Genomic DNA, 144,179 nt, shown 5'->3' with positions numbered 1-144,179 from the left:
AGTGTCTGAGTAGTAGATCTTTTAGTTCTGGTGATTAGGCGTTTTAGAGCGGGGATGGATGGTAGTTGTCCTATTACAAGATCAGGAACCCTAGCTAGTTTCAATTTTTTGGGTGCTGGTTTGTTGTGACCTGGTGCTTGCTTCTCTGATGGTTTCTAAAGCTGTGACGTTGGGTGGATGGTTGTGTTCCCTGACATTAATAACATTTGTTTTGACTGTTGTTGCTCTCCCATAGCAAGAATTGGAGTCGTAAGTACTAGATTTCCGATGGATTTTGTTTCCTGTTATTTTCTCTTGTGTCTAAGTATAGCCCATGTAGCACTGAGGTTGTTTTCCCTTTTGTGAGGTGATGAATCTTGCTCTTTCTGTCTTTTTTTTTGTACATCTGTGAATATATTTATATATATATATATATATATATATATATATATATATATATATATATATACAAAGTCACACTTCCGGTGTTCGGCCAGTACCTGCTCGCGAGTGGGTCGTCGTTGGGGTCCCGGCGGCCCGATTATTTGAAACAGATCTCCCATGCAATGGAAAACGTGCGACGACACTCAAGGAGTTGCTGTGCTTCAAAAAGTATTTTATTTGGCAGCAAAACAAACAACGCGTTTCACCTAACGGCTTGGTCACGTTTGTTATGGATCCAAAATCGTAGTCCTTTTACATACAAGTAAAGTATTAACATAAACAAAGGACAACCTCAAACTCATCCCAAGTGTAAATACGTGGCAGACATTATGGAATGGTAAAGTAGTTAGATCTGAACCAACATGATGCAATTTTGCTGTTTGAATGCAAGTTGTAACATACAGTGCATATATAATTTATGATCAAATAAAGCCATTCTTTTGCGATCAAATCAATTGTTGGGCCCAAGTGGGCATAAACTCCTGATGCCAATTGATCGAGCCTCAAAATAGTCAAAATAATCAAACTATTTCAAATATCGCCCCAGTGGGCATGAATTTTATCCAGCCTAAGATAGTCAAAATAATCCTACTATTTACAAATATCGCCCAAGTGGGCATGTATTCAGTATCTCTTAAGCTCGCAGTAAGGCATCCAAGTCCCACTCAAATTGAGTAACATATAGTCCCTTCAGAGAATGGCTAAGTTAAGAGGACACTTATGTACAAAATACTAGTTCAGTATCCTCTGGATCAGTGTTTGTTTCATACATCACATGGACAGATCATTCTTTGTTTTTCATGCTGAATCCTATCCCGGATTGCACCATATCCAATAGTCCCCAAGTGCAAAACATCTGTGAATTTTAAAACAAAGTATTTTAAAATCAAGGCGTACATATACTGCGACAGCTGTGGACATAATGGTAATGAACATTCATAGATCAGATAATTCATTACTTTTCCTTTATCATAGTTACTTTCTCTTAAATTCATTGTCATATTTCATTCATTACTTCTCAAGGTGGACAGACAGTTCCTCATGATTATTCAACCCCTGTGGATATGTACATTCAAAGTCAATGATGAATCTAGATTCCAACTTGCGTAGGCAAGTGGTTCTGTCTCCTCCACGCGTGCCTAGGTCTACTTTGTCCAACACCACCATTTTAAGAAGACTTTCATTTTGATAATGTTGTACAAAAAAGTGCCTAGCAACTGGGTACTGTGTGTTATGATTTTTTATCGCTCTCATGTGTTGAAGCACTCTTTCCTTTGCTTTCAAAGTGGTACTGCCCACATACCATTTGTTACAGGGACATATTAACAAGTAGACACAGTACATGGTGTTACACGTCAGAGCTTTCTGTAGTGTAAAAATCTTTACTGTGCTGGGTACGGTGACCTCTTTGCAGTTCTCACTATTGCGACATGCCTTGCACGATCTACAACATCTGAACCCTGGTGTGTCTGTGTGTTTCTTGACTCCTGTCACTGCATTAGGACTTAGTTCATCCCTGAGTGATCTGCTCTTTCTAAAGGTTACTTGGGGGTGATTTTTAAGATATGGTTTCAGATGCTGATCAGTAAGCAGCACATGCCAGTGTCTGTGAAGAATCCTTTTCAGTTCCCTTGACTGTCCTGAAAAGGTAGTTATAAATCTGATATTAGATTCAACTTCTCTGTCCACATTAGTATCTAGGAGATCCCTCCTGATTCTTGTATCTGCTCTTGCAACTGCCCCTTGTATAGTTTTTTTTATTGTACCCTCTTTCCCTGAAGCGTGCGATCATTTTAGATTTTTCTGATTCAAACATCTCAGTTGTACTGCAATTGCGTTTGGCACGCAGTAGTTCCCCATAGGGGATACTGTCTACTAGTTGCCTGGGATGTGCACTTCTCGCATTCAGGAGACTGTTACCCGCAGTAGTTTTTCTATATAGGCTTGTTGTCATTCTCGTTCCTTGTATTTCTATCAAGACATCCAAAAACTCAATTCTAGAAGTGTGTATTCCAGCTGTAAACTGTAAATTCATAGACTTTTTATTGAGTTGGCACACAAATTGTCTGGCAGATTCTTCTGAGCCATTCCAAATCATAAAAATGTCGTCGATATACCTCAGCCACAGGACAACCTGGTTGTTAAATGCGAGCACTTGATTGGACACCTGCTCCTCCCACCACCCCATGAAGATGTTGGCATAGCTGGGGGCGAAGCAGGTGCCCATCGCCGTGCCCTGTGACTGACGGTAAATCAACCCATCAAAAATAAAATGATTGTGTGTGAGACAGAATTCAATAAGATCTAATAACATGTTTGAATGTTCAAGAAATGCAATGGATCTTGCTTTTAGAAAATGACCCACAGCCTGCAGTCCAAGATTATGTTTAATAGAAGTATAAAGACTGCTTACGTCCAAGGTAACAAGAATATAAGTGTCTTCCCAGACAATTCCTTCTATGCTCTTGAGAAAGTGTGTTGTGTCTTTTAAGTATGTGGGTAGAGCAGCTACAAATGGTCTTAAAAAATGATCAATGTACTGAGAAGTACTCTCCAGTAGTGAGCCCATAGATGATACTATGGGCCTCCCTGGTGGATCAGTGGCATTTTTGTGCACTTTGGGAAGAAGGTATAAGATCGGAATCTTAGGGTGATCACATTTTAGAAACAAGTACTCATCCCATGTAAGCAGACCTTTATCACGATAATCTTGCAATTTAGCTTCAAACAAAACCTTAGTTGCTCTAAAGTCTGCAAAGGTACTCAGTTCATAGCAGTTTCTGTCTCCCAATTGTCTCTGCCCCTCCGCTAGATATCTCTTTTTGTCCAGAATTACAACATTGCCACCTTTATCCGCATTACGAATTACAATACTCTCATCTACTTTTAGGTTTTTGATTGCATTATGTTGTTCAAAAGATAGATTTTTCTTATTGTGGGGCAGCTGTTCTGACCTCAATTGTTTAAGATCAGAAAGAACCCCTTTCTCGAAAACTTCCACAGCCTCACACACAATCTGGGGAATGAACTTAGATTTAGTTTTGAAGGTACTCCCTGGATTAACATTTGTGTCAACATCCTCATCAGCCAGGTAGCTATTGCCATCAACCACCCCTGAGGAAATAATTTCCATAACTTCCATATCATTCAAATCCAGGTTGCTGTTAGGACTCACTCTTCCAGTAGATGGAGGCTTAAAAGGGTGAGTCTCAAACCATTTCTTAAGTTTCAGTTTTCTCGAGAAATAAAATAAATCAATTCTTGTCTGGGCATAGTTGAAATTGCTAGAGGGGCAAAACGACAATCCTAAGGATAGCACATCGTGTTCATGTACAGTTAATGTTCTATTAGATAAATTGATTACCGTCATGCTTGAGTCTTGCTGCCCCTTGTCATCATTCCCATGGGCTGTTTTCCGGCGTTGTTGTCTGATTTTTGCTTTTTTGTTCCTTTGGGTCTTCCCCGATTTCCTCTGCCGCGTCCTCTTTGGTTTCCCTGATCCTGTTGTTGGTCTGTCCTTCCCTGATTTAGAACTTGGAATTGCAATAAAAAACGCTTCCTTATCTCATCTTGGTCATCCTTAGAAGGTTCGTTTAAGCCTGCCAGATTGATATCTTGTAAGCTTCCGTCTGAGGCGTCACTCTCCACCGGCTCCGCTTGCATTGTTTGTGGCGCACTCATTGTCATTTTCTTAGCTGTCTTGTCATAGAGTTGGTCATATTTTCTATGAAAAGTTAGAGTGCGGCCGCTCTGGTAATCTTTGTAATCCCTCAGGAATTTTCGTTGCTTTTTGATGGTTATTTCATCCTCCAGCTTTTGTATCTTGATTTCTAAGTTTTTTGCATGAATATCAAAAGCCTTTTTTCCCATCAATGGGATTATCTCATTAATCAAAGCCTCTATTTGCTCCAGCAGTTTTTTCCGGTCTTTAAGTGCGTATTTGACCAGGATGCGCATCATAATTGTAGAGCATGCAGCCGAATTGCTAGACCACTCGTCCAGCATCTCAGGGTCTGGATCTTCAAAGGTGGGGACCGTGAAAATTCTCAGGCCCCGTGGTGCTCTCCCAGCATCAAGGTAGCGCTGGAGTGATTCAGCCTCCCACCATTTTCCAAGTTCCTTTCTCTGCAGCTTTTCTAGTTTAAACAGTAAGGTCTGCAAGTGCACTTCCTTGCTCATATTGGCCGCTTGTACTTTCGGGTCGGACACTGTTCCATCCTGCATAAAGAAAAGTTTGTCCGCTGCCGCTTTCCGCCTTGAATCCATTGCTGCCATTGTGTAGCATATAACGCACTTCTGAAATAGTGCAACTCCTGCCGATTTCAGAGGACGCCTCCTCCTTTTGTTTATCGGCTCTCTACTCCCGCTATAATTCACCTGTATTAGCACGCAAACGGCAAGAAACTCGTACTTCACAAACCGCAGTAGGTAACCCCCACCCCACCGCGAGCACAGTACCGCGGGTAGAGCCCAGACCGACGTCTAGTAACCACCCGTTTCTTGCACAAGCGTGTGCGGGGAGGACCACACCACAGTTCATTCTTCCGAGTCTCGTTACCTGGGCAGTGCCGAACTACAGGAACCAGAATCCTCAGTAGCTTGTAGCGTCTTGACAGTCCAGCAGATAGTAGATTACTTTCTCGGTTATTTCGATGCGGTTCTTTCGTATCAGTTTACCGCAAAATGAGAGACGCTTAACAAGATTATATAGCAGGGGAGCCGACCGGCCACAATTCAAAGTACAAAGTCACACTTCCGGTGTTCGGCCAGTACCTGCTCGCGAGTGGGTCGTCGTTGGGGTCCCGGCGGCCCGATTATTTGAAACAGAACTCCCATGCAATGGAAAACGTGCGACGACACTCAAGGAGTTGCTGTGCTTCAAAAAGTATTTTATTTGGCAGCAAAACAAACAACGCGTTTCACCTAACGGCTTGGTCACGTTTGTTATGGATCCAAAATCGTAGTCCTTTTACATACAAGTAAAGTATTAACATAAACAAAGGACTACCTCAAACTCACCCCAAGTGTAAATACGTGGCAGACATTATGGAATGGTAAAGTAGTTAGATCTGAACCAACATGATGCAATTTTGCTGTTTGAATGCAAGTTGTAACATACAGTGCATATATAATTTATGATCAAATAAAGCCATTCTTTTGCGATCAAATCAATTGTTGGGCCCAAGTGGGCATAAACTCCTGATGCCAATTGATCGAGCCTCAAAATAGTCAAAATAATCAAACTATTTCAAATATCGCCCCAGTGGGCATGAATTTTATCCAGCCTAAGATAGTCAAAATAATCCTACTATTTACAAATATCGCATATAGCCATTCTCTGAAGGGACTATATGTTACTCAATTTGAGTGGGACTTGGATGCCTTACTGCGAGCTTAAGAGATACTGAATACATGCCCACTTGGGCGATATTTGTAAATAGTAGGATTATTAGCTACTGAGGATTCTGGTTCCTGTAGTTCGGCACTGCCCAGGTAACGAGACTCGGAAGAACGAACTGTGGTGTGGTCCTCCCCGCACACGCTTGTGCAAGAAACGGGTGGTTACTAGACGTCGGTCTGGGCTCTACCCGCGGTACTGTGCTCGCGGTGGGGTGGGGGTTACCTACTGCGGTTTGTGAAGTACGAGTTTCTTGCCGTTTGCGTGCTAATACAGGTGAATTATAGCGGGAGTAGAGAGCCGATAAACAAAAGGAGGAGGCGTCCTCTGAAATCGGCAGGAGTTGCACTATTTCAGAAGTGCGTTACATGCTACACAATGGCAGCAATGGATTCAAGGCGGAAAGCGGCAGCGGACAAACTTTTCTTTATGCAGGATGGAACAGTGTCTGACCCGAAAGTACAAGCGGCCAATATGAGCAAGGAAGTGCACTTGCAGACCTTACTGTTTGAACTAGAAAAGCTGCAGAGAAAGGAACTTGGAAAATGGTGGGAGGCTGAATCACTCCAGCGCTACCTTGATGCTGGGAGAGCACCACGGGGCCTGAGAATTTTCACGGTCCCCACCTTTGAAGATCCAGACCCTGAGATGCTGGACGAGTGGTCTAGCAATTCGGCTGCATGCTCTACAATTATGATGCGCATCCTGGTCAAATACGCACTTAAAGACCGGAAAAAACTGCTGGAGCAAATAGAGGCTTTGAATAATGAGATAATCCCATTGATGGGAAAAGAGGCTTTTGATATTCATGCAAAAAACTTAGAAATCAAGATACAAAAGCTGGAGGATGAAATAACCATCAAAAAGCAACGAAAATTCCTGAGGAACACAAAGATTACCAGAGCGGCCGCACTCAAACTTTTCATAGAAAATATGACCAACTCTATGACAAGACAGCTAAGAAAATGACAATGAGTGCGCCACAAACAATGCAAGCGGAGCCGGTGGAGAGTGACGCCTCAGACGGAAGCTTACAAGATATCAATCTGGCAGGCTTAAACGAACCTTCTAAGGATGACCAAGATGAGATAAGGAAGCGTTTTTTATTGCAATTCCAAGTTCTAAATCAGGGAAGGACAGACCAACAACAGGATCAGGGAAACCAAAGAGGACGCGGCAGAGGAAATCGGGGAAGACCCAAAGGAACAAAAAAGCAAAAATCAGACAACAACGCCGGAAAACAGCCCATGGGAATGATGACAAGGGGCAGCAAGACTCAAGCATGACGGTAATCAATTTATCTAATAGAACATTAACTGTACATGAACACGATGTGCTATCCTTAGGATTGTCGTTTTGCCCCTCTAGCAATTTCAACTATGCCCAGACAAGAATTGATTTATTTTATTTCTCGAGAAAACTGAAACTTAAGAAATGGTTTGAGACTCACCCTTTTAAGCCTCCATCTACTGGAAGAGTGAGTCCTAACAGCAACCTGGATTTGAATGATATGGAACTTATGGAAATTATTTCCTCAGGGGTGGTTGATGGCAATAGCTACCTGGCTGATGAGGATGTTGACACAAATGTTAATCCAGGGAGTACCTTCAAAACTAAATCTAAGTTCATTCCCCAGATTGTGTGTGAGGCTGTGGAAGTTTTCGAGAAAGGGGTTCTTTCTGATCTTAAACAATTGAGGTCAGAACAGCTGCCCCACAATAAGAAAAATCTATCTTTTGAACAACATAATGCAATCAAAAACCTAAAAGTAGATGAGAGTATTGTAATTCGTAATGCGGATAAAGGTGGCAATGTTGTAATTCTGGACAAAAAGAGATATCTAGCGGAGGGGCAGAGACAATTGGGAGACAGAAACTGCTATGAACTGAGTACCCTTGCAGACTTTAGAGCAACTAAGGTTTTGTTTGAAGCTAAATTGCAAGATTATCGTGATAAAGGTCTGCTTACATGGGATGAGTACTTGTTTCTAAAATGTGATCACCCTAAGATTCCGATCTTATACCTTCTTCCCAAAGTGCACAAAAATGCCACTGATCCACCAGGGAGGCCCATAGTATCATCTATGGGCTCACTACTGGAGAGTACTTCTCAGTACATTGATCATTTTTTAAGACCATTTGTAGCTGCTCTACCCACATACTTAAAAGACACAACACACTTTCTCAAGAGCATAGAAGGAATTGTCTGGGAAGACACTTATATTCTTGTTACCTTGGACGTAAGCAGTCTTTATACTTCTATTAAACATAATCTTGGACTGCAGGCTGTGGGTCATTTTCTAAAAGCAAGATCCATTGCATTTCTTGAACATTCAAACATGTTATTAGATCTTATTGAATTCTGTCTCACACACAATCATTTTATTTTTGATGGGTTGATTTACCGTCAGTCACAGGGCACGGCGATGGGCACCTGCTTCGCGCCCAGCTATGCCAACATCTTCATGGGGTGGTGGGAGGAGCAGGTGTCCAATCAAGTGCTCGCATTTAACAACCAGGTTGTCCTGTGGCTGAGGTATATCGACGACATTTTTATGATTTGGAATGGCTCAGAAGAATCTGCCAGACAATTTGTGTGCCAACTCAATAAAAAGTCTATGAATTTACAGTTTACAGCTGGAATACACACTTCTAGAATTGAGTTTTTGGATGTCTTGATAGAAATACAAGGAACGAGAATGACAACAAGCCTATATAGAAAAACTACTGCGGGTAACAGTCTCCTGAATGCGAGAAGTGCACATCCCAGGCAACTAGTAGACAGTATCCCCTATGGGGAACTACTGCGTGCCAAACGCAATTGCAGTACAACTGAGATGTTTGAATCAGAAAAATCTAAAATAATCGCACGCTTCAGGGAAAGAGGGTACAATAAAAAAACTATACAAGGGGCAGTTGCAAGAGCAGATACAAGAATCAGGAGGGATCTCCTAGATACTAATGTGGACAGAGAAGTTGAATCTAATATCAGATTTATAACTACCTTTTCAGGACAGTCAAGGGAACTGAAAAGGATTCTTCACAGACACTGGCATGTGCTGCTTACTGATCAGCATCTGAAACCATATCTTAAAAATCACCCCCAAGTAACCTTTAGAAAGAGCAGATCACTCAGGGATGAACTAAGTCCTAATGCAGTGACAGGAGTCAAGAAACACACAGACACACCAGGGTTCAGATGTTGTAGATCGTGCAAGGCATGTCGCAATAGTGAGAACTGCAAAGAGGTCACCGTACCCAGCACAGTAAAGATTTTTACACTACAGAAAGCTCTGACGTGTAACACCATGTACTGTGTCTACTTGTTAATATGTCCCTGTAACAAATGGTATGTGGGCAGTACCACTTTGAAAGCAAAGGAAAGAGTGCTTCAACACATGAGAGCGATAAAAAATCATAACACACAGTACCCAGTTGCTAGGCACTTTTTTGAACAACATTATCAAAATGAAAGTCTTCTTAAAATGGTGGTGTTGGACAAAGTAGACCTAGGCACACGTGGAGGAGACAGAACCACTTGCCTACGCAAGTTGGAATCTAGATTCATCATTGACTTTGAATGTACATATCCACAGGGGTTGAATAATCATGAGGAACTGTCTGTCCACCTTGAGAAGTAATGAATGAAATATGACAATGAATTTAAGAGAAAGTAACTATGATAAAGGAAAAGTAATGAATTATCTGATCTATGAATGTTCATTACCATTATGTCCACAGCTGTCGCAGTATATGTACGCCTTGATTTTAAAATACTTTGTTTTAAAATTCACAGATGTTTTGCACTTGGGGACTATTGGATATGGTGCAATCCGGGATAGGATTCAGCATGAAAAACAAAGAATGATCTGTACATGTGATGTATGAAACAAACACTGATCCAGAGGATACTGAACCAGTATTTTGTACATAAGTGTCCTCTTAACTTAGCCATTCTCTGAAGGGACTATATGTTACTCAATTTGAGTGGGACTTGGATGCCTTACTGCGAGCTTAAGAGATACTGAATACATGCCCACTTGGGCGATATTTGTAAATAGTAGGATTATTTTGACTATCTTAGGCTGGATAAAATTCATGCCCACTGGGGCGATATTTGAAATAGTTTGATTATTTTGACTATTTTGAGGCTCGATCAATTGGCGTCAGGAGTTTATGCCCACTTGGGCCCAACAATTGATTTGATCGCAAAAGAATGGCTTTATTTGATCATAAATTATATATGCACTATATGTTACAACTTGCATTCAAACAGCAAAATTGCATCATGTTGGTTCAGATCTAACTACTTTACCATTCCATAATGTCTGCCACGTATTTACACTTGGGGTGAGTTTGAGGTAGTCCTTTGTTTATGTTAATACTTTACTTGTATGTAAAAGGACTACGATTTTGGATCCATAACAAACGTGACCAAGCCGTTAGGTGAAACACGTTGTTTGTTTTGCTGCCAAATAAAATACTTTTTGAAGCACAGCAACTCCTTGAGTGTCGTCGCACGTTTTCCATTGCATGGGAGATCTGTTTCAAATATATATATATATATATATATATATATATATATATATATATATATATATATATATATATATATATATATATATTTTTAGTATTAAGTATTGAGAGTAAACAATTTTTTTTTTAAATTATTACATTTGAAAATATACTTACATATATCTTGTTTTGCTGGATTTTTTTCTGTTCGTGGTTTATTCACTGGTTTTCTTTTTTTCTGTTGGTTTAAAAGGAAAATGTTATTTTTATTACAGTGTTACATTTAGTTTGATTATTTAGTTTATTTACTCACTATTTTTATTTAGTAGCAAAAAAAAATACTTTGGGGCCCATTAGGATTTCGGGCGGATCGCCACTGCCATGCGGGCGGTGGTAATACGCCCGACATCCTTGCCCACCCGCCAACCATTTCCCCCCTGCCATATTACTATGGCGGGGGGACCGCGGCGGACGGAAACACCGGGACCGGGGTGGAAAAGGGTTTATATGGTGGCAGTGTCTATCAGACACCACCAGCCATATTATGATGGGCTTTTGCAGATGCCTTTCCGTGGTGGTAATGCCACCACGGGAAGGCATGCGGAGTCTGCGTTGGGGGCCCATTGCGGGCCCCCAAGGACTCCGGGGGCTGGGGGTGCACATGGGGGGTACCTATGGTACCCCCCAGCAGTTCCATGCACAGCATGGCAGGCACCGCGCGGTGCCTGCCATGCTGTGCATGGAAGTGCACAGCATGCCTTCCTGCCATTGTGGCAGGCCGTGCTGAGTGCACCACCCGCCACAATGGTTGGAATGCTGGATGGGCCCACCACTGTGGCGGGCGCATCCTAATGCTGGCCACGGGACGCTCGCCGTTATGGCGGGTGGTCCAGATCACCGGTAGGATGACGGGCAGACAAAGTCCACCCGTCATACTAATGGCCCCCTTACTTTTAAGTTGATGAAGTTTATTTAGTTCCTGTTGTTGTTTTGTTGAAGTCTGTAGAAGCTATTAAAATTAAAGTATTGTTAGTTATGTTTTGCTTTTTTATCACTTTCGTAATTTTCATCAGTTTACTCTATTTGTTGGTTAAGTGATATACTTACTTTGTTTTATATTTTTTGTTAATGTTGAGTTTGTAGTTGTTTTGGAAGTAAATCATTGTACTAAATTTTCAAGATGTAGTTTTAGTGAAGTTTAATCTATGGAATATAAAGGAAAACATTTTATACTTTTAGTTAATTTGTTTATATTTTTTAAGCAAATTTTATTTATTTATTTCAAAAGTTTTGTTCTTACCTTTAATGAGAGTTTTTCTGAATAGTTGCTTGTGTAGTTCTTTTTCATTCTGTTTTCTGTCCTGAAAAATGTGGTGCTTCTTGCATGTTTGTTCTTTTCACAGGGAATTTTGTGTTAATTAATTGATTGCTTTTATAGTGTTTATTGAATTTGTTGGAGTTTTCTAATGGTTTGTATTGGTGTAGTGTAAATGAATTGGTCGAGATACCTTTTTTTGACAGTTATCATTTGCTTAATGTTAATTATGTTTAGTTAATGTTTATTTTTATTTTGTTTAGTAGTAAAATTAAAATGTATACCTAAATAAATGTTATATTTTTTTCATATGTGATATATATATTTGTTTATTTTGATAGTTGTGATTTTTTTAGTTGTATTGTTTGTTTGTTTATTTATTTGTTTTTGGTTTTCCAGTGTATTTGTTTCTTTTTTAGTTTTATTATTGTTTTACATTTTCTTTAGTGTTTGTTTTTAATGTTTGGTATATGTTATTTGATTATATTATTGAACATAGTTTATTTGTATGTTTAAATGGTATTTATTGGTATTGTTTATATGTATTTATCAATGTTTGTGTTGCCAATATTATTTATATCAATATTTTTGTTGTGTTATATGTTATTTTAATGTAATTGATGTCTTTATTTTCTTATTTTTGTTGTTAATATTTGTTGACATTGAAATTTCTTTTAACCCCTTCGTTGCACGTGTCGGCCAATGGCCGTCTTGAACACTACATTTGTAGTGTTGCCCACGTCCGTTGCCCACTCTTCAGAACTCCCGCACTGCAGCGGAATTTTCATTGCGGTTAAGGAGTTAACAATATATTTTTATTAATGTTTGTGTTATTTTAGCTTTGTGTATTGGGTGTCGATATTTTTGTATACAATATTATTGACTCGATTATTTTGTAGTTCGATATTATAGGAGTCGATGTTGTATCAGTGATCCCCCAGGACACAACTTGCATATATCAAAGCAGTTGCACCCTCTGCTGCCTGACTCATTCTCAGAAAAATATATCATATTATACACATCCAAACATCATTCAAATGGCTTTGTAAAGAGACATACAACATCTAGAAGACTACCTGCATCACATTCACTCTCTCTTGGCACCCTTGATCATGAGGAGCACAAACTCAGAGTCTGTGAAGAAAGCAAAGTTCCAAGTGTTGAATCATCAGACAGATGACTAGAAATCTCAAAGTACATGAAAAGCTATGCAATGAAAAGTTCTTTCTCAGCCAATATTCCTAAAGCTGGGAACTGCTTCCCACCCACTAGATACCTGGCAGCCATCTTACAAGATTGCCAAACAACCCAAACGTATTACCAACAGTGTGCTTGTTCATAATCCATGTAGTATGCATCTACTGACTTTCTGCAGTACAGTGACAAAAATGCACCATATTGCATCTGCCTAACCCTATGATGAAAATGTATTCTCATTCGTGCCTTCCTCCTTTTGAACTCGGGGGTGCCCTGAGGGCAGTACGTTAGTGAAAGACAGAGTAGCACTTTGATACAGTCATTCTGGCTTTTGCAGTGCAGGCGGCACGTGACCTGCACATCAAAGGGAGACAGAGATCCTGAAATAAGTGACCCGATTCAACGCTTCCAGTCGGCTGCCTCAGGAGGTTACACTGACCCCCTCTGTGTAGCGCACAGTAACTGCTCGTAAGACATTGGGTTAGTGGTTGAGAGGAGTGGAAGCCCCACTCCAGCAGCAGAAACAATCCTTATCAGAGTGAACCACAAAAGTCACTAAATTATCCTCTGCTTCACCCACTGGCAGCTTTGCACAAAAGCAGTCAGGTTTAACTTATAGACAATGTGTAAAGTATTTATGCAGCACACAAACAGTAATAAATTGAAAATACGAGATCAAAAGAAATCCCAAACCAATTTAGGAAAATAGAGTAGTTTTTAATAAATAAAAATATACCAGAACGATGAAAATGAATCAGTAAAACCGGAGATGCTGAATTTGGTGCACAGAGATAATATCGACTCCAAAATATCGTTTGGACAGAATATCGAGTTTTAAATATCGTTTGGAGAAAATATCGACAGGACAGAATATCGACAGTCAAAATATCGTTTTTAAGGTAAGTGAAGTAATATCGACTGTAAATAATATAGAAAGTGAAAATATCCAAGTATATAATCTAGATAGTAAAAAATATCGTTTTTTAAATAATATTTAATTATTTATAGTGTTTTTATGTTATAATATGTGTGAAAAGTGTCATTTTATGTTATAATTATTTTTTATTAATGATTTTTTTTTATTATTGTGTAATTTTATTCTGTAGCGGGTTGTGGGTTTATAGGGGAATAGGGTGGGAAGTAATTTAATTATAATTAATTAAATATGTAAATTTATTAATTGGTAGTAATAATTAATTAATTGGTAATTAAATAATATTTCTTAATTATTTAAAATTAAATTGGCAATTAATTTAATTTAATTGATTAATTGCCAATTAGGTAAATTAAAATAATGTATTTCCTGTAGCGGGTTGTGGGTTTATAGGGGAATAGGGTGGGAAGTAATTTAATTATAATTATTAAATATGTAAATGTATTAATTGGTAGTAATGTTTAATTAATTGGTAATTAAATAATATTTGTTAATTAATTAAAATGTAATTGGTAATTAATTTAATTTAATTGATTAATTGCTAATTATGTTAAATTAAAAGGGTATTTTTAGGGTTCAGGGTCAGTTTTGGGTTTTTGGGTAAAGGGGTATTTTTAGGGTTCAGGGTCAGTTTTGGGTTTTTGGGTAAAGGGGTATTTTTAGGGTTCAGGGTCAGTTTTCAGTTTTTGGGTAAAGGGGTATTTTTAGGGTTCAGGGTCAGTTTTCAGTTTTTGGGTAAAGGGGTATTTTTAGGGTTCAGGGTCAGTTTTCAGTTTTTGGGTATAGGGGTATTTTTAGGGTTCAGGGTCAGTTTTCAGTTTTTGGGTAAAGGGGTATTTTTAGGGTTCAGGGTCAGTTTTCAGTTTTTGGGTAAAGGGGTATTTTTAGGGTTCAGGGTCAGTTTTCAGTTTTTGGGTAAAGGGGTATTTTTAGGGTTCAGGGTCAGTTTTCAGTTTTTGGGTAAAGGGGTATTTTTAGGGTTCAGGGTCAGTTTTCAGTTTTTGGGTAAAGGGGTATTTTTAGGGTTTAGGGTCAGTTTTCAGTTTTTGGGTAAAGGGGTATTTTTAGGGTTCAGGGTCAATTTTCAGTTTTTGGGTAAAGGGGTATTTTTAGGGTTCAGGGTCAGTTTTCAGTTTTTGGGTAAAGGGGTATTTTTAGGGTTTAGGGTCAGTTTTCAGTTTTTGGGTAAAAGGGTATTTTTAGGGTTCAGGGTCAGTTTTGGGTTTTTGGGTAAAGGGGTATTTTTAGGGTTCACGGTCAGTTTTCAGTTTTTGGGTATTATTTTATTATATTTTGTTACTATATATATATGTTTTAATAAATATGAAATAAAAAAATATTTATTTATCTTTCATTAATTATTTAATTATTATAAGTTAATTTAGGTAATTTTAAGTATATTTTAGTAATTAATTATTAATATTAATTTAATTTAACACTGTTTTTAGTAAATACGATATTTTTTACAACGATATTTTTGTAAACGATATTTTTAACTCGATATTTTTGTGCTTACCTGTTTGAAGATAGCCAGTCGATATTTTGTCCGTCGATATTTTATCATCGATATTTTTGTATCTCGATATTTATGTGGTCGATATATTTTCAGTGATCCGCTGAATTTCGAAGTTTAAAAAGAAAATAGTGCCAAAAAGCAGAAAGCACCAATTGCATTTATCTGGTCGTGCTGGACCATGACAAACTCACAAGTTTAGCTGACTGCGATGGAGTTCAGGCTAGGTACAGGACTGAATTCAGCCTGCTGGGACGTGTACACCAGTCATGAGCTGTGATGTGCTGCAATGCGAGGTCCTGCATTGGATTTGCATCACATTGCATCAGTTCTGGTGAAGCCGCCTATCAGGAGCTGCAAGGTACTGTGTTGCCAGTGCCAGGTTCTGTATTGAGTTGCATTGCGCTGTGTCTATTAAATCCACCAATCAGGAGCTATGAGGTGCTTTGATGTGAGGTTGTGTGTCCAGCTGCGTCATGCTGCACTGGTTCAGGTGAACCTTCAGTTGCGCCGGGAGGAGTAAACTCTGATTCCAGCCAAGGGTCTGGGACCTGGTAGACAGCACTAGTGGCTCAGGCACCTACAGAGGTTAGGAAAGGGGTCAGGAAAGGGGACCAGGGCAGGCCCATTTGGGTCTGGTCAGCTGAGAAGCAGGAGAGGCCCTGGAAGCTTGTTATATCCTTGTAGCTAACACAGGAGGCCAGCCATCTGATCCTTGGAGTCACTCCAGGTAAGCTGGGATTAAAGCAAGCAGTTCCAATCTTCTTTATTCATGTAGCAAGGCAGTCCTTCAAGGCAGTCCTTCAAGCAGCAGAGCAGTCCTTCTGGCAGCAGGGCAGTACTTCTTCTGAATCTTCCTCAGGTCAGGATTTTTCTGATGAGTGGTTCTAAGGTTCCTCGTTTTGCACCTGTTGCCACTCGTTGTGAGGAGAATTCACAGCCAACCCCTAAAAACTGGTTCTGGTCAGTTCTTCTCCTTCCCCTGGTCAAGGCTCCAAACTATTACGGGTGACAAAAGGAAGGGTAAGCCTGGCGTCAAATTTCTTTGTGTGTGCTGTGGACAAGGTCCTTTGAAATGCATTTCAGGCAGTGCACAGCTCCTCCCCAACCATCTGCCAGGTAGACCCTCTCCCAGCTACACCAAGGCCCCATTATTCAAAACCCATCCTTGATGGGGGGACCATTGGCAGGCCTAGGCAACTGGAAATCCTAGAAAGGCTCCAGAAACTTTGGGCAGAGAATTGCCAGCTTTTTAAAAGTGCCATTTTCAAAATTATAATCTAAAGTCCGGCTTTACCATTAAAGAGGATTTTAAATTAGTATTCATTTGAATGTAAACATAATTTCTCTACCTGCTCTGAATTTTAAGTTAGCACTTCATGTAAATAGGTAACCAGTGTTAGACTATGGGAGACATAGGCCTTGTAGTGGTGAAAAATGATTTTAGGAGCTTTCACTGCCAGAACATGTAAACCTATGAACCTGCATCTCCTATTCTTTAAATACCATGCACCCTGACCTATGGGCTTTTAAGGTCTTCCTTCAAGGTGACTAATACGTATTAAGAAGGAAGGTTTAGGTCTGGCAAAATGTTCAAATTGCAGGGTTGAAATAGCAGTTAAAACATGCACTACAGACTGCAGTGGCAGGCCTTAGACATGTTTGCAAAGCTAAGTTAGTGAGTGGCACAATGAGTGCTGTGCCCCCAGTAGCATTTCATGTACAGGCCTGGGATACAAGTAGTAGCATTTACTAGAGATTTACAAGTAATTTAAATGAGCCAGTTAGGTGTAGTTCAATTTGATGATGTTTTAAGGAGCAAGCACAAGCACTTTAGCACTAGTCTCACTTTAGCACTGGTTAGCAGGGGTAAAGTGTGCAGACTCCTAATGCCAACAAAAATAAGTTCAGCAAAAATTAGGCAGTAAAGTCAAAATGTTTGCGGGAACACCACATCAAGGATGGAAGGTTTACATTGAGCATCCAGAAAATCTATATATGCGTGGGTGTGTAGGCAGCATTTATCTCTAATGTGCTTGGGGCCACACCCCAATGCAAATGAGGGAACTTTCCTTTAAGATAGTTCTGGCACAAGATGTATGCTGGTGCTATCTGCATTATATAAAGGGCAGCACAAGTATATGCGGTCTTTTTTGTAATACCAAAGTGCCACTGGTGTGCAGAAAATCCCATTGCACCCATGGGCTATTTCAGAACACGACTCCTAGTGTAAGAAAGGACTATTCTGAACTGTAGTGGAATTGGGTCCTTACTATACTTTAATGTAATCCCTAAAAACTCATTTATTATTCAATCCCACCATTACAAACACCATTGTTCAGGTTTTCAGCTGAAACCAAATGTCCTTGGCTGAATGACCTTCCAAGAAGTGAGAAAGCAGTGACTAATGCATACAGTAATTAATACATTTTCTTGGCAAACATATACTGGATGTGTTACACTAAAGGTCAATCTTTGTAAGATGGTTTTCTGATTGTTTACTGTGTGAGCAGGATGCTTTGATAATGCTTTTATCAACAAGACTGCTACACAAACAAATGATGGGTGGAATGCTGAATAAATCATACATTCACCCCCAGTAAAGAGATCTGGGTTAAATCCATTGTTCTTTTGCTCACCATGCCACTGCAGTTTAGACCCAGCCATATGCAAATCAGTGATGACCCTGTGCCTCAGGGGAACAGTCCCGACCGAACTGCCAAGCCAGGTCCTTCCTGGACCGGAAACAAGCATCCTGGGACCAGTTTCTGGGTATTACCCTTCATCTGTCAGGCTAGCTTTATTCCAGTGGCACAGTGAGCAAGGGACCCACGTCTGGGCATACCTATCCCACTTAGGGTGAAGAGTGCTATGCAAACAAATGATGGACGGAATGATGAATAAATCATACATTCATCCCCAGTCAAGAGATCTGTGTTAAATCCATCGTTCTTTTGCTCACCATGCCACCACAGTTTAGACCCAGCCATATGCACATCAGTCTTGACCCTGTGCCTCATGGAAACAGTCCAGATCAAACTGCCAAGCCAGGTCCTCCCTGGACCGGAAACAAGCATCCTGGGACCGGTTTCTGGATATTATCCTTTATCAGCCAGGCTAGCTTGAATCCGGTAGCACAGTGAGCAAGGGACCCATGTCTGGGCATACCCATCCCACTTAGGTTGAAAAGTGCTACACAAACAAATGATGGACGGAATGCTGAATAAATCATATATTCACCCCCAGTCAAGAGATCTGGGTTAAATCCATCGTTCTTTTGCTCACCATGCCACCCCAGTTCAGACCCAGCCATATGCAAGTCAGTCTTGACCCTGTAACTCATGGGAACAGTCCAGTTCGAACTGCCAAGCCAGGTCCTCCCTGGACCGGAAACAAGCATCCTGGGACCAGTTTCTGGGTATTACCCCTTCATCAGCCAGTCTAGCTTGAATCCAGTGGCACAGTGAGAAAGGGACCCACGTCTGGGCATACCCATCCCACTTAGGGGAAAAGTGATACGCAAACAAATGATGGACGGAATGCTGAAAAAATCATTCATTCACCCCCCCAGTCAAGAGCTCTGGGTTAAATCCATCGTTCTTTTGCTCACCATGCCACCCCAGTTTATTTTCAGCCATGTGCAAATCAGTCTTGACCCTGCGCCTCATGGGAACAGTCTGGACCAAACTGCCAGCCAGGTCCTCCGTGGACCGGAAACAAGTATCCTGGAACCGGTTTCTGGGTATTACCCTTTATCATCCAGGCTAGCTTGAATTCAGTGGAATCATGAGCAAGGGACCCATATCTGGTTATACCCATCCCACTTAGGGTGAAAAGTGCTATGCAAACAAATGATGGACGGAATGCTGAATAAATCATACATTCACCCCCAGTCAAGAGATCTGGGTTAAATCCATCGTTCTTTTGCGCACCATGCCACCCCACTTTAGACCCAGCCATATGCTAATCAGTGTTGACCCTGTGCCTCATGGTAACAGTCCAGACCGAACTGCCAAGCCAGGTCCTCCCTGGACCGGAAACAAGCATCCTGGGACCGGTTTCTGGGTATTATCCTTTATCAGCCAGGCTAGCTTGAATCCAGTGGCACAGTGAGCAAGGGACCCACGTCTGGGCATACCCATCCCACTTAGGTTGAAAAGTGCTACACAAACAAATGATGGAATGCTGAATAAATCATATATTCACCCCCAGTCAAGAGATCTGGGTTAAATCCATCGTTCTTTTGCTCAGCATGCCACCCCAGTTCAGACCCAGCCATGTGCAAATCACTCTTGACCCTGTGGCTCATGGGAACAGTCCAGACCGAACTGCCAAGCCAGGTCCTCCCTGGACCGGAAACAAGCATCCTGGGACCAGTTTCTGGGTATTACACCTTCATCAGCCAGTCTAGCTTGAATCCAGTGGCACAGTGAGCAAGGGACCGACGTCTGGCATACCCATCCCACTTAGGGGGAAAAGTGCTACGCAAACAAATGATGGACGGAATGCTGAAAGAATCATACATTCACCCCCCCAGTCAAGAGCTCTGGGTTAAATCCATCGTTCTTTTGCTCACCATGCCACCCCAGTTTATACCCAGCCATATGCAAATCAGTCTTGACCCTGTGCCTCATGGGAACAGTCCGGACCGAACTGCCAAGCCAGGTCCTCCCTGGACCGGAAACAAGTATCCTGGAACCGGTTTCTGGGTATTACCCTTTATCAGCCAGGCTAGCTTGAATCCAGTGGAATCGTGAGCAAGGGACCCACGTCTGGTTATACCCATCCCACTTAGGGTGAAAAGTGCTACGCAAATAAATGATGGACGAAATGCGAATAAATCATACATTCATCCCCAGTCAAGAGATCTGGGTTAAATCCATCAATCTTTTGCGCACCATTCCACCCCAGTTTAGACCCAGCCATATGCAAATCAGTGTTGACCCTGTGCCTCATGGGAACAGTCCAGACCAAACTGTCAAGCCCCTCCCTGGACTGGAAACAAGCATCCTGGGACTAGTTTCTGGGTATTACCCTTCATCAGCCAGGCTAGCTTGAATCCAGTGGCACAGTGAGCTAGGGACCCACGTCCCTTTAACGCAAAACACTGCGTTAAAGGGACTGATATTTATCAGGCAGCATTAAGCCAAAAAAAAGTGGCCTTGTGCTGCCTGATAAATGTCACAAAAAGTGACATTCCGATGGCGCTAGGGGCCAAATAAATGAGGCCTCCAGTGTTTATATAGGAAATCTAAACACAGAAAAATAGAAAATGCTGATTTATTATGGATTGAGCAAAAGTATTACATTATTAGCAAATCAAAGCACAGTTTTATTAAACGTCATACTGCATTTGCACCCAAGCACTATCCCACTACATGAACATTGATTCCTCCCTCTCTATGCTAATGTTATCCAGAGATGGCAGGACAAACTAGCTACATGAACAGCGCAAACTTTTATGAATGAATGGGCAAAGTGAGCTAGTGGAAGGTTCTTGAAAAAGATACAGCATTATGACCATTCTAGAACGTTTCATTGAGAACTGCAAGAACAATGTCAATGGAAATAAACAAACATGACTCTGCTTGATTGCAAGCTGCAGACATAACAAACAGTGAAATGTGAGGAGGAAACATCCAGTTTAAAAAAGAAGGCAACAATGCCCAAATTGAGTCCTAGTTGACAAGAGTCAGGAGTACACAGCTTCACATGTATACGAAATGTGTTCAAAGAAAATAGCACAATACCAGTGTATACATGTAAATTAACAATAAATCTACATTCTGCCCATCAATAGTAATGCACAAAAAAATAAAATGCACAAAAAGTGTAACACCAGTTGCCTGCGGTTGGCACTTTGTACTTTTTGGCACTATTTAAAACTATAAAAATTCATATTTATGGCTCCCTTTAGTTGATTTTTGTTGGTTTGGTGTCATTTTGTTAATTAAAATATCCTCTAGTGTTATAAACTGCAGTGGGGTTTTTATTGTGTTGTCGACTTTTTAACTGTTTTGGTACTTCTAAAGGCTTTACACATCTTCTAAAGTTAAGCCCGTCTGCTCTGTGCCATAGCTACCAGCAGGTGAGCTCAGGTTTAAACTACTGAAACCTTTACTGGACCTAACAAGAATTGTGACATTATTACTTGTGGTGAATTACCATCCACCCCAATTAATAACCGACTTTCTCACACCTATTCTGAATACCATATTATCCACAGTGGTATACACCCGTTACAACGGATCTTTTACTCCGCACTACCATTACAATGCGACATTTACTCCGCATACCATTACAACGCATTGCGCTGGGGGGCGCTCTAGGATAGGGAATAAGTATAATTTACTATCCAACACCTTCCCTAGGGTCCACGGGGACTGGAGTTAGAATAGTAAATTATACTTACCACTATCCAGCGCCCCAAGGCGCTATGCGTTGTAACGGTATGCGGAGTAAAAGTCGCGTTGTAATGGTCTGCGGAGTAATAGTATGCGTTATAACGTCATACATCCTCCACAGTTGTCTTTAAGTTTGACTATCCATTGAATAGATGTTTTGTATTTTCTTAATGCTTTTTGTACCCTTTGATAAATCTGCATGAAACTCCCCCAAAAATTTGGGACTGCACATTTTCTGTAGAGTTTTCAAGTGAAGGAAAAGAAATTGGTGATCAAAAAGTGACATTTAATTTTTAAATCTATATGACTGTTTGCTGTATGATACAGAAAAAATGGCTAGCTGGAATTACACCAAACTAGACATGAAAGTAGAATTTTCACATTTGGTGTAAACCCTTCAGTAATTTGGGACAAATTAACTTTAAATTAGTGATTTTGTAAGCTTTAAATTGGGCCAAGTTGTCAATCAAATTACAGATATCTGGACTGGGAGTCATGGATGTTCTGCTAACCCGAGTTTGTGGACCATTCAACGGCCCAAAATTGACAAAATACTTGAATAAAACTGAACGAGGGATACTTTTCTCCTGTCATTTAGTTCTCTGATTGGCAACAACTTCAAGAAAAAAACGAAGGAGCCGTAATCGTGCAGCAGGAGCATCCCATGACCTCGTGACTCAAGACAGGGGGACTGCTAAGGGAACCTCTCTTGTTGTAAAAATAAATGCAGATTTTGCCACGTTTGTAGAAACAAAGGCTAGGTTATTGGTCCACATAGCCTGTAAACCCAGGTCAAAGGTGTGCAAACCAATGGCAAGAGTGTCATATACCCTTGTTAGACAACCCATGGGGTTTGTGAGCGAGCTTCTTGGCCCATGAACCCTGTGATAGGTCCAACAAGCATAGACAAGTTTGCAAGGGACTGAAAACCCCAAGACAGTTTTGAAAAATATATAATAAAAAACAAACAGGATTTGGCAGTAGGCCATGACCTGCAGCCAACTGCTGGTAGCTGGCCATCTTCGGTGAGTTGGCAGCAGGGAACTGTCACAATATATATTTGAAGAAAAAACTAAAAGGTTCAAGTGAAGATAAGGTAGGTTTTGGTTATAATACCTTAGTGTATGTTTAAAAAATATAGAAATTATCTGAAAACGTAATAGTTAAAGTGCATGTATAGTTATGAATTAAAACTGAAAACCACTGAAATTTACAGTTTCCAGCTGGAACCACAATCCATATCTTACACAACAGCAATGTAAACTATAACTCACAAAACAAATGCAATGCTTAGGACTTCGCAGTATTTATACCAGTATGTAAAAATAACCACAAAAAAATTATAATTATATACATGTATAATCAAACAAATAAATAGTACTATATTCTTAGTCTCATTGATAGTGTTAATGGTAATGTTATAAGTAGTCTGACACGATCATTTATGAAATTTGCAATGACATCTGTTCCATCAAGGGCAAGGTCATGAGTATTACATTGTTATACAAGTAAGAGGTAATCACACACTGAGTAGTAAGGAAATGTAGATCGCTTTATAAGAGAGATAAAGAATGGCAAAGTGCACTGCTTCGAAAAAAACTGCCCTCACCCACAAACGTTTGTGGCATGCTTCATCATTGGGCTTCTACAAATACCGCGGCGCAGACCAACACATGAGGTGGAGCAATAGGGTGGAGAAGACAATACAAACATATAGAAAAGGTCAGGATCTGAAGAAAAGTCAGTGCAGACAATAAATTAAAATTAACAATATCTTATTTTGTTCACAGAAACCTTTGTGGGTGAGGGCAGTTTTTTCGAAGCATTGCACTTTGCCATTCTTTATCTCTCTTTAAAGCGATCTACATTTCCTTACTTCTCAATGTGTGATTAGGTACCTAGAGGAGGGCGAAGTAAGGTTATTTCCTCCTGCCCCTCTTTCTGTGTGAGGTTCATACTAGTAAGATGACCAGAAAAGTATCCAACGGGGAACTTTTTAGCCAGTTGGGGGCACATTTATGGGGAATTGACATAGGGCAGTGCAGAAAGTCACCTTGCTGCACTGCACTACGTCAAAGTGAAGGGACAGCAATGCACTGTATTTATCAAACACAGTAATCTTGGCCTTTCTCCCTACACTGATGCTGTTTCGGCAGCCTAGTGCCAATGCAGGGCCCCTTGCACCATAGTGCATGGATGCCTGTGTTGTCAGCAGGGTTGTTTAAGTGCAGGAAGGGGCACCTTCCTGCACAGAAACAATCATTTGAGGCGTGTTTCTCTTTTTACATATGCTGCAACCTGCCGCACACATAGAAAGAGGAATAAACGAGGAGAAATAAAGTTATTTCTCCTTGTTATCCCTCCCTCAGGAGGTGTCAGGATCTGGTGCAACCCCAGGTTTACATGGTCTTGTAAATCTGGGGAAGCATCAAAATCCATGGGTGTGCATTGGAACACCCACCGCAGCACACATGGAATACCTCCCTAGCACAGATTAAAGCAATGCAGCGATTTGCACTGCTTTGCCTTCGTCCATATCTCTGAGGCCATTTAAAGCCATGCAGAGTGGCTTTGCTTGGCCTCATAAATATGATTTAGTTGTTTTCCTCGCTGGAGCTTCACAAAAAGTGACACTACGGCGTTGTAAGGGGCTCATAAATGTAACCATAAGTATAGCTAAGTAGGAAGCTGGACTGGCCAAAGATCATTCGGACAGTCATGAACTACAGCCAGTGATACTTTTCTCTGCACTTATGCTAGAATATTCATAAATGTTAAAGAAATATTTGAGAAAAAAAGACACCTAAAACCAACTTAGAGTACTGCAGTTCAGTGTCTCCTTTTATCCCTTCCAACCGGTGGTCAACTTTCATCCACATAGGGGGTAAATTAGGTCTGTTGCAAACCAGAGGGGTTCCTGTCCTTTCAAATCTGTGTTCCTCTAACCCTTTAGAGGCTCGGAAAACCTGATTGTGCATTGCTATCGCCTGCACTAGTGCACAGTCTTTGGCATTAGCCCATCCATCAGAAAGCTGCAGCATTTACTGCATGGCAGGGCCTAGACTACTGAGGGATGGTTTCAAGATGCAGATTTTCCCTGCAGCACAACAGACCAATCCAGCGAAAAATATCAATGGACTCCATGTGCCACAAGAAAACTTGCTGTGCATCAGGGCCAATTTTTTTTATTTTGCAGTAGTAAACCTCCACTTAGAGGAGTAGGTTCTGCAAAACAAAAAAAGTTATGCCAGTCAGCTAAAACAGGGTTGCTCTACATTAGCAGATGTGCTCTTGTTAAAACAACCTCAGCTGGCACAATGGGGCTATTTCAGAATGGGAGGTGCTTCTCCACCGTGACGTTGGAGGTGAGTGCCTCCACTGGGCCGCAATGCTTGTGGGGTACCAACCACACTGTAAGGAAAACTCAGAATGATTGTTCCGTCTTGACTGATTTTATAGGATATAATTAGGACTGCCTGCACGATCTTTCTGAACATTCAAATATTTGCAGTCAAATCAAATTAATCAAATCAAATCAAGTGTTTGCAAGCGCAACTACTCACCCGTAAGGGTCTCAAGGCGCTAGGGGTTGGGGGAGAGTTCAAGGTACCAGTCCATCAAGAAGGGGGTCTGTCAAAGAGCCAGGTTTTGAGGTTTCTTGCGAAGATGGGGAGCGATGTAAACTGTCTGAGGTGGAGCGGAAGGTCGTTCCAGGCACTGGCCGCGCAGAAGGTGAAGGAGCGGCCTCCTGATGTGGTCTTTCTGGTACGGGGGACCCCAGCGTAGGAGAGCTTGGCTGAACGTAGGGTCCTTTGGGGTGCGAGGAATTTGAGTCGGCTGTTCAGGTATGCTGATCCGGTGTGATGGAGGGCCTTGTGAGTGTGGGTTAGCATCTTGAAGGTAACTCTAGCTTCGAAGGGGAGCCAGTGGAGTTTGCGCAGGTGCTGGGAGAGGTGGCAGTGGCTTGGCAGGTTGAGGACTAGTCTTGCGGTGGCCTTTCGGATGTTCTGTAGCTTGCAGGTGAGGTTTTTGTTTATTCTGTCATAGAGTGCGTTGCTGTAGTCGAGCCTGCTGGTGACCAGGGCATAAGTGACGGTCTTTCTGTGTTCGATGGTGATCCATTTGAAGGTCTTACGTAGGAGGCAGAGGGTGTGGAAGCAGAAGGATGAGACGGAGTTGATCTGGCGGTCCATTTTGAGCTCTGAGTCCTGGATGATTCCCAGGTTGCGTGCATGGTCCCTGGTTGGGCGGGCTTTCAAGGACGGGGGGCCACCAGGTGTCGTTCCAGGCATCTGGGTTTGGGCCCACGATCAGTAATTCCGCTATGTTTGTGTTTAGTTGTAGGCAGATGTTTTCCATCCATTTGGCGAAGGCTTCCATGCCTTCTCGGAAGGTGTGTCTGGCGGTGTTGGGTTCGTTGGATAGGGAGAGGATGAGTTGGATGTCATCTGCGAATTACACAATGTTGAGTCCGTAGGTACTGACGATGGGGGAGAGCGGAGCCATGTAGTCCAGCTGCTCTTTTTTCTTAAGTGCTACAAACTCATCCCAGAAGTGTCAGGAAGTGGGGCTAGAGGTAATACTTACTGCTTCATGTTGTCCATATGCAGGAAAGCAGTTCCTTGAAGCTACTCATTGGGCGATCCTCAAACATTTTGACCTGGGCTAGCATCACAAAAGTGATGCTAACCAGCACAAAATGTTTTCCTACTTACTTTCCAGAGCAAAATTTGTTTTGCACTGGAAAGTACCCTAAAAGTAATGCAAAGCAGCGGGAAGCACTGCTTTAGTCACTTAGCGCCAAAGGGGAGTTACATGGGTGGTGAATGGGCATTCCCATGCAACCACCCATGCCTTTTGACGCTAAACCCTATCTCTACAAACAATTGTAGACAAGGTTAAGTGGCAAAAGTTAATGCCATCTGAAAGGATGCGCTAAAAGGAGAAATGTTTTTATTTCTCCTTTCTTTTCTGACTTTATATGCATGCTGCACTGTGCAGCAAACATACAAAGTAAGAAATGTTTTAAATTGTGTCTAAGCATTGTATTTTGTACTGGAAGAGTACTCTTCCAGTGCAAAATCAATAGTAGACTCAGGCATGCACACTAGCACTATGACACTAAGGTCTGTGCCTGGTGCACGACAGCTGATATCAGCTCTGATGCTAAGGAGAGGGAAGAAGAGAGCCATATCTCTGTAGATATGTCGCTCTTCTGCTTTCTCCCTGCCACAGGAGGAAGAATGCCCAATAATTAATGTTTGGGCATCTAGCGAGTAGGAGGCCACTTCTGACCTTCAAGTATAACTTTCCCCATGGGTCTTGGAGTGCTTTGCTAGGGAAGCATGCTACAATGTTGCTGTAGTCAGCACCTCGCTACAGGTATATCGGATTTCAATTGAAATGACTTATTGCTGCCTAAAGAGTTGTGGGTGGACTTTTTCATTTACAGAGATGTATCCTGAATTTATGTGTTGATAAAACTGGTCTTAATAATTCTTTACCTCTTACTTGATCTAGAAGCCAGTGTTTCAATTATTTGAACTTTGAGGGACGATTTGCGGACATTTCACCATGGAGCAAACACTGCCACACTCTCAGTGCCGATTTTTGCCCAGCGGTATTTGCCATTTTTTGTATCCAGTCCCCCCCTCCTCCTCCCCCCCCCCATACCTACTCTCCCCTCCCCCCCTGCCCACGGGTATTTTCCCATCTCCAACTGCAGAACTGTTTAATTAGGCACTGCAGGGCAAGTGGTGAAATGTCAAACAGCACAAAAAAGTGACAAAAAGGCAGCTTACGTTAGGAGACTTGGTGATGTGTGTTTACTAAATCCCTGTGAAGGAACAGGAAGGATTCTTAAGAGGACACTTGGATATATAAGTACATATATTCAAGTTGTGTACTAGGTATTGGAATTTTAGCCTATGTGTAAGTTGATAAGAGTAAGGAACAACAGGATGTGAATTGTATTCCTTTATTTTGCAATGTTCCAGACGTCAAGTAGATACTGTGAGAAGTTGGCCTGATATGCAGTGCTCACTATTCTAGTGAACACTATGTATCAGTCCAAACAACCCTTATTGATGTTTGGTTGTAAGTCAACCTGATAGACCAGCTATCCTAGTAGCATGGACACGTGCAGTCTTTAGGCTAAACTCTAGAGGGCGTGTTAAGCCAGCTGTTTTACCATCACATTTACCCCTTGAACACCAAGTGAAAGGACACCACACAAGTTGTTATGAAAAATAAAGTATATTTATTTATAACAAGACTACCCTGGCTCTTTATGAGACAGGGAGCTAAGCACACAACAAAACTCTTAAAGAAATACTTAAAGTCGCACAATTTACACAAATGCCCGAGGGGCACGAAAAACCATATACTATACAAGTGGAATGCGAAATACTAGCAGGTAAGTAACTAATCTCATAGGCTTTAGAATCGCTAGGACTGGACTACTGGACCTTTAGATTACCAGCAGGAGGCCTAGGGACGTCGTGTGCAGAGTGGGAACTCTCACGCGTAAGGCGGGAAAAAGTCTATGGAGGCTAGTAAAAGCAAAGTTAGTGTTTTCGGGCGAACCCGACTAGGTAGGTCAAAAACGAAAGTGGATCTATACACTTAGAGAGTTGGTCTACGCTGGAGCACCGGAGTACTCGGTTTACCTAGCCCAGGGGCTGCGGCTGCATAGGGTTCAAATGTCGTCGGGTTTCTTCGTTGATGAACCAGGAGCCTGAAGAAAGAAGTTGCTGGCAGGCGACCAGTGAAGAAGTTCTTGGGGATCCAAGCCTGGATCGAGGAAGAGGAAGACCTGTAAGCAGAGGGGACCAAGTTCTGAATCACTAGCCAGTGATTTAGGTGGGCACCAGAGTGGCACCGGGCAAAGTCACCTCAACCAGGTGAGTGGGCGCTGCTGGGCTCTGCAGTCTCTCGGACCAGGAGGCGTTGTCGGCGACCAGGATGGAGGTGCGAGCTGTCCCACGAAGATATCTGCTGTCGACGTCGCTGGACCCAGGATTGGGGCAACAAGTCTTGGCAAATGCAAGCCCACGCGGTGGACTTAAAATGGCGTCTGGAGTGGACCAGGAGGGTCCAGGGCGCTCCTCTGTTGGAGGGGAGCAAGGGCCAGTCTGGAGCAACCAGACCAGCGGTATTTGTTGTTGAAGTTCGTCGTCAGAGGGCCACTAGCCAACGGGCAAGCGACCTGGACAACGCGGTGAGCAGCAAAGAGCAGAAGGGCCCCACGCAGATCTCGTGGATGCAGGGGAGCTGAACTTCGGTGCTGGAGCTGCTATGGGTTGGGGCTTCTCTTACCCCAAAGCACTCGGTCGAGGGTCACTCGGGAGTCGTGCTGGGCAAGCGTCGTGCAGTCTTGGAAGATGGCCGGTCCCTCGAGGTCTCGTCACACCCACGAATCACAGCTGGGCTGATGATGCAGGTAGAGGTCAGAGGTGCCAGGGAAGCCGGTTCTCGTCGAGCTGGACAGTCTTGATCCGGTGAGGAGACTTACAGCAGACCACGATGCTTGGTTGGTGCCTGCTGCTGCAGGGTGACTACTCCTTAGTCACAAGGGAGAAATCTTAGGAAGAAGTCTTGAGTTCCTTTCGTGGAAAGTAGTTTCAGGATTTAAAAATGATCTAATCTGGAAGGGGGCCTGCTCCTACCTTTATCCTGCAAAAGGGGGCTGGCACGCGACTAAGTCCTGCCCTATGGGTGGGACTAGGAGGGGGGTGGTTACACCCCTCTCCTTTGGCGGGCTTTCCCCAGATCAGGGGCTGGAGTGCCCCTGGAACTGGTTCAAGCCGGCCTATGCACAGTGAGCACCGGGGTGCCACTTGCAGTCACCTTCCTCTAAAGCCCTGCCTACCTAGGATACACAAAATCCTGTCTGAGACGGTGCTGGCACCGCCCCTGGCAGGAAACCCTTTGTCCTTGCCTCCTGTGCTGGGAGGACTCCCAGCAGCAGGAGGGCAGACTTGTGTCTCGGTGGCAGCATCCATCTTGTGGAGCTGAGGCTATGTCTGACTTTAACCGGGGTTACAGGTTACCTACATGTCGTGTCCCTCTAGAAGGGTGGAATGCTAACCCCGTCGCCAGAATTGGCGAGGGGTTAGTATTCAAATTCGTATGACACCTTACTCGACATGTTTTGATAAAGCGATACCAGAGTTGGCATATAACCGCGAGGATTATAATGCACTTAAGAGTATATGGTATGCGTTATCATGGAACAGCTATTAGGACTTGGTTCCGCAAGCTGCAAACGGGCTCAGCTCATGCCAGAGCACCATTTCACCTTATTCCACGCACTCTGCCTTCAGGATTGTTAAGGCCTGCCATAGGAGTGACTGATAGGAATATAGGTGTCCATTGTAGGTTTAGATATAGGAATACTATATCTAAAGCAAAGGGTGATTACACCACCTTGCCCCAGCTGTCAAGCAGCCAGTTGTGTCTGATTTAGTTAGTCAACCCAGGGGTGGCATAATACATGCCGCAGCCCCTGGGAGACTTCTGGGTGCACCTCAGCCCTGGGTACAGGGACTTGGAGAGGGCCCAGTGCCAAATCAGTACCTGGGTACAATTTGGAGTAGAGAGAACAGCTAGGCTGTGGGTCTGATTAGCAGGCCCACAGCCAGGGAAAGTCGTAAACCAGTGAAGCAAAAAGCAAAAATCTGGGTGATCATAGGATTGCAGACCCTACTCTCCTACATGACCCCCCCCCAAACTTTGGGACAATAAGCTAACCTTGACCAGGTGAGTCTTCTTGCTCTAAGTGGAAATACCTGGAGAGCCCATCAGCATTGCCATGATCAGTACCAGGTCTATGCTCCACTGTAAAATCCATCCCCTGTAGGGAAATGGACCACCTAAGTAGTTTGGGGTTTTCAACCTTCATCTGATTTAGCCATAAGAGGGGCTTATGGTCGGTCTGAATCTTAAAGTGAGTGCCAAACAACTATGACCTCAACTTTTTCAGGGCCCACACCACAGCAAAGGCCTCCCTCTCAATAGCTGACCAATTTTTCTCTCTGGGGGTCAGCCTTCTGCTAATAAAAGCAATAGGCTGGTCGTTACCATCAAAATTCAGCTGAGATAGAACAGCTCCCACACCCAACTCAGAAGCATCTGTTTGGACAATGAAGGTCTTGGAGTAGTCTGGACTCTTTAGGATAGGTGCTGTGCACATGGCCTGCTTTAGGTCATTGAATGCTTTCTGACAGCTTGCTGTCCACTGAACTTTCTTTGGCATCTTTTTACTTGTCAGGTCATTAAGTGGAGTCACAATGGACCCATAATTTTTGACAAATTTCCTATAGTACCCAGTCAGGCCCAAGAAAGCTCGAACCTGAGTCTGGGTGGTTGGAGGAGCCCAGTCCTTGATGGCCTGTATCTTGCTCTCCAAGGGTTGAACCTGGCCTCCACCTACAAGGTGGCCCAGGTATACCTGTGTCTGCCCTATCTGGCACTTAGTGGCCTTGATAGTGAGACCTGCCTTCTGCAGTGCCTCTAACACTTTCCTCAGGTGGACCAGGTGATCCTCCCAGGTGGAACTAAAGACAGCTATATCATCAAGATATGCTGCACAGAAGTCATCCAACCTAGTGAGGGCTTGATTCACCAACCTTTGGAAGGTGGCAGGTGCATTTTTCAAACCAAAGGGCATTACCACAAATTGATAATGCCCACCAGGGGTAGAAAAGGCTGTCTTGGGCTTGGCCTCCTCAGCTAACCAGATTTGCCAATACCCAGCTGTCAGGTCAAATGTACTTAAGTAGTTGGCAGAAGCCAATCTATCTATAAGTTCATCTGCTCTTGGTATTGGGTGGGCATCAGTCTTAGTGACTGCATCGAGTCCTCTGTAGTCTACGCAAAACCTCATCTCTTTCTTACCACCCTGGGTGTGAGGCTTTGGCACTAGAACTACTGGGCTAGCCCAAGGGCTATCTGAGGGCTCAATGACTCCCAGCTCCAACATTTTCTGCACCTCTGTCTTGATGCAATCTCTGACATGATCAGGCTGTCTGTAGATTTTACTCTTGACAGGCAGACTGTCTCCAGTGTCAACTTCATGGGTACACCAATCAGTTTGACTGGGGGTCAGAGAGAACATATGCCTAAAGGATTGCAGAATTTGTCTACAATCCTGTTGCTGATGTTCAGAGAGGCTGCCACAAAAGACAACACCATCTACTGATCCATCATCAGGATTCTGAGTGAGCAGGTCTGGGAGAGGGTCACTCTCTTCCTCCTGTCCCTCATCTGTGGCCATGAGCAAGCTCATGTCCTTCCTGTCGACATATGCCTTGAGCCTGTTCACATGGAGCACCCTGAGGGGGCTCCTGGGAGTTCCAAGGTCCACCAGGTAGGTGACCTCTCCCTTTTGCTCAATGATTGTGTGGGGCCCAGACCATTTGTCTTTGAGAGCTGCTGGGGCCACTGGCTCCAGTACCCACACTTTCTGTCCAGGCTTGTACACAGTCAGGACAGCCTTCTGGTCATGCCAAGCTTTTTGGAGTTCTTGGCTGGCCTCAAGGTTTTTAGATGCCTTCTCCATGTATTCAGCCATCCTGGAGCGGAGACCAAGTACATAGTCCACTATGTTGGTTGCAGGCTTTTTGAGAGGTCTCTCCCATCCTTCCTTCACCAAACACAGGGGTCCTCTTACAGGATGCCCATACAGAAGTTCAAAAGGGCTGTAGCCAACCCCCTTCTGTGGGACCTCTCTGTAAGCAAACAAGAGGCAGGGTATCAGGACATCCCATCTACGCCTGAGCTTTTCAGGTAGTCCATGAATCATCCCTTTGAGGGTCCTGTTGAATCTTTCAACAAGCCCATTGCACTGTGGATGATAGGGTGTGGTGAACTTGTAGTTGACACCACATTCCTTCCACATTGCAGTCAGATATCCTGACATGAAGTTTGCACCTCTGTCAGAAACAACCTCCTTAGGGAAGCCCACTCTGGAGAACACTCCAACTAGGGCTCTTGCCACTACAGGTGCTGTAGTGGTCCTAAGTGGAATAGCTTCAGGATACCTGGTGGCATGGTCCACCACCACCAGTATAAACTTGTGCCCTGATGCTGTCTGGGGTTCCATTGGACCAACAATGTCAATCCCCACTCTTTCAAAGGGAACCCCCACCACAGGTAGTGGTATGAGGGGGGCCTTTGTTGTGCCACCTGACTTACCACTGGCTTGGCAAGTGACACAGGAGCGACAAAACTCCTTTGTATTCTCATTCATGTGAGGCCAGTGAAAGTGTGAGACAAGTCTGTCCCAAGTCTTTATCTGACCTAAGTGACCTGCAAGGGGAATCTCATGGGCCAAGGTGAGAAGGAACCCCCTCTGAGACAAGGGGATGACCAGCCTCCTGGTTGCACCAGGCTTGGGGTCTCTTGACTCAGAGTACAGGAGTCCATCTTCCCAGTATACCCTGTGGGCACCTGTGGTGTTCCCTGCAGCCTCAGCAGCAGCCTGCTGTCTGAGGGGTTCAAGGGAAGGGCAGTCTAACTGTGCCTTCCCCAGGTCTTCTCTGGAGGGTCCCCCTGAGCCCAGAAACTCAACTTGATCAAGTTCAAGCTCTTTAGGCTCAGTTTCCCTCAGCTCTCTCAGATCAGCCTCCTCAGAGACTTGATCCTCAACCTGGGGCAAGGGGGAAGGCAATGCCTTAACCCTACTGCTCTTCTTCTTGGAAGGTGTCTGGTCCATTGTTCCAGGATCCAGCACCTGTTCAGTGGGGCATCTTCTGGCCTGTGACCTAGTCACAGCAAGCACATGTGCTGGCAAGCCTAACATTTCCATGTGAGTCCTCTGCTCCACTTCTGACCATAGTGATGACTCCAAATCATTGCCCAACAAACAATCCACTGGGAGGTCTGAACTAACCACAACTTTCTTTTGGCCACTTACCCCTCCCCAGGAGAAAGCAACAATCGCCATACTATGACTGGTAGTGACGTTGCTGGCATTGGTCACCAGGAAATCTGTACCTGGCATGATCTGTCCAGGGTCCACAAAGTTAGGTGTCACCATGGTGACACTGGCACAAGTGTCCCTATAGGCCTGAGCCATTTTGCCATTTATCAAAGGTGTCTGCCTGTATTTGCCCAAAGTATTGGGACTGACATCAGGGGACATATCCATATCCCCTGTACAGACAAGGACAGCCTGAGTGAGTGTGCCAACTAAGTTGTCAGACTCCTCAGTTCCCAAGGTTAACCCAACTAGTCCCTTGGGAGGTGCACTACCACTACTGACTGTACTAGGGGGTGCAGTTGCCTTAGGGGCTGTAGTGGTAGGAGTTTGCCCTCCTCGTTTGGTGCACTCACTAAACCAGTGAGACTTACTTTTACAGTACTGGCACCACCTTTTTGACTGGCCTTCTTGAGTCTTCTTTTTCTGCGGTGAAGCCTGACCCCCACCCTCTTTGGTTTGTTGGGGACCTGCTGAAGACTTCTGGTCATTTTGTTCACTCTTGTTACTACCCTTCTGGTCTGCTTTCTTCTGATCACCCTGGTTCTGATTCTGGTTCTGTTTGACCCTTGTTCTGACCCATCTGTCTGCCTTCTTTCCCAATTCTTGGGGAGAGGTCAGATCTGAGTCCACAAGGTGCTGATGCAACAACTGGTTCTGACAGTTATTTAAAATCTGCTCTCTCATGATCAGATTGTACAACCCTGTATAATCAGTAATCTTACTGCCCAGCAACCAGCCTTCCAAAGCCTTAGTGGCACAATCCACAAAGTCAGACCAATCCTGAGACTGAATTTTCTGGGTATCCCTGAACAGCAACCTGTACTGCTCAGTGGTTAAGCCAAACCCATCAACCAGTGTATTTTTCAGGACTTGGTAATTGTTAGCATCCTCAACTCTAGTAGTGAGGAGCTTATCTCTACCTTTGCCTTCAAAGGAGAGCCACAGTATAGCTGCCCACTGACTTTGGGGGATGCACTGGACAGTGCAGGCCCTCTCCAAAGCAGCCATCCACTTTTGGATGTCATCCCCTTGCTTAAAGGGGGCACTATCTTACTCAGGTGTTTAGTATCTAAACTCCTTTCTTTATCTCTTGGGAGATTGCTGCCACCAGTGGGGACTACCCCACTCATCTGCTGCTCTCTAGCAAAGGCAAGCTTCTCTTTGGCCAGGGCAAGTTCTTCCCTTTCAATCCTCAGATTAGCCTGTCTCATCCTTGCTTCATGCTCTATTCTCTGAGGGGAAGTCAATCTCCTTTGGGGAGAATTCCTTATCCTCTGAGAAGAGGCATTAGAGTGCAGAGATCTATTGGAGTCCCTAGAATGAGATCTATCTCTCCTAACTCCAAGGTTAGGCCTTATCAGGGTCAGCACTGGGGGTCCCCCAGCTCCTTCCCCAAATAGGTCTAAGTTGGCCCTAGTAAGTCTGCTGACTAACTCTGACCTCTTGTCTGCCTCATCCCCAGAGAGTTCCTCTTGATCCTCCTCCTCAACTGCATTCTGAGTGTCAAGGAGGTCTGGATCACCACTGGTACCCTCTAAGGCTGGCATATTCCCATCTATATGAGAGGCTTTCCTAGCATCATATGTCTCTAAGAGACCTATCAGAAAGGGAATGGTGGGGTTAGACCCCTGTTTCAGTTTCCTGGAGGTACACACTTGTCTCATCTCCTGGAAACTGAGAGCTGCATATCTTGATTTGACCTGTGGAGGGTCAACAGCCACAAGGGGAGTCTCAGTAGACTCTCCATGGGTAGACATGCTTTTCTAGTGAGGTGTAAGTGGTGCACTTACCTACACTATTTGTTTACCTACTGATCCCTTGCTAGAGTTGTAGTTTAGGGTGTGCTCGGCCCTAGGAGCTACAACAGCTGGTTCAGTAGAACTCAGAGTATTCTAAGTTAAGTTATATGTACCTTAGTACTTATGTGATCTTTCAAATGATATTCTTAGGATACGTGTGGTAAAACAACAGCAAGCTCAAATCCCAACCGCTGCTCACCAATGTGAGAAGTTGGCCTGATATGCAGAGCTCACTATTCTAGTGAACACTATGTATCAGTCCAAACAACCCTTATTGATGTTTGGTTGTAAGTCAACCTGATAGACCAGCTATCCTAGTAGCATGGACACGTGCAGTCTTTAGGCTAAACTCTAGAGGGCGTGTTAAGCCAGCAGTTTTACCATCACATTTACCCCTTGAACACCAAGTGAAAGGACACCACACAAGTTGTTATGAAAAATAAAGTATATTTATTTATAACAAGACTACCCTGGCTCTTTATGAGACAGGGAGCTAAGCACACAACAAAACTCTTAAAGAAATACTTAAAGTCGCACAATTTACACAAATGCCCGAGGGGCACGAAAAACCATATACTATACAAGTGGAATGCGAAATACTAGCAGGTAAGTAACTAATCTCATAGGCTTTAGAATCACTAGGACTGGACTACTGGACCTTTAGATTACCAGCAGGAGGCCTAGGGACGTCGTGTGCAGAGTGGGAACTCTCACGCGTAAGGCGGGAAAAAGTCTAGGAGGCTAGTAAAAGCAAAGTTAGTGTTTTCGGGCGAACCCGACTAGGTAGGTCAAAAACGAAAGTGGATCTAGACACTTAGAGAGTTGGTCTACGCTGGAGCACCGGAGTACTCGGTTTACCTAGCCCAGGGGCTGCGGCTGCATAGGGTTCAAATGTCGTCGGGTTTCTTCGTTGATGAACCAGGAGCCTGAAGAAAGAAGTTGCTGGCAGGCGACCAGTGAAGAAGTTCTTGGGGATCCAAGCCTGGATCGAGGAAGAGGAAGACCTGTAAGCAGAGGGGACAAAGTTCTGAATCACTAGCCAGTGATTTAGGTGGGCACCAGAGTGGCACCGGGCGAAGTCACCTCAACCAGGTGAGTGGGCGCTGCTGGGCTCTGCAGTCTCTCGGACCAGGAGGCGTTGTCGACGACCAGGATGGAGGTGCGAGCTGTCCCACGAAGATATCTGCTGTCGACGTCGCTGGACCCAGGATTGGGGCAACAAGTCTTGGCAAATGCAAGCCCACGCGGTGGACTTAAAATGGCGTCTGGAGTGGACCAGGAGGGTCCAGGGTGCTCCTCTGTTGGAGGGGAGCAAGGGCCAGTCTGGAGCAACCAGACCAGCGGTATTTGTTGTTGAAGTTCGTCGTCAGAGGGCCACTAGCCAACGGGCAAGCGACCTGGACAACGCGGTGAGCAGCAAAGAGCAGAAGGGCCCCACGCAGATCTCGTGGATGCAGGGGAGCTGAACTTCGGTGCTGGAGCTGCTCAGGGTTGGGGCTTCTCTTACCCCAAAGCACTCGGTCGAGGGTCACTCGGGAGTCGTGCTGGGCAAGCGTCGTGCAGTCTTGGAAGATGGCCGGTCCCTCGAGGTCTCGTCACACCCACGAATCACAGCTGGGCTGATGATGCAGGTAGAGGTCAGAGGTGCCAGGGAAGCTGGTTCTCGTCGAGCTGGACAGTCTTGATCCGGTGAGGAGACTTACAGCAGACCGCGATGCTTGGTTGGTGCCTGCTGCTGCAGGGTGACTACTCCTTAGTCACAAGGGAGAAATCTTAGGAAGAAGTCTTGAGTTCCTTTCGTGGAAAGTAGTTTCAGGATTCAAAGATGATCTAATCTGGAAGGGGGCCTGCTCCTACCTTTATCCTGCAAAAGGGGGCTGGCACGCGACTAAGTCCTGCCCTATGGTGGGACTAGGAGGGGGGTGGTTACACCCCTCTCCTTTGGCGGGCTTTCCCCAGATCAGGGGCTGGAGTGCCCCTGGAACTGGTTCAAGCCGGCCTATGCACAGTGAGCACCGGGGTGCCACTTGCAGTCACCTTCCTCTAAAGCCCTGCCTACCTAGGATACACAAAATCCTGTCTGGGACGGTGCTGGCACCGCCCCTGGCAGGAAACCCTTTGTCCTTGCCTCCTGTGCTGGGAGGACTCCCAGCACCAGGAGGGCAGACTTGTGTCTCAGTGGCAGCATCCATCTTGTGGAGCTGAGGCTATGTCTGACTTTAACCGGGGTTACAGGTTACCTACATGTCGTGTCCCTCTAGAAGGGTGGAATGCTAACCCCGTCGCCAGAATTGGCGAGGGGTTAGTATTCCAATTCGTATGACACCTTACTCGACATGTTTTGATAAAGCGATACCAGAGTTGGCATATAACCGCGAGGATTATAATGCACTTAAGAGTATATGGTATGCGTTATCATGGAACAGCTATTAGGACTTGGTTCCGCAAGCTGCAAACGGGCTCAGCTCATGCCAGAGCACCATTTCACCTTATTCCACGCACTCTGCCTTCAGGATTGTTAAGGCCTGCCATAGGAGTGACTGATAGGAATATAGGTGTCCATTGTAGGTTTAGTTGTAGGAATACTATATCTAAATCAAAGGGTGATTACACCACCTTGCCCCAGCTGTCAAGCAGCCAGTTGTGTCTGATTTAGTTAGTCAACCCAGGGGTGGCATAATACATGCTGCAGCCCCTGGGAGACTTCTGGGTGCACCTCAGCCCTGGGTACAGGGACTTGGAGAGGGCCCAGTGCCAATTCAGTACCTGGGTACAATTTGGAGTAGAGAGAACAGCTAGGCTGTGGGTCTGATTAGCAGGCCCACAGCCAGGGAAAGTCGTAAACCAGTGAAGCAAAAAGCAAAAATCTGGGTGATCATAGGATTGCAGACCCTACTCTCCTACAGATACTATACTCATATGTCACAAGAGCATATAGGGACAAACTTTGAAGCAGATATTCAGAAAACAGGGAGTTAAATGAGTTCATTTATAGAAGTACAAAGCGTTGGTTATACAGGGATATTGCTTAGGCATATCCGTTCACAATTGTAGTAATGATTAGCATTCTAATCACAAGTTATTTAAGGCACCTCTTTATCTTGTAGCGATCTGCTTCCATCTTGACCACTAGAAGTGGTAGAGTGTGGAGTCTTATATCTCTGTTTTATCAGTTAGCCCATTTCCCTCCCCCGCTTTTAACACTGACCGTCATACCGTGGTGTATGTGGTCAATGGTTGGTGCGGTGAGAGACGAGGAGGTGTATTACTTTAATTGCATCCTGCACACGAAGCTAATGCAAACTTGAAAAGCAGCTTGAAGATCTCTCACTGGTTCTCCATCAAGACTCAAGCCTGCTTCGAAGCCTTCTTTTGGCCCCAAGGGCAACATAGTCTTGCGCCTGCTTTCTATCTCACTGAAGTGTTCACTTGTGCAGCTGACCAGGTGCCGTGGGCGACTTGCCTGTGCCTGGTAGCTCTCATAAAGGGAGATGTAGGCATTAAGAGTAGGTTCTCTACATACCCAAAACTCTACTCCTTTTAACTCTCTCCTTCCATCCTTCCAGTCAGAACCTGACTACATAAAGGTCATAGTTAACTTTAAAAGTCATATGCTTCTCACTGCCTTTTGGTACCATTAATGTCTCATGACTCCATCCAGTTGTCTTTTGATATTTTCTGCTAACGCTTTCCCCCTGCCTCACACCCACCTACACATCTGTGTAGGTACTTCGGAAATCTGTAAAATAAAAATAAATATATTTATGTAGATTACTAGACAGTCAGCTCGTGGAGATGAGACAAGAAACTCGCTTGGGAAGGGGGTAGCAGCCTGTGGAGTTAGGTTCTGGGGGGGTGTAGGTATTCATAGAATTGGATGGTTTGTGAGATACTGAGAGAATGTGCACCAATAGGTTAAAGGGTGCTGCAGAATTATTACACGCTAAGAAAACTGATCATGTCCGTTTTTAAAATGAAGCTGTATATCTTTTTTAAATGTTATTTGATAAGGTTCTTATGTAGTGCTGCTCTGTCCAGAGGAGTACATACAAGGGAGGCACTACACAATAATATGATACAGGAATACTGGTGAAAGGAAACTCTGCTTCATGGTGGTTCATTATAGAGGTTATAAAGGACCGGAGCAAGTAAAAAGCTGGGAGAGGAGGGAGGATGGGACTTGGGCTTAGGCAGAGTTTGCAATCCGCGCTTGTTGCATGCAGTTGGTGAGGTATGAGTGGAACCAGTTTACTACAGTGCTTTTTCTTGCCTTTTGCTCTGTCCTGAGCTTGAATGAGACGTGTGCCAAGGAAAGGAATGCTCTGCCCCAAAGTCTGTGATTCCGTGTTTCGTTTTCTGAGCATATGGATTGGCAATCCACTCTCCTCATCTCCTTAGAAGTGGAAAAAATACACGAAAATGTCAGTTCATTCGTTCGGTCGACCTACAGCTAGCCTTCGCCCGATGAGGCCGGTTTCTGAAAAAAAAGGGCATGGTACACAAAAAAAGATAGCAAAAGAGATTTTGTTGGCATTTTTATGTATTGAGGTGGATTTCCGCTTCACATATAGGAAACAGAATGGCAAAAAGGAGAGCAACATATGTGTACAAGGACACGGCCAACCTTCCCGAAGCAGCATTCGTGTTCCGATTTAAAAATATGCAGAGCTACACAATTCACATTTCACCATTTCGAAATGAGTCAGAATTCATGAAGTACGTGGATGCCATCTTGTTATGCGGCCAGAACTTCCAAAGAGTCACATCTGGTGAGAGGCCCCTCCTTCCCTTCAAACTTTGCTTTAGACTTTGCTGCCCCCGTTCGGCCTTGGCGCCTGTGGTCTTTCTTCCCTGACCCCCTGGTCTCCGGATTGGAATCCTCTGCCCCAGCTCCTCATGAACGATGAGGCTGCGACTTTGCTTCGGACTGCCTTTCTCCCCCTGGACTTGCTGGCTATGTCAGCCCTCTTCCTGGACTTTCGGACTTGGACCTTTGTGCTCCCCACCATTTTCTTTTTATGACTCACTTCTTCTTCTACTTTTTCTCCTCCGCCATTTTAGCAATCTCTGACCTCCCCCTCTCTCCTTTCGACCTTTCTATTGTCTCTCCTGTTGCCTCTCACACACTCCTCACTGTCTTACTCATTACTATCTGCTTCCCTCTCTCGTTTGTCTCACTTTCCTGCCCTTCTCTGTCCCTCCCTTGGTGCTGTGACTGAATCCCCCTCCGACCCCCCCTTAATGGAACTCTTCTTTTCTGTATATAGAGATAACTCTAATCACTAGTATATGCAGTAGACCTTTGTACTCTACTATTCCTACGTGACTCTTAGAGTATATCCATTCGTATCCCTTCCCTATGTATATAGAGATAACTCTAATCACTAGTATATGCAGTAGATTTTTTTACTATCTACCATTCCTATGTGACTCTTAGAGTATATCCATTCATATCCCTTCCCTATGTATATAGAGATAACTCTAATCACTAGTATATGCAGTAGACCTTTGTACTCGCTACCATTCCTATGTGACTCTTAGAGTATATCCATTCGTATCCCTTCCCTATGTATATAGAGATAACTCTAATCACTAGTATATGCAGTAGACCATTGTACTCTCTACCATTCCTATGTGACTCTTAGAGTATATCCATTCATATCCCTTCCCTATGTATATAGACATAAGTATAATCACCAGTCTCTTCTTTGTGTGACTTTACATCTTGTACATTTGCAATTTTTTTCTGTGTGTATCGTTTATGTAACACATGTAATCCTAAGTCCTTATGTTTTGCAACTGATTCTTATGTAAAGCGCTCTGACACCTTCGGGTAAAGTTCGCGCTATATAAAATCGCATTAAATAAAAAATAAATAAAAAATAAATAAACATTAACAGGGGATCGTGCCTGTGTTTTGCAGCGACCCATTCTGCCTCTTACCACCATCCACAGGCTCAGTGGTGCTTTTGAAAATTAGTTTCACGTCCGACGTTCTTCTCTCTCCCGCAGTCACAACATTTGCTCTCGATGCCGGAATTGGTTCTTTCGATGGTGGCAAAAAAGCAAAACACAGCAGAGGAGTGTTCCCAGGTGACTGGCTTCGGCTGTCAGGCCAGGCCCTGATGAAGCCGTGAGGTGAAACAGCTGTCGGGCTCTGCTGTGCTCTGCATGGCGTTGACACTTTTTTTCTTTCTTCTGACACTGACTTTTGACATTTCATTTATTACTTAAGGCAATGGATGTTGTAATTGCCCCTTGATGTTTCACTGTTTGAGCGAGCAAGGCTGCCATCTAAACATGCAGAAAGAAAATTCGGCTAGAGAAGCATTTTCGAGGATTGCTTCACTTCCAAGTTTTGGAAATCTTGCTTGACTCAACGGATATTTCTCGCTAATTGTGGGATATTGAAAAATAGCAAGGCTTGCCGGGTATGTTACTCTTGGGGCATGACTGTTCTTTACGCCATTCGGACGTCTCGGATCTACTCGCGTGAATAACTCCTGCAGGGCCAAGCCGTCTATTTTTGTGCCTGATCTTTGTTCTCTGAAATGTATCTGCCTGACAGTGAGAGCAAAATGTCAAGGAATCGCGTGTCTGCTCCGAAGCGCACGTTGCCATGATACTGCTTAGCGAATATGAACCATTAGTCATCACCTCAAAATCTGAACAAGCGCTCAGCTATCATAGCCACTCGTATTTAACCCTTTCGCTGCCCAGTGCTAAGCCTATTTTTGGCTATTTGGGACAGTTCGTGTGTCGACCTCCACATAACTTATTTTTCACAAAAGGTATCCATGCCAATTTTAAATCCTTTCCCCCCATTTTATAGTAAGTGTTCTTGGGGAGGAGGGGGGGGGGGAGGTGCGGGCCAAGTACTGCAGAAGAAAGTGTCTGGTGTTTTTTCCAGCAAAGGTCATCAACAAAAAGTTTGAGGTGCTAAAATCACCATCTTCCCAGCTTTCAAGAAGAGGCAGACTTGATTCAGAAACCCATTTTTTTAACATGATGTCATTTTACTGAGAGATAGTAAATTTTTTCTATTTTTTGTGCTTTCAACCTCCTTTCAGTTTGTGGTGGAAATGGGTGTGAAACCCATCATGGATCCCGGTAAGGGTTACATTTCCGAAAACTAGACAGCTTTCTGAATTCAGCAAGGGGTCATTTGTGTAGATCCTTCAAAGTTTTACTAAAGAAAGTAACAGGTAAAATAAAAAAAGAAATTGAAATTGAGTTGAAAAAAAGTGTCATTTGTGACTACGTTTTCATCTGTAACTTCTTGTGACTATGGCAGATTTTTCAAAGCAACACACCATTATGCCCAGTGGACCCTTCTGGTTGTGGGGTTTGTAGGTTCTCCAAGAACCCAAGGTACCCAGAGCCAACAACTGAGCTTCACCATTGCATGTTTGTTTCATTTTGTGCCGACTATACATCAGTTCATATGATTAATTATAAAGAATGGAAAAAGAGTATGAAGGAAAACTCTGTATTTCTGAAATGTACACCACATACTGAGTTTAGGAGCAGTGGCTGTTAGTACATCTCTGAACTTATGAGTACCCATACTGACATTTATTTCAGAGGGCATTTTGTAAAATGTCTTTGTTATAAACTTGCTTACATTTGAAAGAAACAAATATAGATATATTAAATTAGTAAAAACAAATGTTCTACTATTCTATATTCCCACATGTATCCCAATAACTGCATTTGTGTGGTTGGTTCTTGCACCTGCAACACAAAACACCCCACCTAGGAGACATCAAATTTCACCCAGCAAAATCCATGTAGTTTTTAACAAGGCGGAGAGCTGTGAATTTTGGGCCCCAGATCAACTGGCACCTAGGGGAATGTTAGACCTTGCATCTTATGGCATGCTTCCCCTGTATTTTTTGCTTTCTGACCTCCTTTTTTTGATGGTATGCTGGAGTTCGTTTTTTATTGGTTTAGTGTCTCTGCATACTTTTTCAGTGCTAAAGTGCAAGTGATCCTACTGTAAATAATGTTATGATTGGTTATCCATGATAGACATATTTGATTTACTAGTAACCCTCTAGTATTGTGTACAGGTGTGCCCAGGGCCCATACAAAGGCTGCTAGTGGGCATGGAACACTGTCTGTGCCACCCACACAAGTAGCCTTTCAAAGGTGTCTCTGACCTGCCACTGCAGTTTTTGCTGCCATGTCAACCTATCAAGTGCACCCACTTTCCAGGCCCTAACTTTCCTGTTTCTTACATGTAAGTCACCCCTAACGTAGGCCCCAAGTAGCCCCATGGGCAGTGCACAGTGCATGTGAAAGGTAGGACATGTGGTAGTGTGTTTTACATGTCCTGATAGTGAAATACTGCGCATTTCCTTTTTCATTATTGAAAGGCTGTCTTTCCCATAGGTTAACATGGGAGCTGCCTCACAACATTTACAAGTGTAACTTTCCATTAGGACAAGATGGAGGAATTGAGTTTAGGCTCTCTAAACTCTGAATTTAAAAACACATCTTTTAGTAAAGGTGGTTTTTAAATTGTATGTTTGAAAATGCCACATTTGGAAAGTGCAAAAAGAACAATTGATGGACAGAATGCATAATAATGTCATACATTTACCCCAGTACAAAGATCTTGGCTTAAATCCATCGTATTTTTGCTCACCATGCCATTACAGTTTGAACCCAGCCATATGCAAATCAACTTTGACCGTGCGCCAATGGGATCAGTCCAGCCCGAACTGCCAGGCCAGGTGCTCCCTGGACTGGAAACAAGCATCCTAGGACCGGTTTCTGGGTTTCACCCCTGTTCAGCCAGGATAGCTTGACTCCAGTGGCATGAAGAGCACGAGACCCACGTCTGGGCATTCCCGTCCCACTCAGGGTGACAAATGCAAAAAGAAAAACTGATGGTCAGAATGCGGAAAAATGTCATACATTCACCCCAGTACAGAGATCTAAATCCATCGTTTTTTTAGATCCTGGGCTTACTGTGCCACTGGATTCAAGCTATCCTTGCTGATGAGGGGTGAAACCCCAAAACCGGTTCTAGGATGCTTGTTCAGGGAGTACCTGGCTTGGTAGGTTGGGCTGGCCTGTTCCTATGAGGCATCGGGTCAAGACTGATTTGCATATGGCCAGGTCTAAACTGGGGTGGATGGTGAGCAAAAGAATGATGGATTGAACCCAGATCTCTTGACTGGGGGTGAATGTTTTGATTTGTTCTGCATTCCGTCCATCACTTGTGTGTCTTTTGCTTTCTTGCCCTAAGTGTGCCGGGTATGCCCCGACATGGGTCCCGGGCTCACTGTGCCACTGGATTCAAGCTATCCTGGCTGATGAGGGGCGAAACCCTGAAACTGGTCAGAGGATGCGTATTTCCGATCCAGGGAGGACCTGACTTGGCAGTTTGGGCTGAACTGTTCCCATGAGGCACATGGTCAAGACTGGCATGGTGAGCAAAATAATGATGGATTTAACCCAGATCTCTTGACTGGGGGTGAATGTTTTGATTTGTTCTGCATTCCGTCCATCACCTGCGTGTCTTTTGCTTTCTAAACATAACATAGACGTCACATTTTTCCTGTGATTAACAATGTGATTTTTTGAAATGTGGGTAGCTGTGGATTTTGGACCCCAGCTCGGTCAGCACCTAGGGAAACCTACCAAACTAGCACATTTTTTAAAACTTTCAGTTTTTCCATGCAGAATTCTGTGCACAACTCAATTTTTACCTAAAAAAACATTTTACTTGCATTTCTCTGAAGAAAAGTCCTTCGATATGCAGGCAGCTATATATTTCCTACCACCCAGCGTTCCCCCAAGTCTCCAGAGAAAAATGGTTCATCACTTGTGCGGGTGGTCAAATGCCCACGACAGGGACGGGCCCAAAATATATTGTGGAGACATCAAAATTATCTATCTTAACCAGAGGTGCAAGCCCTCTAAATCCACTTCTGAGCGGATTGCCTGCATTTGGTGCAGAACTGAGGCCCTGGCAGAAAATACGGGAACTGAGCAGCCGCAGTCCCAAGATCGTGGTCTCGAGCTAAAATGTAGTATCTGGGGAGAACCTGACGGAACTCCTCCTGGAATCATATGAATGGCTAATTTGCAGTGGGGAGGACACCTGAGATCCCTCCTGGGGAGTTGCAGGCCGCAATCAGCGGCAAGGGATTTACTGCATTATTGAGGGAGCTGCACAGCCAAGCACACGAAGCAATGAATGGAAGCTGTGTTGAGGCCACTGAAAGAGAGACAAGAGGAGCCAGGCTGAGTCCTTCCTAGCTGGGGACTTAAAAAACACATGCCCCAAGGATTAGTGTAGTGAACAGCAGTAGAAAACTGAAAGTGGAGAGTGTGTTGCCAAAGTGTTGACTTCTTAGGCAGCAAGTGGGAGGGGCTGATTGCTACAGCCAGCTCGAACAAGAGACTGCAAAGAAGAACAGAGAAGATGAGCAGAGTGCAGCATGGAGCTGCGAGGAGGCGCCCAAGCAGAGGTGTGCTAATACCATGAAATAGACGTCAGCAGTCAAGAGACAAGAGCTACTTTTAATTGAACTGTTCAGTCCTGAATGTCCCCATTAACTGTACACTAAGATGACGCACTGGTAGAAATGCACCAATGAACACTAGAGATGAATTCAACCTCCCAATGGTTATGTTTGGATGCAGAGAGAGCTGACTCCTCTTCACCCTCCCAGATAAATAGTGTAGACAATTAGGGGAGTATCTAGGAGCAGGCAGCACTTCTGAGATTCCTGGGGCTTGCTGCTGCTGGAGTCTTTGTTGCACAGACCCTGAGGCCTTTATCAGCGTCCTGCAGTCTTCTCAGCAGTATTTGAGTGTAAACACCAAAGGAAAGGTGGACAATAATGGTTCCCCTCATAGAGCTTCATCTAGACCCGGCCAGGATCTGCCCAGCCGGAGAGTCAGGATGCACTAGAGGATGAGTGGCTCCGGTCACAAATCGTGTAATAAGCCTTTCCAATAGATGCCCTGTGGGTTAAGACTACTGGTGCTCTGAAGGAGCCAGTATAATTGCCTGATGGACCGATCTGCTGTATTTGAACCCCCTAGTGTCCTGGAGATCTCCGTACCCCTCTCCTGGTCTGTGATGGGAGTGACCTTGGAGAACCCTAAAGAACATCAATCCTGAGCAGCACACTGGCCTCCTATACCGGTCACTAGCACACACTCCCCCACACTCTCGCAATCTGCTTCCCATATCAACGAGTCAGTGGTGTCCTGGCCAACTGGCATGACAGGGAGAACAAATAACAAAACCCAAGCGACAACACCTAACTCTTTACTACCAAGGAGGAACAGGACGCTGGTGGTACTACTGTGGAGGAGGCTGCTGAATCCTCTAGAGAAAATGGGGGCCATGCCTCATGGCCAGGACCTCTTGAAGGTCCCACTGTTTAAGATATTCCTTATAACCTAACCATCTCCAGGGATATGCTAGAGACCAAAATAGACAGCCTGGTGGCAGACATAGGGATCTTGACAGATGACCACCCCCGCCTGGTGGAGCGAATCACCACGGCAGAGAAAGACCTGGCAGAGGTCCCCATGGTTCTGGTGTTTTGGTAAACGAGCATCTTGCCAACAGTAGGCAAAGGTTGAATGCTAGAACTGAGGGTGGAAGATGCAGAAAACAAGTTGCGTTGAAATGAAAGTAATATATGAGTAGTGGGCCTACCAGAGCGAGCAGAAGGGAACAGCAACTGTACTATCTAGAATACTGAATCCAGGAAAAAGTGCAGATGGAGGGCCTTTCCCCATTTTTCAGTCTATAAAGAGTGCAGAAGCTGGCGGGCCTCTGCTTCTGGGGGCTCCACCACGACTGGTTTTAGCCTGATTATTGTACTATAAGGTGAGGACCAAGAGCACATTCTGAGCCAAGCCAGACAGAAAGGAAACAGTCAGGATATTCCCAGATTTCACAAGAGAAGTGCAGAAGCAGCCCTGCACCATCCTAGACTCAAAGAAGAGACTCAGGCAGTTGGGATTACCATACGCAATGATGTGCCCTGCAAGGCTTCGGGTGACAACCCCAGATGGGGTGTAATTCTTTCAGACCCCACAAGAGGTATGGAGCTGGCTTGACCTGCACCCTCAGCCTGGACCTAGTGAGAAATCCCAGGGAAGACAATCTCAGAGTGCCAGGTCAAAGCACAGAATTAAGTGAGGCATGTGTATTCACCCAGATCGAGCACCACAGAAGCAAGGGGCCAACTTGATAATAAACTCCACATACTCCATTGCCAGCTCCTGGTGCCTAATAAAATTAGAGCAGGTGAGGGAACAACCTATATTTGCCTAAGCACCCTGTTTTGCTCACCATGAAGGGAGTTTATATTAGAGTATCACCAAATACTGAAGCCATATGTAAGAACTGGACAGCCGTGGAGTTAAGGGTGGAGGGGCGGTGGGGTCGGGTGTGGGGGAATTTTGACAGACGACGATGAGTGAAAATTAAGAATTTATTTAATTTTTTCTGGTGAATGTCTGTCAATCCCCCCGAGTCCCCCCACCACCCCACTGCTCTTACCTGCATGGCCCGCAGCTGGAACTGGGAGATGCTTTCTCTTGTAGGTCTCTAAAAGGGGGGGAGTCAATGATTTTTCCCCCAATCATTTGGACAAATTAACAATATGCCCCACCGAGCTTAAAAATATCCGATGCACACTAGCAATGCAATGTCCCCAAGTGCCCTGAGCATTCATGACTAGCCTCAAGTAGGAAATATCCTGGGTCTGCACAACTAGTGGCCTTTTAAAAATATACTTATGCTGTAGAGACTTGCAGACCATTATGTTGGTTTTTGCTTGGTTGGCAACCAAGCTCAATGACCCCATGAAAGAAACAAATTCTTGAAATAGTGCATTTAGGCCGTTGGGAGTTCTCAAGAGTAAAACCGCATTGTCTGCCTATATGAGTACTGTTCCCTTTTTTCTACCGATTGATGGTGCATCCAAGACAACATTAGTTAGGGCTGGGCTAGGCCATTAATATACAAAATGAACAATAGCGGGGCAAGGATACACAGTCTTAGTGCACCCCTCTCTCTAGCAGTCAGTCCATTCACCGAAGGGCCGTACCTGACAGAGGCTGACAGATCATAATGAAGGACTCACAAAAACGGAACCAAATTATTTTCAACACTTAAGTCAACTAAGATTTTTCCAAAGTATAGAACTGACTACGCTATTGAAGGCTCAATATAGATCCATGAAGGCCAGGCAAACACTACCATGCTTTGCAAAGGTGTACTTTGAGACTAACCAGTGCAGTTTTAAACATTGCTCCAGGGTGCCTATCCCTTCCTGGAATCCATACTGCACTTCCGGTATCGTGTTGCTCTCCCTCATCCAAATTAGGAGAATCCATGATGGCCTTCCCTGACAACTTCACAGTTTAATCCAGCCAGGATATTGGGAAATAGAACTTCAGTAATTGAGGATTGCCCTTCTTAAATACCAGCAAGTCCTGACGAGTTACCCCAGGATTCATTTTGCTGTGCATTTTTCCTATATCCTAAATCGGCCTTATACTCTGCTCTATGCTGTTGTAATTTTCCTATATCGCTCGATATTGCCTTTAAAGACTCTTGTAGTAATAACGAGGCCTTCCTCCAGTGCTGGTGGAACCACTTAGCCTTGTAAGTCCCTGGTTTAATAGGTTTCATGAAGCCACCACTGATACAAAATTTAGCTGGGCAAATTGATTAGCCACCACACCTGGGTCACAGTTAACAGTCAAACATTTTATCATAAAGGAAAGCTCATATCAGCTTTTCTCCACACTAGGCGCAGGACTTTTGATTTGACCATTAGTAGGTCCTTAGCTGCAGACTTCCCTCTCTTCCTGGGGAGATATAACTCTAGGTTTATGGGATTGTAGTTGCTGTATGCACTAATATCAATGGCTGCCCTAGTCACCCTGGGCAACAAATCACAAGTTACGAAAATATAGTCAATAGTAGAAAAGTATTCCCCCTTTCAGAATCCTTAATCAGATGAAGAAGAATTTTCCCACACTGGTTTCTGGTGAAATAGTCAAGTCCCGTGTCATTATTGTCCAACATTTCAGTCTCATTAACCAGCTGAGAGATCCCAAGTTTGTCATTACAAGAATTTCATATCCTTTGTGCAAATTAGAATATTTAGCTACCAGACCACAAATAAAATCATATAACCTGTAAAAATCTTCAGTAATGTCCATATCAAAATACCCATTATAAAAATTAATAGAAACATTCAACTTATAAGGTCACATAAATAAAGGTGCTTGACATAAAGTGCAACCAGGGTTAACCAGACTGAATTTGTAGTCTAAAGTAACTTTGATCCAGGACTTAAGCCCTGCTGTGGCTCTACCAGACAAAGAAGGCACTACAGGGGCTACGTGGAACAATAATCATCCATGCTTAAGCTTTCCATAGACCAAGTTTCTTGGACAAAAAATCATAGTTCTGTATGAAGTTAACCCATTCCCTGCAGTCCACCCAGCTAGCCAGGCCACCGATATTCCCCAAAAAATCTTAATCACTTGGCTGTGACTCTCAGTAGGAGAAAACAATACCACTCACTTTCCAGACACTACAAGGCTGAGGTGCACCTACTCTGCACAGACACAGCAAGCACATAAGAAGTACCTCTGGAAAGGAAAAAACAAAAAAACACATTACGCAGATCACAAGGCAGTACAGAACGTGTATATATATATTCACTGAAAAAACCATAGGTTTCACACGTTATAGTTAGCTGGACATTTCACTCATACAAAACCATTGAAATTCCCCCGTTATAGTTAATTCAGCTAACTATAACTCGCGCGCCCGCAATGCACTGCTGATGAAGTCACATATTACATCACTCAAGACATGGTCAGTGACATCACTCATGACATCACTGATGACATCTCAAATGACAACACTGATGACATCACTGATGACATCATCCAGTGAATGTGTGTCTTTCTGAAAAATAAATATGTTTTATATATGTATATCTAAAGGTCGATGGAAGAAAAAATGTGTAAATAAGTGTCTAAATGGATGTTTTTTTGTAAAAATGATTGTATAACTGACTTATTAAGTGTATCTTAGTGAATACATGTATTAGCGAGTAATGTTTAAATATGAAAATATCTGTATCAGTGTCTCACTTTGTGTATAAGTGGCTGCATGAGTTGGTGACTAGCTACATGAGTGTTGATATGGGCTATTAGTTGGTTTTTAGAGTATCAGTATGAGTGTCTGTATGGTTTGGTGGGGGGTATTACTTACCGCATAGATGCATGAATGGGTGACTGACTGTTTGTATGTGTTTTGAAGACAGCATGTGTGCAGGACTGTATGGGTGGATGAGTGTGTGTATGGGTGTGTTAGTGTGTGAATCACTGTCTCAATAGTATCTTTATGAGCAACTACATATGTGTTAAACTAGTATATGTGAGTATTGATGTATATAAGTGAGTATATGTAAGAGCGAGAGATTGTAAGAGTTCCTGTATAAATAAGTATGTGTTTCTATAAGTGATTGTTTAAGAGAGTAAGTATGTGTACGATTCTGTAGAAGTAAGTGTAGTGGTGGGTGTATAGCTGTATATGCAAGTAATGGATGTTTGATAGTTTATTTGCATGTGTGAGTTTGTCTGTGAGCATTGCCGGCGTGCGAGTTATAGTTAGCTGAATTAACTATAACTGGGGAATTTCAATGGTTTTGTATGAGTGAAATGTCCAGCTAACTATAACATGTGTGAAACCTATGGTTTTTTCAGTGAATTTCTAAGGTTTTTTAAATACTAATTCCTAACTATAACGTGTGTGAAACCTATGTTTTTTTCAGTGAATTTCTAAGTTTTTTAAATGCTAGTTTTTAACTATAACATGGCTGAAACCTATGGTTTTTTCAGTGAATTTCTAAGGTTTTTTAAATGCTAATTTTTAACTATAACGTGGCTGAAACCTATGGTTTTTTCAGTGAATTTCAAAGGTTTTGTAAATGATAATTTTTAAATGTATTAATTGTTATATTTTTTTACACTGATTTACTACCTTACTTTAAACTATTTATTTTTAGATATTTTATTTTTTAAATTACATTACACATTTTTAATATAAATTGGAAAAATATGTTAAAAAAAATATTGAAATTGTAATATATATTTTTTAATTTAATATTTTTTTAATCTATATATATTTTATATAGCAGGCAATGATATCCTATGGAATCCCCCCCCCCCCACACTTCTTTTTCACTATGCCCCCGGTTTTTGGTCCCCCTGGGGGGTAATTTGAAAAAAATGCAGACCGGGTTTTAAAAAAAAAAATTGGGGCCTTGGGGGTCCTTGTGGGACCACCTGAGCAGGCCTAGGGGGTCAAGCTGTTTCTACCCTGCCCCCTTTTTGCGTTCTTCTCGTTTGTTTTTCTGCTTTCTTGTGCCTCAGTCTACCGAGCCACAAGATGGCTGCCAGCACTTTCTGGTTTTGAGTGTTGGCAGACAGTTGACAGCCAATTAGCATTCAGCTCGTTCTTGGGAAGGTACAGAGTACAGTAAGCTTACAGTAAGCTTACAGTAAGCTTACCGTACTCGTACGGTACTCGTACCGTGCAATTTTTGTCAAAACAAAATTGGGGGGGGGGCCTTGGGGGTCCTTGTGGGACCCCCTGAGCAGGCCTAGGGGGTCAGAGTGTTTCTACCCTGCCGACTTTTTGCGTTCTAAACGTTTGTTTTTCTGCTTTCTTGTGCCTCAGTCTACCGAGGCACAAGATGCTGCCAACACTTTCTGGTTTGGAGTGTTGACAGACAGTTGATAGCCAATTAGCATTCCGCTCGTGCTCGAGAAGGTAAAGAGTACAGTAAGCTTACCGTATGCACCTCTAGATATACTTATGATTTTACTTTTGATTGTCTCAGGAACTACTGAACGGATTTACACCATTTAACAAAAAGGCCCATCTGCGAAGAGAACTCTACCTTTTTGCCAAGTTTGGTGTAATTTCTTTCAGCTGTTCGGGCTGTAGCCCCGGCTAAAGGTCCTATGGGAAATTGCATGGGGAAAACATGTTTTGGGACCCCCCTTTTTTCTCGGCCCCCGCTTGACGAATCACCCCCAAACTTTCAGGGAAGGAGCGAAGAGGAGCAGGCCATTTTCTTGGAGAAGTTCGCGAAGATTCGTCCACCAGCATCAAAGTTATTCTAAATAGAATGTTGCAGATTTCCTATGGAAACTAGGTTTTAACTATGACTACCTACTGGCGACCGCCAGTAGGTAAAAAATATATATATATATATATATGTATTTATATATATATATATATATATATATATATATATATATATATATATATATATATACATATATATATATATATATATATACATATATATGGCGAAGCTTGTCACACAGAACAACAAAGTCCGAATACTTGTAACAAAGAGCCGACCCAAAGGTGCTGGTGAACGGTGTTTATTCCATAAGAGCCAGCGCTGCCGCCATGACGCGTTTCGCCTCCAAGGAGGCTTGATCACATGACAAACAGCGAGCATCGAGCTGGACTTTTAAAGTGACAGTGCATTACATTGTGTCATAGAAATGAAGGAAATACTTCATAACGTGATTGCTGTAAACATATACACCGGAATAGTGGATAAAGCCCAAGTGGGCTACCATGATTCAAGATAAAGCAATCTACATATTTACAACCAATTATATATATAAATTGATAAATACAAGCTAAAAACATGTAGAAATCGCAAAACTTGATCAATAAGAAACACTAACATATATATGTACACGATAAGTAAATTCATCTATGTACATTCTGAAGTGTTAAAACCCTAAATATTCCGATATGTATAAAAGAGTATAGTATTTACAAATAGTGCAAATAATGAGAATCCGATAGCAGCAAATGGATGACACAAAAAGAATATGCATTCAAAATTGGGCCCAAGTGGGCAAGTCACGATAGTAGTCATAGGCATATAAAGTGCATAATGTAAAGTGCAAAGTTTGGCAAAGTGCAAAATATTAGTCATTGGTGATTCCAAAGTTAAAATCAGAAATGGTTATGTACTGAAGATAAAAAGGAGAAAAATTCATCATATGTACATCAGGAAACAATTTTACAGGGAACAATTCAATGGTTATTAAAATATCCGGACAGGCATGGGCAGGCATATAAAATGGTTCTAAAGGCAAGTGTAAAGGTCTTCCCTGTCATTGAGGCCATTCGGATTTTTGATGTTTAATTCCAGAATATATCGAGTCTCAAGGAGACGGAGCTTGGCCTCACGGTCACCTCCTCTCCTCGAGGCCTCAACACAATCAATTAAAAAGAATAGGAGTAAATCAGGGACACCTAGATGTTTGTCCTGGAAATGCCTGGCAACCGGATAATTCTGGTCATGTCCAGAAATTGCCCGTATGTGTTGGAGAATCCGCTTGTGGGCGGGCAGCTTAGTGCTGCCCACATATTGTAGCCCACACGGACACTCCAACACATAGACGACATATTCTGTTTTGCATGTGAGCCACTTGGAAATGGCGGTAGGATGCTCGGAAAAAGGACTTTTGAAATGTGTCCTATTACTGCCAAAGCGGCAGGCCTTACATTGGGGGCAAGTCTTGAAACCCTTTCTCAATGCTGACCAGGTTGTAGACATCTTAGGTTCTAAAGTATTGTTAACTAGAGCCTTGGACATTGAGGGGGATCTTCTAAAAGTAAGAATCGGTTTAGTGTCCACCATGTGACCAATCACAGGGTCACTGCGAACTAAATTCCGATTCTTATTGATAATGTTTCGAAGAGCCCCGTGTTGTCGGTTGAATGTTAAAATAGCTCTGGAAGAACAAGTTTGAGCATCCTTGGTCACATCATTATTCAGTTGAGCATTCCTCATTCTGGGTATTAATGCTTCCTGCCTGCTGACTGAGTTGGAACGTGTGATGGCCTTGGCCAAAGTTTCAGTGGAATAGCCTCTAGCCAGGAAGCGTAATCTGCATGCCTCCTGCGCAGCCGCGCATTCGGCATCTGTACTGCAGATTCTTCTTATTCGGAGCATTTCCCCAAAGGGAATGCTCCGAATTAAATGTGCTGGGTGTTGACTGTTGGAGTGCAAGATGGTATTTCCTGCACTTGGCTTCCTGTACAGTCTGGTGTTAAGACTAGTGCCCTCCACAAATACCTCAACATCTAAGAAACAGATAGACTCAGTGCTAAAGTTCGCCGTGAAATTAAGATTAATGGTGTTTAAATTAATCAAATCAACAAACTTTCTGGCCTCTTCCTCACTGCCCCTCCAAATCAAGAAAACATCATCAATATAACGCAAATACAAAACAATATTGTAAGAAAAGAAATCATGGTGCTGACCGACTAGGACCTGTTCCTCCCATAGCCCAACGTGAAGACACGCGTAGCTAGGTGAGAAACAGGCCCCCATCGCCACACCTCTGACCTGGTGGTAAATTGCGCCATTGAAAATGAAGAAATTTTGTTCTAGGCACATTCTGGTCATGTCAACCAGCATTTTATTGTGTGCCGTAGGGAGAGGTAAGTCTTTATTCAGGTAATGGTCCAAAGCCCTGAGTCCATCCTCATGTCTGATTGAGGTATAAAGGGATGAAACATCCAAAGTCATGAGTACCATGTTGTCCTCCCAAATGAAGTGTTCAATTTTAGCAAGAAAATCAAAGGAATCCTTAACATAGGAAGGAAGATTTTTAACATGGCTTTGCAAAAAAAAGTCGATGTATTTAGACACGTGTTCCAGAGAACTGTCTATGGCCGAGATAATCGGACGGCCAGGTGGTACATGGGTGTCTTTGTGAATCTTGGGGAGTAAATACCAAGAGGGAATGACAGGATAATCCTTCTTAAGGTATTTGAATTCCTCATGTGTGAGTAACCCCGCACTTCTCCACACTTGTAATTTTTGATGTTGTGCGGTCCATGTATTCTTAACAATCTGAATGTTACTTCTACGGTAACAGGATATGTCATTTAGTTGTGAATCCGCCTGTTGTAAATACATGTCCCTAGGCCACAGGACCACATTGCCGCCCTTGTCGGCCTGCTTGACAACGACATTATTGTTCTTTTTAAGTTTCACAATTAGTTGTTTGTAACATTGATTTTGTTTAGAAATGTGAAACTTTTTCTTGTTGATGGCAGAATAAAGATGTTTAATGTCACGGACCACGCTTTCCTGAAATGTGTCCAGATTGTCATGAACCATGATTGGTTGAAAGGTGGATTTTGGCTTGAAAGGGGTAACTCGCTGTTCATTTGATTCTAGAGGAACATCCCTCAGATTCCCCAAGGAGGACTGATTTTGTAAATCCCAGATTGTATTGAAGTTGGCCTGGCTTTGGCTGCTTGAGAAAGTGGGACTGGATGGAATTTCAGGTTCAGTAATCTTTTTCGGATGTAGTTCAAAGAATTTTTTAAGTTTGAGTTTCCTCGTGAACCTGTAAATATCCATGTGGGTGTCGGCATAATTCATGTTGCATGGAGGGCAATATGAGAGTCCCAAATTAAGTACCGCAGTCTCAGCTGAAGTGAGTTTGATATTTGAGAGATTGACTACTGATTTTGTTTCTGCTTCCGCGTCTTCCGTTGATTGCGATTCCAGCGTCCCGTTTTGCCCGGATTGTTGTCGTTTGAGCTTCCGGGCACGGCACTTCCGACGCTGCCAGCGTTTGTTGTTTGCCCGCTGTTTTTTTGTTGTGCACGGGGCTTGTGTGATCTTAGGGTTTCGCGTCGATCCTGGCACAAACAGTCGACCTCCTGTGCCAGGGTGAGCTTGGTAAACCCCAAAGCTGTTTCACGGTTTAAATCCGGTTCCAGATCACTCTCCACAGCTGAGCTTAAGCTGGAGAAAGAGGTAGCAGGTAGCAAGGTATCTTCCTTTTGTTGGCATGATATCATGTTTGAACGTGCTTTTGCCTTAACTGCGTCATACCTCTTTGCGAAGGTAAAAACGTGTCCATTTAAGTAGTCGATCCGATCTCTCTCGAATTTAAAAGCTTTTCTTTTTTTTTATTGTCTCTTCTTCCTTGGCCAAACGGGTCATCATATCGGTTCTCATTTTATTAATTGTGTCAGAGACTTCTATCTTGGAAATTTCATCCTCCAAGGCATCAATTACGGTCTGCAATTTAATTCGGTCACTTTCAGCATATTTAACTAATATGCGCAAATAAACGCTAGAGCAATTAAGATTCGCTTCCGCCCACTCAGCTAACATAGCTGGGTCCGGATTTTCATAGCTGGGGGCAATAGTGCTTCTAAGCCCCCTGGGCACTCGGCCTACTTCCAAGTAGCGGGTAAGAGACCGATGCTCCCACCACTTGGATTGCTCTGCTCTCATTGCACGTTCCAATTTTTTAAATAAGTCCCGTGTGGTGTTTGTTCCAGTTTCCTGTACAATAGATGTAACATTAGAGGACCCCCCAGCCGGGGAATCCAAAAACATGGAATCAGCTGCCTGAGCTCGATTTCGCAGTCTGTCGGCGGCCATGATTGTAAGCGCTATAGTTGTGGCTGCTGTTTAGAAATTCACAAACGACACACTGGTAATTGGAGATGAATGTCCTACCAGTAGTCGCGCACACTTCTCTCTGCCGTTTCCAAGGTGTTCTCCGGGGTTCAAGCTCAGATCCAGTCTCCGTGGCAATGAAGACAACGGAACTCCGGCTGCTATCCCACCGGAACACATCAACGGTAAGGCAGGGGCGTTGCGGCGTTCTCCTCGCCGGAGAAAGTAAAGGATCCCAGGAAACCCGGAAACAGCTTTCTGCCGCGTTGCCCAGTTGAGAAGGGGTCTTGCTCGTACCTGGAAAGCGTAGGTACCATATGTGGCGAAGCTTGTCACACAGAACAACAAAGTCCGAATACTTGTAACAAAGAGCCGACCCAAAGGTGCTGGTGAACGGTGTTTATTCCATAAGAGCCAGCGCTGCCGCCATGACGTGTTTTGCCTCCAAGGAGGCTTGATCACATGACAAACAGCGAGCATCGAGCTGGACTTTTAAAGTGATAGTGCATTACATTGTGTCATAGAAATGAAGGAAATACTTCATAACGTGATTGCTGTAAACATATACACCGGAATATGATATATTTGGATTTTCGTGTTGCCGACTCAAAAATCCACTCGAGCCACAAATTAGTCCTTAATTCGTGATATTATTTATCAAAACATGCCACAAGTGAACGCCCGACGCGTTTCAGTGCCAGAGCACCTTGGTCATGCGTCAAGTAACGTTTGTGCAATTCCAATACAAATAGTGCAGTTCATTTTCATAGAAGTAGGACTACTCTGTCTTTACATTCAAATGATAATGGCAGACATTTTGGAATGGTGTTTTTGTGTTGTAACAGCGTTTTTCTAAATATAAATAAAGTTTATACAAACGACTTTTCAGTTGTATTTAAATGAGTGGCACAAAATGATCTTATAAAAGTTGCTTTCTCCCCACTAAAAAGTACTTGGGCTAATTGATAACAACTCATATTGTATACAAGATCATGCTCAGTTTGGTCTGTACCAAAGTTTTGCCCTAGTGGGCAATTATTCAGACCGATTGATATTGCAATACTGCCCTAGTGGGCTGTGAAACAACAAAAACACACATTACATGATTCAAAAACCAATTAACTAAATGGATCATATTTCACTCTTGATCTATACTGTCGTATTTTCTGTCTTCACAAGATGATAAATCTGCCTTTTCTTCAAATTGACTTTCCATCTCAATTGATACCATTACTGAAATACTTTATGCATCTCCCACACCATTTCATATGGTTTTCTATCTGCTATTCCTATCCCTCTCCATAGATTCACTGCTTCCACCCATGCTAAAAGTTGCAGAAGGCGCTTCAAAAAAAGGAGCATATTCACAAGTCCAATGAAACCATAACACAATTTCTAAACCAGCATTGAATCCAAGGATAAAAAACAATTTATAAAGAAGACTACCTTATAAAAACACAGCTATGTTAAAGATGGCGCACGCAGCTTGTAAATATGCTTGTCTTTTTTTGTATATTCTATCTCAATTTATGCCATTAAAAGAAACCTTTAAACATCTCTCACAGCATTTCATATTCTTGTCTGGGTGCCAATTTTATTATTCTGCATGCATTTTCTGCTTGCACCTATGTGAAACATTGCATCAAGAAGGCATTCAGATGTGTCACACATATTTCTAAAATTGTATTAATCTGCCTAAGATCACACTGTGAGTGAAGGTTGATATAATAACCAAGTAGAATGCTAACATTCAGAATTCATGGCAAATGTATGACATATCTGAATTCCTTTCTTGATGGAACCAAAGTAAACAAGCTCTGAAAATGCAATAGATCTCGCCCTCGGTGTCATACATACTGTTGGCAGAGACAAACATGGTATATTATATCTAAAATCCTACTAATCTGCCCAAGATCACACTGTAAGTGAAGCTTGATTCACCCATCATTGTAATCTTAGACAGAGTCACACATACTGTTGGCAGAGACACACATGGTACATTATATTTAAAATCCTATTAATGTGCCTAAGATCACACTGTGACTGAAGCTTGATATAATGAGCAACTAGAGTGGTAATATTTAGATTTTATGGTAAATGTGTGTCACATCTGAATGCCTTCTTGATGGAGCCAAAGTAAACAAGCATTGAAAATGCAATAGATTTGGTGTGATGTTAGGCACATGTCCAGCATATTACATGTAATCTTCCATCTCTTTCTCTGCAAGCAGTATGTGTGTGTTTGCTTATATTATTTCAAAGTAAGTACAGGCCAAAAACAGACCACCTATATATAAACAAGACATAAAAATTAATTAGTTAATCGTTTTTGTCAGAAAAGAAAGCACATGTAATGTAAATGAGCCTTTTGTTGTATACTAGTGTTTATATTATTTACTTGTTGTAATTGATGTGTAATATGTTTGTAGTGGTCTATAATATGTTATTTATGTTATTTTTTCTTTACTACAGATTATAATCATCTATACAAACAAACTAAAAGATGCCTTCTAAAGAAAGAAGAGAAAAAAATCATAAAAGAAAATTAAGGACTAAGGGAAAAGAAAATCAACAACCAACCAAAATAAAATCTTCAGAGAAAAAGAAAAATGCTCCTGTAAGCAAACTAAAAATTTTCTGAGGAAGTTATTGAAATGCCAAGAAAAACATTTTTTTTAAGAAACAACAATGAAATATCTGTAATTTTGAAAAAAACAGGATGTCCTTCTAAAAATGTTAGATCTGTACAAGGACATGACATTTTGCATACCAAACGAAGAAGCAAGCAGTTTTCTGAAATACGTAGATGAATGTTTTACAACAGAATAGTGACAAATTTATTAAAAAATGTAAAAAGGTATAAAAAAAGTCTGCTTTTTACAAGAAAAAAAAACATAGTTAAGATTGTGGATGAAGCATTTAAAGTGAAAAATAAATTGTTTTGTTTAGTAAGGAATAGGATTCGTACACTTGATAAGATAATCAGTGCGTTCAAATCAAAATGTAAGTGGAGGAGAGTAATTAATCGAACTAATTTCTGTGATGTTTTTTCTGGAGAATGGAGGCATAGTTCAAGTTCTGAGCCATTTTTTAATGAAGAAAGTTACTTTCAAGATAATGATTTGGTGCATGCAGTTGACACCAGTGGTCGAGCATATGAGGTGAAGGACGGTTGTCCGGTTGAAAAAGAAGAGATTGTGCCTAGAAATACAGAAGAGGTGTTAGCTGATGAAGTTTTAGGGAGATGTCCTAAGGCTCCAGTATATACATGGAATTGTAGTAGTATTTGTAGTGTCTGACAGGAATCAATTGATTTGTTTTGCAGTTTCTTACGGATATATACTAAGAAAAGTGTAAAACAAAAAAATGAAAATTTTACAAGAGTTAGATCCTTTTAGAGTGAGAGAAAAACAGGTTTGCAAGGGCATTCACTGGCTTGTCTTTCAAGAAAAGTATGTCAGAGTGTTTTTCACCATTTTAGGATGTTAGCAGTGCATCATAATAAAGTGAGGAAATTAGTGAGAAGGTTGTACTATGCAAAAAGTCCAGCACTTAAACTAAAACAGTTAAACAGTACTCTTTTGCATGGAACTGAATTAGATATCAAAAACATTTGTGATGAAATTGAGTTTTGTTACTTTGGTGAAAAAGAGGTTAGTGCAGAAATTGATACAGTAATAGAAGGTAATGTAGAAGAGAATGTAGATGTTTAAAGTACAGAAAAATTTGAACATGAAATTACAAAGTTTAAAGTGAATTCAAGTGAAAGGCCTAATTTTTCTTGTGTTTGTTGTCGACGGAATCATTATAAGCATCAGACTAGATTAGTTGATTTATATGTAAAAAGCGAAAAGATAAATAATAATGAGTGGAAGGATTTTGCAACTTATTTGTTGGTTGAAAATTGTTTTGATCTGGGCTCTGATCAACGTATTTGTACATATTGCTATAATAAATTAAATGCAAACAGAATGCCTGCTAGAGCTGTTCATAATAATATGGAGTTGGTAGACATTCCTTCTGAATTGATGAATTTAAATACCTATGAGTCTATTCTGATTCAATGTGTGCATCCTTTTCAGGCTATTGTTCGCATGGAGCCTAAGACAGGGAAATTGCCTCCTTCAGATTTACAGAGAGGATTAAAAGGAAGAGTTGTGTATTTGCCTCTAGATTTTAAGAAAAATATTGATACAATTGGTGTCAAAAAAGTAGAAGAGTAACCTCTGGTTATTCCAGTTAATGGTGTTCCGACAAAAAGTAAGAAAATCTGGCAAGAATTACTGGATGTTAGGAAAGTCAAGAAGGCAACGTTGTATTTGGTAAAAAATAATCAGTACTATAGAAATGTGTATGTCGGAGATGAGGAAACAACTGCACAAGACGACACTGATGTCTCTGCTGGACAAATAGAAAAAGTTGATGTCTCTAGAAGTGAAGAAATTTACGAACAATATAGTGTTCATCCATTGCATTCCAAAGAAGTAATGGGGAATGCTATTGACTTGTTTCAGATGAAAAAAGCCGAAGGAAGTCCCATTAGTGTATGGGAAGAAAGTTTGGAATTTTGTTGTTTTCCACAGTTATTCCCAACAGGTTAAGGTAGACGATATGACGACCGACCTGTTCAAATTCCTGCATCTGAATACCGGACTTCAAGATTATATGCAGAAGATCCACGATTTCGTCAATGCATTCCATATTTGTTCCATCTACTGTTTGAGAGTGACTTGTCTGGACTTTCCTATGCAGTAAACCATATACTGAAAAGTGGAGCACATCTACGAAATGTTTCGGCAAGGGATTTTATGGATAAAGTCAAACTGCAAGACAGTGATTTGGAATCTCAGCTAATTAATCTCATGGCATGTCAGCGTGGTACTAACGAGTATTGGTACCGATGTCATGGGGTATTGAAATGTATGCTAAGAAACCTAGGAACTCCTACATGCTTCCTCACTCTTAGCTGTGCTGAGTATGCTTGGGAACACTTACTTGAATTTCTACGAGAGGCAAATAAAAACATTGAAAACATTGAATACAAGACACCTGGAGAACTGTGCTCTTTGGATCCAGTTAATGTATGCAGGTATTTCAATCATAGGTTTGAAGCTATGATGTCTTTTATTACAAACAAAAAAAATCCTCCGCTTGGAGAGGTGTTGGATTTCTTTTGGAGAAAGGAGTATCAAGCAAGAGGTGCTCCTCATATACATATGCTGCTATGGATTAAAGATGCACCTAAATTTGGAACAGATTCAGATGAGAAAGTGATGAGTTTCATTGAGCAGTATTCTACATGTGCTGTTCCGAAAAATACAGAAGAAAACAATTTAAGACAGCAAGTTTTACGCTTTCAAAGTCATCGTTGTGGGAAATACTGTCGTCGAAAATACAAATCCAAGGACAAGTTCTACACGAAATGTCGTTTTGCATTTCCACGTCCAGTAACATCGAAAGGAAGAGTCAACAATTTTATTTCTTCTCTGCGACATACTGTGACAAGAAAATCACCCAAAAACACATAAAACCTAAGAAGAAATGAGGAATCCAAATTCATAAATGACTACAACCCAGTTATTTTTTCCATGTTGAAAGCTAACATGGATATTCAATATGTGGCTGACAACTCTATTGCTGTGGCTCGATATCTGACATCTTATATCACAAAATCAGAAAAGACAGAACTGAAAGAAATATGGGAGGAAATTTCACATGAAAAGAGTCTAAGCAAGAAATTATACAGTTACAGTCTGAAGAAGTTGTCGCATCGAGAAATTGGAGCGTATGAATGTTCTGATCGGTTGTCATCAGCAAGTCTATATGCCAAGTCTAGAACCATCATTTGGGTGAGTCTAGGTCTTGCTGCAACACGAAACCGAGTTTTGAAATCTGTACAAGAAATAGAGTATTTGGCGGAGAAAGAACCAGACAGTACAGATATTCTGAAGACAAACATGTTGGATACATACTATCCAAATAGAAGTACTCACCTTGAGAACGTTTGTCTCTATGAAGTTCTGCAAACCTACCTTTTTAAAAAGAACATCACAGAAGACATCAATAAAGGTGTATATGCTGTAATTGGATGTGAAGGCTGTTTAGTAAAACAAAGAAAAGGCCATTTGATTAATCATCGAAAATTGAGTTGTGATTCTCCAGACAAAAGGGAATTTTATTACTTAGCTCTTTTACAACTCTTTAAGCCTTGGCGTAGAGAAGAGGAACTACTTGGAGATTTTCTTACTTATGAAGATTCGTTCAATGCAACCACGGATACAATAGAATGTCCTGTTTTTTCAAATTATCTACAAATGTTGAACGAGGAAATACAGCAAGAAGCTACAATTGCAGCAGAGATTGCTAGAGACAGTACTCAAGACAGTCAGAGTTCTGCTTCATTGAGTCAGGATCCACTAGGAGGACCAATTATACAAAATGAAGCTGCCACTGCCATGGAGGAAGTTGAAAGAGCCATGGAACAAGCTCAGGAGGATGGAGTTGACTTAGAAGATTTGGAGAAAGAACTAAACGTTGAGCAGAGACAAATATATGACCAAGTCACACAACAAATTGAGCATGGTTTATCTCATGAGACGAAAGAGTGCTCATGTACATCATTTGTACCTATTCAACTGTATGTGAGTTAAGAAGCAGGAACGGGAAAAAGTTTCCTGATTAAAGCGATTGCAACATATTTTCAGAAAACAACGGAGTCATCGCTCTCTTGTGTTGTTACTGCTCCAACTGGGTTGGCAGCACACAACATTAAAGGGATTACTTTACACCGCTTATTGATGCTGCCAGTGGAGCATGATAACAAATTACAATGCCACAAGCTATCTGGAGAAGCTTGTTGTGAAGTTTCAAGAGTCGTAAAAAAAATTAAACTTCTTATCATTGATGAAGTAAGCATGGTATCAAATGTAATGCTTGCTTTTGTGCATTTAAGAATGCAAAAAACTCTTAAAACAGACTATGATGTGTTATTTGGAGGCAAACACATCAATGTTTTTGGAGATTTACTGCAACTAACTCCAGTGAAAGGACAGCCAGTATTTAAAATGCTTACGCATGAAGATACCAGGAAGTGCTTAGGAAGCATTGGAAATGTTAACATATGGCGAAATTTCAAATATGCAGAACTTCTTCAAAATATGCGACAGGCAAAGGATGAAGATTATAAAAATATTCTACAAGATGTAAGAATTGAAAAACTAACTGAGCATGGCAAAGAAGCTTTACATGGACGATTAATTTCCAATTTGTTTCCAAAGGAAAATATTGTCCCAGAGAATATTTTTAAGAAAATTTCTGAAAACAAATCTGTCATATGCTTGATGCCAACTCTGCAAGAATGTTCAATCTTCAATACCAAAATGTTAAAGTTGGAAAATCAAGAGATTGTGAAACTGGGAGCTATTGATAAAATAGAACATGAAGGAGCCAATATTATTTTGTCAGAAAAGTTGAAAACAAAATTGGATTAATTAGAGAAGACAATATCTAAAACTGCTGGTATGGAAAAGACTCTGTAGGCATCTTTAGATTGTCATATCATTTTACGACGTAATTTACATGTGGAAAGAGGTTTAGTAAATGGAGCAATGGGTCATGTTGTGGATTTTGTGAATTACCGAAATAGAGATGGAATTGAAATTAAATTTGATGGTATTGAAGAAGTACAACAAATCACGTGTTGTTCTGCTCGCTTTTAGCTCGTGAAAGATTTATATGTCCGCAGAAAACAGTTTCCTGTTTCTTTGGCATATGCAGTAACTATTCATAAATCTCAAGCTTTAAGTGTTGATAGTGCTTTGGTGAATATTGGATATTCTGTGTTCAAGGAGGGCATGGCATATGTTGCTTTATCTCGAGTCAGAACTTTATCTGGATTGTACTTGATTGATTTTGATGAGACAAAGAAATTGTGTAAAGGAATATAATAGGTTAAGAAGAGAGTATGCTCCAAATTTACCTCAATATCCTCTATTTGAAAAGCGTGTGGTAGGCCGAAAAAGAAGAAATGAGAAAAATTGTAGTGAAGTTGTAGCAAAAAGAAAAAAAGTAGATGAAACAGTAATTGTAAGCAGAAAGGAAATGGATTCAGTTAAAGATGTTGTTGGATTTCAGTTTGAAAATAGTTCTGGTGTCAACTGCTATGCTAATGTAGTGGTTAATGTTTTTTTTTCTCCAAACTGTAAAAGAACAGATTGCTGAAAATTGTGATCAAACACTTTGTTGTTTATTGAATTCTGTATTAGAGAAATGTAGCAGTGATAGAACAAAAATGCAAAGTGTTTCTGAAATTCGAAACGTTTTAGACATATGTTCTGGTCTAAATCAATTTTCACAGAATATTCAGCAAGATTGTCAGGAATTTCTAATGTATATGCTTTTTGTTTTGCAAGATGAAGGAGTAGATGTAGAAAATCTTTTTGGCCTTTCTTATAAATGGCAACATGACTGTGACAATTGCTCCTTTTCAAGTAGTACTACAGTAGACACTGAAAGATTTATATATTTGACTTTACCAGACTGCAAATCAGTGTCTTTTAATAATCTAGTTAGAGCAGCAAATCAAAACATGGTCTGTAGTCAATGTAAATCTGAAATGCTATCAACTTTATTTTTAATAAGATAAGGACAGTATGTTATTTTAATGTTCCAACGATGTAGACCTGATGGAACTAAATTGACAACATTAATTACAAATTTTGTGGCTTCTCAATTATCAATTTCAGGAAGAACCTTTACAACTGCAGCAATTATTTACCATGATGGTCCTTCAACAACATCAGGACATTACACATGGTATTTAAAATGTGAAAAAGGTTGGAAGGTCTGTAATGATACTCAATTGACTTTCAAACAACGTTTGCCTTCTGACTTAGTAAATTCTTACCTAGTGTTCTTACAACCGAAATTTTAGGGAAGGTAATTGGCCTATGAAGATTGCAGCAGTTAATATAACTTAGTTTGCTCTTCAAAATTACTTTCTGAATGAGAATGATGAAGGTAATAAAAAACATGTAGTTCTCATAGAGATAGTATATGTTTATCATATAGTGTGTGCTGTGAGTATTATAGACATTTTTTATAAAAAGTAAACTAGAGGTGGAAGTAAAAGTATTGTTTCATAATGCAAAAGATGTTGGAGCTTTTCTTTCAGAAAGTCGGGTAAATGACACATTAAGAATACTCTGGACTAATTTCCATCGAAAAGCACTTTCCATATACTATTTGGCCTCGTGGAAAAGTGGATGGATCAAAAGTGAGTTTAGATATGGTTTTTAAAATGTTACATTATTTAAGAAATTATTCAATGGGTTTTTTAAACACAATCATTTTGATTGTGTTTTTTTTTGCCCGCTGTTATATGATGAGTACTGTTGAAGTCACTGTTTTAAGTGAAATTCAATATATTCTGAGAACAGCAAAAATAAACCATTTGTAAATGTAAATGTAGGTGTACTTATATAGCGCAAACCTGTCACCCAAAGGGCATCCTGGCGCTTGCTTAGGGAACCCGTCCTGGTATTCCCCTGTGAGAAACCCCAGCAGGGTGTCCACAAGGTGAAAGCCAGGCATCCCGCCGCGAGGGGCCGTAGTGGAGATTAAGCAAGCTATTGCCCAGAGTTGCAGAGTGTGACCCCGTGATTCGAGTAGGCACCGGAGCGAGAATTGTCGAGTCCGTGGAATTTTTGAGCCCGAGACCCGCCGAGGCGGGAAACGAACCCTGGTCCACGGTCGATCTCAGCTTCCGGGTCTGCCGCCTCTAACCACTGAGCCACGCTTCTCCGCTTCTTAACATGTTTATTATTAAATATATATTATTATCCCATTCTCTTATGCTCACTTATCTATTTCCACCCTCTATCACTTCTCTTAACTCACCCTCACTGGCCTTTTTCACTCTTCCTCACCTCCCTTCCCTTATTACATTTTCCTCACTTATTCTCATTAACCACTCCTTCACGGCCCTTTACTTCTCTCCCATCCACCATTTTCCAGCTGTCAGTCACTCTACTTCACTCCCCTTCCCCTTGTTTCTTTTCTTTGTTCCCTCAATAATTCTCCTTCTCTCACTCATCTTATTATACTTCACTCACTCCTTTTCTCACTTCCTCTGTCCTCTCACATCCTCACTCCCTTTCCCTCACTGCCTGTCTCTTAGCTTCAGTCTCTGGATCCTCTCACTGTCTCACTCCTCTTCCGTTATGCTTACTCCCTAAAACTGACCAACACTCCCTTCCTTACCTTTCTTTGTTCTCTTACTCAGTTCCTTTCCGTCACTCTTTCCTTCACTACCTCTATATTCTCACTCCTTCACTTCCTTTGTCTCAAGCTCACTTGCTTTTATCCTCTCTTTATTTTCCCTTTTTCATCAACCTCCCTGCCCTTCACTCACCCTCCTTTACTCTTGTTAATCTCCTACTTTGTCTCTTGTATTATAAAATATATATTATAAATATTGTAACTTATTTTGTTTTGTCTTTCACAGATATAAATGTAACTGAAAATATAAAACTAAGTTGACATTACTTATAAGGTAAGTTTAATGTACAATATTTATTACCTCAGTACTCTTCCTTGATATTCTCACACCTCTGTTCTCTTATTGCGCTTGCTTCACTTATTCTGAATCCCCACATTTACTCTGTTTTTTCATACTCTTCTCTTACTCTCACCTTCTTTCTGGCCTTCGCTTTTACTTTCTTTCCTCTCTCTTCTCTTACTTCTTTGTTTTATTTTTCTCCCTTCCTTTACTCTCTTTACTGCACTTCACTTACTCCTTCTCTTTCTTCCTCTGTCCTCTTACTTCTACACTCCCCTTCCCTCAATCTCTTTCTGTTAGCCTCATTCTCTCCATCCCCTTAGTCTCTCACTCCTCTTCTGTCACACTCACTCCCTATATCTCAGCCATACTCCCACACTCACCTTCTTTGGAACCTTCTCCTTTACTTTCCTTCCTTTCTCTTCCCTTCTTTCACTCCTTCACTCTTTTCTCTCCTACTCTCCTTAATCCACTTCACTAACTCCTCTTACTTCTCTATCCTGTTAGTTCTACACTTTCCTTCCCTCATTCTCTCTCTGTTAGCCTCATTCTCTCCGTCCCTTTAGTCTCTCACTCCTCTTCTATCACACTCACTCCCTGTAACTCAACCATACTCCTATACTCACCTTCTTTCAAAGCTTCTTCTTTACTTTTCTTCCGGTCTCTTCCCTTCTTTCGCTCCTTCACTCTTTTCCCTTTCCTTACTACTTACTTACTCCTTCCTTCCCTCTCTCTTCCCATCCTTTGCTCTTTCATTCTTTTGCTTTCTCTTACTCTTCTTACTTCACTTCAATAACTCCTTCTCTCAAACCCTCTGTCTTCTAATTTATTCACTCCACTTTTCTCACTCTTTCTCTATTACCCACAAATAATTTACAGCGATGAATCCTTTCACATGGGGCAAGTCCCATGTGAAAGGGCCTGCGTCAGTCTTACGCCTGCTGTGAGGCAGATGCAAGATTTAGATGCAACGATGTCCTAAATGTGACGCAGTGAAATCTTATAGATTTCACTGCGTCACTTCTACGACCTTTCCTTGCGTCAATACGCCCCCCCTGCATACATTATACATGGCGCAGATATAATGTGGCGCAGGGGTTTACAAAGTGACGCATCTACCTAGATGTGTCACTTTGTAAATATGACTCAACAAGGTGCAATTTTTACACCACTGGTGCGACACAAAAAGTGACGCAACGGCGGCATAAAAGTGACACATGGCCTCATAAATGAGGCCCTGAAGCGCACCACAGAGAAAAACTGTGTAAAATATGAAAGTAAAAAAATAATTCCCAGCAATGCATCCTTTCACATGGGGTAAGCCCCATGTGAAATGGTCTGCGTCAGTCTTAGGCCTGCTGTGAGGCAGGTGCAAGATTTTGACACAACGGCGTCCTGAAAGTGACGCAGTGAAATCTCTTAGATTTCACTGCGTCACTTGTACGACCCTTCTTTGCGTCAATACACCCCCTTTGCATATATTATACCTGGTGCAGGTATAATGTGGCGCAGGGGTGTACAAAGTGACGCATCTACCTAGATGCGTCACTTTGTAAATATGACTCAACAAGGTACAATTTTTACACCACTGGTGCGTCACAAAAAGTGACGCACCGGCGGCGTAAAAGTGATGCATGTCCTCATAAATGAGGTCCTGAAGCGCACCATAGGGAAAAACAGGCCTTCTCTTTTATTTTATTTCCTCTCTCTTCTTTTACTTCATTGTTTTATATATTTCCCTTCTTTTATTCTCCTGACTCTACTTCACTTACTACTTCTCTTTCTTTCTCTGTCTACTTACTTCTACACTCCCCTTCCCTTAATCTCTTTCTGTTAGCCTCATTCTCTCCATCCCCTTAGTCTCTCACTTTTCTTCTGTTACGCTCACTGCCTATAACTCAGCTATACTCTCACACTCACCTTCTGTCAGACCTTCTCCTTTAGTTTGCTTCCTCTCTCTTTCCTTCCTTTACTCCTTCACTCTTTTCTCTTCCCTTACTTTCTTATTCCACTGTACTAATTCCTTCTCTTACTCCTTCTGTCCTCTTATTTGTACACTCCCCTTCCCTCATTCTCTCTCTGTTAGCCTCATTCTCTATGTCCTCTTAGTCTCTCACTCCTTTTCCATCACTTACTCCCTATAACTCGGCCATACTCCTACACTCACCTTCTTTCAGACCTTCTCCTTTACTTTCCTTCCCCTCTTTTCCCATCCTTCACTCCTTCACTCTTTTCCCTTCCCTTACTTCTCTTTCTGCAGTTCAGTAACTGCTTCTGTCAATCCCTCTGTTCTCTAACTTACTCACTGCCCTGTTTTCACTCTCTCTGTGTTACCCCCATTTCTCCATCCTCTTAGTCTTTAACTCCTCTTCTATCATGCTCACTCCCTATTACTGAGCCATATTCCCAAACTCATCTTCTTTCAGACCTTCTCCTTTACATTCCTTCCTCTCTCTTCCCATCCTTCGCTCTTTCACTGTTTTCCCTTCCCTTACTCTCCTTAATCCACTTCACTAATTCCTTGTCTTACTCCCTCTATCTTCTTAGTTCTACATTCCCCCTTACCTCATTCTCTCTCTGTTAGTCTCATTCTCTCCGTCTCTTTAGTCTCTCGCTCCTCTTCTGTCAAGCTCACTCCCTATAACTTAGTTATACTTACACACTCACCTTCTTTCAATCCCCCTACTTCACTTCCCTTCCCCTCTCGTCCCTTTTTTTGCTCCCTCACTCATTTTCCTTTCCTCTCTCACTAAAATTAGGACTGGGGATGGCAGCGGTGGTTCTCTAATGCTCGAACAATGATCATGATACTTTGTTCCCCATAACAAAGTAGGACATCACAATTTTTGCATTTGATGGAGGCCTCATTGAAAACAGGCTGAATATTTGGGATCAGCTGCTCTGGTCGCCCCCTCACCGATGCAGTTATTCCTCTAGTTGAAGTAGAGGCACCATCTCTTGGAGCCTCTCGTGCCAGAGCCCTGACACTCTACCGGGCATAGTTCTGGGGGTGCCTCCTCTGCACGTGCCGAATCATAGGTGGATTACCAAAATTGTACTTCATTCTGGGGTCTTTTCTGCAAAATATAGTATGGCACATATTGCACTCCACCTTTGGAGCATTACAATTCACTGTCTTCTGAAAATACAAAAAATGGAGGCAAAGTGTACATTAGAGAGAGACAGTGAGAGAAAGAAGGCATGAGATGAAGAAGAGATGTGAAGTGCACATTGGAGAAAATATAGTGGGAGAAGGGAAGTACGGGCCCGATTCACAGAATGAACTTAAGACTAAATCCTAAACTTACTACTATTTGGTATTCACAGAATGCACTTACTACTTTCGGGATTCACAGAGTGAACTTACTACTTTCGGGATTCACAGAATAAACGTACTACTTTCGGTACTCACAGAATTGATTTAAGACTACTAACTCTAAGTCCGAACTCGGGCCGGAAATTCTGGCCCAGAGGCGGAGCTTCCGGCCCGGAGGCGGAGCTTCCAGCCCGGAGGCGGAGCTTCCGGCCCAGAGTCGGAGCTCGCGGCCCAGAGGTGGAGATTTCAGCCATGGCTAAAATCCCCACCTCCGAGCCGGAAGCTCCGCCTCCAAGCCGCAAGCTCTGCCTCCGGGCCGGAAGCTCCGCCTCCGGGCCGGAAGCTCCGCCTCCGGGCCGGAATTTCCAGCCCGAGTTCGGACTTAGAGTTAGTAGTCTTAAATCTATTCTGTGAATCGGGCCCTACCTGTGAGTAAACTTACTATGTAACACAGAAATGTTGCACTCTATACTATAAGTCTCAGTTTATACCACAATCATTTCACTACTATCTCATAAATTTCAAGTAGAGTAATAGAAAAATGTCTCAAACAATTTATAATTTATAAATATAAAATTATTCTTCAGAATTTTCATAATTTAGAAGAACTTCTAACATTAACTGATCAGGAATCTCCTCATCAGAACTCTCCATACATGACTCCTGGAACTCAATATAGTCCAAACATTCCATTAATTCAGCATCCAAAGTCTCATCATTAAAATCCTCCATTCCATCTCCTCTCAAAAGAAGGTCTTCTTCATGGATAGTGTTATCCACAGTATCATTTAAGACCTAAATCAAACTCGCCTCAACAAAGGTCGCAGAAATTTCAAAATTAATATTAACGGTGTCCTCATTGAGATCCATATTCTTTTCAAATTTCTTGCTGAAAATTGCAGAAAAAAAATCACTTTAATTTTTTGTTTTTAGTAATAGCTAATATTAAACTAGCTTTATCAAATATTAAATTCCCCTTACAAATTAACAACTTACCTTTTAGAAAGCAGTAGAAGAGTTAATACTGTGTAAATTTCACACCAGAAATAGAACACCAAAAATTCCTCACAAATGTACCTCAAAGAGTGATGTCATCAGTGATGTCATTTGAGATGTCATCAGTGATGTCATCAGTGATGTCACTGACCATGTCATGAATGATGTAATATGTGACATCATCAGCAGTGAATTGCGGGCGCGCGAGTTATAGTGAGTCCAACTAACTACAACGTGGGAATTTCAATGGTTTTGTATGAGTAAAATGTTCAGCTAACTATAACTGGTGTGAAACCTATGGTTTTTTCAGTGAATTTGAAAGGTTTTTAAATGCTAATTCCTAACTATAACAAGTGTGAAACCTATGGTTTTTTCAGTGAATTTCAATGGTTTTTTAAATGCAAATTCCTAACTATAACGATTGTGAAACCTATAGTTTTTTCAGTGAATATATATATATATATATATATATATATATATATATATATATATATATATATATATATATATAAACAGGCCAAGGATACACATTAGATTAATCAATAAAAAAATACGTTTCTTACCAACCACAACTCCATACACTACAGCTCTGCCAAAGCTGTACCAGCTAACATGATTCACCACCAAGACAAAGGAAACGATTAGCTGTACAATACAAATATTCAAAAAAATGTAAAACACAAATATAAATGATAACAAAATATCAATCAAAAGACACTTTTATTGTCCCATGAAAGTAGGTGTGAAAAAGGCAAAATAAAGTAGGTAGAAGCAAACCTTATCCCAGAAGCAGATCCCCCACCACATACATGACCTTATTCCCAGGTGACTTAAGTGTTACTATCCACCCTGAGGCCCAATCCACTCAAAAAAGACCAAAAACCAAACAAATCTGCCCTCAAGGGGTAGGGCGGAATGCAAGGAGAGCGACCCTTGCACAAGGAGACACTCCCATACAAAATAACGGGTGTATAGTGGGCTTCAATCACCCCCCAGGGGGAAGATCAGACTGAAAACCTTCAGGCGGGCAGAATAAAAAAATATCTGTCCCCAAGGGTCACTCCCCTTCAAACACAATCCCTGCTGTCTAGTAGGCTTCCATCCCCCCAGAGGGCAGATCAGCTTAAAAATGCAGACCTGTCCTTCTGGGAGCATTATACCCCAAAATATTATCCCCCAATGGGAGCGACCCTTGCCCAAGGGGTCACACCCTGTAATCAGCAACATAATAAAACCCTGGCATCTAGTGGGTTTCGACCCCCCTGGGGGTAGATCAGCTGAAAAAACAGCCAAACTTCACCCCAGGGGGGCGAATCATGGCTATATGCCCAGTAATAATCCCAAAAAAGGAGCAACCCAGCCCCAGGGGCCTGTCCCCCAACAAAAAACGCAGCCCGGGTGGTTTAGTGGGACAGGTTCCTGTTGCACAATTGTAGCCCCACCTGCGATTGTGGAGCAGCAATCCACTGCAGACAGACACAGGGGGAAAGGAAAAACAATTTTCTTTCCCCCTGTGTCAGTCTGGCTACCATCTCCCCATAAGAAGGACACACCTATAAAGAGTCCAATCTCCTGGATGTGCAGGAAGAAAATGGCTTCCAGCCTGTACCTTGCACCATCAGACGGTATTGGGGTGCCGTGCAGGCACTGACATAATCAAATCACTTATAGGGGTGGGGTCAGGGGTGGTAACAGAAGCATTTCCATTGCCACCCTCAATGGAGGCATGTTACGGGGTGCTCCTGAGGAGAGCGCTAGAGCTCCCAACATGAGGGGATGCTAGGTCAGCCTGGAGCTGTCCTCAGCACAGGAGCACTGGTGCTGAGGACAACTCCAGACCATACTCAGCATCCATGAGGTCAACATTAAAATAGGCACTTAATTTGAGAATGAATCTGATAACAAACTGTGCATTCATGTAACCTGCACCACACAGAGGGGGGTGAGCTGAAAGACGCATACTTTTGAATATCTATATATTGCAATACAATACAATATCACATTATTGGATATGGCATTACCAAAAGTGCCAAACAGAAAATGGTTGAAGACTTCGAAAGCACAGCAGCTATTCACAGTCAATGGAGAGAAAATGTGCCTGATTTAGGGCTTGGTGGTATTTAGCTTGACCTTCAAGATGGTGAGGAACTTAAGTCAATCTCCCTGACAGACACAGGAACGTGATATTTAGAGTTCACCACCAGTCCCCCGCTGATCTCTGTACCTTCAGAGTAGCTGCCATCAAGGTGGTTCTTCTGGAAGTACTAAATGTTTGGTGGACGTTTGAAATCCGCGTTGATGGCTGTCCAACACATTTTTTGTTTTTTCAAAAACAAACTCCTAAAGTGAGAGTTTGTTTTTGAAAAACAAATAACGAATGACCACTACACTTAGAAAGCTTTTTTCCATGGGTAGGTCCGCTATTTTTATTTTTTCTTTCTTGTCACCCTCAGGTTTTCCCTTGTGGAGACGGGCTGAAAAAAACAACATCAGATCAAAAGCCCTAATTTGGGTGGACATGATGCTGATCTTATTCTGATGGTTAGCTCTCCATCAGGCTGCTGGAGAAAGCTTTCCTTTAGCTGAGCCAACGAGTCGGTGCCAACTGAAAACTGACAGCCCAATTGACTTACAATAGGGCAGAACGGCTGAGAATTTGGTGGAAAAAGTACACCATAATGTTTGTGATGGAGTGCCATGTCCGCCAAACTCTAAATCGGTCCCAATGTCTTTCAAGTGAGCTCATTGTTTAAAGCATAAGAATGACCAAAACGGCAGAAAATAAGAACACTAGAATACATTGATCCCTATCTACCTTCCTTGCGTGCTGCTTCCCCTTGCTTTATAACCAATTCCACCCTATTCAATCATCATTCATCATTCATCTTCCTTGTTAGTTTTTCCCATTGTTTCCTTCTTTTCGTCACAATGCCCTTTTATCGTAACCTTCCTCTTTCATATTCATCTTCTTATTCTTACATTTCCTCCTGTTTTTCACTTTTCTAACATCTTCATTAACTCTAGCTCTAAGGTAAGCACAAACAGCCTTTAGATATTCCAACAAATTGGCAGTGAGTTAACACTCCCGGCACCACACTCATGTGATGTGCAGGTTACATGACTGCATATCAGCAAGGCCATCTTCCTTCAATTTGAGGTCTGTTAAATGAGTACTATTTAAATTGATGTTTGTAACATTGCAGCATGAACCACTTTGTAAAAACAAGTGTTATCTTTGGTGATAAATTAAGATATCATTGAGTGGCTGATGGTGTGGAGACAGGCATGGGGACAGTGTAGTAATCGTCTAGGAGAGATTGCACACTATTCAACTAAGAAAAATTCATTAAGTCACAAATGAAAAATAGGAATACATTGTGAAATATATTGCTTCTTTCCTAGACTATGCACCTTCTCCTATTGTAAAGCATGTGCTTCCATTTGGCTTTAAAGTTGGCAATTGTGTTCCAATCATTTATGTTTTGCTTTAGGATAAAAAGGTGCAACCGTACTTCTAGCCACACACAAATGCAATTAGAGCCTCATTTGAAGTGCCCTATTGTTTTGGAAGGTAATATTCCACCCAATGAATACTAATATCACTGTGTGTGGTATATAATAATTGTGACACTACCTCCCAATTCTGAGTTCCACACTTTGGAACGGAGGATAATCCAGTAATACAGCATCTACCTCTGTTTCCCAATAAAACTAGGAATATATGTTTTAGGCACTTAAAAAATGCAGCCATATGTTACCTAGAAAATGTATTGAGGGTAAAAGTATAGAATTAGTGCACATTTTCCAGTGCCTCTTGTTAGAAAGGAATGCCCCCTGCATCGTAAAACAGATATGACCTGCCCCACTGTAAGTTATTTAGCATCCTGACACTTTTGGCCCAGCACGCTTAGTAATTCTCATGTATGCTGAGGCACTGTCTTTGTCGCTGACATTTCAATCATACAAAACCAGAGAAATTCAGCAGTTACAGTTAGCTGATCTAACTATAACTTGCCCCCGCAATGCACTGCTTATGACATCACATATTACATCACTCATTACATGGTCAGTGACATCACTTATGACATCATCCACAGAATCTCTAACTCTCCAGCTGACACCCCAAAATAACCTTTCATACACCCATTTTAACTTCCACACTACCATTCTCAAAACCATTGACACACACATACTAGTACTTACTCACCCACTCACTTATTCATAGGTCTACACACACATCCACTAATTCGCCCATATAGCCACTCATACACCAACTCACTAACAACTGTATAATAGAATGTACAAATACCTTAATATCTCTATAACACAGTGCATAACTTTTTCAGTGTAATCTATAACTGCATGCATCACTGTATCACTAATTCTCTCATTCATTGTATAGGTATATGAGGGGATCTGTGAGACGATGCATCTGTCTATCAATACTTCTGTAACAAAATGCATGACTGCCTCAGTACATCTATGTTTGGGTGCATCAGTGTCCCAATGGGTCTGTGATTGTGTAAGTCTCTCACTTAATCTTTGAGGAGGTGCATGAGTGCCTTTGTGCATATGTAAGTAAGTATATGACTGTCTAACTAGATCTGTGAGTGGGTAGATGAGTGTCTAAGTGTGTGTCTGAATGGGTGAGTGAGTGGGTGCATGAATGTTGAGTGGATCTGTGAGTGAGTGCATGAGTATCTAAGTGGGTCTATGGCTGACGGCTTGAGTGTCTGATTGTTTTTTTCAGTGGGTGTGTGGGTCAATGAGTGAGACTGCACATGGGTACATGATTCTCTGAGTGTATTACTAATTGGATGCACAAGTCTCTGAGTGGATCTATGAGTAGCTGTGTGAGTGGCGGTATGGGAGTGTGAGTGTCTGAGTGGGTCCATGAGTGGATGTATGAGTATCTGAGTGGATGTATGAGTGGGTGTATTAGTGCCTCAATGAGCCTGTGAGTGAGAGCATAAGTCTCTGAGTAGGTGAGTGAATGGGTGCATGCATCGGTGTCTGTGACTGGGAGAGTGATTGTCTGGGTGGGTCTATGAGTGGATGCACGCGTTTTGACTGGCTGAGTGAGTGTGTGCATGTACATCTGAGTGAGTCGGTATGTGAGTTTCTGAGTGTTTGACTGATGACTAAGTGCTTAAGCTTCTGATAGGGGCTGAGACTGAGTGTGGGAGTGGCTGTATGGGTGTATGAGTGGGTGTATGACTGAGTGGATCTATAAGTGGGTGTATGAGTGTCTCAGAGGATATGTGAGTACATATGTGAGTGGGTCTGTAAGCGAGTGCGTGAGTCTCTGAGTGGGTCTGTACATGGGTGCATGACTCTCCGAGTGAGTCTGTAAGTGGGTGCATGAGTATCTGAGTGGGTCTGTGCGTGGATGCATGAGTGCCCAGGTCAGTCTGTGAGTGGGTGTAAGAGTCTCTAAGTGGGTATGAGACTGTACGCATGAGTCTATGAGTGGGTCTCTAAGTAGGTGCATAAGTCTCTGAGTGGGTCTGTAGATGGGTGCATAACTCTCTGAGTGAGCCTGCAAGTGGGTGCATGAGTACCTGAATGGGTATGTAAGTGGGTGCATGAGTATCTGAGTGGGTATGTGATTGAATGTATACGTGGGTGAGTGGGTATGTGAACGGGTGTATACATGTCTGAGTGAGTTTGTGAGTGCATACATGCATGTGTGATAGTGATTGGCAAGTGTGTACAAATATATCTATATTTTTTTAATATTTTCATCGATATTCTTGACAACGTCGGTAGTCGCAACGTCCCCGCGAAGGTACACAGGGGCCATGTTGGCGGTCACAGCGTTATTGTGAATATCGTGCGCAATAAAAAAAAATCAATTTTGGACACCAAACTTGGGACACTAGCACACCAATTTCTCAAGCATAGGGTCAGAGTATCTCCATTTCAAGATGAAAAAATTGCGGCCACAACTTTCTGGTTGCGCCCAGCCAAACAGAGCATTCCTGTAGGTTCGACAACGCATCCTATGGGAATAAACATTACAAACACACCCATTTTTGTGCCCTTATTTCTCGGTCTCCACTGCACAGATCACCCCAAACCCTCCATGACACCCAGAACCTACTTTGACACTCTTTTTTTGGAAAATTTCATGAATATTGGTCAAACAATGCCAAAGTTATAGCTAAGTCAAAAAAAAAACATTCTATGGAAATTATGACCTAACTATAACTACCTACTGGCGACTGCCAGTAGGTAAACTATATCTATAAAAGCAGGTGATCAAAGCCGCCTGGACGGCCGAAACGCATCTTGACTTGTAAAGGAAAATAAAATAATGCTGGCACAACAAGTTGCTCCACACTCGTGATTCAGCACTTAGGCAGTTTTATTTGTTGTGAGGTATTGCAATATATATATATATATATATATATATATATATTCACTGAAAAAACCATAGGTTATAGACCATATATAGTTAGGAATTAGCATTTAAAAAACCTTATTTTACTCACACAAAACCATTGAAATTCCATATATAGTTAGTTGCACTAACTATATATCGCGCACCTGCAATCCACTGCTGATGATGTCACATATTACATCATTCATGACATGGTCAGTGACATCACTGATGACATCACTGATGACATCTCAAATGACATCACTGATGACATCACTGATGACATCTCATTTGACATCAATGACCACATCACTGATGATATCATTCATGTGACAATACAATGCATCTCCTCACATTTTAATATAACCTCTGTTTCACCCAGTGTTAAATACAGAATATAATTTTTGAAACCATTGACACACCAATACTAGTTACTACATACGCACTCACTGATTCCTACGTCTACACACACCTTCACTCATTCACCCATACTATCATTCATACATACAATCACTCATCTTTACAACACTATCATATGCACTCATACACCTATACAGACACTCACAGTCTGCCACTCATCCATGGAGTTACTCACACACCTAGTCAGTCCTGTAAAGAATCAATGACACTTCCATTTTCTTGTCTATACAGTTAAACATAGAGCACCTTACATTTTCAAACATATACTAACACATACTTACCTTGTTATACAATCATTGATACAAGTACACATTGATCTGCACAGAGTCACACACCTCCCAGCCAGCCACACACACACTCAGTCTCCCATACAAATACTTGGACAATCAATCAGTAACCCATATAGTTAATCATATAGCTACTGATCAAAACATGCAGCAGTTTACAGAACAACAGACATAATGATGCACAAATTAAGACACTTTAGTCACTAACCCATGCACTCAGTGAGACACATTTAATCACTCACTCATGCATTCAGTCATGCACCTACTAAATCCTTTGTCCAGACACTTATACTTCCACTCATTCTTCAATATGTAAGACACATTTTAACTTTACAGAAACATACAGTCACTGGATGTTGTCATCAGTGATGTCATCAGTGATGTCATTTGAGATGTCATCAGTGATGTCATCAGTGATGTCACTGACCATGTCATGAATGATGTAATATGTGACATCATCAGCAGTGGATTGCAGGTGCGCGATATATAGTTAGTGCAACTAACTATATATGGAATTTCAATGGTTTTGTGTGAGTAAAATAAGGTTTTTTAAATGCTAATTCCTAACTATATATGGTCTATAACCTATGGTTTTTTCAGTGAATTTTCAAGGTTTTGTAAATGCTAATTCCTAACTATATATGGTCTATAACCTATGGTTTTTTCAGTGAATTTCAATGGTTTTTTAATAGCAAATATCATAAGCTGTCGAATGTCAAGTACGTGGTAAGTGAAAACATTTTCGTGTTTATGCACACTGATCTGCTTTGAATGGTGCCCCCCCCCTCATTTCTATTAGGAGTACTCTCTCTTTGCAGATAGTGAAAGGTAGTTAACGCAGGTCTTTGCCCCCATTGTAATCCGTCGTGCCTGCTTCTCTCTCCATTTGATTCATTGTTATCCAAGTATTTACTGTTTTAGAATTAGTTCTCTTTGGTTCATTCTCTATTTACAAACAAACACAGAGTCGCAATACTCTGTTTAGTCTTTGCAGATAACGAAAAATCGTGTAAAAAAAAAGAAAAGGAATCGAGCAAAATCAGTAGGCCACTAATGGGATCTCTTTTTGACCTCGCTAAAATAGAAACATTAGGAACAACCCCTCATGACAAATACAAAACTAGTGAGATGAACTGAACTCCACACAATGATGGCTGCAAAACAGCTCGGCTCCGCCACCCACCCCGCCCAAAATAACGATAAAGAACGGCTGCCATGATTGGTTGCGGAATGACCACGACGGAGCTACGAAATGGTGCTGCTCTCATGCTAACCCCAGCTTCAGTCTGAAACATCCAGAAACACTGTAGACTACCAATTCGATCAGTTCCGGTAGCGCCCCAATGTAACCCGGTAGAGAAGAACTAGCCCTCCCCTCTTTGACTGATGGTTCTTGTTGCCTGTCCCTTCTGTTGTCATTTAACAGAACTATTTAGCCTGCTGAAAGGGGTTGTGTTCCGACCGCTGGTTGGTGGAGACATTTTGACTATATTCTGTACCTGCGTTGTCGCGTAATGCGTCATATGACGCGCCGCGTTAGCGCATCCGGAAGTCATCCGGGGCGCGCAGCGCGTAACGTAAGCATAACAAGTCATGTGACTTGTTAATAAAACTTTTCATTGGTTCATTTTACTTTTCTTATTGTAATGATGAAAGGCTTGGTCATATGACCTAAAAATTACGCTTTTCATTACTTCCGAACATTATTTTTTCTTAAATATATGTTATAATGTTCCAGGCTAATGTACTTTCCCGGAAATTTTACAACTGTCCTGCAAGTAAAATATATTCTTTTTTCGAGAAAAAGAGCGTTTCTTCGTCCCATGACGGAGCCGTTGAGCAAAAGAGGGTCGACCTGCTGTCTTAGTCGCCGATACGCCTGAATATGAGATTCTTATCGATCACTTTATGTTGCAGGAATAGAAAACACAACAGCCCTTGACCATTTATCTTTACTGCGTTCCTTCGTATTATACCTTTTACCCTTCATGTAATTGGTCTGCTTTATTTCACTTGCCTTTTAATGATTCTAAAACAGTGACTATTATTAAAAACTTTACCAATGTATATACTACTACCATGTTTTCTTTTAAAAACCTTTATTGTGAAAATTTCATTATACAAATACGAGCCTATAACCACGTGGGCCGGCCACGGAGCAAACTGTAATCGTATATGATGAATAGACATTTACACTGTAGAGGAACGTAACGGGCGGGCCATTAGGTTGCAAGAACTAAGGTGTCTAACAGTTACGGAATCGGTGGACGTACATTTTATAATTAAAATACGACAGGGCCAGTTACAATAAAATTATCTAGATATACATTTGCGGGCAAGTACCATGGGTGACGTTAATTCGAACTTTCAACAGTACAGTAATCAATAACACATCAGAACTTAATATCAATAGGGATGTCGAAATATTCAATCAATTCTCGTCCCCGCCCGCCATGTGCTTCAAAACTGCATACGTATCTCGTGATTTCAAGGTTCTGCAACCAGTACACAACAAGGAGTTACGAGTCCCATTTATTCTGGCGCCATTTTGGGCGAGGACGGGCAGGTCCAGGATATAGTCAAAATGTCTCTACCAACCATCGACTATGATGATGTTCATATGCTGTATTTATTAGAGTAACACTCAGATGTCCACATGAAATAAATTTGCCACAATCTAAACATGTCATTTTAATCTTTCCAAAGTTCTTCTAAATATTTGGGACCGTTTCCCTTGCCTCTGAAGCTCTCAGTGCCACTTCTTTGATGAATGTACTAGCAGGTCAGGGGTTCTCCTCCAAATCTCTCTTTTATGCAGCACTATAATTAATTGGTGCCACCTCTCCATATGACGATGCATGGTATAGTTACCACAACTATATTTTTTTTCGGTTCCTCTAGAGAGTTCATCGTGGCAGATGAAGCGTGTAACGTACCGGGCATTTACCTTTTTTTGCATGTACAGGAAAGGAAAAAAAAATCGAGCGTCCGAGTTCTAAGATGTCCCAGGGCCATTTTAGTGGACCAGGCCCAAATCCAAAGAACAGGCCGCCATTTTGAGAGTCCTGTTGCAGCCGCCTGTCGCTGTAGCATCAAGAGCAGCCGAAACTCAGCTGAATGGCAACTGAAACGGTAAAGGGGCGCCCCACTACAGCAGACGACCCAGGCCCAAATCCAAAGAACAGCTATCTCACAGGCTAATGGGGCGACCCACGCCGAGTTTCAGCATTGTAGGATGACCACACAAGTACATCAACTTGCTAGACATCACCTCGGTGCCATCCGGATCTCGGCGCCCCACTGCAGATGAAGTGCCTCTCAACTATGAAACCACCACGGTGACATCCGGATCTTGGCGCGTTGTGCTGCCTTCGGCCTATTCGCACATCGGTCCGCTACTGACGCCATCTCACAGGCTAATGGGGCGACCCACGCCGAGTTTCAGCATTGTAGGATGACCACACCAGTACAGCAACTTGCTAGACATCACCTCGGTGCCATCCGGATCTCGGCGCCCCACTGCAGATGAAGTGCCTCTCAACTATGAAACCACCACGGTGACATCCGGATCTTGGCGCGTTGTGCTGCCTTCGGCCTATTCGCACATCGGTCCGCTACTGACGCCATCTCACAGGCTAATGGGGTGACCCACGCCGAGTTTCAGCATTGTAGGATGACCACACCAGTACAGCAACTTGCTAGACATCACCTCGGTGCCATCCGGATCTCGGCGCCCCACTGCAGATGAAGTGCCTCTCAACTATGAAACCACCACGGTGACATCCGGATCTTGGCGCGTTGTGCTGCCTTCGGCCTATTCGCACATCGGTCCGCTACTGACGCCATCTCACAGGCTAATGGGGTGACCCACGCCGAGTTTCAGCATTGTAGGATGACCACACCAACTTGCTAGACATCACCTCAGTGCCATCCGAATCTTGGCATCTCAACGCCTAGTGGTATCTTCCATACAAAAAATATTGTTACGCTGCCTTTGGCCCCATTCGCACATCAGTCCGCAACTTAGACATCACCTCGGTGCCATCCGGATCTTGGCATCTCAGCGCCTTGTGGTGTCAGTCAGAAAATATTGTTGTGCTGCCTTCGGCCTATTCGCACATCGGTCCGCTACTGACGCCATCTCACAGGCCAACGGGGCGCCCCACGCCGACTTTCAGCATTGTAGGATGGCCACACCAGTGCGGCAACTTGCTACACACCACCTCGGTGCCATCCGGATCTTGGCATCTCAGCGCCTTGTGGTCTCTTCTACACCGGAAATATAGTAGAAAATATTGTTGCGCTGCCTTTGGCCCCATTCACACATCAGTCCGCTACTGACACCATCTCACAGGCCAACGGGGCGCCCCACGCCGACTTTCAACATTGTAGGATGGCCACAGAAGTGCGACAACTTACTAGACACCACCTCGGTGCCATCCGGATCTTGGCGCGTTGTGCTGCCTTCGGCCTATTCGCACATCGGTCCGCTACTGACGCAAACTCACAGGCCAACGGGGCGCCCCACGCCGACTTTCAGCATTGTAGGATGGCCACACCAGTGCGGCAACTTCCTACACACCACCTCGGTGCCATCCGGATCTTGGCGCGTAGTGAAGCTGCAGCAGCTGCAAATAAGCTTCAGACAGTGTTACAACCGCTGCTCAGAACTCTCAACTATGACACCACCTCGATGCCATCCGGATCTTGGCGCGTTGTATTGCCTTCGGCCTATTCGCACATCGGTCCGCTACTGACGCCGCCTCACGTGCCAACGTATTTTCTCCGCATTTTATACCCTATGCCGCATAACAGGTCATGTGACTTGTTTATAAAACTTTTCATTGGTTCATTTTACTTTTGGTTTCCTAATGATGGAAGGCTTGATCATATGACCTAAAAACAACACTTTTCATTGGATGAAAACTTTTTTTTTCCCCCAAACGATGAAAGCCCCACCTTGTTTCTGGATGTTTCAGACTGAAGCTGGCGTCACCATGAGAGCACCACCATCTCGTAGCTCCGTCGTGGTCATTCCGCGAGCAATCATGGCAGCCGCTCCCCACCAGAAGCCTGCAGGAGTCGGGGCCCCCAAAACTTTTGATGAATTCTCAAGGCGGAGGGGACGCTTTCGAGAATGGGGTCCAAGACCTAGCAGACAAGCGTCCGATTTCCAAGGTGTCCCAGGGCCATTTCAGTGGACCAGGCCCAAAAAGGAAACAGCCTGCCGCCATTTTGAGAGTCCTGTGACAGCCGCCTATCGCTGCACCGCAAGAGTGGGCGCAACTCAGCTGAATGGCGGATTTTGACACAGTGGACCAAAAGCGGACGGAATGGCAACTGAAACGGTAAAGGGGCGCCCCACTACAACAGACGAGACTCCACCTGGAGAGGCCCGTTCACGCCGCCTCCCCCGGGGCGCTCCACGCCGTTATTCGGAGCAGCATTGTAGGATACCAAAACCAGTGCGGCAACTTACTGGACATCACCTTGGTGCCATCGTTCTGCTGCCTTGGAACTATTCGCACAACAGTTTGCTACTGATGACCCACCCCCCGCGACGCCCCACGCCGTTATTTGCTGAGTGGCAACTTACTAGACATCACTTTTGTGTCATCTAGATTTCGGCGCGTTCTGCTGCCTTGGAACTATTCGCACAACAGTTTGCTACTGATCACCCACCCCCCGCGACGCCCCACGCCGGAAATCTGGACGTTGTGCTGCGTTGGGACTATTCGCACAGCCGACCGCTACTTCGTTGTTTTTCTCTAAAAATGTTTATATGTTATTACTATTTTTGTTTTCTTGTATATATTTATAAATTATTAAAGTTTTATAATCTTACTACTTTGTCGGAGTGCTATATATTTTTAATGTGACACATAATTGTAAAAACTTTGATGTACAAAGAGTCATCCCTGGAATCTTCCGCTTCACGCTCGGTCCCCTCCCCAATCACAATACAGAATGGTTTTCAGATAATAGCAACGCTTCTGCTGTGACGGATCTCATCGAGTGTGGGCCTTGATCTACTATAACTCCTTTGAAGACGGGTGATTCTTTACAGCTGTGGCCATAAACTACATCTGCAGGGCTAGCTGATAGCCTAGGACCGGCCTGGACAATCGGACACAGAGGAAAAGGAGTGTCAGAGGGTGCGGTAGTGAATAGGGCGAAAGGGAGGTGTCGGGCGGGCACAGGGTGTGATTCTCAGGGAAGAACAGCGCAGATGGGGGGAGGTTTATTACCCATGCATAAAACAGAGAGCGGGGGTGACCACTGCCTGGGGGAGATGCTTGCGAGGGTGGGGAGCCATGCTAAGGATCGACAGCGTTCACAGAGTGGATCTGGTCAAGGCATCTAAAATGGCTGCCGTGCACGACAAAAGTGTGGCATTTGAAAAAAGACAAGATGGCGCACACAATGTTTTTCAACAATTCCTGATTTCCTTCGAATCGAACGTTAACAGACGTTGGGGCATATTACCAAAGTTAAGCGATATTTATCCCTAACGATGCATTGCAAAGATTTTTTTACCGTCAGAAATTATCGCAGATAAACCTTGCTATTATCAAGGTTTATCGCAAATACGATAAAAAACGAGCGCAATGCATTAATGTCGCTGAAAACTCCGCGATATTCATGCATTACCGAGCTAATGCTCTTAGCCATGTTATCCACCTCCCATTGGATAACATGGCTAAGAACTGCTCAGGGCAGCTGTTACTTTTTGGAGATATTCGCGCTTATCTCGAATATTTCCAAAAGTTGATAATAGGAGATAGCGATGTTAGCGACTGTTTCCAGTCGCTAACATCTTGGCATGCCCACTTTGCATGTCATTAGTGATAAATATCACTCACATGCAAAGTGGGACCCAAGATGGTCGCTATCTCCTACTAGCCGTCGCTAACTGGTGTTAGCAACAGCTAGGTAATACACATATAATTTTATCTCCGCGAAGCGGAGCGCTGTTACAGATATATATCTTGTTTTTGAACGTTAATTTCTCAAAATGCACTGAAGCACATATATTGAGACATAGCAAAGGCACATCGGGCTACCAGTCCCTAATATTTTACCAAGTTTCGTGCAAATCCATTCAGCCGTTCGATTATTATTATTATTTTTTTTTTTTGCCCCGCGGGGCCCTTTTAAAACCTCCACATCAAACCTAGGGGGTCAGCGAGGATCTACTATGCCCCCTTATGGTCATCAGCCGTTCGATTATTATTATTATTTTTTTTTTTGCCCCGCGGGGCCCTTTTAAAACCTCCACATCAAACCTAGGGGGTCAGCGAGGATCTACTATGCCCCCTTATGGTCATTTGCCCCTTCGCTTTGGCCTCCTCTTGTCTCTCGATCCTACCGAGAGACAAGATGGCGGCCGCTACGTACTGTTTGGAATGTTTACAGACACCGGAGAGCCAATCAGCTTCGCTTCGCAAAGCTCCGTAACGCGAAAAGTACGCGAAGCGGTGCGCTGTTACAGATATATATCTTTTTTTGAACGTTAATTTCTCAAAATCCACTGAAGCACATATATTGAGACCTAGCAAAGGCACATCGGGCTACCAGTCCCTACAATTTTGCCAAGTTTCGTGCAAATCCATTCAGCCGTTCGATTATTATTATTATTATTTTTTTTTGCCCCGCGGGGCCCTTTTAAAACCTCCACATCAAACCTAGGGGGTCAGCGAGGATCTACTATGCCCCCTTATAGTTATTTCCCCCTTTGTTTTGACCTCCTCTTGTCTCTCGATCCTACCGAGAGACAAGATGGCGGCCGCTACGGACTGTTTGGAATGTTGACAGACGCCGGAGAACCAATCAGCTTCGCTTCACAAAGCTCCGTTGCGCGAAAAGTCCGCGAACCAGAGCGCTAACCGGTCCGCTGTTACAGATATATATCTTTTTTTAAACGTTAATTTCTCTAAATCCACTGGAGCACATATATTGAGACCTACAAAAGGCACATCGGGCTACCAGTCCCTACAATTTTGCCAAGTTTCGTGCAAATCCATTCAGCCGTTCGGGCTAAAAGTGAGGCCAACCGCCCTATGGAAAACTCAATGTTAAAAACACGTTTTGGGACCCCCCTTTTTTCTCGGCCCCCACTGGACGAACCCCCCCCAAATTTTCAAGGGCTGCTCAGAAACAAAATGTGCCATTTTCCTGAAAATTTCAGCCGATTCCGTCCACAAACGCCAAAGTTATTAGACATAGAATTTTCAAAAAACCCATAGAGAAAAAATCCTAACTATATATACCTACTGGCGACCGCCAGTAGGTAATATATATATACATATATATATATATATATATATATATATATATATAAAATTCACTGAAAAAACCATAGGTTATAGACCATATATAGTTAGGAATTAGCATTTACAAAACCTTATTTTACTCACACAAAACCATTGAAATTCGCATATATAGTTAGTTGCACTAACTATATATCGCGCACCCGCAATCCACTGCTGATCATGTCACATATTACATCATTCATGGCATGGTCAGTGACATCACTGATGACATCACTGATGACATCTCAAATGACATCACTGATGACATCTCAAATGACATCACTGATGACATCACTGATGACATCTCAAATGACATCACTGATGACATCACTGATGACATCTCAGATGACATCTCAGATGACATCACTGATGACATCACTGATGACATCACTGATGACATCTCAAATGACATCACTGATGACATCACTGATGACATCTCATTTGACATTACTGATCACATCACTGATGACATCATTCATGTGATAATACGATGAACCTCTTCAGACTCTAATATAACCTTAGATACACTCAGTGTTAACAGACACTCACAGACTGTCACTCATCCATGGAGTTACTCACACACCTAGTCAGTCATGCAAAGAATCAATCACACCTCCATTTCCTCAACTATACAGTTATACACACCTTACTTATTCAAACATATACTAACACATATTTACTCTCTTATACAATCCCTGATACAAGTTCACAATGATCCATACAGCCACTCACACATTCCCTGGCTCTTATGCACAGTTATTTATATATGTCAACTCTCACATGTACTGTGTTTTACATATGTACTTACTTTGACATGTAGCACTGAGATATCCATTCACTCACCAATACACTCATGCACACAGTCAACCGCCCATACAGCTGTTTCCACATGCACTTTTGAACCCATATATCTAGTGAATCAACTGCTCACACATCTATGCACAGTCATACACCTCCCAGCCACCCACACACACACTCAGTCTCCCATACAAATACTTGGGCAACCAATCAATAACCCATATAGTTACTCATATAGCTACTGATCAACACATGCAGCAGTTTACAGAACAACAGACATATTGATGCACAAATTAAGACAGTTTAGTCACTAACCCATGCACTCAGTGAGACACATTTAATCACTCACTCATACAGTCAGTCATGCACCTACTAAATCCTTCATCCAGACACTTATACATCCACTCATTCTTCAATATGTAAGACATATTTTAACTTTACAGAAACATACAGTCACTGGATGTTGTCATCAGTGATGTCATCAGTGATGTCATTTGAGATGTCATCAGTGATGTCATCAGTGATGTCACTGACCATGTCATGAATGATGTAATATGTGACATGATCAGCAGTGGATTGCGGGTGCGCGATATATAGTTAGTGCAACTAACTATATATGCGAATTTCAATGGTTTTGTGTGAGTAAAATAAGGTTTTGTAAATGCTAATTCCTAACTATATATGGTCTATAACCTATGGTTTTTTCAGTGAATTTTTGAGGTTTTGTAAATGCTAATTCCTAACTATATATGGTCTATAACCTATGTTTTTTTCAGTGAATTTCAATGGTTTTTTAATAGCAAATATCAAAAGCTGTAAAATGTATTCTTCTTTTAAAGGAAAAATATATTTTATATGTATTTAATATAATTTTTTATGTATATAAATTTTTTGAGGGAACAAATTTATCAACTATCATGCTGAAGAAGAGTGTGGGGAAAAAAAACAAAGAGGAGGACTAAGAGGAAAGAACAATCAGTTAAAAAATACAATTGCTTTAAAGCATGAAGTGCTTTTCCACACATTTACATTTAAATAACCCATATTAGAACATACAAAATATCTACAGAGGAGACGGTGTACATTGAATTTTAGACTCTTCATTGGTACCTACATGTCGGTACTTACATCACCCACACAACACAACAGCTCTATTCAGAGCTACCCTACCTCAAAGCACTCTAAAATATTATTTTAATATTTCCCTTGGTTTTCCCCTTGTTACGCTTTCCGGAACGCTACCCGGTGCGCGGACCGGGCGCTAACCGTGCGAATTTTTTTTTTACATATATGGGCCTCCTCAGCCACCCTCAGAAAACCTAGGGGGTCAGGATATGTCTCCCGTGCCCCCTTATACCCATTCCCAACATTGTTTATCCTCCATCTTGTGACTAAATTCGTCCGAAACACAAGATGGCGGACTCCCGTTACGCTACCGGTGAGCTACCCGGTTCGCGTACCGGGTAGCGCTTCCACCGCGAAAAATCGAATTTTGTAATTTTTTTATTTTTTGCCCCGCGGGGCCCTTTAATAGCCCCCACATCAATCCTAGGGTGTCAGGAGGGGTCTACCTTGCCCCTTTCTTTCATTTCCCCCTTCGTTTATTTCCACCTCTTGTCTCTCGATCCTACCGAGAGACAAGATGGCGGCCGCTCTGGACTGTTTAGAATGTTGACAGTCACCGGAGAGCCAATCCGCTTCTCCTCGCGAAGTTCCGTTACGCGTCTGGTATGCGAACCGGGGCGCTAACCGGGACGCTGTCACAGATATATATATTTTTTTGAACGTTAATTTCTCAAAATCCACTGGAGCACATATCTTGAGACCTAGCAAAGCCACATCGGGCAAACAGTCTCTACAATTTTGCCAAGTTTCATAGAAATCCATTCAGCCGTTCGAGCTAAAAGTGAGTCCAACCGCCCTATGGAAAACTCAATGTTAAAAACGCGTTTTGGGACCCCCCCTTTTTTCTCGGCCCCCGCTTGACGAAGCCCCCCCCCAAACTTCCAGGGGACGCTCAGAAACAAAATGTGCCATTTTCCTGAAAATTTCAGCCAATTCCGTCCATCAACGCCAAAGTTATTCAACATAGAATTTTCAGAAATCCCTATTCAAAAAAATCCTAACTATATAAACCTACTGGCGACCGCCAGTAGGTAATATATATATATATATATATATATATATATATATTCACTGAAAAAACCATAGGTTATAGACCATATATAGTTAGGAATTAGCATTTAGAAAACCTTATTTTACTCACACAAAACCATTGAAATTCCATATATAGTTAAATGCACTAACTATATATCGCGCACCCGCAATCCACTGCTGATGATGTCACATATTACATCATTCATGACATGGTCAGTGACATCACTGATGACATCACTGATGACATCTCAAATGACATCACTGATGACATCACTGATAACAACATCCAGTGATTTTTTGTTTCTATAAAGTTTAAATATGTCTTACATATTGAAGAATGAGTGGATGTGTAAGTGTCTGGACGAAGGATTTAGTAGGTGCATGACTGACTGTATGAGTGAGTGATTAAATGTGTCTCACTGACTGCATGGGTTAGTGACTAAACTGTCTTAATTTGTGCATCATTATGTCTGTTGTTCTGTAAACTGCTGCATGTGTTGATCAGTAGCTATATGAGTAACTATATGGGTTATTGATTGATTGCCCAAGTATTTGTATGGGAGACTGAGTGTGTGTGTGGCTAGCTGGGAGGTGTGTGACTCTGTGCAGATCAATCTGTACTTGTATCAATGATTGTATAAGAAGGTAAGTATGTGTTAGTATATGTTTGAAAATGTAAGGTGCTCTATGTTTAACTGTATAGACAAGAAAATGGAAGTGTCATTGATTCTTTACAGGACTGACTAGGTGTGTGAGTAACTCCATGGATGAGTGGCAGACTGTGAGTGTCTGTATAGGTGTATGAGTGCATATGATAGTGTTGTAAAGATGAGTGATTGTATGTATGAATGATTGTATGGGTGAATGAGTGAAGGTGTGTGTAGACGTAGCAATCAGTGACTGCGTATGTAGTAACTGGTATTGGTGTGTCAATGGTTTCAAAAATTATACTCTCTTTTTAACACTGGGTGAAACAGAGGTTATATTAAAATGTGAGGAGATGCATTGTATTGTCACATGAATGATATCATCAGTGATGTGGTCATTGATGTCAAATGAGATGTCATCAGTGATGTCATCAGTGATGTCATTTGAGATGTCATCAGTGATGTCATCAGTGATGTCACTGACCATGTCATGAATGATGTAATATGTGACATCATCAGCAGTGGATTGCGGGTGCGCGATATATAGTTAGTGCAACTAACTATATATGGAATTTCAATGGTTTTGTGTGAGTAAAATAAGGTTTTCTAAATGCTAATTCCTAACTATATATGGTCTATAACCTATGGTTTTTTCAGTGAATTTTCAAGGTTTTGTAAATGCTAATTCCTAACTATATATGGTCTATAACCTATGGTTTTTTCTGTGAATTTCATTGGTTTTTTAACAGCTAATATCTGTAGCTGTAAAATGTATTCTTCTTTAAATCCAAAAATATATTTTATATGTTTATGAATAATTTTTTTTTTAAATATTTTTTTTTCTTCGTTCCCGCTTCGCGAATCGGGAAGCTTCCCGTTAGCTGACCTTGATGCCGCGAAATAGACCGCGAGCCGGTAAACGTTTCTTTACCGCAAGTGCCGAGTTAGAAAACAACATCGTGACGCCTCCCGTCCGCATGACGTTTCACGTTGTCGCGTGATACGTCATATGACGTGCTACGTTAGCGAACTGGTACGCGAAGCGAGTCGTAAAGCGCAGGTTTCTGGAAGCAAACCGGGAGGCCCTGCAAAGCGCTTAACGTAAACACAGCAAGTCATGTGACTTGGTAATAACACTTTTCATTGGTTCATTTCACTTTTGGTTTCCTAATGATGTAAGACTAGGTCATATAATCTAAAATGAACACTTTTGATTGGTTGAGAACTCTTGTTTTTCCCAAATGATGAAAATCCCTCCTTCTTTCCTCACTCTGACTTTCATCATTGTGAGAGAAAGACCCTTTGTGATCACTGAGCAATGGCTTCTTTAGTAGCTTCAGCTGGTGCTTCCCCACCACCTCCACCACATCCAAGGAAGAGTGGACCACCTGCTCAAGTTATAATTCAACAAGAAGAAGAAGAAGAGGAACAGGACGATGAGCACGAAGAGAGGCAGTTTTTGCCTGAGCAGCCCAGGACGTCTCACCGGAAAGAAAACTTCATTTGGCAATTTTTTAAAATTCCCAAAGGTCAGAAAAAAGTAAATGCAAGATACGTAACTTGCCTTATATGTCAAGATAGACTGTCCAGAGGAACCGAGAAAAAATACAGTTTCGGAAACTACACAATGCATCGCCATATGACTAGGTGGCATCCAAACAACTACAGTGCTGCACAGTTTCGGAACGACCTAGATAATCTCCCTATTATGGCCAGAAGATCTGTTGTACCGGAAGTAACGGGACCAGAGGGCAGGGAGATGGTGCCAAATATACAAATGAAATTTGGTGAAGTAAAACACACCTGCGTATTTTGCGATGGATTCATTTCCTACGGAGAAAAAAGCATCACTCTGATCAACAGAGCTATTGACTATCATATGCAAGTTTGTACGAAACGCCCAAAATAATAAATACTTCTTTTTTTGTTTTGTTGCTCCTGTTGAGCCCTTTACAATGAATCGTTTTCATTGCCCCCTCCAAGAAAAACCCAAAAAAATATAAAACTGTTCAGAAAAATTCAAAAAAAGTAAAAAAATGTTCCGAAAAATAATAAAAAAAATATAAAACAACAAAAACAATAAAAAAAAAGTTCTTTTCAGAACTACCTCCTCGTTATTAAAAATTTGGTACAATATTTGGAACTGTGCCAACCTCTATTTCTCTTAGTTCGCTTCCCAGTTCGCTCGCCGGTACGCGAACTAGAAGCGAACCAAAAACAGTAAGTATAAGGGAAGGAAACAGACACTTATGTTAAAAGAAAGACAGCTATAGGGGAGTAAACTAGAGATACTATTACCCGTAATCCACTGCTGATGATGTCACATATTACATCATTCATGACATGCTCAGTGACATCATCAGCAGAGGATTGCGGGTTTTTTGGCAACGTGCCTTATCCACGGTTTAATAACGCTGCCTTTTGCTTTATATAAGTTTTCAAATTGTATGAAATATATACCAATAGGTCGTTATGAACCTTTAGGTAGTGCTTTTCTTCATGAGGTCTGGTCGCTTCCATACACATACAGATGTTTCAAAGATGATCAAGAAGTTTATCTGAATGGAGAGGAATGCACTGAGACGCCAGATCATTCACTAATGTGTAGGCACATACAGTTACACGGTTCATGCAACAAACACCGACCAAATATGGCTTGCGTGTTGCAAGGCACGCCAGTTCCTGCTATCATCCCCACGTTCAAGTTGTTGGAAAATGGTAGTTATTTGATGCTCAATAATGAAGATTGTTCTGAGTTAATTAAAAGTATTCCTTTTATCGTAACAGTAAGTGAACGGGTTATTTGCTGCAGAAATGTTCTATTTCCTCCCACACATGAACATAGGGAGTTTTCAATCTGGCCACAAATACCAACCTTGGGACAGATTTCAACGGCATGGCAAGAATAAGAGCTCTTTTGTCTCAGAGAGAGGTGGCCTTGAGTTCGGCCCGTGAAACTTTCGTGCTTCACATAGCGAACACCCGTACAGAGGTGCAGACCCCTTTCAATTCACATTTGCCTTTCAATTTCAGCAAGATGGTTCCGACTATCTTTAACGCATCCTCCACAAAGACCCTGGCGCACTTTTTTAAAGTTGTTACCAGTGGTCTCGTGACTTCATTTGAGAAAATCTTTGGAGTCATCCCTGCTTCCTTTCATTCTATTTTCTCCACTCTGGTTCGTGGATTGGCATTTTTACTTGCATTACCAGCGGACGCTCTTGTGCTTTTTTACATTTTTAAATATGGATGTCCCTCCTATGCAACCTCCCACCCTGCAGCTGCTGACACTGTTCCGCAATCGCATGCTAGAATATTATGGCACAATGCCGTTGGCGATATTAAGCACGGCATATGGATTATCTTTTCGATTCTCCTACTTCACCTGTGTCCAGCCTGTATTTCACTGCATGATTTGTGTCTCTGCGGACCGGTTTCTCCTGACGTCGACTTTAATCAGCTGATGACTCCTATCATTACTCACGAGTTGGTTTGTCCTGGCGAAAGGATTATGGCTGTGGCATTGATGCATGGACTACTTGGTCCCTGGAATTTACTGGCAGCAGCACAGTCTTTCTTGGAACAGAGCTTTCTTGAAAACCCACCGAGCTGTCCTCTGATGGTGATAGAGGATCCGGTGCTGGGAGAGCACGTATGTTCTTTTCCGCTTTTAAATTGGATGGCTGAACTGTTTTCGGATGAAGACGGTGACTTCCTATTGGAGGCTGTTGCAGCTTATTTTGCATACACAGTTATGTCATAGACCTTTTTCATGTTTGATATGCTGAGTACTAGCATTTCATTGACAATTCATTGACTTATTTGTCAAGTTTTTATTATTTACCTTGCCTATTGGCTTAAGACTCGATAAAGTACTTGGCTGTTTTATTTTTCTTTAGCATTAAATTTTCCTAGTTTTTAATGCTTTACCTTGCGGACCGTCCACATATAAACTTGCAATCTGCTCTCATGAGATGGCACTTCTATTATCTTATTCAGTTCGTTTCCGGATCATGGGGAGGTGTCATCTAGGTCCTGGATATCTTTACACCGTGTTAAGTTAGCATGGGCTCATTACCGGTTTAAACGCCATTTTTCCTTTTTTGCAACTTCTGCACACGACACTTAGTTGTTGCTTTAGCTTTCCACCTAGTAGTTCATCGTGGTTTACATGAGAATAATATGTTATTGCTCTACTATCTGCTTTGCTTGTTAAACTATATCTGTACAGCGAGTGCTAAAGTTTCAAGAACAACACGATACAGAATTGTTATGAGGTCTGATCTCCACGACTTCATACTCATAACATAAGTGCAACTTCTGCCAATTCTGGGCATGAGGCGGGTTTTATATTGCTTTGCCGAACACACATACACAACAGTTGATGCGGTTCACATGAAGAGAGAGCTGGTGTATGCTGATGTGATTCCTTCAAATCTAAGACACTAAAGTATGGGCACGCCCTAAACCAACACAAAGAGACCTTCTTAGCAAATAATATAATATGGGTATTAGGGAGGGTGAGATATAAGCAGCCGCGGGCCGTGGAGGGAGTTACGGTGAGGCAGGGAGGCGGGGAGGGGGAGAAGCAGGGTGGAGCCCTCTCTACCTTGCCCCTCCCCCTCCCCGCCTCCCTGCCCCACCGTAACTCCCTCCACGGCCCGCGGCTGCTTATAAGTGTTGCTAACTCTTATTCATTTACAGCATGTTAACATACTGTCACCATTCGCTTTTTATGTACTAGTAACTATGCTGGTAATTTTGCTACTGATAATATGTGTACTTGTATTCTCCACCCTGCTTCTCCCCCTCCCCGCCTCCCTGCCTCACCGTAACTCCCTCCACGGCCCGCGGCTGCTTATAAGTGTTGCTAACTCTTATTCATTTACAGCATGTTAACATACTATCACCATTCGCTTTTTATGTACTAGTAACTATGCTGGTAATTTTGCTACTGATAATATGTGTACTTGTATTATCTAAGATACTACGCCTGAGAAGACGGCATTAGTAAATAAACATTTCAAATACACATGTGTTCTTCTTAACTCCATGTTCTGGTTTCTAAGAAATATATAACGACCGACTGTTCATGAGTTCCACGTATCCTGAGGTACTATAAGTTCATATTCTGGATTGTCTAAACATTGAGAGTTTGGTATATCCAATGTGACACTGTACCTAGCTTGCTAAGGAGTTTTTGATTACTAACGTGAGTTTTGGGACACCCTAATTCGCCGAGGTTCCAATCCTCTGTCCACAGTTCTGTGTGAGAACAGAAACCCTGCGACAGGGGCACCCCCGACCCTTGCTGGAGCTTCATCACACTTGCGATACAACTCCAGCAATGCGCCACCTTTACGGCACAGATACATCACGCATCTGTGCTGTTTTTGCCCCATGATGCGCCGCATTGTAAATGCAGCACACCATAGGTGACGGAACAGTGGCACAGAATGACTAACACATCCCTGGTGATGCGCCAGTCATCATAATTGTATCCCTATGCTTCTTATCTTGTTAGAGATGAACCGCCATATGTATCATCAAAGTTTTTTGCATTTCCTAAATAGCGAACTTTAAGGAATAAATAGCGATTCTTTACCATTCCTAGTTTGCGATTAGCTATTTGCTAATTACAAATTACCCATTCATTTCCTTCATTTCCATAGGGCGGTTGGACTCACTTTTAGCTCGAACGGCTGAATGGATTTCCACGAAACTTGGCAAAATTGTAGGGACTGGTAGCCCGATGTGCCTTTGCTATGTCTCAAGATATATGCTCCAGTGGTTTTTACGAAAATTAACTTTGAAAAATATATATTGGGCTACATTGGCCTATATATATGTTGGAGCCCAAATGTAGCCCAATGTAGCCCAATGAAGCCCAATGTAGCCCAATGTAGCCCAAAGATGGCCGCCAGACACAAAAAAAACAAATGTAGCCCAAATATCAGCCAGATGTAGCCCAACTATAGCCCAGTGACAGAATGACCAATCAGCTTCGCAAACCTCCGTTACGCGAAGCGGAGCGCTGTTACAGATATATATCTTTTTTTGAACGTTAATTTCTCAAAATCCACTGGAGCACATATATTGAGACCTAGCAAAGGCACATCGGGCTACCAGTCCCTAATATTTTGCCAAGTTTCGTGCAAATCCATTCAGCCGTTCGATTATTATTATTATTATTATTTTTTGCCCCGCGGGGCCCTTTTAAAACCTCCACATCAAACCTAGGGGGTCAGCGAGGATCTACTATGCCCCCTTATAGTTATTTCCCCCTTTGTTTTGACCTCCTCTTGTCTCTCGATCCTACCGAGAGACAAGATGGCGGCCGCTACGGACTTTTTGGAATGTTGACAGACGCCGGAGAACCAATCAGCTTCGCTTCACAAAGCTCCGTTGCGCGTAAAGTACGCGTCCTGGGACGCTGCCAGGTCCGCTGTTACAGATATATATCTTTTTTTAAACGTTAATTTCTCAAAATCCACTGGAGCACATATATTGAGACCTACAAAAGGCACATCGGGCTACCAGTCCCTACAATTTTGCCAAGTTTCGTGCAAATCCATTCAGCCGTTCGGGCTAAAAGTGAGGCCAACCGCCCTATGGAAAACTCAATGTTAAAAACACGTTTTGGGACCCCCCTTTTTTCTCGGCCCCCCCTTGACGAACCCCCCCAAATTTTCAAGGGCTGCTCAGAAACAAAATGTGCCATTTTCCTGAAAATTTCAGCCAATTCCGTCCACAAACGCCAAAGTTATTAGACATAGAATTTTCAAAAATCCCATAGAGAAAAAATCCTAACTATATATACCTACTGGCGACCGCCAGTAGGTAATATATATATATATATATATATATAACATTTCTATGGCAAAATGTAACCCCTCATTTTGTTCCTTTTCAAATTAAATGTATTAAGTGTTACCACTTTATTCCAATCAAGAGGACTTCAGGTGTGCCATACTTTTGTCATAAGTAAGACTGTTAGCGTTCTAGTTGTTCTTTAGAACACTCTGGGACATTCTGTCATTGGGCTATAGTTGGGCTACATCTGGCTGATATTTGGGCTACATTTAAGCTCTTTTGTCTCTGGTGGCCATCTTGGGAGACTGCATATCAGATTTTTTTTAATGAAATATAAGAGGATTTGAGAAGTCACTCAAAATGTGCCCTAATTTGTCTTTCTTCAGCACTAATCATAATTTCTATGGCAAAATGAACCCCCTCATTTTGTTCCTTTGCAAATTAAATGTTTTAAGTGTTAACACTTTATTCCAATCAAGATGACTTCAGGTGTGCCATACTTTAGTCATAAGTAAGACTGTTAGCGCTCTAGTTGTTCTTTAGAACACTCTGGGACATTCTGTCACTGGGCTATAGTTGGGCTACATCTGGCTGATATTTGGGCTACATTTGTTTTTTTTTGTCTCTGGTGGCCATCTTTGGGCTACATTGGGCTACATTGGGCTACATTGGGCTACATTTGGGCTCTAACATATATATAGCCCAATGTAGCCCAATATATATTTTTCAAAGTTAATTTTCGTACAAACCACTGGAGCATATATCTTGAGACATAGCAAAGGCACATCGGGCTACCAGTCCCTACAATTTTGCCAAGTTTTGTGGAAATCCATTCAGCCGTTCGAGCTAAAAGTGAGTCCAACCGCCCTACGGAAAACTCAATGTTAAAAACACGTTTTGGGACCCCCTTTTTTCTCGGCCCCCGCTTGACGAAAGCCCCCCAAACTTTCAGGGGACGCTCAGAAACAAAATGAGCCATTTTCCTGAAAGTTTCAGCCAATTCCGCCCATCAACGCCAAAGTTATTCAACATAGAATTTTCAGAAATCCCTATTCAAAAAAATCCTAACTATATATACCTACTGGCGACTCCAGTAGGTAATATATATATATGTATATATATATATATATATATATTCACTGAAAAAACCATAGGTTATAGACCATATATAGTTAGGGATTAGCATTTACAAAACCTTATTTTACTCACACAAAACCATTGAAATTCCATATATAGTTAGTTGTACTAACTATATATCGCGCACCCGCAATCCACTGCTGATCATGTCACATATTACATCATTCATGACATGGTCAGTGACATCACTGATGACATCACTGATGACATCTCAAATTACATCACTGATGACATCACTGATGACATCTCAATGACATGACTGATGACATCACTGATGACATCTCATTTGACATTACTGATGACATCACTGATGACATCATTCATGTGATAATACGATGAACTTCTTCAGACTCTAAAATAACCTTAGATACACTCAGTGTAAACAGACACTCACAGACTGTCACTCATCCATGGAGTTACTCACACACCTACTCAGTCATGCAAAGAATCAATTACACCTCCATTTCCTCAACTATACAGTTATACATACCTTACTTATTCAAACATATACTAACACATATTTACTCTCTATTAAAATCCCTGATACAAGTTCACAATGATCAATACAGCCACTCACACATTCACGGGCTCTTATGCACAGTTATTTATATATGTCAACTCTCACATGTACTGTGTTTTACATATGTTCTTACTTTGACATGTAGCACTCAGATATCCATTCACTCACCAATGCACTCAGTCAACCGCCCATACACTTGTTTCCACATGCACTTTTGAATCCATATATCTAGTGAATCAACTGCTTACACATCTATGCACAGAGTCATACACCTCCCAGCCACCCACACACACACTCAGTCTCCCATACAAATACTTGGGCAACCAATCAATAACCCATATACTTACTCATATAGCTACTGATCAACACATGCAGCAGTTTACAGAACAACAGACATAATGATGCACAAATTAAGACAGTTTACTCACTAACCCATGCACTCAGTGACACACATTTAATCACTCACTCATACAGTCAGTCACACACCTACTAAATCCTTCATCCAGACACTTATACATCCACTCATTCTTCAATATGTAAGACATTTGAGATGTCATCAGTGATGTCATTTGAGATGTCATCAGTGATGTCATCAGTCATGTCATTGAGATGTCATCAGTGATGTCATCAGTGATGTCATTTGAGATGTCATCAGTGATGTCATCAGTGATGTCACTGACCATGTCATGAATGATGTAATATGTGACATGATCAGCAGTGGATTGCGGGTGCGCGATATATAGTTAGTACAACTAACTATATATGGAATTTCAATGGTTTTGTGTGAGTAAAATAAGGTTTTGTAAATGCTAATCCCTAACTATATATGGTCTATAACCTATAGTTTTTTCAGTGAATTTTCAAGGTTTTGTAAATGCTAATTCCTAACTATATATGGTCTATAACCTATGGTTTTTTCAGTGAATTTCAATGGTTTTTTAATAGCAAATATCAAAACCTTTACAATGTATTCTTCTTTAAATCGAAAAATATTTTTTACATGTTTTTAATACAATTTTTTTTTAATTATTTTTATTGTTTCGCTCCCGGTACGCGAACCGGTTAGCTTCCCGTTAGCTTAATTCGGAGCCGCGACCCGGTCCGCGAACCGGTAAACGTTCCGTTTGCGCAACTGTCGCGTTAGAAAACAACATCGTGACGCGTCGCGTCAGCATGACGTTTCGCGTTCTCGCGTGATACGTCATATGACGTGCTACGTTAGCGTACCCGGAAGCGCAGCGGTACGCGAACCGGAAGCGATCCGCGGCGCGGCGCCGACCGTGTAACGTAAACACAGCAGGTCATGTTACTCGGTAATAACACTTTTCATTGGTTCATTTCACTTTTGGTTTCCTAATGATGTAATACTAGGTCATGTGATCTAAAATGAACACTTTTCATTGGTTTAGAACTTTTGCTTTTCCCAAATGATGAAAACCCCTCCTTCTTTCCTCACTCTGACTTTCATCTTGGTGAGAGAAAGACCCTTTATTTACATTGTGACATGGCTTCATTAGTAGCTTCAGCTGGTTCTAACCCACCACCTCCACCAAATCCAAAGAAGAGAGGACCACCTGCTGAAGTAATTTTACAACAAGAAGAGGAAGAACAGGAAGAGGAGGAAGAGGAGGAAGAGCCAAGGTTTTTGCCAGAGGAGCCCAGGAGGTATAATCGAAAAGAGAACTACATTTGGCAATTCTATAAATTTCCTGAGGGGCAAAAAAAAGTAAATGCACGCTACGTGTTTTGCCGTATATGCGGTGATAGACTGTCAAGGGGAACTGAAAAAAAGTACAGTTACGGCAATCACACTATGCATCGGCATATGAGTAGGTGGCATCCTAATAATTATAGTGCTGCCCAGCTACGTGATGAGCAACAAAATCCCCTTCCGATGGCAAGAAGATCGGTTGTTCCAGAGGTGTCGGGACCAGAGGCGAGGGAGATGATCCCAAACATTCAAATGTTGTTTGGGCACGTGAAGCAAGTGTGCGTGCACTGCGGCGATTTCATTTGCTACAGGGAAAGTAGCATCATTTTGATTATGAGAGCTATTCAGAATCATGTTAATGTTTGTCCGAAACGCCCCAAAAAATAAATTCTTTTTTTTTTGTTGCTCCTGTTGAGCCCTTTACAATGGATCGTTTTTGTTTCCCCCCCCCAAAAAAACCCAAAAAAATATAAAAACGTTCAGAAAATACAAAAAAAGTAAAAAAAATTTCAAAAAATACTAAAAAAAATATAAAACAACAAAAACATAAAAAAAAAAGTTCTTTTCAGAACTACCTCCCCGTTATAAAAAAATTGGTAGAATATTTGGAACTCTGCCAACCTCTATTTCTCTTAGTTCGCTCCCCGGAGCGCTACCCGGTACGCGAACCGGAAGCTAACCAAAAAAATTATTTAAAAAAAAAAAGAACAGTAAGTATAAGGGAAGGAAACAGACATTTATGTGAAAAGAAAGACAGCTCTAGGGAGTAAACAAGAGATACTGTTACCCACAATCCACTGCTGATGATGTCACATATTACATCATTCATGACATGGTCAGTAACATCATCAGCAGTGGATTGCGGGTAACAGTATCCTTAGTTTACTCCCTATAGCTGTCTTTCTTTTAACATAACTGTCTGTTTCCTTCCCTTATAGTTACTGTTCTTTTTTTAAAAAAATTTTTTTGATCAGTCAGAAACAGTGACATTAATAGAAACAGAGAGAGTGAACAAGAGTGAAGAACTATGGTCCTCCTCAGCCACCCTCAGAAAACCAAGGGGGTCAAGATACATCTACCGTGCCCCCTTCTACCCATTCTGAACATTATTTGCCCTCCATCTTGTATCTTGATTCGACCGAAACACAAAATGGTGGACTCCCGTAACGCTGTTGGTTTGCGAACCGGGCCGCTTCCCGGGAAGCGGTCCAAAAAAAAAGGTGGGAAAGTAATTCACAGACACTAAGAGTAATAGAGACGGAGTGAGTGAACAAGACTGAGGAACTATGAGAAGAGAGGGACTGAGAAAAAGAGTGGAAGGAGTTGAGTAAGTAGGTAATAGAGAAAGGAATGAGGAAAGTAGCAAAGGCAGGAAACTGAGGGTTAAAGAAGTGAAGCAGTGGAACTAATAGTAGGTGAATGTGATAGAAATGTAACGAAAAGAGTACAAAATATTTACCTTATAATTGCCGTTAAATTACTCACTTTTTGTTTTTATACTTTCAATCTGTGAAAGAGAGAACCAACATTTGAAAAATATTAAAACATGTATTTAAAAATTACAAAAGACAAGGGAAAAGATTGAAGGACAAATAGTTTTTCAACAACTTTGACACTTACAGAAGCTTCTGCTTCTCCAGGCCCCCTACACAGTCCTAAAGATATACATTTTAAACTAACAGTATCTTGATGCAGATGAAGTGAGGCCTATCTTAAAACATGGTGCATATTTTGCATTGCTGTTGTTTCAGAAAAGTGTCGCAAGACACTAAAATTTTAAATAATTGCTTCAGGATGCCAATAAGATGTCTACTATCCAGAGTTTTGTTTCAGGTGAGGCCTACTCAGGGTTGCAGATGAAATTTCGAGTTGTTGAAGAGAATAGAGGACATAATACATGTGAAGGTCTACCAATGAAGTGAGTCATGTCCACTGCACTCTTCAACAAAGTCCAAACCTCCTATGTTTCCCTGGACAGACCTAAACTTGATCTGCACAATGTGATTCGTAATGATAGGAAACACAGGTGATGTAATTGAAATACATGCAATTTATTTTGCTCATTTCACAATCACATCACTTGTGTTTCCTTTGCTTAGGTATCTCATTGTGCAGATGTAGTCTAGCATATGAAAGAATACGCAGAAGTGCAGCACTGCATGCAACAACTTTGACACTTACAGAAGCCTCACCTTCTCCATGCCTCCTACACAGTTCTACATATACATCATAAATGCAAACAGTACAGAATTAATTATACATGTTAAATGGTTTATTTTTGCTGTTCTCAGAATGTATCAAAATTCACTAAAAACAGTGACTTGAAGGTATTCATCATGTAACAGCGGGGAAAAAAAAACACAATCAAAATGATTGTGTTTAAAAAACCCATACAACATCAGAAATCAAAATTCAGAACTCCTTAAAGTTAACTTACTTTCCATGACGTCCAAGGATGTCCTATGAACAGCTTACACTCTTTTGTGCTGTTATTACTTTCAGCCCGCCACTTTCTGAAAGAAAATCTCCATCGTTTTTAAAAACACGTTACATGCAATAAATGACTTCTTGCTCTCTACCACAATTTTCCACAAGGCCAAATCTGGTCAGAGCCATTTATAACTCTTGGATTTCTTGTAAGCCAATCCCGTCATTTGGCATTTCCGCAACTTTCAGAATTAAAATGTTGAAGATCATTTTCACAATCCTGGAATAGTAATATCTTCCCCTTCTTGCTCAGTCATGTTCTACTTTTCCTATGACACTGATACAAGCAGACTTACACTACCTCTATGACTACTACAATTATTTAATTCTCTACATCACTTTTAATCACAAAGCAGTGTAAAACAGTAGACAGCATTGCAGACTTACATTCCCTCTACTCCATGTTTTGATTGGCTGCTTCAATTAGTTTATAAAAAGAAACAGTTTTTCTGAACTCATTCAAAGTGCACGTATTTCTCCATAATGTCCAGTCCTATGGTTAGAAGTTATGTCTCTGAACTACACTTATCCTCAAGGCCAAATTGTGTAGGAGCCATTAGAACTTCTTGAAATTCCACAGAGCACATCCCGAGATTATTTCCCTAAAATTTTGGTTTTAAAAACACCAGGTAAGAGTTTTTAAGGTCATACGGCAATTTTTTTTTGAAAATTAAAACAGAATCATTGCAGAATGACCAGCCATTTCTAGACTTTAAATAAGCTGTGTAATGTCCTGATGTTATTGAAGGGCCGTCATGATATATAATTGCTGCAGTTACAAAAGTCCTTCCTGATATTGACAACTGCGAAGCTACAAAATTTTTAATTAAAGTTGTCAATTTTGTTCCATCAGGCCTACATCGTTGGAACATTAAAATGACATACTGGCCATATGTTCGTATAAATAATGTGGACATCATTTCAGATTTACATTGGCTACACTCCATGTTGTGATCAGCTGCTTTTACTAGCTTATTAAAGGAGACTGATTTACTGTCTGGCAAAGTTAAATATATAAATCTTTCTGAGTCTACACTAGTAGTACTTGATACCATACAGTTCTCGCAGTCATGCTGCCATTGATAAGAAAGCCCAAACAGCTGATCTACATCTACACCTTCAGCATGTAATACATCAAGCATATACATTAAAAACTCCTGACAATCTTGCTGAATATTTTGAGAGAATTGTGTTTGGCCTGAACATCTGTCTAACAGATTTCGAATTTCAGACACACTTTCTATGTTTCTTCTATCAGTGGTACATTTCTCTAACACAGAATTTAACAAACTGCAAAATCTTTGATCAGAATTGACCACAATCTCTTCTTTTACATTTTTTAGAGAAAACAAAACATTAATCACTACATTAGCATAGCAGTTGACACCAGAACTGTTTTCAAACTGAAAACCAACAACATCTTCAACAGAATCCTTTTTGTTTCTGCTTGTAATTTTAGGTTCATTGACTTTTTGTCTTTTTGCTACAACCTCCCCAGTATTGTTCTCATTTCTTCGTTTCCGGCCTACCACACGTTTCTCAAACAAAGGATACTGAGGCAAATGTGGCGCATACTCTCTTCTTAACCTATTGTATTCCTTAACACAATCTAGATCCGCACTAATGTTTGTGACATCACACTCAATCAAGTACAATCCCGATAAAGTTCTAACTCGTGACAATGCCACATATGCCATACCCTCCTTGAACACAGAACTGCCAATATTCACCAATGCACTGTCTACACTTAAACCTTGCGATTTATGAATTGTCACCGCATATGCCAAGCAAACAGGAAACTGCTTACGGCGAACATATAAGTCTTTTACAAGCAAAAATCTAGCAGAACAACGAGCAATTAGCTGTACTTCCTCAATGCCATCAAATTTAATTTTTAAAAATTCAATTCCATCTCTATTTCTGTATTTCACAAAATCAACAACATTACCCATTGATCCATTTACCAGACCTCTTTCAACATGTAAATTCCTTCTTAAAATTATACGGCAGTTCAAGCACACATTCAGAGTCTTTTCAAAACCTGCAGTTTTAGATATACTCTTCTCTAATGAATCCAATTTTGTTTTCAGATTCTCAGACAAAATAATTGTTGATCCCATATGCTCTACTCTATCAATAGCTTCCAGTTTCACAATCTCTTGCTTTTCTAAATGCAACATTTTGTTGTTAAATTTGGCACATTCTGCAAGAGTTGGCATCAAACATATTCCAGATTTCTTCTCAGTAATTTTCTGAAAAATATTCTCAGGCACAACATCTTGTTCTGGATATAAATTTGACAGTAATCGTGCATGTAAAGCTTCTTTCCCATGCTCGGTCACTTTTCCAATTCTAACATCTTGTAGAATAGTCTTGTAAACTTCATCCTTCGCCTGACGCATATTTTCATGCAGTTCAGCATAATTGAAGTTTAACCATATATTGACGTTGCCAATGCTGCCTAGGCACTTCCTGGTATCTTCATGCGTGAGCATTTTGAACACAGGTTGCCCTTTCACTGGTGTCAGCTGCAGAAGATCTCCGAAAACAATGATGTGTTTGCCACCAAATAACACATCATACTCTGTTTTGAGAACTTCTTGCATCCTCAAATGCACAAAGGCAAGCATGACATTGGAAACCATGCTTACTTCGTCAATGATAAGAAGTTTCATTTTCCTCAAGATTCTTGAAACTTCAAAACAAGCATCTCCAGATAGCTTGTGATATTGTAATTTGTTGTCATGCTCCACTGGCAGCATCAGTAAACGATGTAAAGTAATCCCTTTAATATTATGTGCTGCCAGTCCAGTTGGAGCAGTGACAACACAAGACAGCGATGACTCTGTCCTTTCCTGCAAATAGCATGAAATTGCTTTAATGAGGAAACTTTTTCCAGTTCCCGCTTCTCCACTCACGTACAGTCGGACAGGCTTCAACGACGTACATGAGCACTCTTTCTTATCATGACTTCATCCATGATCAATTTGCATGGTAACTTCGTCATATATTTTCCTCTGCTCAACGTTGAGTTGTCTTTCCAACTCTTCTAAGTTAACCGCATCCTCTTGAGCATGTGCCATGGCTCTTTCCACTTCATTCATAGCAGTGGCAGCTTCATTTTCGATAACAGGTCCTCCTAGTGGATCCTGACTCAATGAAGCAGAACTCTGACTGTCCTGAGAACTGTCTCTGGCAATCTCGGCTGCAATCGTTGCTTCCTGCTCAATTTCCGCATTCAACATTTCTACATATTTGGGAAAAGCAGGACATTCTATGGTCTCCTTGGCGGCATTGAAAGAGTCTTCATAACAGAGGAAATCTCCAAGCAGTTCCTCTTCTGCACGCCAAGGCTTGAAAAGTTGCAAAAGTGCTAAATAGAAAAACTCCTTTTTTTCAGGAGATTCACCACTCAATTTTCGATGGTTTACCAAGTGGCATTTTCTTTGCTTGACCAGACATCCCTCACTTCCTATTACAGCATACACTCCTTTCTCAGTATCTTCTTTGATGTTCCTCTTGAATATGTAATTTTGCAGAACCTCATACAGACAAACATTCTCGAGGTGACTGCTTCGATTTGGATAATATGTATCCAACATGTTTGTCTTCAAAATGTCGGTACTGTTTGGCTCCTTTTCCGCCAAATACTCAATTTCCCGCACAGGTTTGAGAACTCGATTACGCGTTGCTGCAAGACCAAGACTCGCCCAAACGATACTCCTGGACTTGGCATAGAGACTTGCTGAAGACAACCGGTCAGAACATTCGTACGCTCCGATTTCTCGATGCGACAACATCTTCAGACTGAAACTGTACAACTTCTTGCTGAGGCTCTTTTCATGGGAAATGTCCTCCCACATATCCTTCAATTCTGTCTTCTCTTTTTTGGTGATGTAAGACGTCACATACCGAGCCACAGCCATACAGTTATCAGCCACAAACTGTATATCCATGTTAGCATTCCACATGGACAAAATCACCGGGTTGTAGTCGTTGATGTACTTGGACTCTTGGTTCCTCTTCAAATTGTAAGTGTTTTTAGGTGATTTCTTCATGACATTGTGTCGCAGCGAAGACATCAAACTGTTTACTCTTCCTTTAGAAATCACCGGTCGTGGAAAGCCGAAACGACATTTAGTGTAGAACTTGTCCTTGTTTCGGAATTTACGACGGCAGTACTTTCCACATCGATGGCTTTGGAAACGCAGAACTTTTTCTCTTAGGCTTTTCTTCTCCTTTGCGTTTGGAACAGCACACGTAGAATACTGTTGGATGAAACTCATCACTGAGTCTTCTGGATCCGTTCCAAATTTAGGTGCATCCTTGATCCACAGCAACATATGTATATGAGGAGCACCTCTTGCTTGGTACTCCTTTCTCCAGAAGAAATCCAACACCTCTCCAAGAGGTGGATTCTTCTTATTCATGATGAAAGACATCATAGCTTCAAATCTATGATTGAAGTACCTACATACATTGACTGGATCCAAAGAGCACAGTTCTCCAGGTGTCTTGAATTCGATGTTATCTACGTTAGCATTTGCCTCTCGTAGAAATTCAAGTAAGTCTTCCCAGCCATACTCGGCACAGCTCAGAGTGAGGAACCATGTGGGAGTACCTAAGTTCCTCAGCATACATTTTAAATCACCATGACGACGGTACCAGTACTCATTAGTACCACGCTGACACGCCATGAGATTAATCAGGTGAGAATCCAAAATACTGTCTTGGACATTGACTTTATCCATAAAGTCACTTGCCGAGATGTTTTGCATGTGTATACCACTTTTCAAGATGTGGTTCACTGCATATGACAGTCCAGACAGATCGCTTTCAAACAGGAGATGAAACAAATAAGGAATGCATTGTCGAAACCTAGCATCTCCTGCATACAATCGCAAAGTCCGGTATTCAGAAGCAGGAATTTGATGAGGTCGCTCATCATATCTTCCTCCCTGACCTGTTGGAAAAAGCTGTGGGAAACACCGAGCTTCCAAACTTTCCTCCCAAACACTAATGGGACTCCCTTTGGCTTGTTTCATTTGAAACAACTCAATAGCATTCCCCATGACTTCCTTGGAATGCAAAGGATGAACACTATAATGTTCATATATTTCTTCACTAGTAGAGGGTTCTACTTCCTCAATTTGACCAGCACACAAATCGCTATCCTCTTCCTCACTTACTTCCTCTTCTGCAACATATACATTCTTATAGTATTTATTATTTTTTTTCAAATACAATGTTGCCTTTTTAACTTTCCTAACATCTACTAAATCTTGCCATATTTTCTTATTCTTTGTCGGAACCCCATTAACTAAGATAACCAGAGGTTCCTCTTCCACTTTTTCTACTCCAATTGTGTTAATGTTTTTCTTCAAATCTAGAGGCAAATAAACAACTCTTCCCTTTAATCCTCTCTGTAAATCTGATGGAGGCAATTTCCCTGTCTTTGGCTCCATTCTTACAATAGCCTGAAAGGGATGGATACTTTGAATCAAAATAGATTCATAAGTATTTAAATCCTTCAATTCAGAAGGAATCTCAACCAATTCCAGATTATTATGAACTGCTCTAGCAGGCATCTGGTTTTGATTTAATTTGCAACAACAATAAGTACACACACGTTGATCCAATCCCAAATCAAAACAATTTTCTACCATCAAGTATGTTGCAAAATCCTTCCATTCACTATTATTTTCCCTTTCACTTTTTGCATATAAATCCACTAACTTAGTCTGATTCTTATAATAAGTGCGTCGACAACACACACAAGTGAAATTAGGCCTCTCACTTGATTTCACCTCAAACGTCGCAATTTCCCTCTGGAAATTATCTGTACTGGAAACCTGTACACTATCTTCCACATGACCCTCTTCTTCTTGCTCAATTTCAACATTCTCCTCTTTACTTCCAAAGTAACAAAACTCAATTTCTTCACATATATTCTTCACATCTATTTCAGAACCATGCAAAAGAGCAGCGCATAATTGTTTAAGCATAATTGCTGGACTCTTAGCATAATACAACATTCTAACTAATTTCCTCACTTTGTTATGATGCACTGCTAGCATCCTGAAATGATGAAAAACACTCTGGCATACTCTCCTGGAAAGACAAGCCAGTGAATGTCCATGCAAACCTGTCACTTCTCTTACTCTGCAAGGATCTAATTCTTGCAACAACATCATTTTCTGCTTCAAACTTTTCTTATTAAATGACCGTACAAAATCACAAAGCAAATTGATGGAATCCTGTCGCACACTGCAAATACTACTACACTTCCAGGTGTACACAGGACCCTTAGCACGTCTTCCTAAAACCTCATTACCTAACACCTCTTCTGCCTCTGTTGTCACAAGTTTTTCTTTTTCAACTGGACAACCATCTTTCACTTCATAAGCACGACCACTGGTGTCAACTGCATGCACCAAATCATTATCCTGGAAATAACTCTCCTCATTAAAAAATGCCTCACAGCTTGAACTATGCATCCATTCTCCAGAAAAAACTTCACAAAAATTACTACGATTAACTATTCTCTTCCATCTACTATTTCTTTTGAAATCAAAAATTGCCTTGTTTAGCTTCCTAATTCTATTGATTATCAAAATAAATAACTTACGTTTAATTTCAAATGCCTGATCAATAACTTTCTCAACTTTTTTTTTTGTCTTATAAAAAACCAGTTTCTGTTGACCTTTCTTAATATTTTTTAACAAATTGCCAATTATCCTGTTCCGGAACATTCGTTTACGAATCTCCCTAAAATGTTGTTTCCTTCTACTATCATGCACAGAGTTATCTCTTGCTCTAGCAGTAACATTTTTCATTGGCCTTTCTTTTCCATTTGATTTCCTTCTCGTTTTATGGACTGAAACATTTTCTGTAGTAATATTTTTTTTACTACACATATTTCTTAAAAATTGTTTTGTGCTCTTACCCGGTGCTTTCTTCGTGACTTGACAAATCTTTTTGTTAGAGGACTGCTGCGTATTTTTTTTCACCTGCTGTCTTTGACGTTTTGCAGCCTTTCTCTGTCTTTCTATTGTAGGCATGGTGAAATCTTGAAATGATCTGCAGTTGAATCTGTGGAAAAATATAATAAATAATGTTATTAACCATTATTACCAAACAGTAAATCAGTAACAGTGATAAAAAACTTAACACACTACTTGACATTTTAATTAGAAGATTTTTTAGTCGTTGGCAAATTTACAATACAGAAATACCAGAAAAGAAATGACATTTATATTTATGTTACCTATGCTATTTTATATTTGAATCTGATCTAATTTTATGAGCATATTTTAATATTTTATTGAAGACACTACACATAACCTGCTTTTGAAGGTGTCTTTATTTTTAAATTAAACGGTTTACCTTTTTACTTTTTATTAATTATAAATTTTAAAAATAAATGTTTATATTTCCAAAGGCTCAAGCAGGTCAGCTTCCCATCCTATATCATATAATTCGGACAAATCTGCATCCTCATCACGCTCTTCTTCATCCTCAGGATTTAAATCATCCAAGGGATCAACATCCACTGATGTTTCAATTACAAGTTCAATGATGAGGTCAAAATCAACTGATTGCAGATTGTCGCTCATGTTGAGGTTGTCTTTATCTTTAAAGAAAGATAACAACAATGAGATGTTGCAGAGTAAGAGACAAATCTCACAGATTATAATAGTAAAATTGTTTAACAAGAGTAACATTTTGCAGCTATTATTTAGCCATGTCCAGCGATGCTGAGCAGGTGAAGCCTATGTCTAATCTTTCACTGAACAGGACTCATCTCTTCTTAACCTTGGATAAGCCTCACCGACTCTGTGTCCCCTGCACATACTTAAATGTAAAGGGGCAGATTTATGTTAAATGGCACATCCCCAGGCATGCACCAGTTAACGTGCACCACTGCTCTGCCACCCATGGTGTGCCGCATTTACAATCAGATAGGAGAAACCTGCGTCAAAACTCTGCGCCTGCTTGAAGCAGGCATAGGTCTTGACGCAACATTGTGGAGATGGTGCACCCCTGAGCCTTGCTGGAGCTGCATCGCACTTGCGATACAACTCCAGCAATGCGCCACCTTAACGGCACAGATGCGTCAAGCATCTGTGCCGTTTTTGCCCCATGCTGTGCCGCATTGTAAATGCAGCACACCATGGGTGGCGGAACAGCGGCGCAAGATGACTGGCACATCCCTGGTGATGCGCCAGTCATCATAAATCTATCCCTAAGCTTCTTATCTTGTTAGAGATGAACTGCCATATGTATCATCAAAATATTTTGCATTTCCTAAATAGCGAATTTTAAGGAATAAATAGCGATTCTTTACCATTCCTAATTTGCGATGAGCAAATTGCTAATTGCAAGTTACCCATTCATTTCCATGGGCTAGGAGGCTCATAGGAATGAAGGTTTAATTTGCGATTAGCAATTTGCTCATCACAAATTAGGAATTTTTCCAAGGGTGCAGGGGTGTCTCAAGAACACCCTGCTGCACCCCTGAAAAAGAAATTTGGGGGCATATGGCACACATACATGCCCTAAGGGCATGTGTTGGCGTCATATGGGACCTTTTGTTTTTTTAAAAAAAAGCTTTTTGAAAAGAATTCACAAATTACCACCAATTTACCACAATAGTTTCCAAATCCTTAATGTCATTTTTCACATATTTTTTGTTTGATACATTGCATTTAAGTAGTCACAAAATTTGGAAATCCTTCAGTGCAATTGCAAAATAAGGAATAGCAAATTTTGCTACTCCTTATTTTGCATCAAACTTGTTTGATACATACCATTTGTCTAATTAACATTCGCAAAGGCCAAAATTCGTAGAATTTTGATCTTTGCGAATGCTAATTAGCTTGATACATATGGCCCCAAGTGAGGCCTGTCTTACGACATGGTGCATCTTTTGCATCACTGCTGCATCGGTTTCATGTGGTACGTTTTTTTTACACCATGACATATCTGCCTAAATGCATCAATTTGTAATGTTGTCGCCTCATAGCAAATCTTTTGCACCGCCGCTGCATCATAAAAGTGACGCACAGTGGCACAAAGGAGGCATACACCTATCATAAATCTGTCCCTAGCATTTTAAATGATTAATCCAGGATGACGATAAGGTGTGGCCTATCCAGAGGTTTGTTTAAGGTGAGGCCTACTCAGGATTGCAGATTAAAGTTACGCTTGATGAAGAATACAGAGGAGATAATACATGTAAAGGCCTACCAATGAAGTAAGTAATGTGCACTTTATTGCGCCAGTCATCATAAATGTATCCCTAAGCTTCTTATCTTGTTACAGATGAACCACCATATGTACCATCAAACTATTTTGCATTTCCTAAATAGCAAATTTTAAGGAATAAATAGCAATTCTTTACCATTCATAATTTGCAATGAGCAAATTGCTAATTGCAAATTAGCACCGCCGTTGCATCATAAAAGTGACGCACAGTGGCACAAAAGAGGCATACACCTATCATAAATCTGTCCCTAGCATTTTAAATGATTAATCCAGGATGACAATAAGGTGTGGCCTATCCAAAGGTTTGTTTAAGTTGAGGCCTACTCAGGATTGCAGATTAAAGTTACGCTTGATGAAGAATACAGAGGAGATAATACATGTAAAGGCCTACCAATGAAGTAAGTAATGTCCACTTTATTGCGCCAGTCATCATAAATGTATCCCTAAGCTTCTTATCTTGTTACAGATGAACCACTATATGTACCATCAAACTATTTTGCATTTCCTAAATAGCAAATTTTAAGGAATAAATAGCAATTCTTTACTATTCCTAATTTGCAATGAGCAAATTGCTAATTGCAAATTACCCATTCATTTCCATGGGCTATGAGGCTCATAGGAATGAAGGTTGCAATTTGCGATTAGCAATTAGCTCATCACAAAAAATGGAATTTTTTCAAGCGTGCAGGGGTATCTCAAGAACACCCTGCTGCACCCCTGAAAAAGAAATTTGGGGGCATATGGCACACATACATGCCCTAAGGACATGTATGGGCGTCATATGGGACCTTTTGTTTTTTAGAAAAAAATGCTTTTTGAAAAGAATTCGCAAATTACCACAAACTAGAAGTTGGTGGTAGTTTCCAAATCCTTAATATCATTTTTTACATATTTTTTATTTGATACATTGCATTTAAGGAATCGTAAAATTTGCAAATCCTTCAGTGCAATCGCAAAATAAGGAATAGCAAATTTTGAATTAAGGACATTTTAAGTCATTTCCATATGTGCAGTGTTTTGAAATTATGATTTGAAAATCGTTTTTGGGGAAAAGTAATGGTTTGCAAATTTATGACAAGGACATAATGGTGTATGCTTCTCTATAAGGCATTTCAGTGTCTCTGATGTCATTTTTCCCATATTACATTATAAGACCTTTCCCCATGGAGCACATTCCTTGTAAATATGCTCCCACCTGAGCATGGCGAATTTAGATTTTGACTGTTTGAGTCACATAACCATGTTAAAAGTGACCCAAAAAAATTGCAAACGTTTTAAAAAAACACATTCATGTGTCTTAAGGACATTTTAAGTCATTTCCCCATGGACAGTGTTCTCTAAGTGGCGCAAAAGAGGCATACACCTATCATAAATCTGTCCCTAGCATTTTAAATGATTAATTCAGGATGACAATAAGATGTGGCCTATCCAGAGGTTTGTTTAAGGTGAGGCCTACTCAGGATTGCAGATTAAAGTTACGCTTGATGAAGAATACAGAGGACATAATACATGTAAAGCTCTACCAATGAAGTAAGTGATGTCAACTTCATTGCGCCAGTCATCATAAATGTATCCCTAAGCTTCTTATCTTCTTAGACATCAACCGCCATATGTATCATATAACTATTTTGCATTTCCAAAATAGCGAATTTTAAGGAATAAATAGCGATTCTTTACCATTCCAAAATTGCGATGAGCAAATTGCTAATTGCAAATTACCCATTCATTTCCATGGGCTAGGAGGCTCATATAAATGAAGGTGCAATTTGCGATTAACAATTTGCTCATCGCAAATTAGGAATTTTTCCAAAGCTGCAGGGGTGTCTCAATAACACCCTGCTGCACCCCTGAAAAAGAAATTTGGGGGCATATGGCGCACATAAATTTTAACAACATTCCTTTACCTCAAAAACGATTTTCAAATCATAATTTAAAAACACTGCACATGGGAAAATTACTTAAAATGTCCTTAAGACACATAAAAGCGTTTTTTGATTGCCTTTGCAGCATGTTTGTATCACTTTTAACATGGCTATGTAACACAAACATTCAAAATCTAAATTTGCCATGCACAGGTGGGAGCATATTTACAAGCAATTTGCGCCACAGACAAAGGTCTTACACTAAAATGGGAAAAATAACATCAGGGACAGTCAATTGCCTTATAAAGAAGCATACACCATTATGTCCTTGTCATAAATTTAAAAACAATTCCTTTTCCCCAAAAACGATTTTCAAATCATAATTTCAAAACACTGCACATGGGAAAATGACTTAAAATGTCCTTAAGACACATGAAAGCGTTTTTTGATTGCCTTTCCAGCATGGTTGGGTCACTTTTAACATGGCTATGTAACACAAACATTTAAAATCTAAATTTTCCATGCACATGTGGGAGCATATTTACAAGCAATTTGCGCCACATAATTCATAATTTTCTCCTTAAAGCACACTATTCTCTATCTAAATTAAAGAAATATTTTCTCACCTTAGCAAATACTTTGAGTTTGAAAACAGTCTCAGAAACACACCAATTTGTCTTCAGCAGAGCAAAAGGTATGCACTCCAGAGTCTGCAGCTATCAAAAGCACAGAAATGCTGTAATTCTTCACACATATTTCTCATGTCACCCAATCAAAACTCTTCCCTCACTTTTTTTCAAATGAAAACCCTTCCCCCCTCTGCCCTTTCTGTCTTTTCTGCATGGCAACCACCTCTTGGAAGACTTCTGGTGTTTGCAAGTTCACACAACTTTGTTGCAATTGAACTCTGAACTCTCAGTGCACCTGCATATCCAGTGCATTCTTTCATTTAATGATTTTTTATTGACCATTCAAAATACATCTTTCAAAGAACACATCCGTGCACCCTAACTTTCTGTTTTCAGCAATCAAAATCCACCAATCACTGTTACTGCTTCATGAACACAGAAACTCCACAGTTTTTTTCATTTTAAACTCTCATTTTTTCAACTGCCATTTCATTGCCACACTTCATCTGACTGCAGGAGAACCTTCTCTCACCATGTTTTCTGTCTGGATTGTTGGACATAGTTATATTCACTGGGCTCAAAGGTACGTTGAAAACAGGAAATTACCTAACCTCAATTTACAAGATGTGGAAATTAAGTGGTTTGGCCACAGAGGATTAAAATGTCACCAATTGATACCATTGGTGAAAACCTTTATGCATTTGCCCAAACCTGACCTGTTAATTGTGCACTGTGGAGGTAATGACTTGGGCACTTTGACTGGTGTAGGTCTGGAAATGCTTTTAAAGGACACCTTTGAGCAATTAATGGCACTTTTTCCTCAGACTGCCTTGGTATATTCAAATATATGCCAAAGACAGAAATGGAGGTGGTCAAACCAATTTTGTCCACAAATTGAGAAGTCGAGGAAGCATGTAAACAAATCTGTTTCAGCTTACATGAGAGACCATGGAATGGGCTCCCTGTACAACAATAACTTGCGTTACTACATGCAAGATATCTACAGAGGAGATGGAGTTCACTTCTCAGATGAGGGCAACAGAGTTTTCACTCTGAATTTAAGAATGTGCATTGGTACCTACTTATAAGTACCTAAATGTACCATAAACCCAAAAGCTCTTCTCAGAGCTACCCTACATCTGATCACTCACAATTATTATTTTACTCTAACATTTTTCACTAATTTCCAACAAAGTACGCTCCCTGGGGCGCTACCCGGTACGCGAACCGGGAGCTAACCTCGCGAAATTTTTTTTAAAAATGTTTTTTTTTCGCACATATAAGCCTCCTCAGCCACCCTCAGAAAACCTAGGGGGTCAAGATAACTCTACCGTGCCCCCTTCTACCCATTCTGAACATTATTTGCCCTCCATCTTGTATCTTAATTCGACCGAAACACAAAATGGTGGACTCCCGGAACGCTTAAGGTTCGCGAACCGGGGCGCTCAACGGTTCGCGTACCGGGTCGCTCTCTGGGAAGCGCACCATCAAAAAAGGTGGGAAAGTAGTTCACAGAAAAGCCACTGGACACAATTTCACCAAATATAGATTAGCTCATACTACATACCAATCCCTACCATTTTCACAAATTTGATTGGAATTCCATTTAGTCATTTAGCCTGTAGACCTCTCTAAATACCCTGAGGTAAATTACTTCACAAAACACATCTGAAGTGTTGGAATTGACAACCAATGAAAATGTTACTTTCATTTTCTACTTTTTTTACCTGACATTTCATTGGTTATATACCTGAATATATATAAAGGAAGAGAAGAAAACACAGCCATTTTGACTACTACTTCTTGCTGTACATTTCAATAGTATTTTCACTAATTCCTTCAACTTCTTTCTAAAGGTAAGTTTTTATTTTTAAAACTGAAGTATATTGTGCACTATAAGTTAATATGGTAAACTTTTTCTGATAGATATATACTATCCCTCTGTAGTAGTTATAGATTTAGAGAGACTTCTCTGTTATAGTTATGGATGGAGTTAGGCTTCTCTTGTATAATTATGAATTTACTTACGTTAAATCACATACACTTTTTAATATTCCTACTTCCACTCTGATACTATACACTGCCCAAAGATAAATTCACTGATAAAAAATGCCTATCTAAAATTATTCCCAACATTGCCCTATCTCTACTAATATATATTTTTTTAATCCAAATTTCAGGCAAAATGGAAGGCGAAAACCAAGTTTCTTTTGAAATTGACCTGCAAGAGAGCAGCCAAGAATTGATTGATACAATTGATCAAATTGACATTGAATTTTTCGATGAAACTTGGGACAATGAACTACTGCAATGTGTACAAGCAGTAGATAACCTCCTTGCAAATGAGGACATTTTACACCCTCAGAGACTACAATGTATATTCCATGATAATTATGAAATTTCTGACAATGAAATGTTAGAAAGTTTAATAAATTATGAAACACAATCACATTAAAAAAAATGCTTAAAAAATAAAGAAAATAAAAAATAATCAACAAAAACAACAATCAATTAACATACAGCATTTGAAAAGTCTATCATTCATTTTTCATTGCAGTACGCTGCCCAGAACGCTTCCCGGTTCGCGGACCGGGCGCTCCCCACGCAAAAAAAACAAATTTTTTTTTTTTGTTTTTTTTGCCCCGCGGGGCCCTTTTAAAACCTCCACATTAAACCTAGGGGTCAGGGAGGATCTAGTATGCCCCCTTATGGTCATTTTCGCCTTTGTTTTGGCCTCCTCTTGTCTCTCAATCCTACCGAGAGACAAGATGGCGGCCGCTCCGGACTGTTTAGAATGTTGACAGACACCGGAGAGCCAATCAGCTTAGCTACGCGAAGTTCCGTTACGCTTAAGGTCCGCGGACCGGAGCGCTGCCCGGAGCGCGCTTACAGATATATATCTTTTTTTAAACGTTAATTTCTCAAAATCCACTGGAGCACATATATTGAGACCTAGAAAAGGCACATCGGGCTACCAGTCCCTACAATTTTGCCAAGTTTCATGGAAATCCATTCAGCCGTTCGGGCTAAAAGTGAGGCCAACCGCCCTATGGAAAACTCAATGTTAAAAACACGTTTTGGGACCCCCCTTTTTTCTCGGCCCCCCCTGGACGAACACCCCCCAAATTTTCAGGGGCTGCTCAGAAACAAAATGTTCCATTTTCCAGAAAATTTCATCCAATTCCGTCCACAAACGCCAAAGTTATTAGACATAGAATTTTCAAAAATCCCATAGGGAAAAAATCCTAACTATATATACCTACTGGCGACCGCCATATATATACATACATATATATGTTCATCCACTTTCCTCCAAAAAGAAAAGAAAAGACCAGCTTCAGGGGAGACGTTGGAGACACCTTTAATCAGGAAACAGATGGCAAAATGAAGTTCAAATACACCCGCTGTGGCGAATGCATTTCGGCGTTATCTGCCTTCTTCAGCGCCGTGGGTGTAGCTTTCAAAAAGCAGGTGAGTATTCCAGAGTTTATATGTCCTGCCCCTTCCTGCTTCTGAAGAAATTGCTCCGCCCCCTAGAACAAATGTCCAAACGCCTTGACCTCCATGTAGACACATCATGCACAGCGCCTACAGGTCCCAGCATGCATCTTACTATGCTGGCAGGAAATGCGTAGGGTGGAGCAATTTTGCATTGAGCCCCAATGTCCAGCCGTCCCAACGTCAGGTGCCCCCTCGAGTCCCCAACCGCAACAACCTCCTTAGTCCAGGATTAATTAAAGCGGGGACAAGGTTAAATCATTACCTCGCCCAGCGTGATGTCGAATGACACCTACACCGCTCCTGTTCGTCCCGACTTCAGGAGGTGGACTGTGCTTGTTCCTGTACCCAGGAGAGGAAAACACCGAAGTGGAACCAGTGGGAAAAGCAAAGCCGCTTGCGATGCGGGGGTCTCTTGAAACGCGTCACTGGAAATCGCGTTATAAATGTTCATCCACTTTCCTCCAAAAAGAAAAGAAAAGACCAGCTTCAGGGGAGACGTTGGAGACACCTTTAATCAGGAAACAGATGGCAAAATGAAGTTCAAATACACCCGCTGTGGCGAATGCATTTCGGCGTTATCTGCCTTCTTCAGCGCCGTGGGTGTAGCTTTCAAAAAGCAGGTGAGTATTCCAGAGTTTATATGTCCTGCCCCTTCCTGCTTCTGAAGAAATTGCTCCGCCCCCTAGAACAAATGTCCAAACGCCTTGACCTCCATGTAGACACATCATGCACAGCGCCTACAGGTCCCAGCATGCATCTTACTATGCTGGCAGGAAATGCGTAGGGTGGAGCAATTTTGCATTGAGCCCCAATGTCCAGCCGTCCCAACGTCAGGTGCCCCCTCGAGTCCCCAACCGCAACAACCTCCTTAGTCCAGGATTAATTAAAGCGGGGACAAGGTTAAATCATTACCTCGCCCAGCGTGATGTCGAATGACACCTACACCGCTCCTGTTCGTCCCGACTTCAGGAGGTGGACTGTGCTTGTTCCTGTACCCAGGAGAGGAAAACACCGAAGTGGAACCAGTGGGAAAAGCAAAGCCGCTTGCGATGCGGGGGTCTCTTGAAACGCGTCACTGGAAATCGCGTTATAAATGTTCATCCACTTTCCTCCAAAAAGAAAAGAAAAGACCAGCTTCAGGGGAGACGTTGGAGACACCTTTAATCAGGAAACAGATGGCAAAATGAAGTTCAAATACACCCGCTGTGGCGAATGCATTTCGGCGTTATCTGCCTTCTTCAGCGCCGTGGGTGTAGCTTTCAAAAAGCAGGTGAGTATTCCAGAGTTTATATGTCCTGCCCCTTCCTGCTTCTGAAGAAATTGCTCCGCCCCCTAGAACAAATGTCCAAACGCCTTGACCTCCATGTAGACACATCATGCACAGCGCCTACAGGTCCCAGCATGCATCTTACTATGCTGGCAGGAAATGCGTAGGGTGGAGCAATTTTGCATTGAGCCCCAATGTCCAGCCGTCCCAACGTCAGGTGCCCCCTCGAGTCCCCAACCGCAACAACCTCCTTAGTCCAGGATTAATTAAAGCGGGGACAAGGTTAAATCATTACCTCGCCCAGCGTGATGTCGAATGACACCTACACCGCTCCTGTTCGTCCCGACTTCAGGAGGTGGACTGTGCTTGTTCCTGTACCCAGGAGAGGAAAACACCGAAGTGGAACCAGTGGGAAAAGCAAAGCCGCTTGCGATGCGGGGGTCTCTTGAAACGCGTCACTGGAAATCGCGTTATAAATGTTCATCCACTTTCCTCCAAAAAGAAAAGAAAAGACCAGCTTCAGGGGAGACGTTGGAGACACCTTTAATCAGGAAACAGATGGCAAAATGAAGTTCAAATACACCCGCTGTGGCGAATGCATTTCGGCGTTATCTGCCTTCTTCAGCGCCGTGGGTGTAGCTTTCAAAAAGCAGGTGAGTATTCCAGAGTTTATATGTCCTGCCCCTTCCTGCTTCTGAAGAAATTGCTCCGCCCCCTAGAACAAATGTCCAAACGCCTTGACCTCCATGTAGACACATCATGCACAGCGCCTACAGGTCCCAGCATGCATCTTACTATGCTGGCAGGAAATGCGTAGGGTGGAGCAATTTTGCATTGAGCCCCAATGTCCAGCCGTCCCAACGTCAGGTGCCCCCTCGAGTCCCCAACCTATATATATATATAGCCAGTAGGTAATATATATACATATATATATATATATATATATATATATATTACCTACTGGCGGTCGCCAGTAGGTATATATAGTTAGGATTTTTTCCCTATGGGATTTTTGAAAATTCTATGTCTAATAACTTTGGCGTTTGTGGACGGAATTGGCTGAAATTTTCAGGAAAATGGAACATTTTGTTTCTGAGCAGCCCCTGAAAATTTGGGGGGGTTCGTCCAGGGGGGGCCGAGAAAAAAGGGGGGTCCCAAAACGTGTTTTTAACATTGAGTTTTCCATAGGGCGGTTGGCCTCACTTTTAGCCCGAACGGCTGAATGGATTTGCACGAAACTTGGCAAAATTGTAGGGACTGGTAGCCCGATGTGCCTTTTGTAGGTCTCAATATATGTGCTCCAGTGGATTTTGAGAAATTAACGTTCAAAAAAAGATATATATCTGTAACAGCGGACCGGGCAGCGCTCCGGTTCGCGGACTTTTCGCGTTACGGAGCTTTGTGAAGCGAAGCTGATTGGTTCTCCGGCGTCTGTAAACATTCCAAACAGTCCGTAGCGGCCGCCATCTTGTCTCTCGGTAGGATCGAGAGACAAGAGGAGGCCAAAGCGAAGGGGCAAATGACCATAAGGGGGCATAGTAGATCCTCCCTGACCCCCTAGGTTTGATGTGGAGGTTTTAAAAGGGCCCCGCGGGGCAAAAAAAAATAAAAATAATAATAATAATAATCGAACGGCTGAATGGATTTGCACGAAACTTGGGGAAATTGTAGGTACTGGTAGCCCGATGTGCCTTTGCTAGGTCTCAATATATGTGCTCCAGTGGATTTTGAGAAATTAACGTTCAAAAAAAGATATATATCTGTAACAGCGCTCCGGTTCGCGGACTTTTCGCGTTACGGAGCTTTGTGAAGCGAAGCTGATTGGTTCTCCGGCGTCTGTAAACATTCCAAACAGTCCGTAGCGGCCGCCATCTTGTCTCTCGGTAGGATCGAGAGACAAGAGGAGGCCAAGGCGAAGGGGCAAATGACCATAAGGGGGCATAGTAGATCCTCCCTGACCCCCTAGGTTTGATGTGGAGGCTTTAAAAGGGCCTCGCAGGGCAAAAAAAAAAATATCGTTTTTTAGTTCTTTTGCGTGGGGAGCGCCCGGTTCGCGAACCGGGAAGCGTTCTGGGGAGCGTACTTTCTTGAAAATTAGTGAAAAAAGTTAGAGTAAAATAATAATTGTGAGTGATCAGATGTAGGGTAGCTCTGAGAAGAGCTTTTGGGTTTATGGTACATTTAGGTACTTATAAGTAGGTACCAATGCACAGTCTTAAATTCAGAATGAAAATTCTGTTGCCCTCATCTGAGAAGTGAACTCCATCTCCTCTGTAGATATCTTGTATGTAGTAACGCAAGTTATTGTTGTACAAGGAGCCCATTCCATGGTCTCTCATGTAAGCTGAAACAGATTTGTTTACATGCCTCCTCGACTTCTCAATTTGTGGACAAAATTGGTTCGACCACCTCCATTTCTGTCTTTGGCATATATTTGAATATACCAAGGCAGTCTGAGGAAAAAGTGCCATCAATTGCTCAAAGGTGTCCTTTAAAAGCATTTCCAGACCTACCCCAGTCAAAGTGCCCAAGTCATTACCTCCACAGTGCACAATTAACAGGTCAGGTTTTGGCAAATGCATAAAGGTTTTCACCAATGGTATCAATTGGTGACATTGTAATCCTCTGTGGCCAAACCACTTAATTTCCACATCTTGTAAATTGAGGTTAGGTAAATTCCTGTTTTCAGCGTACCTCTGAGCCCAATAGATGTAACTATGTCCAACAATCCAGACAGAAAACATGGCGAGAGAAGGTTCTGCTGCAGTCAGATGAAGTGTGGCAATGAAATGGCAGTTGAAAAAATAAGAGTTTAAAATGAAAAAAACTGTGGAGTTTCTGTGTTAATGAAGCAGTAACAGTGATTGGTGGATTTTGATTGCTGAAAACAGAAAGTTAGGGTGCATGGATGAGTTCGTTGAAAGATGTATTTTGAGTGGCGAAGAAAAAATCATTAAATGGAAGAATGCACTGGATATGCAGGTGCACTGAGAGTTCAGAGTTCAATTGCAACATTGTTGTGTGAACTTGCAAACACCAGAGGTCTTGCAAGAGGTGGTTGCTATGCAAAAAAGCAGAGAGGGCAGAGGGGGGAAGGGTTTTGATTTGAAAAAAAGTGAGGGAAGAGTTTTGATTGGGTGACATGAGAGATATGTGTGAAGAATTACAACATTTCTGTGCTTTTGATAGCTGCAGACTCTGGAGTGCATACCTTTTGCTCTGCTGAAGACAAATTGGTGTGTTTCTGAGACTGTTTTGAAACTCAAAGTATTTGCTAAGGTGAGAAAAGATTTCTTTAATTTAGATAGAAAATAGTGTGCTTTAAGGAGAAAATTATGAAGAAAGTTGTGTTTTTCAAATGTTGCTTTGTCTCAAGTGTTTTACAAATAGATTTTGTTTCTTTGAGAAATTGTAATTGGAGAAAATGTGAAGTATTAGTACTGACAGGGTTTTTATGTGCATAGGAGCTGTGGAGTGTTTTCAAATTATGATTTGTAAATCGTTTTTGAGGAAAAGGAATGGTTTTAATACTTATGACAAGGACATAATGGTGTATGCTTCTTTATAAGGCAATTGAGTGTCTCTGATGTTATTTTTCCCATTTTAATGTAAGACGTTTCCCTGTGGAGCAAATTGCTTGTAAATATGCTCCCACCTGTGCATGGCAAATTTAGATTTTGAATGTTTGCGTTACATAGGCATGTTAAAGGTGACCGAAACATGCTGCAAAGGCAATCAAAAAACGCTTTCATGTGTCTTAAGGACATTTTAAGTCATTTCCCCATGTGGAGTGTTTTTAAATTATGACTTGAAAATCGTTTTTGGGGAAAATGAATGCTTTTAAAATTTATGACAATGACATAATGGTGTATGCTTCTTTATAAGGCATTTCAGTGTCTCTGATGTTATTTTTGCAATATTAAATTAAAAGACCTTTCTCCGTGGAGCAAATTCCTTGTAAATATGCTCCCACCTGTGCATGGTAAATTTAGATTTTGACTGTTTGAGTTACTTAGCCATGTTAAAAGTGACCCAAAAAAGTTGCAAAGGCTTTAAAAAAACATTTTCATGTGTCTTGATGACATTTTAAGTCATTTCCCCGTGGGCAGTGTTTTCAAATTATGAGTTGAAAATCGTTTTTGAGGTAAAGGAATGTTTTCAAAATTTATGTGCGCCATATGCCCACAAATTTCTTTTTCAGAGGTGCAGCAGGGTGTTCTTGAGACACCCCTGCACCCTCGAAAAAATTCATAATTTGCGATGAGCTAATTGCTAATCGCAAATTGCACGTTCATTCCTATGGGCCTCCTGCTCCATGGAAATGAATGGGTAATTTGTAATTAGCAAATAGCTCATCGCAAACTAGTAATGGTAAAGAATCGCTATTTATTCCTTGAAGTTCGCTATTTAGGAAATGTAAAAAACTTTGATGATACATATGGCGGTTCATCTCTAACAAGATAAGAAGCTTAGGGATAGATTTATGATGACTGGCGTATCATCAGGGATGTGCCAGTCATCCAATCGCGGGCCGTGGAGGGAGTTACGGTGGGGCAGGGAGGCGGGGAGGGGGAGGGGCAGGGTGGAGGGACCTAAAAACTGGCATATGGATAATTGCAGGTAAGTACACAATTTAATTATTCAAACGAAATTCGTAGCGCGCACAGCATCCCATTTTGCGATGCAGTGCGCGCTACGAAATTCGTTTGAATAATTAAATTGTGTACTTACCTGCAATTATCCATATGCCAGTTTTTAGGTCCCTCCACCCTGCCCCTCCCCCTTCCTGCCTCCCTGCCCCACCGTAACTTCCTCCACGGCCCGCGGCTGCAGTCATCCTGTGCCGCTGTTCCGCCACCCATGGTGTGCTGCATTTACAATGCGGCGCATCATGGGGTAAAAACAGCATAGATGCGTGACGCATCTGTGCCGTAAAGGTGGCGCATTGCTGGAGTTGTATCGCAAGTGTGATGAAGCTCCAGCAAGGCTCAGGGGTGCCCCTGTCGCAGGGTTTCTGTTCTCACACAGAACTGTGCACAGAGGATTGGAACCTCGGCGAATTAGGGTGCCCCAAAACTCACCTTAGTACCGAAAAACCCCTTAGCAAGCTAGCTACAGTGTCACATTGGATATAACAAACTCTCAATGTTTAGACAATCCAGAATATGAACTTACAGTACCTCAGGATACGTGGAACTCATGAACACTCGGTCGTTATATATTCATTACAAACCAGAACATGGAGTTAAGAAGAACACATGTGTATTTGAAATGTTTATTTACTAATGCCGTCTTCTCAGGCGTAGTATCTTAGATAATACAAGTACACATCTTCGTCGCCATTGTAATAATGTGAGAACGTACGTCTTTAAATGTTTTTTAGTTATCTTTATTCCGGAGCGCCGGGGCTAAGCTGTTGCTCAACGGTCGGCGCCAAGCAAACAATATGGCCGCCTTCCGCTTTCTGTTTCCCCAAATCCTGTTTCTGTGCAGGAACACTAGAACGCTACCACAATTATCAGTAGCAAAATTACCAGCATAGTTACTAGTACATAAAAAGCGAATGGTGACAGTATGTTAACATGCTGTAAATGAATAAGAGTTAGCAACACTTATATCTCACCCTGCCTAATACACATATTATATTATTTGCTAAGAAGGTCTCTTTGGGTTAGTTTAGGGCGTGCCTATACTTTAGTGTCCTAGATTTGAAGGAATCACATCAGCATACACCAGCTCTCTCTTCATGTGAACCGCATCAAGTGTTGTGTATGTGTGTGTTCGGTAGAGCAATATAAAACCCGCCTCATGCCCAGAATTGGCAGAAGCTGCACTTATGTTATGACTATGAAGTCGTGGAGATCAGACCTCATAACAATTCTGTATTGTGTTGTTCTTGAAACTTCAGCACTCGCTGTACAGATATAGTTTAAGAAGCAAAGCAGATAGTAGAGCAATAACATATTATTGTCATGTAAACCATGATGAACTACTAGGTTGAAAGCTAAAGCAACAACTAAGTGTCGTGTGCAGAAGTTGCAAAAAAGGAAAAATGGCGTTTAAACCGGTAATGAGCCCATGTTAACTTAACACGGTGTAAAGATATCCAGGATCTACATGACACCCCTCTATGATCCGGAAACGAACAAAATAAGGTAATAGAAGTGCCATCTCATGAGAGCAGATTGCAACTTTATATGTGCACGGTCCGCAAGGTAAAACATTAAAAACTAGCAAAATTTAATGCTAAGAAAAAATAAAACAGTCAACTAGTTTATCGAGGCTTAAGCCAATAGGCAAGCTAAATAATAAAAACTTGACAAATAAGTCAATGAATTGTCAATGAAATGCTAGTACTCAGCATATCAAACATGAAAAAGGTCTATGACATAATTGTGTATGCAAAATAAGCTGCAACAGCCTCCAATAGGAAGTCACCGTCTTCATCCGAAAAGAGTTCAGCCATCCAATTTAAAAGCGGAAAAGAACATACGTGCTCTCCCAGCACCGGATCCTCTATCACCATCAGAGGACAGCTCGGTGGGTTTTCAAGAAAGCTCTGTTCCAAGAAAGACTGTGTTGCCGCCAGTAAATTCCAGGGACCAATTAGTCCATGCATCAATGCCACAACCATAATCCTTTCGCCAGGACAAACCAACTCGTGAGCAATGATAGGACTCATCAGCTGATTAAAGTCGACGTCAGGAGAAACCGGTCCGCAGAGACACAAATTAATGGCACAATCGAAATCACAGGTCAGGCAGTGAAATACAGGCTGGACACAGGTGAAGTAGGAGAATCGAAAAGATAATCCATATGCCGTGCTTAATATCGCCAACGGCATTGTGCCATAATATTCAAGCATGCGATTGCGGAACAGCGTTAGCAGCTGCAGGGCGGGACCTTGCACAGGAGGGACATCCATATTTAAAAATGTAAAAAAGCACAAGAGCGTCCGGTGCTAATGCAAGTAAAACTGGGAATCCACCAAACAAAGTGGAAAAAATAGAATGAAAGAAAGCAGGGATGACTCCAAAGATTTTCTCAAATGAAGTCACGAGACCACTGCTAACAACTTTAAAAAAATGCGCCAGGGCCTTTGTGGAGGACGCGTTAAAGATAGTCCGAACCATCTCGCTGAAATGCAAAGGCGAATCAGTATTTAAAAGGGCCTGCACCTCTGTACGGGTGTTCGCTATGTGAAGCACGAAAGTTTCACGGGCCGAACTCAAGGCCACCTCTCTCTGAGACAAAAGAGCCCTTATTCTTGCCATGCCGTTGAAATCTGCTCCCAAGGTTGGTATTTGTGGCCAGATTGAAAACTCCCTATGTTCATGTGTGGGAGGAAATAGAACATTTCTGCAGCAAATAACCCGTTCACTTACTGTTATGATAAAAGGAATACTTTTAATTAACCCAGAACAATCTTCATTATTGAGCATCAAATAACTACCATTTTCCAACAACTTGAACGTGGGGATGATAGCAGGAACTGGCGTGCCTTGCAACACGCAAGCCATATTTGGTCGGTCTTTGTTGCATGAACCGTGTAACTGTATGTGCGTACACATTAGTGAATGATCTGGCGTCTCAGTGCATTCCTCTCCATTCAGATAAACTTCTTGATCATCTTTGAAACATCTGTATGTGTATGGAAGCGACCAGATCTCATGAAGAAAACCACTACCTAAAGGTTCATAACGACCTATTGGTATATATTTCATACAATTTGAAAACTTATATAAAGCAAAAGGCAGCGTTATTAAACCGTGGATAAGGCACGTTGCCAAAGCAGCCAACCTTTTGGATTTATACTGGAAATGTTAAAGGAAGAATTACGGAGTAGGGCCTGTAAATCACTAATGGACAACCGAGTAAAATGACTCCAACCATCATATTCCTCTAACTCCGGGATAGTAGGGGTGTTTAATTTTTTAGAAGTAGCCAATCCAAAGCATTTGGTCTGGGAAATTGTTTCATTCACAAACAACATATGATTTGGGATGAGATATGCACGGTGCAAAGCCTCAGTGCCTTGTACCTGCCAGGTTCGTGAACCCCAAACTGATGTAGATCCTGGATATCTTTACACTGTGTTAAGTTAGCATGGGCTCATTACCGGTTTAAACACCATTTTTCCTTTTTTGCAACTTCTGCACACGACACTTAGTTGTTGCTTTAGCTTTCAGTCTACCTGCGTCAAGATCTATGCCTGCTTCAAGCAGGCGCAGGGTTTTGACGCAGCTTTGTCCTATCTGATTGTAAATGCGGCACACCATGGGTGGCAGAGCAGCGGTGCACGTTAACTGGTGCATCCCTGGGGATGTGCTAGTTAACATAAATCTGCCCCTTTTATTATTAATTATGTGCAGGGGACACAGAGTCAGTGAGGTTTATCCAAGGTTAAGATGAGATGAGTCCTGTTCACTGAAAAATTGGACATAGGCTTCACCTCCTCACAGCCGCGGGCCGTGGAGGGAGTTACGGTGGGGCAGGGAGGCGGGGAGGGGGAGGGGCAGGGTGGAGGGACCTAAAAACTGGCATATGGATAATTGCAGGTAAGTACACAATTTAATTATTCAAACGAAATTCGTAGCGCGCACAGCATCGCATTTTGCGATGCAGTGTGCGCTACGAAATTCGTTTGAATAATTAAATTGTGTACTTATCTGCAATTATCCATATGCCAGTTTTTAGGTCCCTCCACCCTGCCCCTCCCCCTTCCCGCCTCCCTGCCCCACCTTAACTTCCTCCACAGCCCGCGGCTGCCTCCTCAGCATCGCTGGACATGGTTAAATAATAGCTGCAAAATGTTACTCTTGTTAAACAATTTTACTATTATAATCTCTGAGATTTGTCTCTTACTCTGCAACATCTCATTGTTGTTATCTTTCTTTAAAGATAAAGACAACATCAACATGAGCGACAACCAGCAATTAATTGATTTCGACCTCATCATTGAACTCGTAATTGAAACATCAGTGGATGTTGATCCTTTGGATGATTTAAATCCTGAGGATGAAGAAGAACGTGATGAGGATGCAGATTTGTCAGAATTGTATGACATAGGATGGGAAGCTGACGTGCTTGAGCCTATGGAACTATAAACATTTATTTTATAAATTTATAATAAATAAAAAGTAAAAATGTAAACCGTTTAATTTAAAAATAAAGACACCTTCAAAAACAGGTTATGTGTAGTGTCTTCAATAAAATATTAAAATATGCTCATAAAATTAGATCAGATTCACATATAAAACAGCACAGGTAAAATGAATATAAATTCCATTTCTTTTCTGCTATTTCTGTATTCTAAATTTGCCATGCACAAAAAAATCTTCTATGTAAAAATGTTAAGTAATGTGTTAAGTTTTTGATGCTGTTATTGATTTACTGTTGGGTAATAGTGGTTAATAACATTTTTTATTATATTTTACCACAGATTCAACTGCAGATCATTTCAAGATTTCAGCATGCCAACCAAAGAAAGAGTGAGAAAGGCTGCAAAACGTCAAAGACAGCAGCTGAATGAAAAAAAGCAGCAGTCCTCTAACAAAAAGATTTGTCAAGTCACCAAGAAAGCACCGGGTAAGAGTACAAAAACATTCATAAGAAATATCTGTGGTAAAAAAAATATTACTACAGAAAATGTTTCAGTCCAGAAAAGGAGAAGCAATTCAAACGGAAAGGAAAGGCCAATGAAAAATGTTACTGCTAGAGTAAGAGATAACTCTATGCATGAAAGTAGAAGGAAACAACAGTTTAGGGACATTCGTAAACGAATGTTCCGCAACAGGATAATTGGCAATTTGTTAAAAAATATTAAGAAAGGTCAACAGAAAGTGTTTTTTTATAAAAGAAAAAAAATAGTTGAGAAAGTTATTGATCAGGCATTTGAAATTAAACGTAAGTTATTTATTTTGACAATCAATAGAATTAGGAAGCTAAACAAGGCAATTTATGATTTCAAAAGAAATAGTAGATGGAAGAGAATAGTTAATCGTAGTAATTTTTGTAAAGTTTTTTCTGGAGAATGGATGCATAGTTCAAGCTCTGAGGCATTTTTTAATGAGGAGAGTTATTTCCAGGATAATGATTTGGTGCATGCAGTTGACACCAGTGGTCGAGCTTATGAAGTGAAAGATGGTTGTCCAGTTGAAAAAGAAAAACTTGTGACAACAGAGATAGAAGAGGTGTTAGGTAATGCGGTTTTAGGGAGACGTCCTAAGGGTCCTGTGTACACCTGGAAGTGTAGTAGTATTTGCAGTGTACGACAGGATTCCATCAATTTGCTTTGTGATTTTATACGGTCATTTAATAAGAAAAGTTTGAAGCAGAAAATGAAGTTGTTGCAAGAATTAGATCCTTGCAGAGTGAGAGAAGTGATAGGTTTGCATGGTCATTCACTGGCTTGTCTTTCCAGGAGAGTATGCCAGAGTGTTTTTCATCATTTCAGGATGCTAGCAGTGCATCATAATAAAGTGAGGAAATTAGTTAGAATGTTGTATTATGCTAAGAGTCCAGCAATTATGCTTAAACAATTATGCGCTGCTCTTTTGCATGGTTCTGAAATAGATGTGAAGAATATATGTGAAGAAATTGAGTTTTGTTACTTTGGAAGTAAAGAGGAGAATGTTGAAATTGACCAAGAAGAAGAGAGTAATGTGGAAGATAGTGTACAGGTTTCCAGTACAGATAATTTCCAGAGGGAAATTGCGACGTTTGAGGTGAAATCAAGTGAGAGGCCAAATTTCAGTTGTGTGTGTTGTCGACGCACTTATTATAAGAATCAGACTAAGTTAGTGGATTTATATGCAAAAAGTGAAAGGGAAAATAATAGTGAATGGAAGGATTTTACAACATACTTGATGGTAGAAAATTGTTTTGATTTGGGATTGGATCAACGTGTGTGTACTTATTGTTGTAACAAATTAAATCAAAACCAGATGCCTGCTAGAGCAGTTCATAATAATCTGGAATTGGTTGAGATTCCTTCTGAATTGAAGGATTTAAATACTTATGAATCTATTTTGATTCAAAGTATCCATCCCTTTCAGGCTATTGTAAGAATGGAGCCAAAGACAGGGAAATTGCCTCCATCAGATTTACAGAGAGGATTAAAGGGAAGAGTTGTTTATTTGCCTCTAGATTTCAAGAAAAACATTAACACAATTGGAGTAGAAAAAGTGGAAGAGGAACCTCTGGTTATCTTAGTTAATGGGGTTCCGACAAAGAATAGGAAAATATGGCAAGATTTAGTAGATGTTAGGAAAGTCAAAAGGGCAACATTGTATTTGAAAACAAATAATAAATACTATAAAAATGTATATGTTGCAGAAGAGGAAGTAAGTGAGGAAGAGGATAGCGATTTGTGTGGTGGTCAAATTGAGAAAGTAGAACCCTGTACTAGTGAAGAAATATATGAACATTATAGTGTTCATCCTTTGCATTCCAAGGAAGTCATGGGGAATGCTATTGTTTCAAATGAAACAAGCCAAAGGGAGTCCCATTAGTGTTTGGGAGGAAAGTTTGGAAGCTCGGTGTTTCCCACAGCTTTTTCCAACAGGTCAGGGAGGAAGATATGATGAGCGACCTCATCAAATTCCTGCTTCTGAATACCGGACTTTGCGGTTGTATGCAGGAGATGCTAGGTTTCGACAATGCATTCCTTATTTGTTTCATCTCCTGTTTGAAAGCGATCTGTCTGGACTGTCATATGCAGTGAACCACATCTTGAAAAGTGGTATACACATGCAAAACATCTCGGCAAGTGACTTTATGGATAAAGTCAATGTCCAAGATAGTATTTTGGATTCTCACCTGATTAATCTCATGGCGTGTCAGCGTGGTACTAATGAGTACTGGTACCGTCGTCATGGTGATTTAAAATGTATGCTGAGGAACTTAGGAACTCCCACATGGTTCCTCACTCTGAGCTGTGCTGAGTATGGCTGGGAAGACTTACTTGAATTTCTACGAGAGGCAAATGCTAACGTAGAAAACATCGAATTCAAGACACCCGGAGAACTGTGCTCTTTGGATCCAGTCAATGTATGTAGGTACTTTAATCATAGATTTGAAGGTATGATGTCTTTCATCATGAATAAGAAGAATCCACCTCTTGGAGAGGTGTTGGATTTCTTCTGGAGAAAGGAGTACCAAGCAAGAGGTGCTCCTCATATACATATGTTGCTGTGGATCAAGGATGCACCTAAATTTGGAACGGATCCAGAAGACTCAGTGATGAGTTTCGTAGAACAGTATTCTACGTGTGCTGTTCCAAATACAAAGTAGAAAAAAAGCCTAAGAGAAAAAGTTCTACGTTTCCAAAGCCATCGATGTGGAAAGTACTGTCGTCGTAAATTCCGAAACAAAGACAAGTTCTACACCAAATGTCGTTTCGGCTTTCCACGACCGGTGATTTCTAAAGGAAGAGTGAACAGTTTGATGTCTTCGCTGCGACATAATGTGATGAAGAAATCACCTAAAAACACATACAATTTGAAGAGGAACGAAGAGTCTAAGTACATCAACGACTACAACCCGGTGATTTTGTCCATGTGGAATGCTAACATGGATATACAGTTTGTGCCTGATAACTGTATGGCTGTGGCTCGGTATGTGACATCTTACATCACCAAAAAAGAGAAGACAGAATTGAAGGATATGTGGGAGGACATTTCCCATGAAAAGAGCCTCAGCAAGAAGTTGTACAGTTTCAGTCTGAAGATGTTGTCGCATCGAGAAATCGGAGCTTACGAATGTTCTGACCGGTTGTCTTCAGCAAGTCTCTATGCCAAGTCCAGGAGTATCGTTTGGGCGAGTCTTGGTCTTGCTGCAACGCGTAATCGAGTTCTCAAACCTGTGCGGGAAATTGAGTATTTGGCGGAAAAGGAGCCAAACAGTACCGACATTTTGAAGAGCAACATGTTGGATACATATTATCCAAATCGAAGCAGTCACCTCGAGAATGTTTGTCTGTATGAGGTTCTGCAAAATTACATATTCAAGAGGAACATCAAAGAAGATACTGAGAAAGGAGTGTATGCTGTAATAGGAAGTGAGGGATGTCTGGTGAAGCAAAGAAAATGCCACTTGATAAACCATCGAAAATTGAGTGGCGAATCTCCTGAAAAAAAGGAGTTTTTCTATTTAGCACTTTTGCAACTTTTTAAGCCTTGGCGTGCAGAAGAGGAACTGCTTGGAGATTTCCTCTGTTATGAAGACTCTTTCAATGCTGCCAAGGAGACCATAGAATGTCCTGCTTTTCCCAAATATGTAGAAATGTTGAATGTGGAAATTGAGCAGGAAGCAACGTGTAAAGGGGGGTCAGTGAGGGTCGGGACACGAGGTTTGGGCAAAGCGGGTTTTATTTTGATGTACAACTTTTTCTTGCGCAACGTTAGTCTTTCCCTGGCAAAGTCCGCGGGGTCCGTGATGCCTACTGGCGGGGCTGCTTCTCCTTGGCAGCTTCTGGCCCGGTGTCAGGACTGCACGTCGCTCTCAGGATGACCGGAAACAAAAGAACACAAAGAAAGGACCAATTACTGTACGTCCTCTGGTTGCTAAACAAAAGGGTACCGGGGAAGTGAGGGACACCGTTAGTGCTCAGCCTTGCTATCCGTGATAGTGGAGCGTTGTGAGGGTAGGGGCGATTACAGGGTTTCAGGGTGTGCGGGATCACTAGGAAGCTGAGGGTCTTCAACGCGGGGATCGCCCCCTTAGCCCCACCCAGCTTGTAAACTTGGCCCGTACCTGTCGGAGCCACACTCCTCCCTCGGGAGTGTGGCAGGGCGCAGCGCGGTCTCGTTGGCCTCCTGGCTCGTCTGCTTCTACTTGTGGATCGTCTGCTTCTCGTCCAGGTTCGGTATCTCGAGCTCCGTCCTTTCGCGCGTCCTCCTCCGTCTTCCTTCCTCGTCCGGTGACGTCACACGCCTCTCCCTGGAACTCCGGCGTCTTATCCAATGCCGCGAAGTACACGTCATTGGAGGTGGGGCCTTCGTTTGGGATGCACGGCCAGTTAAAGGGGCCAGACTGTTTTTCGTCCTCCAGTGCGTGCCACGAGTCTTGTTCCGCCTGTGGAGAAGGGTGAGGGGAATCCTGATCAATACTCTTCCACCATTCTGTTTCCTTGCAGTTCCCCGGGGTACAGGCCAACTCGGGCGCCGTGTTACACAACGATTGCAGCGGAGATTGCCAGAGACAGTTCTCAGGACAGTCAGAGTTCTGCTTCATTGAGTCAGGATCCACTAGGAGGACCTGTTATCGAAAATGAAGCTGCCACTGCTATGAATGAAGTGGAAAGAGCAATGGCACATGCTCAGGAGGATGCGGTTAACTTAGAAGAGTTGGAAAGACAACTCAACGTTGAGCAGAGGAAAATATATGACGAAGTTACCATGCAAATTGATCATGGATTAAGTCATGACAAGAAAGAGTGCTCATGTACGTCGTTGAAGCCTGTTCGACTGTACGTGAGTGGAGAAGCGGGAACTGGAAAAAGTTTCCTTATTAAAGCAATTTCATGTTATTTGCAGGAAAGGACAGAGTCATCGATGTCTTGTGTTGTCACCGCTCCAACTGGACTGGCAGCACATAACATTAAAGGGATTACTTTACATCGTTTACTGATGCTGCCAGTGGAGCATGACAACAAATTACAATATCACAAGCTATCGGGAGATGCTTGTTTTGAAGTTTCAAGAGTCTTGAGGAAAATGAAACTTCTTATCATTGACGAAGTAAGCATGGTTTCCAATGTCATGCTTGCCTTTGTGCATTTGAGAATGCAAGAAGTTCTCAAAACAGAGTATGATGTGTTATTTGGTGGCAAACACATCATTGTTTTCGGAGATCTTCTGCAGCTGACACCAGTGAAAGGGCAACCTGTGTTCAAAATGCTCACGCATGAAGATACCAGGAAGTGCCTAGGGAGCATTGGCAACGTCAATATATGGTTAAACTTCAATTATGCTGAACTGCATGAAAATATGCGTCAGGCGAAGGATGAAGTTTACAAGACTATTCTACAAGATGTTAGAATTGGAAAAGTGACCGAGCATGGGAAAGAAGCTTTACATGCACGATTACTGACAAATTTATATCCAGACCAAGATGTTGTGCCTGAGAATATTTTTCAGAAAATTACTGAGAAGAAATCTGGAATATGTTTGATGCCAACTCTTGCAGAATGTGCCAAATTCAACAACAAAATGTTGCATTTAGAAAAGCAAGAGATTGTGAAACTGGAAGCTATTGACAGAGTAGAGCATATGGGATCAACAATTATTTTGTCTGAGAATCTGAAAACAAAATTGGATTCATTAGAGAAGAGTATATCTAAAACTGCAGGTTTTGAAAAGACTCTGAATGTGTGCTTGAACTGCCGTATAATTTTAAGAAGGAATTTACATGTTGAAAGAGGTCTGGTAAATGGATCAATGGGTAATGTTGTTGATTTTGTGAAATACAGAAATAGAGATGGAATTGAATTTTTAAAAATTAAATTTGATGGCATTGAGGAAGTACAGCTAATTGGTCGTTGTTCTGCTAGATTTTTGCTTGTAAAAGACTTATATGTTCGTCGTAAGCAGTTTCCTGTTTGCTTGGCATATGCGGTGACAATCCATAAATCGCAAGGTTTAAGTGTAGACAGTGCATTGGTGAATATTGGCAGTTCTGTGTTCAAGGAGGGTATGGCATATGTGGCATTGTCACGAGTTAGAACTTTATCGGGATTGTACTTGATTGAGTGTGATGTCACAAACATTTGTGCCGATCTAGATTGTGTTAAGGAATACAATAGGTTAAGAAGAGAGTATGCGCCACATTTGCCTCAGTATCCTTTGTTTGAGAAACGTGTGGTAGGCCTGAAACGAAGAAATGTGACCAATATTGGGGAGGTTGTAGCAAAAAGACGAAAAGTCGATGAACCTGAAATTATAAGCAGAAACAAAAAGGATTCTGTTGAAGATGTTGTTGGTTTTCAATTTGAAAACAGTTCTGGTGTCAACTGCTATGCTAATGTAGTGGTTAATGTTTTGTTTTCTCTAGAAAATGTAAAAGAAGAGATTGTGGTCAATTCTGATCAAAGATTTTGCAGTTTGTTAAATTCTGTGTTAGAGAAATGTAGCACTGATAGAACAAACATAGAAAGTGTGTCTGAAATTCGAAATCTGTTAGACAGATGTTCAGGCCAAACACAATTCTCTCAAAATAGTCAGCAAGATTGTCAGGAGTTTTTAATGTATATGCTTGATATATTGCATGATGAAGGTGTAGATGTAGATCACCTGTTTGGGCTTTCTTATCAATGGCAGCATGACTGCGAGAACTGTAGGGTATCAAGTACTACTAGTGTAGACTCAGAAAGATCTATATATTTAACTTTGCCAGACAGTAAATCAGTCTCTTTTAATAAGCTAGTAAAAGGAGCTGATCATAACATGGAGTGTAGCCAATGTAAATCTGAAATGATGTCCACATTATTTATACGAACATATGGCCAGTATGTCATTTTAATGTTCCAACGATGTAGGCCTGATGGAACAAAATTGACAACTTTAATTAAAACGTTTGTGGCTTCACAGTTGTCAATATCAGGAAGGACTTTTGTAACTGTAGCAATTATATATCATGACGGTCCTTCAATAACATCAGGACATTACACAGCTTATTTAAAGTCTAGAAATGGCTGGTCATTCTGCAATGATTCTGTTTTAATTTTCAAAAAAAAATTGTCGTATGACCTTAAAAACTCTTACCTGGTGTTTTTAAAACCAAAATTGTAGGGAAAGAATCTCGGGATGTGGTCTGAGGAATTTCAAGAAGTTCTAATGGCTCCTACACTATTTGGCCTTGAGGATAAGTGTAGTACAGAGACATAACTTCTTACCATAACACTGGACGCCATGGAGAAATACGTGCACTTTGAATGAGTTCAGAAAAACTGTTTCTTTTTATAAGCTAATTGAAGCAGCCAATCAAAACATGGAGTAGAGGGAATGTAAGTCTGCAATGCTGTCTACTGTTTTACATTGCTTTGTGATTAAAAGTGATGTAGAGAATTAAATAATTGTAGTAGTCATAAAGGTAGTGTAAGTCTGCTTCATAGTAAGCAGTATCAGTGTCATAGGAAATGTAGAACATGAGTGAGCAAGAAGGGGAAGATATTACTAGTCCAGGATTGTGAAAATGATCTTGAACATTTTAATTGTGAAAGTTGCGGAAATACAACATGACGGGATTGGCTTACAAGAATTCTAAGAGTTATAAATGGCTCAGACACGATTTGGCCTTGTGGAAACGTGTGGTAGAGAGCGAGAAGTCATTTATTGTATGTAACATGTTTTTGAAAACAATGGAGGTTTTCTTTCAGAAAGTGGCGGGTTGAAAGTAATAACAACACAACAGAGTGTAAGCTGTTCATAGGACATCCTTCGCCGTCATGGAAAGTAAGTTAACTTTAAGGAGTTCTGAATTCTGATTCGTTATGTTGTATGGGTTTTTTAAACACAATCATTTTGATTGTGGGTTTTTTTCCCCGCTGTTATATGATGAATACCTTCAAGTCACTGTTTTTAGTGAAATTTGATACATTCTGAGAACAGCTAAAATAAACCATTTAATATGTATAATTAATTCTGTTCTGTTTGCATTTATGATGTACATGTAGAACTGTGTAGGAGGCATGGAGAAGGTGAGGCTTCTGTAAGTGTCAAAGTTGTTGCATACAGTGCTCATATTCTACGTAGTCTTTCATATGATAGACTACATTTCCACAATGAGATACCTAAGCAAAGGAAACACAGGTGATATGATTGTGGAATGAGGAAAAAAAATTGCACGTTTTTCAATTATATTACCTGTGTTTCTTAACATTACACATCACATTGTGTAGATGAGGTTTAGGCCTGTTCCTGGAGACAGAGGAGGTCTAACATTTGTCCAAGAGTGCAGTCGACATGACACACTTGGTTGGTAGGCCTGCACATGTATTTTCTTCTCTGTATTCTTCAATAAGTGTAAATTTGATCTGCAACCCTGAGTAGGCCTCACCTTAAACAAACCTCTGGATAGGCCACACCTTATTGTCATCCTGAATCAATTATTTAACATGTTAGGGACAGATTTATGATAGGTGTATGCCTCTTTTGCGCCACTGTGCGTCACTTTTGTGATGCAGTCGCGGTTGAAAAGATTTGGTATGAGGCGACAAAATTATAAAATGATGAATCTAGGCAGATGTGTCATGCTGTAAAAAAACAATGCCACATGAAACCGATGCAGCAGTCATGCAAAAGATGCACAATGTTGCAAGATAGGACTCACTTCATCTGCATCAAGATACTATTAGTTTAAAATGTATATTTTTAGGACTGTGTAGGGGCATGGAGAAGCAGAGGCTTCTGTAAGTGTCAAAGTTCTTCAATCTTTTCCCTTGTTTTTTCTAATTTATTAAAAACATGTTTTAATATTTTTCAAATGTTTGTTCTCTCTTTCACAGATTTTTTAGTATAAAAAGAACAAATGAGTAACTTAACGACAATTATAAGGTACATGTTTTGTACTCTTTTTGTTATATTTCTATCACATTTAACTTCTATTAGTTCCACTGCTTTATTTCTTTAAGAATCACTTTCCTACCTTTGCTACTTCGCTCATTCCTTTGTCTATTACTTAATTACTCTACTCCTTCACTATTTTTCTTAGTCCCTCTCTTCTCATACTTCTTCACTCTTGGTCACTCACTCTGTCTCTATTACTTTCACTGTTTCTGACTGATCTAAAACATTTTTTTTTTAAAAGAACAGTAAGTATAAGGGAAGGAAACAGACAGTTATGTTAAAAGAAAGACAGCTATAGGGAGTAAACTAGGGATACTGTTACCCGCAATCCTCTGCTGATGATGTCACTGACCATGTCATGAATGATGTAATATGTGACATCATCAGCAGTGGATTACGGGTAATAGTATCTCCAGTTTACTCCCTATAGCTGTCTTTCTTTTAACATAACTGTCTGTTTCCTTCCCTTATACTTACTGTTCTTTTTTTTATTTTTTTATTTTTTGGTTCGCTCCCGGTTCGCGTACCGGCGAGCGAACTGGGAAGCGAACTAAGAGAAATAGAGGTTGGCAGAGTTCCAAATATTCTACCAATTTTTTAATAACGGGGAGGTAGTTCTGAAAAGAACTTTTTTTTTATTGTTTTTGTTGTTTTATATTTTTTTATTTTTTTCTGAACATTTTTTTACTTTTTTTGAATTTTTCTGAACGGTTTTATATTTTTTTGGGTTTTTTTGGGGGGGGGAAACGAAAACGATTCATTGTAAAGGGCTCAACAGGAGCAACAAAAAAAAGAATTTATTGTTTGCGGCGTTTCGGACAAATTGGAAGATGATAGTCAATAGCTCTGTTGATCAGAGTGATGCTACTTTCTCTGTAGCAAATTAATCCATTGCAAAGTACGCAGACTTGTTTTACTTCCCCAAATCTCAGTTGTATATTTGGCACCATCTCCCTGCCCTCTGGTCCCGTCACTTCGGGTTCAACAGATCTTCTGGCCATAATAGGAGGATTATATAGTTCGTTACGAAACTGTGCAGCACTGTAGTTGTTAGGATGCCACCTAGTCATATGGCGATGCATTGTGTAGTTTCCGTAACTGTATTTCTTCTCGGTCCCTCTGGACAGTCTATCTTGACATATAAGGCAAGTTACGTATCTTGCATTTACTTTTTTCTCGCCTTTGGGAAATTAAAAAAATTGCCAAATGAAGTTTTCTTTCCGGTGAGACCTCCTGGGCTCCTCAGGCAAAAACTGCCTCTCTTCCTGCTCTTCCTCCTCTTCCTCTTCTTCCTCTTCTTCCTCCTCTTGCTGAATGATAACTTCAGCAGGTGGTCCTCTCTTCCTTGGAGGTGGTGGAGGTGGTGGGGAAGCACCAGCTGAAGCTACTAAAGAAGCCATTGCTCACTGGTAACAAAGGGTCTTTCTCTCACAAAGATGAAAGTCAGAGTGAGGAAAGAAGGAGGGGTTTTCATCATTTGGGAAAAACAATAGTTCTCAACCAATGAAAAGTGTTAATTTTATATTACATGACCTAGTGTTACATCATTAGGAAACCAAAAGTGAAATGAACCAATGAAAAGTGTTATTACCAAGTCACATGACCTGCTGTGTTTACGTTACACGCTTTGCGCCGCCTCCCGGTTTGCTTCTGGGAACCTGCGCTTCGCGCCTCGCTTCGCGTACCAGTTCGCTAACGTAGCACGTCATATGACGTATCACGCGACAACGTGAAACGTCATGCGGACGCGAGGAGTCACAATGTTTTCTAACGCGGCAGTTGCGTTAAAGGAACGTTTACCGGTTTGCGGACTATTTCGCGGCATCAAGGTCAGCTAACGGGAAGCTTACCGATTCGCGAAGCGGGAGGGAAGAAAAAAAAATATTTAAAAAAAAAATTATTAATAAACATATAAAATATATTTTGGGATTTAAAGAAGAATACATTTTACAGCTACAGATATTAGCTTTTAAAAAACCAATGAAATTCACTGAAAAAACCATAGGTTATAGACCATATATAGTTAGGAATTAGCATTTACAAAACCTTGAAAATTCACTGAAAAAACCATAGGTTATAGACCATATATAGTTAGGAATTAGCATTTAAAAAACCTTATTTTACTCACACAAAACCATTGAAATTCCATATATAGTTAGTTGCACTAACTATATATCGCGCACCCGCAATCCACTGCTGATGATGTCACATATTACATCATTCATGACATGGTCAGTGACATCACTGATGACATCACTGACGACATCTCAAATGACATCACTGATGACATCACTGATGACATCTCATTTGACATCATTCTTGTGCTAATACGATAAACCTCTTCAGACTCTAATAAAACCTTAGATACACTCAGTGTATACAGACACTCACACACTGTTACTCATCCATGGAGTTACTCACACACCTAGTCAGTCATGCAAAGAATCAATCACACCTCTATTTCCTCAACTATACAGTTATACACACCTTACTTATTCAAACATATACTAACACATATTTACTCTCTTATACAATCCCTGATACAAGTTCACAATGATCCATACAGCCACTCACACATTCAGTGGCTCTCATGCACAGTTATTTATATATGCCAACTCTCACATGTACTGTGTTTTACATATGTACTTACTATGACATGTAGCATTGACATATCCATTCACTCATCAATACACTCATGCACACAGTCAACCGCCCATGTAGCTGTTTCCACATGCACTCTTGAACTCATACACCTAGTGAATCAACTGCTCACACATCTATGCACAGAGTCACACACCTCCCAGCCAAATGAAATGAAATGAAAAACAATTTTTAACGCGCAACTAACCCAGATGGGCGTCAAGGCGCCTAACCAAATAATACCAGATAACAGAGACTGATCCTAATTACGGATAAGCCCTGACAAAACACCAGGTCTTGAGCGCCTTTTTAAAGGAAGACAGAGAAGGTTGCATCTTAATCTCAAGAGGTAACAAGTTCCATAGTTTGGGAGCAGCAACAGAAAAAGCTCTGTTTCCCCAACGAACGCTTTTGGTACGTGGGACAACCAACAGATTCATCTCAGAGGATCTTAAAGATCTACCAGGCTGATACCGGGTCAGCAGGGCACCAAGGGGGTCAGAAGAGCCCTCTGCCAAAGCTCGATAGACAAGACAGAGGATCTTAAACGAAATCCTGAGATGAATGGGCAACCAATGAAGGCTCCTTCTGGCCATCGTAGCAGATGAAGCTTTAGGAAGTGCTAAGACAAAGCGAGCAGCCGCATTTTGAACTACCTGTAATCGCTGAATGAGCCCCTTGTTGGAGTCTACATAGAGCGCATTACAGTAGTCCAACCTTGAACCTATCAATGCTACTGCCACCTGTTTGCGTGCTGAGGGAGAGAGATAGTGAAGGATCCTCCTGAGAATCTTTAGCACTCCCCAGCAGGTGGCCACCGTACGGTTGACCTGCAGAGTCATGGATAGGGAGGTGTCAAAGATTACCCCAAGGTTTCTTGCTGACTGGGAAGGGGATGGACAGGTTCCCAGTGAGGCCGGCCACCACTCATCCGACCAGATATCCTGGTCCTTGCCAAAGACCAGGATCTCAGTTTTGTCACCATTCAACTTCAGGGAGTTCTGAAGCATCCAATCAGAGACTGTCTGCATACAGATCCTGAAGTTGGTGGCGGATGATGATATTGAGTGGGCCAGTGACACCATAATCTGGGTGTCATCGGCGTATGACACCAGTTCCATCCCCTGAGATTTTACTAGCCTTGCAAGGGGGGCGACATAAATGTTAAATAGGGTCGGACTGAGAGCCGACCCTTGTGGCACCCCACACTGCAAGGACATAGCAGGGGAAAGGAACTCACCAAGCTTGACTCTTTGCTCCCTATGCTGTAAAAAGGAATGCAGGAGGTTCAGAGCCATGCCGGAGATCCCTGCCTCCCTCAACCGAGATGTAAGCGTTGAGGGAGACAGGGTGTCAAATGCCGCTGTGAGGTCTAGTAGAACCAACACAGTAGTTTGGCCAGCGTCCACCTTCCTACGGATGTTATTTGCCACCATAGTCAGAGCTGTCTCCGTACTATGCGCCTTTCGGAACCCATGCTGGGAGATGTCAAGATACCCAGATGAGTCCAGGAAGGCGGTAAGATGGCCATTGAGGTGTGTCTCAAGAATCTTAGCGGGAGCGGGTAACAGTGAGATAGGTCTAAAATTTTTCAACTGTTCCGGGTCCAGCGTGGGCTTCTTGAGTAGAGGCTTCACTATCGCTTTCTTCCATATTAGGGGGAAGGTACCTTGGGTTATAGCACCATTCATAACTTCCAGGAGTGGCGGGAGCAGTATCGCTCTGCATTCCTTCAATATCCTCAGAGGACAAGGATCTAAAGGTGATGAGGATTTAATCCTATCGAGTAAAAGCTCAAGTTCTTCTCGGGTCAGTAGTGGAAAGGCCGTTAGACTAACCGGATGGTCTCTAGTCCAGGCTTGTAATTTGTTCAGGGTTTGGAGTGAGGAGTCAGCTAAGGACTTTCTCTGAGTTTCCAGCGCAAGATAGATGTCCTCAATTTTTTTATGGAAAAACTCTGATATATTGTTGCAGAGCTCCTGCGAACCCACAACTGGATCCGGGACCTGAAGGGAACAGAGGGAGTCTACAATCTTAAAGAGCTCCCTGGAGGAAGTAAGGGAGGTGGTAAGATTCGAGAAGTACTGCTGCTTTTCCCTGATAACATTAGTTTTGTAATCGGCAAGCAGACCCTTATGTACTTCCCTTTCAATGGGATCCCATGCTTTCCTCCATTTTCTTTCCTGTCTTCTGCAGCCTTGACGAAGGAGTCTAAGTGAATCCGTGTACCACGGGGCAGTGGGCTTACGGCGAGCCGAGTATCTAAAAGACAGGGGAGCCAGCTCATCCACCGCTAAGGTGATAGATTCAGAGAGCAATACCGCAGCATCCTCCACATCTCCCAGGGAGGAGAAGGTGAACTTCTTTATGTAAGGTTCAAGAGTGTCATTGGTGATGTTCTTATAGCTCCTTTTTGGGCCTCTGGAAGTGGAGTACAAATCGGATGTTCCTTCCAGAGGAAGGGCCATCAGAAGAGGGATCGCCGAATGGTCCGACCAGACCAGAGGCACCGGGGTGTCAACAGACAATCTGTCGTCGTTAGTAAAGACTCCATCGAGGGTGTGGCCCGCCAAATGAGTAGGGCTGTTGACCAGCTGTATGCATTCACAGGCAGCTAGTGCGTCCACTAACCTGATGGTATCTGAGTCTCTTGTGTTGTCCAAATGAAAGTTAAAATCCCCAAGAATGGACAGATGGGAATTGCCAAAGTAGGGTTCCAGGATTAGCCACCCCCACACAAACTCAATCTCCCATACAAATACTTGGGCAACCAATCAATAACATATGTAGCCTCTCGTATAGCTAATGATCCACACATGCAGCAGTTTACATCACAACAGACATACTGAAGCAAACATTCAGACAGTTTAGTCACTAACCCATG

Source organism: Lissotriton helveticus, chromosome 1_1 (assembly GCF_964261635.1).
Source record: "Lissotriton helveticus chromosome 1_1, aLisHel1.1, whole genome shotgun sequence".
Lineage (NCBI taxonomy): Eukaryota > Metazoa > Chordata > Amphibia > Caudata > Salamandridae > Lissotriton > Lissotriton helveticus.
Note: the sequence above shows the minus strand (reverse complement) of the source record.